Below are 144,179 nucleotides of genomic sequence, written 5' to 3' on the forward strand. Positions count from 1 at the left end.
TCCAAAAGATTACAACAAGCCAGTTCAAGAGGTTGGTTCCAGCTTGAATATTATCATCAATTTTGTATGCAGCCCTTTAGTTGCAACATGCAAAAAATATGTTTTACAGATATTAACATATATCACTTCCAATAATTAGGTGATTGTCGAGATGACTGGCGGAGGAGTGGACCGCAGTGTGGAGTGTACAGGGAGCGTCCAGGCCATGATTTCCGCATTTGAATGTGTCCATGATGTAATTAGATTATCCAAACCCCCCCTCTGTTAAAAATAGAAACTATACCCGTTACTTTGTCTGTTTTAGCTGAAAAAATATATGGATATGCTTCTATTCAGGGTTGGGGTGTATGTGTGCTTGTCGGTGTGCCAAAGATAGATGATGCGTTCAAGACTCATCCATTGAATCTGCTGAGTGAGAGGACTCTCAAGGGTGCTTTCTATGGCAACTACAAACCTGTCTCAGATATTCCTAATTTTGTCAACAAATACATGAACAAGGTGATGAGTTTCGGTATCTGTTTAGACAATTCCTTACCTACTATCCATCACTCAGTCTTCTAGCTCCATATATATGCGAATATGATAACATGACGATTTCTTGATGTTGCAGGAGCTGGGGATCGATATGGACAAGTTCATCACTCACTCTCTACCTTTCGCCGACATCAACAAGGCATTTGATTACATGCTCCAGGGCATCGGTCTGAGATGCCTGATTCACTTGGATGCTTAGGGAATTGCTGGGAATATTGCTCCATGGATGAAACCTCTATCTTGCCTATGTACAATATTTGTCTATTTGCTGCTTTTCAGTTACCAAGACTGTTATCAGTATAAAACTCTACCCTGAAGAGTTCTACATTATGAGCTGAGAGAATAAATAATCTGTACCAAAATGGTTTGCGGTTGTGAAATAAATTTGTACTAGTATTTTCCAGACTTCAATGAATAATGGTCATCGTGATTTTGCATTATATATATATTGAAAAGAACATTTTTTTTATTTGTTAACACAGTAATATATATATATATATATATATATATATTGAAAAGAACATTTTTTTTATTTGTTAACACAGTAATCATCTCTAAATTGTAAAATATGTGTTTTATTAGCGAATCTAAATCTTCTACTCTCATTCTCTATCCCATTTTTTACCTCAACTCTCATAAATTGCCACGTCAATTTTTTTAGGCTAAATAAGTAAATAAACCTTCCGAACTATATCAAGAAAGTCAATTTAATCTTTATCCTTTTATTGCGTTCAAATAAATCTCTAAACTTTTATTTTAAATCAAATAAACCCTTCACACTAATTATCAACTATACAATCAACAAGTTTTGATGCCATATCATCTTCCATGTGACATGTTGATGTATAATCTTGATGACATCAATGTCACGTGCTAGATGGGTGGCATAAAAAATTGTTGATTATGAATTGGGGTTTTTTTCTTTTTTACTCATTCAAAGGTTCAAAAATGATTAGTCAGGGATTTGAAATAAAAAATTAAAAAAAATCTAATTGCTTCAAATTGATTACCATCGTTTTTTAAGTAATTATCATCTTCTTAATTGAAGCCTGCATCTTTCCTAACAAAAAACAAAGCCTTCATTTTTCTTCAACATTCCTTAAACCCAACATACCTTATAGTCAAAATGTTCTCCTCCATCTGAAATTTCTATTCCTCTTCTAAAAATCGTTCTTTGGGTAGTTTTGAATTTTCAAAATTTGCAAAAAATGTGGAGAGAAGAGAAGAGTAAATAAAATTCAACACCATCAAATTTCCCTTACAAATTTTAAGGAAAATAAAAGTATCAGATTTCCCTTACAAATTCTAGATAAGAGAATAAAATGATTTGACCTTTTTTTTATTATGGATCAACATTGTGTGTCTTTGTTGGGTTTCAATATTATAAATGTTATGTGTCCTACCTTTACTCTTCCTCTTCTCAAAATTGTTTTTGAGTATTTTCGGATTTCTCTATACCAACTTTCAATTGAACAATAATGGAGGTGTTTTTTGTTAGGATGGATGGATGGTTATCAGCTAATAAATGATGGTAATCTGTTTGAAACAAGTAAGGTTTTTCTTAAAAAAAAATTTTTGTTTCAAATCCTTAACCAATATTTTTTGGACTTGGAAAAGAAAAAAATTCAATTCCAAGTTAGTAGTTTTTGATACCACGTCATCTCTTATGTGGCATTGACGTAATTAAGATGATACGTCCACATACCATGTGAAAGATAACATAGCATCAAAAATTGCTAATTGTACAGTTGACTAGCAGAAGTTAGTCAATAATTAGTGAAAGAGGTTTATTTAATCCAAAATGAAAATTTAGGAGCTTATTTGAACACAATAAAAAGATAAGGGTTAAATTGACTTTGTTAATATAGTTCGGAGGCTTATTTGGATATTTAACTATCTTTAATTATTAGGTTAATACATGTATGATTTTAATTTTTTTAAAGTTTTTTTCTCTCATATTATTTCCCTATTTTCATAATAAATATTTTAGAATTTTTTCATACGAAGGGTTGAAAACATTGAAGCCTTTTGTTTGGCTCTAGATGTCAATTTTGGCAAAAAACCAAATACATACAATTAATTAACTAACTAGACAAACTAAGGTAAATTGAAGTAGCCACACCAAGCGTGTATAGTGTACACGTCAATGGCAGCCATCGCGACCTCAATAACATTTGCTCACAAAACTTGCCATCGCTCCAAACCCCACAATCTCCATCTCTTCAACACCGCCTTGTTGACAACATTAAAGAATGACCCAAGCTTGAATCTATTCCTTTAACAAATCAAACTCTTAGCTCTAGATATCAAATTCCAAAATCAATTTAAATTTTTAACGAAAAGCACATACTCAATTCTTCGCGAACTTTCATTAAATTGAGTATTGTAGATAAATAAGCCAATTTTGAAGCAAATTAGAGGACAAGAGACGTATTTGTTCTTCGAAACTATAAATTAATATTAAATTATGATTTTAACGTGATAAAATCTTATGAACATACTTTAGGGACAGAGTGTCACGACCCGGAACTCCCATCGAGCTCGTGACAATAGCTGCGAAGCCTCGACAGACATTCTTCCCCCGAATGCCCTTCGAGACCTCGCAAGGCTTTTGTATCAGTTTTTCCACTCCTCTCTCTTTTTCCCCCCTTTTTTTGAATAATAAAATAAAATAAAAATATTAATTAAAATAATCTATTTTAATGCAAAACAATATATATATATTTGAAACATCAAAAATTAATTATCTGCACATAAAAATAAAATAAATTTATACATACTGTAATATAGAAAACTAAAGTATGCAATTTAAATTACAATGACACGTGGGCTCCCAAATAACTAAGAAGGTTTAAGTCTATAACCTTGCTTTCTAAGATGCAACTCCGAAATTTACTTCTCGATGCAATTGACAGTCTACTGCCTATTCTGAGCTTGAAAAATATTTAGGAAGAAGGGGTGAGATTATAAAATCTCAGTGAGTAGACAGACATCATCAAAATAATTTAAAGCCGAGTAATAGGAGACAATATAAAAACATTGTATCTCAATAATGTTCAATCTATACCAAACAATTTCTTTTCATCAAATTTCTCGGCTTATGAATTTCACAAAATTGGCCCCTGCCATAATCATTCTCATGGGTACCTTCGTCAAGGTATCCCACTGAGACTGCCAAGGCTGTTTATTGTCACACACATAAACACATTTCACTTTTAACAATACAGCCGTTCCTTGACGTTGGTTGAGTCCCACTTTCACGTGGTGGCTAGCGTGAAGTGTACTCAAATCCTACCTCGGGAGTTATCCTACGCGCCTCTCCAATAAAGGTAAGCTCAATAATTGAGAACCGTGCCCCTCTAATTACGCTGGCCCACGAAATCCCTGTCACTGCAGTGCCCACTTTATAATCCACCAACCAATAAAATCACAATAGTATGACATGACTCACTTAACACATTCAAGGCAAATCAAAACAGTTCACATATTCTTTAAATCATAAAAATAACCAGTCATACCCACATTTATCATAAGCCATTTAATGTAAAATCATGAATAAACAACACAATCATAGTATAGGTCTCCAATTACTCTATTTTTGAAATCATTATTAAATTTTCAAAAATTTTATAAAATTATTTTATAAAATCCCATTTTCCTATAAAACACAATAATTTTTCAATTTAATCATTTTTTCATAAAATCACACAATTAAATAAATCTACTTTAGATAATTAAGACGATAGTAAGTTTACTCACTATACTAGGAGTAGATATACTCCTATTCTCGGTCCTCGGGTGTAGTCTTTTACCCGTATCAGATAGCTCACCACCTATCCACAATACATGACACAAAAAATTCAATAATTTGTGTCAAATCAATATATATTATTTCAGGCTCTTATCCATGCGTATGCACTAGATATGGTGTGAAATGTTTGGACAATCGCTTAATCACAATGTCCGACCTAACTCGCCTATACACGGTGTAAATTTCTAAAATCTCCAATTCAACTCAAATTCCATCCATTTCAATTTCAATTATCCAATTATATCCACAATACCTCAATGACTGTGAATGTGGTCCAATTTATCAGTTCGGATCGCAAATTACGCTTTTACATCTAGTAGGTAAAAATTTCAATTTTTTTTTGCACCAAAAATTCTCATTTAATTTCCAACCTCATAATTCATCATTTTTTCATCTAATTCTCTTAAAATAAAGTCAACCTCATCCTCACACACCATTTGCTAGATTCGGCCTAGAGAAATTCATGGAGAAAATGAATATTTTTCTTGTTGTTTTACTTATAAATATGTTAAACTAACACTAAACACTAACATAGTTCAAAATCAAATTAATCTAACAACTTTCTCTCTCTAAACCCATATGATCAGATTTGAATCCATCATCAAAACACATAATTTAACCATGAAAAATAAGGAAAAATGCATGAAAATGATAAATCTTAAGCTAAGCTTGAAAAATCATACCTTTAAACACTTGATTCCTTGAAAAATCACACTTTTTCTTTGAATTTTCTCACTCTAGGGTTTGTTCTTATTTTTTTCTCTCTCCTGCTGGTTTTGGCTGACCCTCCCAATGAAGAATTCTGGAATTTTCAAGCCTTTTAATCGGTTTAATAAAATATTATTATTTTATTATTTTATTTTTTTCTAGCCATCTTTTTGACTTTCTTTTTCTACCACTCAATCCTCTTCACTTATCCATATTTTCCATGAAATTTCTAGACTTTTCCAAAGTTTTGGTGGAGTAAATTTTTAAAAATTACACTTTTACCCCCGTAAAGTGAAAAATTATATTTTTGCCCTAAAAACTAAAAAATTGCCCATAGACATATTTTTCATCCCTTATACTCATACCATTCTCTAATTTGTCAAATGTAATCTAAATTCTCTCAAAATCTCAAATTTTGTCCGTGGGTGGAAAAATTATGATTTTACCCCTAGATAGTGAAAATTTCAGTTTGACTCCGAATTGATCCTCGAACTCCGAATTACAATTTTGAGTCATCCCTAAACTGTGAAACTCTTAATTTCACCTTAAAATTCCTATTTGAACTAGTTCGAGGCTTAATAGACTCAACGGTACCATTATGGGCAATATCGTCTTTTAACGATTTCTCGAACTTCTTAAATATACAAACATTCTATCGAGCATGTGAATGACATTATAATTATTTTATAAAGTAGGGTTTGACACAGAGGATACTTTAATCCACTTGAAATGGCATCATTATTGAATTTAATTTAGTTTCCATTTCTATGCAAGTTTTCGAAATAGTGAAGAGTTGAAATTATATTAAGGTCATCTCGAGAAGTGATTTTTCATTGGAAAAAGTTACTTTTTTTTTAGTGTTTAGTCTTTAGCATGGTAAGATATACCTACTAATTAGTTGTAATTAATTTTTGTAAAAAATAAAAAATAAAATCTGAAGTGCCTTTGAAGCTGTAGACACTATATTTTATTTGGGTGGCCAAATTGTTTTCTTTACCATTTAGTTCATTTTATTTGTTTATTTCCATTTTTTTATTTATATTAGCATTGGGTCAAGTTGAGTATGGGTGTAATTAGATTGAGCTCTTTTAAGATGGAAGCCCAAAGACTTGGGCCATTGTTAGATGGATCCTTATTAGACTATTGTCACGATCCAATCTTATGATCAGTGCAAAGGTATCAATGAGAATTACCTTTTTAACCTATGCAAGCTTAAATAATAAATAAAATCATACATTTACACGTATTACAATGTAATCATAATTAATTATATATCGATATACTAACCATCTAACATGTTCACGTGCTTACACTGCAAAAGCAAGTAAACATAAATTTGAGCATCGGCCATTGTGTGACGAATACAACCCATAAGCCATCCTGTGGCAAAACATTCAAAGTATAATTATTACATGACATGACAAAGTCATAAATCCATAACAGTCTGAAATATAAAGACAAACTCGATAAGCAGAGTACGACACAAATGAAAGGGTTTACGTTTGCTGGATGCCATGACGATCACCTTCCAGACCAACTGTAGAGGACTACTCCTAAATGGACAACGAGCCAAGCTATATACCTTATTGCTCTGAAAAAAAAAATAAGGGGTAATAACTTGTGGGTCATAAAAATTCTGTGAGCAGATATGGGGAAAGGGAACAAGCAATGGGGAAGAGTATTTAAAAAAAATACACTTTCAAAAAATATGCAAATAGATGATAAATCAATATATGCAAAGATCGACTTTTCAAGCATTAGTACAAACTAAGTCTTGCTTGTCCAGTGTCCTCACCTGATAATCCTGCTTACCAAGTAAGTCAACAATCACCTGGTCGATGCCTAACCAATTCCTTCATTTCCAAGTCTGTTTCTTTTGAACGACATCAGGAAACATTTAACTTTTTTCACTCCAAACAGATATCTTTCAAACGGTACATGGATGGCATACTTTCCTTTTTATAAGGCATTATTGGTAAAACAATTCATAAACTTTTAAAAAATATTTAAAAGTTGGAAATCACATCAAAAGTCTAATTAAACATCATTTCAAAAGTGTTTGAAACATAATTTGAGGTTATCAAAGATTTAGTTGCAAATATAAACACATTTCTATTTAGAAAAGCTTTTGAAAATATTTTGGTTCAAAAATAAACCCGATTTATGAATAAATTGTGCTTATCTATTGATAGATAGCTTCATTTATCGATAGATAGAAAACATAATGCAATTCTGAAAGTTCTGTGTTGCATCTATCAACATTTCATGAACAAGTATCGATTGATAAGCTACAAAAAGCAAAAATTTAGCCTAGAACTCATCCCTAGCACCTCATACAAGTCTATAAGTCCACCATAGATAAATAAACAACAAGTACTTAACATATAAACAATGGTTATGACGTAATCCATCCATCCAATCATGAATTCGATAACAATTTAGTCTAAATCACCACATTAGATATTGATTCAATATTAACTTAGTCTAAATCACCACATTAGACATTCATTCAATAAAGAATGAAGCTCAACCAAGGACAAACTAAGCCACCTAGGTGCTGTCACTATTAGGATTCGACCTTATGCTCACACATGAAATTAATGACATAATGCAGCGATGAAATAAAACATTCATTTAATCAAAGAAACAATTGAATCCCATAAGATCAATGCTTGTGTTTTTCATGTACTTTTCAAATTAATTATGAACATTAATAAGTTTAAGTATTATATACCTTGCTCTAGATATTGTAATCAAGAGTCAATTAAATCCAAAAAGGCTTGTACTAGAGCAAGAAATCTGCAAAAGAGAATAAGTCAGTTTGAAATCCGACAACAGAAATCTTTGCTTCTTCATTGTTAGGATTTGTCAAATCTTCTGCCATCCTAGTGTTTGGCTTCTAATAGTAATCCACATAGTAACCGAATAAGACCTTATTAAATGCAGGATTTTTCTTGTGCTAGCAAGTTTTGTTTCTAAAACAAAACAAATCAAAAGTTCTTGTTGAATCTTATTTTCTATCATACAAAGAAAATTAGTTTTTATTTTCTTATATTCATGAAATGGCTAAGAAGTGATTGAAGGGTTTTTTTTTTATCATAATTTTAGTTGGCTAACATAACATATTTATATAGTCGACCTTCGAATGCACAATGGAATCTCTTAAACCAATGGAACAGTATAATCCCTTAAGCAACGATTTTTAACTACTACTCACTCTTGGATTTGCTATTCATCATATTGATCAGCCACAATATTTGTTTGAGTAAAACCTTGTTAATTCTTTCATCGAAATCTATGGAATGTTCTCTTAATCTTTGGATCACAAGGTACAATCTCCAAGCTTTTTGCTTTTCTCATACAACGACAAAACGAGCTTGCAAAACAAAGAAATAAAACCTAAATTAAGACTAATTTGTGAAATTTTAATATTAGCAAATAATAAAAAATCTTGAGTAATGGTGCCAAAAACTTATTAATTTTTCACGCAAGTACACACTATCACAAACAAACTTGTTGCTGATTTTTCACGCAAGTGTACATTACCACAAACAAGTAATATAATGATAAGTAGAGTATCGTTTCCACAAAGATTTGTTCCTAAATTTTTACTAAGTACTAATATTTTATAACAAATTAATTTTATTTAAATAATTGAAATTTTCATAAAATTAATTAAAACAAGCATTAAATTAAATAACTAAAATTAAAGTTACTTCAAAAAGACAATAAACTAAATACCTAGGATTATGGATTCATTCAACACTTCATTTGATACCAACTTCTCTAATTATTTACTTTTTTGGGTAGTTTTACTAACTTAGAATTCAAAACTATGTATAAGTCTCATTTGAGATGATTGCACAAATATCTAACTTAATTAATTCACTATATATCTATAGGAATCAATTAAATCAAGTTCATTAAGCTAGTTTTCTAATTTGACTATATATGGCAATTGGCATATATTTACCCTAATCGTGAATCAGATCACCCAAGTGACGTAAACATACATTATTCAATTCTTGGTTAAATTTAAAATCTCTTTGTCAAATCTCAATTAGATTCACAAATCAGTTAATTGTTGATTAGACAATTAAAAATACTAAGAACAAATTTGAATAAGCAAAACTATACCCCTTCATGATAAATAAAAGAGAAACTAATATTCAAACTCAATGTTGAAATTCACCATAATTATAGAAAGATAAATTAGTTCATGATATTTAAGTTAAACACTATCTCAAGAAAATTAACCATGAATTCAAGTCAAAGAAAATAAGACAAGCACAAAATAGAGAAAGAAACTAATGTTGAAGCTTTGTGATATCAAATCTCTCTCAATTTTCCCTTGTTCTCTTGCTTGATTCTTAGCTCCAAATCTCCGAAATAGTTACTATCGTTCTCCCCCTAAAATTCTCTGAAAAAGTCTCTTAAATAACACAAATTGACATAATTTCAAAATTTCTGATCAGAAAATTTATTTTTTGAAACAAGTGAAAGTCGCAGCTCTTCAGTGTTTTGAGTTGTTTTGTTCTCCTAGTGCAGTATTTTCTTTTTAACATAGATTTTGACCACATTTCAATCCTAATCAGGAAAATTGATAAACAGAAAAGTTGTAGTCCTTCCTCTCATCTTTCTAGTAGTCTAAGAATCATCTCATTTGGAGTTCGGTAGAGAAAGTTATGATAAAAATACCGCAACATATTCAGCAATTTCTACATCTAACTTCTTTCAAAAAAAAAATTCTACACCTAACCATCTTGCACATTTCACTTCCATGAAACTTTTTACACTTGAAAACCTTCAAAATAGAGACTAAATCAGTGATTTCTCAAATTAAAATTTTTGATATGAAAATGAACTCAAATTACTCAAAATAATTCAAATGCATTAAACTAAATAAAGAAAAACATATAATATAACTAAAATTAACTTGAAAACACAAGAACTTAGCTATTTTTTATAATCAAAATATGGTAAAATAACTCTATATCATAGAGTTATCAGTTTATTGTTTGCACATTTCCTTGTTAGTTCTTTAGTTTTGTTAGTTGTGTCAATTAGCAAATAATGTAGGAATGAAAATAAAAATTATATATGAAGAAATATACATAATATTGTTAGATTAATGCATTAGAATATGAAAAATTTTTAAAAAAATGACATACATATAAAAGACATGTGGTAAAATAAAAAATTTAAAAATAAAATGTGTTATTTAAGTTTATATGACGATGGAACTTCACGTGAGATTGCGAAGAGCTACGTTTTCGAGTTGAAGTTCTTAATTGAAGAATTAAATTAGGGCTTTCACCAAAGCATAGGGAAAACCCTAATTTTGTGTTCCGATGACCCTCTTACTCAAATAACAATTCTGAACATCTTATTTTAAAAATAATAATAATAAAAAAAGAGTTTAAAGCAAAAAGAAATAAATTTATTAAACATATATAAATAATACGAGATTAAATATTTTGAATTTCGATAATGGAATTTCATTTGGGAATATATAGAGTTGTATTTTCGAATTGACTTTTCTAAGTGAGGGATTTAGTTAGGGTTTTCATCCAAATGTTGGGATGAATCCTAATTTTTATATTTCAATACTTTGTTAATTCAAATAATTATCTCAATGAAAATAATAATTTAAGAGAATTAATTCATTAATTTTTTATTTAAAATTAATTAATTAAAAATTAATATAATAATCAATAATTAATGTAGATAATTATTCTAAATAAAAGATTTTTTTAGTTTAATTTATTTATTCAATTAAAAGGTAGCTTAATGGTCAAGGTCAATTATTTTGATCCAATCTTCAAAGATGGAATCTCTCTCAGAATGTGAAAAGTCATATTTCCAAGTTGAATATCTTCCGTAAGAAATTTAATTAGGATTTTCACCAAGGCTTTGGAAAAATCTTAGTTTTATATTTCAAAACTCCATTAGTTCAAATAAATATTTTAAAATCTAATAAGAATAAAAAGAGGTATTCAATTAAAGTAAAATATCAATTATATAATCGCAAAGTTTTAGATCAAATATTACATTTATAAATGCATTCGTTTTGCATCATTCATGATTTTGCATCGCATATGATTTAATTATTTTGTAAATGGGTATAAAAACCCTAATATGGACCTTAAATAATAAAAATAAATTAAAGAAGAAAGAATGATTAAGGAAATATATAGGATTAAAATTAAAAATTAAGATTAAAATAAAATAACATATGATTAAATAGTACCGTTCGTGGAATGAACGTCACAATGTGCTAACCCTTCTCTGTATGTAATCGTACTCCAGAACCTAATTTTAAAATTCGTAGACCAAATTGTTGTTTTATTAATGAACTTAAAATTAATTTAAAATTTTATCGAATATAATGAATTTAATAAGTGACCAATTACACCTTATAAAAAAGATTAATAACCACCCAATTTCAAGTTGAGCAATTAGATTTTTGAAGTAGCACATTATGACAGAAATAAAGCCAATCTCAAGGGTTTTGTAACATTTGCTGCAATTCCTCTACCCCAAAACATGTGAGAAAAAGGGAAAAAAGAAAAAAAAAATCAAATATATATTAATATAATAATGAAAAAATAAATATGTATGGATTTAGATTCCAATTCCTTCCTTTTCAAATACAACTTTCACACCACGATTTTGCTGCCACATCAACTAAAACAAATCTGATTCCAAACCAAAGAAACGTGGATGGCTGTCTTACAAATAAAACTTTTTTTCTTCTCATTTTTAAATAACCGTTAAGTCATTTTTTTTATATAACATGATATATTTAGGAGGAGTTAGTTGAACAAAGTGAAAATAGAAAGATTGGAAATGTGAAAGAAAAAGAAAGCAGGTGATTTCATTTTTCCTATTTTGACCCAAAAAAAAAAAGGCACAAGCCGCCTTGCCTCCTTCATTTTTCTACAACGTAACCTCCTTATTGAAAATCCAACTAAACTTCACCCCGTGAAGCTCCATCTTCTTGGCCCGCTCGTCGGCTCGCTCTTGTAACTTCCTAATCCTAGGCGGTAACCCACACACAAAATCCTGCGCACGCCTCCCTTCACCCGTCAACCCCTCCAACTTCTCCAATCTCCACCTTTGGATCAAAGCCTCCAATATGTCAGCATAATCATCGGCCGTATACACCCCCATCCGCTGTGCCACGGCTGAGAAGTGCTCAAACAGCCTCGGGTCCTGGCCGTCGAACATCAAGTGAGCTGGCATTGTTATTCTTTTCTTCATCATGTCAGAGATTGCCAGCATTGCCCCCGTTGGGTCAACCTCGAGTAGCTTTTCTACGATCTTGGAGTAGGCGAGCTCATGGCGTTTCTCGTCCGCTGCAATGGTGCCGCAGATGCGTGCGAGGACAGGGTCCCCACCTTCCTTGGCTAACCGAGCTGTGTTACCGTGGCATACGAACGTGGCTCGCTCTTGGAAAGAGGTGTACACGAAGCCCAAGTATGGGTTGTTCTCTGTTGCAGGATCCTGTCGAAAACAAACGTATGGCGTCACGTGACAGTTTCCACTCGCAATTTGTCAAGCACGTGGCCCTTGATACTTTTTCTTCTTCATTTTTGTTTCAATTTATTTTTATATTTTCATAAATCAATAATAAAATTTTGAGTTTTTAACCCTCTTCATGGTTTCAAATTTGTGACGTGTTGAATTAAATAGTTCAAATATTATTAAATGGCAACAAGCAAAGACCATAGAATTTACTCCTCCAACCTCAATTCAGCCTATTGCCCTAGAAGCTAAATTATGCAGCCCAATATCAATCAACAAATTAAAAGAGCAATGTGTCAATATTGATTGCCATCACACCAAAAAATAGTTAGCACAGCTGATAAAAATGATCTATGCATGACAAGTCAAGGTTAAATATATATATATATATATATAAATTAAAGAATGACTTGAGATTTGAGATAATACATTTTTTTATTAGATTCTGATATAAAACCTGCTTTAATTGTCACTTGTTAGATACTCATATCAAGAAACACTCCAAGAAGAGCATGGTTAAAAATAGAAAAATGAAATAAAAAGAATCAATAGTTAATATATTCAGTGAAATGAGAGCTAATGGAAAACTCACCATGCCAGCTCCAATCAGATACTGCACAGTCCTCTCAACCATAAGCATATCAACCCTCCCAGACAAATATAAATAAGTCCTTAACAAATCCCCATGCCTGTTCTCCTCCGCAGTCCAAGCCCGAGTCCACTTAGCCCAGGGGCTCAAGCTAGCCCCAGTCTCATCCCTCACCCCATCCAGCGTATTGATCATGGTCTGGTACGTCGGCAGTGCATCCTCCGTAATCATATCCCCGACCAGCACCACAAAATACTCGTCAGGCAGCTCACCCGTGCGTTCTCTCAGGGCCTTCACTTGGTCGTTGAACTCTTCCAATGGCAATGCAGGATCGGGCAAAAAAGTCTGGGGTTGCCAGCACTCTTTCACTGGTTTGAGTAATGGTAGCACGTTCTCGGTGGCCCAGTTTTCTAGCGACTTGAACACTTGTTGCTTTTCGGCCGGCATTGAGTGGGTTTTTGGAGGTTTAGGAGGGGCTGCTGCCACGGCGGAGATTGGGGATAATCTGACCGCGGAGGTTGGTGGATGGAGGCGGTAGCGGTGGACACGTGGGGTCCATGAGAGATTTTTGGTAGAAAGGCAGTGGGTGTTTGTGAATTGCATGGTGCGGCGCTTTAGTTGAGTGTCTGGAGACCTTTGCAAGTAAACATTTGCACGTAATGCTTTAAAATATATAGCTGTAAAGACTAAATAGTGGACCCAGTGTTTTAGTGTAATTACAGTGGTGCCATTTCGGATTATATTTTAGCCACTTGTGAAATTGGTTTTTGTTTTCCCTTTTCTTAACTTGTGGAATCGGTTTGTAATAGAGTAGATTTAGCAACTTTTTGGAATTTTTAGTTTTTTTTTTTGGTTAACTTGTGGAACTGGCTTTATGAGAGAGTAGATGACCAAATGTACATGTTTTTCTTTCAATATGTTTTCCATATGAAATTTATATGAGCCGTTAATAACTTGTGAAGAAAGATTTCTACCTATATCTTTCGTCATTTTTTTAAATTTTATTATTTTTCATACTAAAAAATTGTAAATATTAGTTAACTTGATCTTGAGAAAATGTAAAAAAGAAGAGAGGAAAGGGTATGAAGGTAATTTAAACGGTTAAAAAAGTTAGGAAGGTGCAAGGGTCAAAGGTGAAGCAGTAATTGGAAAACAAGGGGTGCAGTGGTTTTGAGAGGAAGGAAGAGAAAGGACGATTACAGATTCTGTGGGCTTGAAACCAAAGTTGTGAGGCTTTGGTGGGCCTGTTTTAGGATGCTAATTGACAGCGAAGCACATTTGTTTTAAAATCTTAAATAGATCTTTTCAGTCACTAATATCTATGGTCAAAGGAAAAGGAAAGTGGGGTGTCCCTGGCCTTTGCTGGAATCAGCTTCACCTATTTCATTTGCTCTTAAAAACATGCGTTAAATTTAATTGCTACCACTAATTCAATGGTATTACTTTTCACTTTCGTGGAAAAATATCCAACAAACAACTAAACACGTACTATAAGTATAGTTGTCAATATTATATGATAAACGACATTACGATATTAATAAAAAAATAATATATATTTATAATTATATCATATTTGATTAAATATCGAAAATATATTTTACGATACGTAATATGTATCTTATAGTAGGAAACATATGATACAGTATATATGATACACTTTTTATAAATTTAATTTTAATTAATTATTAAAATTTTTATTTATTATTATTTTTTTGAGTTGAAACGTGAAAAACTATTATTATGAGTTTTCAATTTTTAGATTTTAAACAAAAAATACTACAAAAGTTTGAATTCTTTCTTATGTCCATATGATAACTGTTTTTAAATTTTTAATTAATAAATTAATATAAAATGTATATTTTATTTAAAAATATAAATTATTAATGAAGATGTTGAGAGTTTAAATTAAAAAAATAATCATATTTTCAACTTATGTTCTATAATCTTTAATTTTGTTAAAAAAAATATAATATTTTTTATTTTTTTATTTTACATGAATAAATATTATTTATAATACTTTCAAAAAAATATTATTTATAATTAATTTTAAAATTTTCACTATATCTTATAATACAATATCTGACATTTGATATTAAAAAATAAAATTTTGATACACGATACATATCTCGATTTAATACTTAAAAATATAAAAGATCCAATAATAAAAAAAATTAATTACCTTAATGCCGGTAGTGTTGACGTAAGTCTAAAATGAAAGAAGGTGCCGAGATTATTGAGGAAGCAGCAAGCAACAACAGACATTGAAGTGAAAACAAAAAAAAAGACTCTGAAGTGAGCATCCTTTCCTTTTAAGAAGCTAATAACAAGGTCTTTCAAAAAATTAAAAAAAGGAAAACTAATAGCAAGTATAATTACGCCTCACCTTATTTCTATTCAGCTTGAGTTAAAAGGGCACCACCATATGTGCCCCATCTTTAGTGTCCGACATCCAATCCCATTTTCCACACCGTACAGCGTTCACATGTGATTAATTGTGTAAAATAATTTTGGCTTAAACCCTCAACTTAACTAAATTTAATGTCTAATTTTATTTTTTTTAATTTTAATCAATTGAGTTTTTATTTTTATAAACAAATATGTGAATGTCTATTATATTATGACCCAAGAAATGTAAACTATGTCAAACACCCCGATAAAGAAGATATAAGAAATATAATACGATTTGTACTTGTAGATAGAATTAAATTAAAACTATGATTCAAGGGGTTGTTGGCTTATAAATAGGTCTCTCACTTGCACCCGAGCATTTGGCTCATTAGTTGTGCATGATCTCCTACCTAAAAAGCAAGGTTCGAATCCCCCCTCCCCCAATTATAAAAAAAAAAAAAAAATAGATCTCCCACTTCATTTGTAAATATACCCTTGAATAAGATCTTCTTACTCCCTCTAAACACTTTCTCTTATAGTTATTCTTTTAAGATTTATTTCATAATACGTTATCATTATGATTCACTAATCTTTCAAGTTTTATAATTATTATATTTTCATCATCTTCAAGCTTCAAATGAATTTCAATGATTGAGTTTTGATTTCTGATTTTAAAAAATCAGGTAAGTGATTTAATATCTCTTTATTATTTCAATTTCCTAAAAATTAACCTTAATATGAATTTTACTATCATGTTATATATATTATATTTTGTCTCTTGATTGGAAAATGAATTTACTATTATATAGTTATTAATGAAAAATTATGAATGTTCATTCTTGAAAATAAATGCGACAAACAAGCTATTAATAAAAAATTATAATCCGTCCATTCTCTGAAGTAAATGCGACATCATTTAATAATCACGGTCATAATCATGAATCCATCCATTCCTTGAAGTGAATGCAACATCATTTAATAATTATGATGGCCATAATAATTTACACTAGCACTATTTTAATTATAATTTTACCACTAGAAATGGATAATAAATTTTATTATCGAAATCTAAGAATAATTTTACCATTAAAAGTGGATAGATAATTTTATCATCAAAAGTGGATGGATGCCTTAACCTACTAAAAAAATAGATAATTCACCAGAAGTGGATAACCCATCATATGTGGATCACCCACCAAAATTGGACATATACTTGTAACCTATCACAAATAGATGAATACTTTCAACACACCAAAAGTAGAAGAATAATAAAAAGACAAAAATAAAAAAAATAAAAAGAATATAGAAAATATATTGTCATTGATGTGGCATGAAAGACCATTGGTCACGTATTTGTTGTACGTCTTGAATTTTATCAAGCATCATCGAAAACTACAACATCTTGTGATGATTTTAATCATGGCCAAGTTGACATCAAGATATTTGTCCATCTTGAAAGAGTAATTGATTATATGATTGGTAATGAAAATATCCATGATTGATTTTCTTTTCCTAAAAAGGAATTGATCATTTAATTGTTAATGAAAATATTCGAGAATAAACTTAATAGTAATTGATATATTTTAGTATAACCATATTATGAAGATGCTTTAATATGTTCTTATTATATTTAAATGATATGTTCTTATTATGTGTTTTAATTATATATTTAATTTTATTTCATGTTAACTTGTAAATTTCTTATTGTATATATTTTATTTTATTGAAGAATAATATGGATATTCATCTTATTAGATTCAAAATCTATGATGTAAATATATGTCTGGCAGACATTGCTATAACACATATTATATTTAAAGACAAGAAATATTTTTCTCACTTGACAACAGAAAAAACCCAATGTCAATACAATATCTAGTAGTACAAGATTAATTGAAGGCTCCAGAAAAGCTAATATTTTACTATTTTGAGGAATAAAGTTTATAATAGAGGATGTATTATTTTCTATTAAGTCTCAAAGAAATTTATTAAGTTTTAAAGATATTCGCCTAATAGATATCATATTGAGATATCGAATGAAAGAGACACTTAATACCTTTATATTATATCTATTATCTCAGGTAGAAAGTGTGTGTTGAAAAAAAATTATTCACTTTGCTCTTTGAATTAAACTACACAAATATTAAAATAATTAAAATTCATAGTAAATCAGAAGTTTACTAATGATTTTAATGTTTGGCATGACTGATTGGATCATCCCGGATCAATAATGATTCAAAAAAAATAATTGAAAATTTATATGATCATTCATTGAAAAACAAAAGATTTTTCAATCTAATGAATTTTTATGTGTTACTTGCTCTGAAGGCAAATAAATTATAAGGCTATCACCAACTAAAGTTGAGACTTAATTTCCTACATTTTTTAATAATGTTCAGGGTTATATATGGATTCATATATCCATCATATGAACCATTTAGATATTTTACGGTTTTAATCGATGCATCAACTAGATAGTCACATGTGTGCTTATTATCAGCTTGCAAGTTAGCATTTGCAACTATTCGTTTGTAAGCACATTTTCCTAGTTATGTAATCAAGATTATTTATCTTGACAATGTTGGTGAATTTACATCTCAAGCCTTTAATATTGCATATTAGTTGGAATAATTATTGAACAACCTGTTGTTTATATTCACACACAAAACGGTCTAACAAAATCTTTTATTAAACATTTCCAACTAATTGGAAGGCCATTACTTATGAAATTCAAACTCCTAATGTTTACTTGTGGCATGCCATTTTGGATGCTGCAGCATTTGTATGCATCAGGCCAAACGAGTTATTATAAATTCTACTTATACAATTGGTTTATAGTCAAGAACTAAATATTTTCCATTTTAAAATTTTTTGATGTGCGGTATCTATTTAAATTACTTCACCACAATGCACATAGATGGGTCCTCAAAGGAGATTAAGAATATATGTTGGATACGAATCTCCATTTGTAATTACATATTTAGAATTATCAATAGGAGATTTATTCATGACAAAGTTTATCAATTGTCATATTGATGAAACAATTTTTCCAATATTAGGGGGGAAAAAATAAGCAACTGCAAAAGAAAATTTCTTAGAATAAATTATCATTATCTAGTTTTGATCCTCACATAAATTAATATGAACTTGAAGTTCAAAAAATAGTTTTTTTCAAAATATAGTAAACTAGTTGTCAGACGTATTTATTGACTTAAAGGGAATAACTAAATCTTATATACCAATTGCAAATGCTCCTATTAGCATTGATATCCCTGTAGGATAAGGCACGCCAAAAGCGTGGAGATCAATCGGCTCAAAAGATAAAATTCTAAAAAAAAAAGAGAGCAAATATTTAAGATGGTCAAAAAAGAGGAAATAGAAACTCTAGAAGAAACCCTTGACATAATTGATAAACATTCCAGAAGAAATTCAAATACCTGAAATCAGTGAAAATAAAGAGACATCAATAAATTATGTCATGATGGGAAAAGATGGAATCGATAAATAAATACTGACGATATTTTGTATATAATATGAGTTCAATATTATGAAAGAAAAACAAGGATTTTGAACTTATATTTATTGAAGAATGTAGACATAAAAATGATTGGCCAATGTAAAAAAACGCAATTAAGGAGGAATTGAATTTATTTGCAAAACGTGAAGTTTTTGAACTTATAGTCCGTACATCAAATGGCATAAAACCAGTGGGACATAAATGAGTATTTGTGCAAATATGAAATGAGATTATGAGATATAAAACACGGCTTGTCGCACAAAGTTTAATCCTAAGATCTGGTATTGAATATGAAGAGATATATTCTCTGTGGTGAATGCAATTACAATTTTTAATAATTAATCTAACAATATATGAGAAGATTGAAATGCGTCTAATGAATGTAGTTACATCCTATTTATATGGCTCATTTGATATCGATATTTATATGAAAAATTTTGAAGCATAAAATTTAAATTCTTGAAAAATTTATTCGATCAAATTAAATAAATTTTTATATGGATTAAAACAATTCAGACGTATGTGGTATAATCGCATTAGCAAATATTTGTTGAAAAAAAAAGGCTATAGAAATGATTCTATATGCCCATGTATTTTATAAAAGGATTTAAATATGAATTTATCATAATTGCTATTTATTTGATGATCTAAACATTATTGAAACTTCTGAAGAATTATTAAAAACCGTGAATTACTTAAAGAAAGAATTTAATATGAAACACCTTGGAAAAACAAAGTTTTGTTTGGATCTTTAGATTGAATACTTAACAAATGGAACTTTTGTCCATTAATCTAATTATATAGCAAAAGTGCTAAAACGATTTTATATGGAGAAAGCATATCAATTGAGTTCACCAATGATTGTAAGGTCATGAGATGTTAAAAAAAACCCTTTCCGACCCTGTAAGGATAATAAAAAACTTCTTGATCCTAAAGTATCATATCTTATTGAAATTGGAGCACTAATGTATCTTACTAGTAATACATGATTTGATATATCATTTTTTGTGAATTTATTAGCAAGATATTGTTCTTCACCAACTCTAAGATATTGGAATAGAATTAAATATATACTTCGATATTTTCGAGGAACAATAGATATAGGCTTATATTATTCAAATGCATCAAAATAAAATTTAATTAGTTATGCAGATGCAGGATATTTATCTGATTCTCACAAAGCTCAATCCCAGACAAGTTACTTATTCACATATGGAGGTATGGTTATTTCATGACGTTTTATAAAACAAACTATAGTTGCTATTTCTTCTAACCATGTAGAGATTTTAACAATTTATGAGGCAAGTAGTAAATGTATCTGGTTAAGATCTGTAACTTAACATGTTCGAGAAATGTGTGGCTTGTCAACCAAAAAGGAAATTCCAACAATGTTATATGAGGATAATATCGCTTGCATAACATAGTTAAAGGAAGGATACATTAAAGGCGATAAGACAACACATAGTTCACCAAAATTCTTCTCCACTCATGATTTCTAAGAAAATGGTGAAATTAGTGTTCAACAAATTCAGTCAAGTGACACTCTAGCAGATTTGTTTACCGAAGTCATTTCTGCTGTAACATTTGAAAAGTTGATACAAAAGATTGGAATACATTATTTTTAAGATCTCTATAATGCAGTCATTAAAAAAAGTAAAATATACACTATACTTTTTTCCTTCATTAAGGTTTTTCTCACTAGTTTTTTCTTAATAAAGTTTTTAATGAGGCAATATTTCAAAAGCGTATTTTTACAAAAAATTATATAGTCTTTTTCCTTCACTTGGATTGTTTTTCATAAGGTTTTTTATTTGTAAGGTTTTAATAAGGCATATTCTTAATACAATGGACATTCAAGGGAGAGTATTATAAACAAATATATGAATATCCATTATATTACGACCTAAGAAGTGCAGACCATGTCAAACAGCCCAATAGGCAAGATATAAGAAATGTAATATGATTTAAACTCTTAGATAGAAATAGATTAAGACTATGATTTAAGGGATTGTTGTAGGTCCCTCACTTCATTTGTAAATACACATTTGAATAAGATCTTCTTACTCCGTCTAAATATTTTCTCTTATATTTCTCTAATAATTATTCTCTTAAGATTTATTTCATAACATTTATAAAATTATTTATACCTTATTAAGCTTTTATGCGAATGAAATGGTAACCTCCAATTAATTAAATGTCAACGTGGACTTTTTCATATATATAAAAATTTAAAAACAATTTTTTTTATTTTTAATTTTTGTTTATCTTTCATTACTTTTTGGCCACGTGGAAAAAAATTTAATCTATATTATCAATACCACGAGTTATTTTTGTCTTAATGGATGAAAGGAATTAACACGTCAATGCTTCCATTTGCATAATAACTTAATTAATTGGATGTAATCATTGTATGAAGGCTCATTTAATTGTAATAAAAAGATATAAGTTTAGATGATAAACTTAATTAAGTTTAAGGTTTTTTATTTAAACTTATAATTATTTTAAGGACACTTTTTTCCTCTTTAAATGAACAAAAAATTCAGATAAACAAGTCATCATGTTTAACATTTCCTAAATTAATAGTTGAGATATTCAAAAACATTTAACTTAATAATAAGTATGTATCTCTCAATTATATGACGAATTTTTTACACACTATTAATATTTTGTTTGGATTAAAAGGTTTGAATGATGCTTGTCCCTTAAGACTTTTATATGCAAAAGAATGTTTATAATTTTGCCTTGTATACTTATATAGATGTAAAATATAATTCAAATACCCTAAATTTCTAACTTAATCTAGCTAGCTCAAGTCATAACGATAATATTACGACTTGATTTTTTTTATCAAAATTTTTTTAATTTTGATTAATTAAGAAACATGAAAAATGCATTTTATAACTCTGAGTATTTAAAATTTAATGTAACAAAATTTTAGGAGACTTGATTAAAAAGTCAAAGTGTGGCAAACATTGAGTTTTGCTTTAATTAAACTGTGGTGGTCAGTGAATTTCAATTACCGAATTAAAAATCATTGAAACAATTAGACATTGACGAACAGTTGCAACATCTTTTTATTACAATTCAATAAAGTAACAAAGAAATTGAGCATGCAGTTGCACTTGCATCACAATTTTCTTTTCTGGTATTTATGTATATTTCACCAAATTGAGTTAAATATTAGCACATGAATATAACATTTTTTATGAACAGAAGAAGTTTAGGCCTTATGTTCCAGCTGGTGGTGATCAGAACTTGAAGAAGCTCCTCCTGCCTGAAGGGCCTTAGCATTTTTCTCTGCAGAGTGGACGTGCGAACCTTGTTCAATTTTCTCAGTCTTTGCAATCTCTTCATCAATATGAACATCATCCACAATTTCAAGAACCACAGCATGGGGTCCATGGGGACCAGGGACAATAGCCTCCTTCACTTTCAGATGTTCATCAACGTGAACAATATCTGTTTCTTGAACTGTTCTCTTCTTCTTCTTCTTGAGGAAACAAAAGAGAGCGACTGCGAGGAATGCGAGGAGGAAAAGGCCTCCACATGAGATAAGCACAACGATTATAACTGTATGGTTACTTGGTGATGGTGCAGGAGGAAGTGGTGCTGGTGGTGGATGTAAATGGGGTGGAGGTGGAGGGTGTATATGAGGTGGCGGTGGGGTGATCGGATGATGAGGAGGTGGAGGTGGCTGGAACGGCCGGAGTGGTGGTGGAGGGAAATATGGGAAGTTAAAGTTATTAGGAGAGGCCATTGTGATATCAGAAGATATACTATATAAGAAATTGATGGTTAAATTTTGGTGCAGAAGATGGTAAGATTGGGAGCCTATTTGTAGTGAGAGTTGTTGCATATTGCTGGCATTAGAATTCATATGAAGTTTTGAGTGACTTGACTCTCATTCTAAGTTTACAAAGGACGGACCGGTGTGGGGGTTGTTTGCATTGGAAAACACTTCTTAAACCTCCCTTGTTTTTGTGCTGAAAGTAATATGAAATCCAAACTCTTAAGATATATTTGGAATCAGAAGGAAGGGTGGCCGCCTGGTGATTGGTGAAGAAAGAAAATGAAATACAAAAGAGAGACTATATTGGCCAACAAGTCTGTGGAAGAGGTTAAAAACCTGCAAGCCATTCTGTCTTTACATATTGGGAAAACAAGAATTCCTTGAACGTTCGGAGTATTCAATCTGCTGAAGGTGATATTTCTAACTGGTAACATATATTTCGGAATCTGAGCGAATGGTGATTGCCTGATGAAGAAGGAAACGAATTGATCAACAAGGTTGATGCCTCGGTTAAAACCTGCTAGCCAATTAACTTATTGGGGAAAAAGTACTGCTTGTGTTTACGTATATTGTATTCAATCCATGTGATGTTGCAGCAAGTTGTAAATTTGAGGTCAGTTGTTTCTGCCCTTTGGACTTAGGTGATTAGCGAGTTAAGAGTTTTGAGTAGAAATGTCATATATTAAAAGAATAAGAGAAAAAGGAAGTAAAATAGGAGGTGATGTCTCAGTGTGTCGCCATGGCGGTTCACAATGAAAGTGGTTACGAGAATGGAAATAGATACCAATGCACAGTTTATAAGAACACACCAAGACGAAAGGCATTCCTTAGCTAGAGGGAAGAGTCGCCCTATGCAATTCAGAAGCGGACCCTTGATCTCAGCCAGAAAACTAAGAAAGACATAATCCAGTATATGGACCTACAGTCCATCTTCAAGGGCCGGTCCTGCTGCATACTGGTGCTCAGAAGTTAGGCAGATGATATAGCGATTTTATGGAGTTCTTGCAGTTTATATATTCTTTCCTCCCTCACCCTTTCTTCAGTGAGTAGTAATGTAGTAAATATGCATTATTATATCCAAAACATTAAAGCATTATTATATCCAAAACATTAAAGCTTCCAATTTGACTCAAAAAGAGATATATATGGAATTCAACTAGCATCTTGCTATCATGCTCAAGACCACCAAAATGGAAATTTTCATTGATCTTTTCTCCCAATCAGGGACTATACTTACACAACTTAGTAAGAATTGAGGATGAAGGCAGGGCGGGGATGGGGGCCCATCAGAAAAGAAAAAATTTCTTGATTTGAAATTTACATGTTTGCCTTTTAATCTACCCCTGGGGTAGGAAAAATTAACTCAAAAGGTGAACTTTTGTTTGTAATTTATGACGTACACAGTTGGATGTCGTTGATGCTGGAAAGCAAGTGAAAGGATTGTAAATTCCTGTTCACTAAGCCGTTAGTCCATTCTTTGAGAGCATCATTGATAGGAGAATTTCATTCCAAGTATCAGGTACTCCGGGTAGACACCAATGGCTACAATCAGGTACCGATGGATTGTCACTCCAAGTGCCCACATGAGCATCACTACGAAATGCCCCCATGGGGGTAACATGTAACACTGCTACAGGAGTTGTCATTTTCTTCACAACGTCAATTATAATGTCAGAAATTCGGCTACGGTCCCTCCCTTTAGTTTTCAACCATGGGCGTCGAGTCACCTTGCAGGAATTACGGTTTCGACCACTGATACAGGCACAAAACATTACTATTAGTTGAGTTCTGCAATGAGGCCAACTGCTTAAAAAGCTAGAGAAGATCTTGTGAATTACAAACAAGAAAATAAAAGGCTTCTTAGGAATTGGAATTTGGCAGGATGAGTTTGCTTGGACTATTGCACATTCTGAAGGCTTTTTCCTTTGTTTTGCTGCTGTTATGCTAAAGGTTACCTGGGCAGCTTACATCTATTTATCTGGAGGGAAAATAATTTGAGAAAGCATAGCAGCCATCGTCAAACTGCTGAAAGTCTGCTGGAGTTAATCAGTGCTGATGTCAAGAGTCGCTTATCTGTGGTTAATATAGTATATTCTTCAAATAACACTAATAAGTGGGGTATTGTTAAAAGGGGTGCTCGTTGATTGGTTTTAGTTGATCTAGTGAGTGGTTTCTTCTCTTTTGTACTTCAGTAGCATAGTTTTCCTGCTTTCTTCGGATAAAAAATAGTTTTTTATTTATCCAAAAATAAAATAAAATAGAATAAAAATTGAAATTATTTCAAAATTAAAAATATCCTTTTCAAATGGCAAAAGAATTTGCCAATATCATTCCGCTCTTCCTTTTTCTTTTTCACCCAAGAATCTTGCAAATTTCCCATTCAACTCACTCTTCTAAATTACCATCAATGAATGACAATGCTATATGCTCAAGCATTATAAAGCCAAAGCCTTTCTAACCTATCCTTGAGGTTATCATTGAGAAGCACTACAATACTATAATTGAGATTGCCACAGATATTCCACATATCCCAGTTATCAGTGAACAAAGAGGCTGCATTTATAATTCCAGCAAGCAAACAACTCCCTGCTTAGAAAATTGTCCTCTACTATCATAAACCAAAGTTTTGTGGTCAATTAAGCAAAAATTTTCACGTCTTTATGGATCCCCCAACTTAGCACCCCAAAAACAATTATTATCTTGTTTAGCTAAGATGGAATTCTTGCTTGCTAGTGATCTCAACTCTAACAACAAGACAAACTGATGAAGCTAATAATAAAAAACTGGTAGCAAGTAGAATAACTTACATCCAATGGGAAGATTCAAAAGTCCGGAAGAATACCCTAGTTCTGTTTCTGTTGATTGATGTCTCAACCCAAGCTGCCCATGTTTTTAATGAACTTCTGAAGGCAGAAGTGATCCCCATTCCAAGCTTTAGTGATCCACCTGACTGAAAATAGCAACCCCTGTCTCAACAATGCTGTTAGGAGCTTTCTACATAAAAACGAATTATGCATATGGATTTGTAATTTAGTCTTAAAAGCAAAAGTCAAAGCAGCTGAATACATTATCAATGTATTAAAACAGCAACAAGAGAATGAGGCATGATTGTACAATAGATTTAAATTCCACATGCGGAATACTATGTTCACATACATTTCGTCAACATAGAAATAGATGAAAAGAACACAAATCAACAAATAACATTAATGTAAATTTATTATGTATCTATAATTGCAATCTCTGATGCATTGCCACTAAACAAATATCATAATACCAAAACAAGGATTCAGATAGAAACAGAAATCAAATTTCAATGCATCACATTAGTTAGTAAGATTCATAGAGCTTAGAGCATAAATAGATGCAAGTATAAATTTCAAAAAACTAAATGAAACAAAAATGCAAACCAAAAGGAAAATACTCTTTAAGTAAGACACCCAAGGACAACAATATTTGGTAAGCAGTTGAATATAACTATATAACTTACATATCAAAAAGCTTAGTTGGTGTCCACCAATGCCCTGAGTTAAATATCAGGAAATCAGAATCTATCCACTCTTTGCTAATATCATCCAGCTTGTCAAGTCTGACTGTTGATTTAACCCTCTTGGGTGCACGCCTTGGTGCTGGACCAGGCTGAACTAGGAAAACTGATCGGTAAAAGTCTACACGTATATTAAATGAGCTGAACCACACCCCTAAAAACCTAATCCTTTTGGTGATCTTATTTCCATTAATTTCATAGACATTCCTCTTATCCTCCACACCAGTCACAAGCAAACATATCATAGACTCCCACTGTGTTCTGCTCAATGAATCACCAACAAAAACAATCCGTTTCCCACGAAGCTTTCCAAGAATCTCCTGCACATTAAATTTTGGAATGTCACAATTCTTAGGCTTCCATCTCCATTTCTGATAACCTCTATCTCTTCTCCCATTAGCCAGGCAATTAAACCCAGGTTCAGCAAAAGGACATTGTGAAGCATTATATAAAGGGTAACTTTCATCAGGGATCCATTTCCCTTCAAAAACATTGCATTTGCCAACTGAATTACTAGACTCATGAACTCTATAAGTACGAACCGCCGCAGGCTGATATCTTGGAAAGACATAAAAATATGTGCATACCGTTGCTAAAAGGAATGATAAAAATAAACCAATAACAACAAGGGCACTGATCGATTCAGAAACCCAAAGCTTACAATGACCCTTTACAATTTTGTTGCTATAACTCAAAAACCTTTCATGAAATTGCCTCAACTTGCTTAATGAATACTGTTCAACCTCAAAACTACCCACCATCTTAACTATCTATACCAAAATGTAGACTCTTGACCGAAAAAACCTTCCAACTTTCTTCTGAGATGAACAATCAAAGTAAAGCTAACCCAAGTTATCAGCATCATAACATAAACCATGCAATTGTCCAAGATCCCACATTTTCTCAAGCAAATAACATAAGACAAAAACCTTTTTTATACCGACCTTTACAGATGCTTCTTCAACTCACCTGGGCATGGCAGGGAGCTCAAAGCTTTTGGGTTGCAGGAGTAGCAAGCAAGGTAGTTGAGAATAATGAAATAAAGAAGGAAGGTGAGGATATTTTGGGGACTTCAGTTGATAGTTATGAGCATGATGTAAGAACTAAAACACGGCAAAGGAGTAAAGAGCACGAAGGTGAGGGTCGTTCAAACGCAAATGACACTAGTTGTCGGTGAGACGGCAAGAATCAGATGAGCTCGTCCTCCACAGAATGGGATGACGTGTCTGCATCCAAATTGGTGAGTTTGTTTAAATGATTTTCTTTTTATAATTAATTAAAAAACCTTTATCCTTGTAGATTGAGAGTATTTCTTACATATGTAAATATTAAATATATTTTAATAATATTCTATTGATAAATTATTTTATATATGCTAAAATCTTTTAAAATATGTCTAGAAGAAAATTTTTGAAAACCAACTTTGCAAATTTTACAATTCTTTTTTTTTTTTTTGTATAATTTGAGAATCAAATTTGTAAGGCGAATACTTGATCATTAATTTCAACAATTGAATTAATTAAAATTTTTATAAAAAAATTATCAAAGTCAATTAAATTATAATAGAAAATAGAAGGTAATCGAAATTAGTTATCTTAATTGATTAGGCTGGTTATTTTAGTTGGAATGAAAGTAAATTCTTTTTATATTTTTAAAATATTAATAATTTTTTATTTATAAAATATGTTTTTGATGAATATTTTATTTATATATATTTTTACTATATATTATTATTAATGACTGATTTTTTTATTGATTCAATTGCAAATTCTAGACATAAAAAACCAATCCAAATAATCAAATATACCTTCTTCTTGTTAAGAAAGAAGAATGAAAATGCATACACGTGAGAAGCATGCAAGAGGAGCACGTGCTCAATAATTTATATTTCAGTTATCTAAACTATGGTTAGTTACTTAAGTATAGTTAATGCAGTACAATGGTTAACCATATATATAAATACTAAACAGTTGTGAATTTTTTTTTTTCTTAAACAGAATGAAGAATTAGTTTTAACGTTCTTCTATTGATTAGATATCTCTTTCTCTCTTCCTTACAAATTCTTGATTTGAGAAAGTTAATATGGTATCAAAGCCAATGGCTTAAATTTCAATTCATATTCGACACATTACCAGTGATTATCGCCAGCAATTTTCAGTTTAATAGGAGAATTGTGAAATTCCTTTTGCTTCCCTATTTCTGAATTTTTTTTTCTCTTTGTTGCAACACAGCCGAATCTTGCTATTGTCTTTGCTTTATCTCTTTAATTGATATCCTGAATGATTATTTCTTCATCAAAAACCTCCATTTCTCTAATTGAGGACCCTCACTCACCATATTTCATTCACCAATCTAATAATCACGATTCTATTGTTATAAATCCGAAGTTGACTTCTGCAAACTATGCATCTTGGAGCTGTTCGTTTCTACTTGTGTTGGCCATTTGTAATAAGACTGGTTTTGTGAATGAATCAATTGGGAAACCCAAACCGATGAATGACATGTTTGGTTATTGGAGCAAGTGTAATAACTTGATCTTGGCTTGGCTGCTTGAGTCCCTCTCACTAGAAATTGCATCAACAGTCTTTGATATGAATTTTGCTCGACAGATATGGGAGATATTGAAAACGCGTTTCTCTCAACCAGATGACTCACAAATTTGTAATCTTCAGTTCATGTTATGTAATATCACACATGGGACTATAGACACTATTTATTTTTATTATTATTATTATTATTATTATTATTATTATTATTATATGTTCCTTTATTTCATATTTTATTTTACCTTATTGCCTATTTTTGTTTTTACATCCTTTATTTTAGTGATCATTTAAATTGGAGAAAATTATGAGAAACGGACCTCGTGATAAGGTGATTTTAGAATAACCACCCATATAAAGTTATCTGTTTCTAGCCAAAAAGAAGCATGAGTAGACCAAAATGCCCTTAAAAACATCGTTTCAAATAAATGCTCAACTATTTGAGCTATCTCCCTCTCGCAAGAAAGAAAATAGAAAAAAATAAAAATAAATGCTCAGCTGTTTGAGCTCGATCATCTTTCTCTCTCAACTCTTTGAACTGTCTCAACTCTGGCAAGTCTCTGTTGAGCACCATCGTCCTTAGCTTTCTCAGATCTCTTAACTGTATGAGCTCTGTCAACTCTTTGTTAAGCATCATCCATCGGGTTGTGGTCTATCTCTCGACATCTAGCCATATTGTCGTAGATTAATAGACCCTATAGCAGAAATGACATCAAGGTACCTGTTATTGGGTTTATTACTGCAACACACTTAAATTTTTGAAACATTTGGTGTAAATTAGAAGATGGATTAGAAATATTGCCCAGAGTTGTTACATGCCATGCATCTATAACATGTGTTAGCGTTATTTTAACGTGTCACGACATTGGTTATATGTATAGTGTGTTGCCACATTTTATGTTATATGCATTGCGTGTTACGACATTTTACGTTATATGCATGGCGTGTTACGACATTTTACGTTATATGCATGGCGTGTTACCACATTTTATGCTATATTCATGGCGTGTTACGACATTTTACGTTATATGCATGACGTGTTACAACATTTTATGTTATATGCATGGCGTGTAACAATATTTTACGTTATATGCATGGCGTGTTACCACATTTTATGTTATATGCATGGAAATGCATGGCATGTTACCACATTTTATTTTATATGCATGGTGTGTTACCACATTTTACGCTATATGCATAGCGTGTTACAACATTTTATGTTATATGCATGGCGTGTTACTACATTTTACGTTATATGCATGGTGTGTTACAACATTTTACGTTATATACATGGCATGTAACAACATGACTGACAAATTTTGATCATGGCATGTATTGTGTAAAATGATTGACAAATTTTTTTTTTAAAATTTCAGTAGTGTTCCAATTGTGCGATTTGTGATAAGACACGGTGGTCAGTGGGTGGATGGCATTTACAAGGGTGGTGAGTCACGAATGCGGGGGGTTAGGAATGATTTGTCGTTTGCAGGCTTGATGAAGCTGGTTGAAGATGTTGTTGGGCTAAACTCAGAAATTGACGAGATTGAGTTACATGCATTGATCAGTACACCCGGAGAGCTATCACGACCAATTATCAAGGACGATGAAGATGTTGCATTAATTCTGCTAGAATAGAGGAATGTTTCGGCTATGTATGTTAGCATTAAGGGACGCCAAACAAATGTTATGTCACATGAAGAAGTTGGACAACATGGTAATCAGCTCAATCAAAATGAGATTTACAATGCTTCACATATACCACAGCATTCGGTCCGTAACCCACAACAATGGCAAATAAAGATATGCACAAGAGTTTGTACAGCCTGGTAGAGAGACAACATTCATAGAACAGTTGGCTGCACAATTCCGATCAGGATGTGCATCAAACCAATTACTTGCTTCTGTCAAACCAATGCAATGATCGGGTGAAACTTTAGAGTGTGTAATGCCATTGTCAAATGAGAATACGACACTTGAGGACAACAATGTGAGGTTGGAGGGTGACACTGCGACGCTAGAGGATAATACTGCATTTGATGAGGGAAATGGGGATTTGTTCGCTGTCGGTGAAGATAAATTTGATGACACTTCAAATGATGGGCTTGAACAATGGCAAGATGATAGTTCAGATGATGACTACCTTTATGACAGTGACATTCCAATTTGCAATAATGTTGAAGGCAAAACGGAACTTGTTGGAGGTGTTGATGTAGGAGATGTTCAGTGTGATAACCCCATATACAATAACCCCATCGCTAGTGAGAATGGGATTCATTCCCTAGATACATTGCTCGAGACAATGATCAGGAAAAGGGAAATGCAGGGATATCTTGTATGTGGATAATTGCAAGTGCAGAAAGGTTCTCCTTCCAAACAATTACCACTGAGGAGTCAACATGTGCCGATGATCGCTTATACAAAAGAAGAATATTTTCGTCGAAGGTCGAGTTGAAACGAGCTTTGAACATGTTGGTTATAAAAGAGAAGTTTGTGATAAGAGTAAAAAGGTCATGTAAAGGTCGTTATGAGGTTGGTTGCAAGGACAAGGCATGTAAGTTCAATGCGTTTGCAACGAAGTTACCTGACAGAGGAGAATATTGGCAAGTTCAGACATTACACAAAATACACACCTGTACTGTTGATGGTTTTCAAGGGCGATTTCCAACTACGAGTGCGAAGATAATTGGTGAACTTATGTCACACAAGTTTCGGGCTAATTGAGTGGCATTGAGACCTAAGGACATAATTTGTGAGATGAGGGTTTAGTGGGGATTGCAATGCTTGTCTGGTAAGGTTTGGCAAGTGAAGGAGTATGCGGAGAGGCTTGTTTTCGGTCCACCAAAGGAGTCATTTCAACTACTACTCTCGTATTTTTATATGTTGGAACAAGAAAATCCTGGCATAGTGACTGTAGTGGCTTCTGATGAGGCAAAAAGATTCAAATATTGTTTCTGGTCATACAGGGCTTGTATTCAGGGGTTTAGGGATGTAATGCGTCCTACGGTTGCAATTGATGCAACACATCTGAAAGGCAGGCTCAAGGGTGTTCTATCTGTCGCTGTATGCAAAGATGCAAACGAGTGCGTATATCCAGTTATGTTTAGCATCGACCATGTTAAGGACGAAGACTCGTGGATGTGGTTTCTTAGCAAGTTGCGTGATGTGGTTGGTTGTCTTGAAAACACTATGTTCATTTCTGATTAGCATCTCGGCATTAAGAAAGCAATCCAAAATGCATACCCAGAAGCGCAGCATGGTTTATGCGGTTACCACTTGAAAAAAAACTTTAAAAACAAATTCAAGCGTGACGATGTTTGTATGATTTTCACCTTTACTCGAGATTGCTATAAGGTTTTCTATTTAAACAAACATATGAACCAGCTCAAGCATATTCACGCGAAAGCCCACGTTGACCTTACGAGAATAGGGCCTAAGAGATGGGCACGTGCATGTTCATCGGCAAGGCGATACTAAATGATGACATCCAACATAGCGGAATATGTTAACTCATGCTTGAAGCATGCAAGACAAATGCCAATCACTGTTTTGATTGAGTTCATCATAGACATGTTCCAGCGTTGGTTCCATGACCAACACGAGGAGGTCGTCAAGGTGACCACGCCACTCAACCCTTGGGTTGCCAGGCAGTTGAGCAAACGGTTCAATGATGCACATCGCTTTATAGTTAAGCCTATCAATCGAGTGGAGTTCGAAGTTAGAGACGGGAAGATAGATGGACTTGTAAACCTGACCAGGAAGACATGTTCATGTTGTGAGTTCCAAACAGATTTATTACCATGCAGCCATGCCATTTCAACAATAAGGTCAGAATATCTTTATTTCTTATTTGAACCGTAATTGACATAGCATTTACATTGTGCTTGAAGATTAAGTTTATTGTATTTTTCAGTAAATGCAAATGTGTAGCCCGCTAACTACTACAAGACAACTGTTTTGGTGGAGGGTTATTCAGGATCCATTAGGCCGGTAGGGCATCCTAGTGAGTGAGATATCCCCCCTCATGTGAAACAAATTGTCATCTTGCCACCACCTTGGAAAGGCCAAGCGGGAAAACCTAAGAGGAGAAGGATTCCATCAACTGGTGAAGGAAGTTGAGCACGGAGATGTTCGCAATGCAAGAGGTACGGGCATAACAGACAAAATTGCTCATCCCCATTTGCAGTTTCATCCACAAATTCGGCACCATCTCCAAGTCAATCGGCCCCTCCAAGAGTGCGTTGACCCAAAGCATGTTCAAGTTGCAGACAAACCAGTCACATACGCAACAATGTCTAATACAAAGGACAATGTCTGAAGATGTAGGGTGTGTTGTGGATGAAGATAGCTTGTCCACCTAACTAAATATGTAACCCATGTGCAATACCTTTCTCACAATTTCCTCTTGCAATATCTTACATTCATTCATATTTTTTAGTGTTTGTTAGTTTCCTCTTGTAGATGAGTCTTTATTTTAATTTTATAGATATATTATTTGAGTATTCGTTTCATTTTGTCCGTAGTTTTGAATACTGGATAGACTTGCGAAGTCTCTATACTGTTACCCCATTTGTCACATTTTATTACAACTCGTATTAAACAATTAATGATTTGATTTAATTCTTTTCTATTTCATTTGATTTAACCATTTATGTTCTTACAATGAAATTCCTTTCTATTTCATGAGTAATTAAATTTCGCCAATACTCTCTGCCTCTGTTTTTCTTCTTGCTTGTTATTCACTTCACCCACCTCAAGTGTCAATTTTATTTTATTTTAGAAATTTAAGGAAAGTTTTAAAAAAGTAACACCTGTTATAAGAAAAATAATATAAGCTAATATTTTAATTGTTATTTGAGTGATTCCGGCTCTCAGATGCTTATCCATATTCAATATTAAAAATTCTCGAAGTTCAATTTTCTTTTTCAAACCTTGCCAAATATATGTCTATTTTAAAAGTGAAAATAAGTAGAGTTTCGAAAATCTCATTGACTAATCACTTTTATTTATATTTTTATAATTTATATGTCATGAATTTATATTTTTAATTTAAAAAATATATTAATAAAATAGAGTAAAGTTTTTATTTATAAATTTAATAAGATTTATGGTCTTCAATAACCTAATAAGCTCTAATGTAATTCTTGAAGTTTATGTATAATTTCATACTTGTATAGTAGCAATAGTATTAGATTTTGGTTGATCTACCATGATGCTTAAATAAAAAAAAAAAAAAGGAAATGATAACGAATTTCTTGGAAAAGAGAAAAGAGGTAACATTAAAATCTTTTTTGATTAGTGAGAAAGAGAGAAAACTTTTTAGCTGCTTTTTATTAAGAATTTCTTGAAAAATGATGTTTGGCCTGACTTTTGCTTTTAAGAGGTAGATAAGATGAAAGGGCAGGTCGAACAAGTACTTAATAACCAATTCAGCCCCTCTTCATTGCACTTATATGAGTATAGAAAACGAAGAGTTAGCATTCATGCCTATAAATAAAGAGAACCATTAACCATTTGAATCAAATTCAATTATCTTAATCAATCTCAGATAATTGAAAAATGACCTCCAAAGATGCAAGAGTCGAGAACGGGGAAGAGGCAGCCTTCGAAGAGGAGGAGGTGCCTTTGAGGGAGCAGTTACAGATATTCCAGCAGAAGATGCACGCCCTCATCGACAACCTGATGCAAAGGACTTTTGACCTAGAGGCTGCCATCCTGAGCAACAAAAAGATTCTCGCGGAGATAGAGTTCAAAGTAAATGAACTTAGGAAGAAATGAACTACGGTTCATTTTTTTTTTGTATCATCTACTTGTATTTTCGAGGGGATCTTTTTTTTATTTTAATAAAATTTATAGGAATTTTTATTTTCATTGAGCACATATTTTCTTAAGTTATTTTCTTCATTTAAGTTATATTATGTTGAATAACTTTGTGAGTGGATGCTACGTTGAGTGCATGCAGACTTGACGTCACATGCTGAGTTAATATAGACTTATGGCGTGACACGCTGACTTATTACAGTCTTGTGGGGTGACATTGCAGGGGCCAATTATGGTGACACGTTGAATGCATGCAGACTTGGCGTGACACGTTGAGTTAATTTAGACTTATGGCGTGACACGCTGACTTGTTGCAATCTTATAGGGTTACACAGCAGGGGCCAATTGTGGTGACACACTAAGTGCATGCAGACTTGATGTGACACGCTGAGTTAATTCAGACTTATGACGTGATACGTTGACTTCTTCTAGTCTTGGCAAGTGACACGGTAAGGGCCAATTATGGTGACATGTTGAGTGCATGCAAACTTGGTGTGACAAGATAAGTTAATTCAGACTTATGGCGTGACACGCTGACTTCTTCTAGTCTTGGTGGGTGACACGACAAGGGCCAATTATGGTGACACGTTGAGTGCATGCAGACTTGGCGTGGCAAGCCAAATTGTTGTAGTCTTGTGGCTAACATGGCACAAAATTAATAAAATTAAGGAAATTTTAGCTTTTCGATTTTTTGGATTTTTTCAATATGAAGTTTATCTCTCTATTTTTACCTTTTCACTTTTCAACTTGATTTTATGTTTAATTGATAAAGAAGTAATGGGAAAGTAATGTATAAAATGTACGAATATTAAAATTAATAAAATTAATTGTATATACAAAAAAATGATGTACATACAAGGGCCTATATGTTCAGGGTTCGCTCTCACAATTGTTGGAAAAAATTTCTAGTGCGTATTGGCGACTCATATTTGCAATCATATTATGCTTAACTCTGATATTTTTCGATTGTAAAATATCGTCAATGTACCCTATCATGAACATACCGCAGTTGACACTATCGTTTTGCCGATACACTTTAGCTTTTGGCAAATGGATATCCAATGGCATCGACGTCAAATCTCGTGTCTTCTGATGTGTTTTGTTGAAATAATTGATTTGGTGGCAAATAATTGGCATAATAGTCGTAAGGGGTGCCATTTGAGCGGCACGCACTCCGTTTTCCTTAGCATCCGAAGTGCTTACGGAGTCCACCATCTTGATCGTCCACCTCACCAAGTCAATTTTCACTACCACCCAATGCCCGCCCACATTACAAGGTGCGAGGATGAAATCGACATCTTCTCATTTTTTGCCATATGTCGGCCTCTCACCCTCCACGTACCCCCGCAACTCATCCGAAATTTCCATCTTGAACCGGGCATTTTCAATTGGAAATGAGGAATGTAGCATATGGATGGTGTCCTGTGAAGCATGTATACATTAGCTTACACTTAATTCAATCAAAATTGAGTATTTTCATAATTGAAAAATTTTCAGATAAACTTACAAAGAATATCGTGTCAACTATACATGCATGGGTAGTGTACAGCTTCGACTTCGGCCCTGTCATCCGCTTACAGAGTACGCTGAGGCATGCGTCTATATGTTCACAACTCATTTCTTCTTTGGGATCCTCTAATGTTTTGAAAAATTCAGCCCCTTGATCCCCTAAGATCCTAACATCACGCCTGCATATGTAATAGAATGAATTTCAAAAGCCTTGTGGATTAATGTTTCATTAAAAAATAATATTTTCAATGTTATTTATGAGCTTACCTCGCACACTCGTCTTTCTTGAAAGCTTCGTATGCTTCCACCAATGCGTCCTTCATTTCCCGACGACTCATTGAGGGGTTGACGTATAGGCTTAAAATGTATTTGCTCGCTAGTTTGACCATGCTTGCTCAGTTGGGTCTAAAATTAGTGCTGCACAATGAAGGACATCAGACTCTGCTGATAATAACCGTGTCCCGCTGGCTTCAGGAGTGCTTTGAAGAATATGGTCCCTTTCAGCTTGAACTAATGCAAGGTTCCCATCCCCTCCTTCTGCTGCTTCGACTACTGCATAGGACTCAAGAAGATGTTGTCCTTCAACCACGAGCGACTGAAGGTCCCTTTCCCCTCCAGTAAATGCATCAATAACCGAATCATCCTCAGAAATATGAACTCCTTTAGCCACGAGCGAATGAAGGTCTCCTTCCCCTCCGACAAATGCATCAATAACCGAATCAGCCTGAGGAACATGGACTCCTTTAGCATCATCTGATTGAAGGGTCACATCCGCTGCCACAACATCATCTCCGTCATGGCCAAGAACATCATCGTGAAAGTGAATAGTAGCTTCATCATGCTGCCCATCATCAGCATCAACGTCATCCTCACCAATATTGTGAGATGAAGGATCGCCCTACAGAACGAGACAAATGGGAAAATCCTTTAGCTCATAAAATACCATAAACCATAAACCGAGAACAAAAAATACAACTACACCTACAAAACATAAACGACAACTATATAAGCGAAGATAGAATTGTACTTGTGATTTCATGCCCTTTAGAATACGAGTAATTACACGGTCCTCAAACATTTGCATGGCCAGAGTCAATGATTGAATCGAAACCTTTAGCTCTGACATGTCTTTTTTATGCCGGTGTATGATCCGTCGCAACTGACGTTTCGTGACTACTCCAACATTGACTCTTGTTGAATGGGTCAACTGTAATAACATATATTACTGTGTTATTCAACAATCATATAAGGAATTCTTGAACATTAACCGTTACAACTTTAAAATCCATACCAACGGCTTGTTACCACTGTGCGTTTGAGCAGGACCGGTTAGTGGTTGAGGAGCTACCGTCGCCTCCCTCAACTGTAATCACAGAAATTACTGTGTTACTCCATAAACATATGCAAAAATGTTGAACACAAAATGTTACAACCGATTTTACCGATAGCTCGTTAGCAGTCTGCATCTGAGGAGGATCAGTCGGTGGTTGAGAAGCTGCTGTCGCCTCTCTCAACTATAATCACAGAAATTACTGTGTTGCTCGATAAACATATGCAAAAATGTTGAACATAAAACGTTACAATTGATCTTACCGACAGCTCGTTATCAGTCTGCGTCTGAAGAGAACCTGTCAATGGTTGAAGAGCTATTGTCGCATGGTCCAACTACAAACACAGATATGTTAATCGATAATCACATATGAAATTGTTAAACACAAATTATTACAACCGTCATGACTAGCTATTCACTGCCATTGCCATGCTCGTCCCCTTCCTCCATCAACTCAGGGGCCGACAGCTCATCCACTAAAGCAGCGACAGTGCGCATCCGCTTGATGCCACTAGTGGCTCTATTCTCTTTTAATTTTCTCATTTTTTTTTGAGCACCTAAGCCTTAGTCTGGCCAATCCTCCAAGTGCCCTATTGGCACGCACTGGTGGCCCTCAGATAACGGGACATCAATGTCCACATAATACTCCTAGTTTGCCTCATTTGGGGTGGGCTCCAAGGTCTTGATTGCCCACAACTGCAAAATCAGGATTGTGATTAAATTCAACCAAATAAAATTATTATACAAATGCACAGCAGAAATTATTAGTTGTTCACTCACCAGCTCAAATGAACTTCTCAATTGTTTTGTAGAAGTCTTTCGGCTTCTGATTGCATTACCATCTCCACATATGTGGGTAAACGTCCTTCAGAGCAAAGAAGGCAGCTATTTTTTGAAAGGCTAGAATTACCTCCATTACCCAGAACTGCAAGTCAAATGTAACATTATCGAATCATATATGATAAACGAGCGTAACCATAAATTTTTATGTCAAAACGAAACGGATAAATGTTTAGTGACAGTACCTGTATCACCCATGGGAATCCGTAAATGTTGTACCGTAGAAGAGTAGCCTTCTTCGAGTTTGAGTCAGGCACTTCGAACCCCTTCAAAAGGTAGTCCTCGATCAGCTTCCAAACATAGTGACCCCATGGGAAGGCATTCCAAGCGTCGATGTCCTCCACCAATGACAATAGCCAAGGCATCACCCGTCTACGGTAGTCTTGACCAAATAAAATGTTATTCGCGATCAAGACAAGTGACATCTTGGTCGCGTCACCTAGTCACTGAAAGTTACCTTCGTGAAAAGTATCAAGCAACTCCTACGGCTTAATGCTCTGCTGCCCCCTCTAGTATCTGTCATGAATTCCATCCGCAACAACCTCGTATGGTTGTATGAACACATAGGGCATTGGACCAAACTTTAGTCTGGTGACAAGGCAGAACTCCTGCTTTGATATCTACCCTTTGGTCTTGCCAATGGCAAACCATAGCTTGTGCTCCATTCCCTTTCTCTCATTGATTCGACGAATCATGATATTATGCAAAAGACCAACGCTAAAGTAGCCTTGTGGATATACGTTTAGCAGCATTCTGAAACATGTACGATTCACTACATCGTACTCCCTTTTCTCTTGGAAAGCCCTGTTGATGTAATGCAACTACGACCACTTACAGTGGGTGTTGATACAGACATTGAACGCCTACTTCTCCCTCGGGACAAGAAGCAAACCATCAAGATCCTCATACTGACTGGACTACACCTGCAAAACATGGCACACATGCACGAGTCAGTTAACCCATAATGTGGAAACAAGGTATACTGAAAAAAGAAATAAATGTTGTTACACGCCATGCATATCAAGTTAAATATCGTGACACGTCAAAAACCCATGTGACCAGTTAACCCACAACACACCAGAAACAGCCGTGACATGCCAAAAACCTATAAATCCAGTTAACTCATGACATGCCAGGAACAGCCGTGACACGCTAAAAACCCAAAAAATCAGTTAACCCACAAAATGCTAGGAACAGCCATGACACGCTAAAAACTCAAAAAACCAATTAACCCACAATGCGCCATATGCAGATGCAGACCCCCTTCAACATTTTGGTACGACCATAAAACCAAGAGGAAAATAGTTTAAGCAAAGCATAACAATTGCAAAAAAACACCAAACAACCCAGCAAACCAATAAAAAATCAACAGTTTAAGTCAACCAACCTAGCAAAAAATCAATGAACAGAAGAAAGATTAATTTTAGAGTGACTGACCTCTTCACTGGTAACCAACATTGTTGTTGTGATGTAGTTAAGCTTGCAAAGAACAAAGCTGAACTCTCTGCTACCTTTCGGAATGAAGAATGAATGAAACTCTCTTACTTCCTTCACACAAACATTTACGATTTTAGAAAAATATTTAATTAAAACGAAATGGCCTTTTATATTCATTTCATTCGTTCAGAGGAAGCCTAAACACCTTTCTCGTCATTTGCCCGCCTTCTTTCACACCATGGCATGTCACACTTTCTGACCATGGCGTGTGCCACACTCTAAACCCTGTCGTGTCACACTCGTCCCATATATTCTCACCGTGTCGTCTCACACATTATCACCCTGCTGTGTCACAGATTCCCTCCATGACGTGTCACACACTCTAAACCCTACCATGTCACAACCGTGTCAAACATTATCACTGTGCCGTTTCACACATTATAACCTTCTCCTGTCACACATCTAACCATGGCATGTCACACACTCTAAACCCTGCCGTGTCACACATTGTCACTGTGCCGTTTCACACATTATAACCCTCTCCTGTCACACGTCTGACCATGACGTGTCACACACTCTAAATCCTACCATGTCACACTCGTGTCACACATTATCACTGTGCCGTTTCACACATTATAACCCTCTCTTGTCACACGTTTGACCATGGCGTGTCACAAACTCTAAACCCTGCTGTGTCACACCCTTGTCACATTCTCACCGTGTCGTCTCACACATTAGCACCCTGACGTGTCACACACTCTAAACCCTGCCGTGTCACACCCGTCTCACATATTCTTACCATGACGTGTCACACATTCCCACCATGTCGTATCACACATTCCCACCATTCCGTTTCACAAACTCTAAAACCCTGTCGTCACACAAACCATATAGCCTGTTGTAGCACGACCATTTTCTGCCTCAGATTCACATCTTTCTCCTTTCGATTCACCACCGTATCAGGGATTTCTGCTTTCACATCATTCTCGAAGCTTTTGATTCATCACGATTGGTTCCTCGTTCGATTTAATATCACCATTCGTATTATCTGAATGACATGTTCGAAATATCTAAAAAACCATTATTTTATTTTGCAGAAGCTTCTGGAGAAAAAATTAGATGTTTTGCACAAAGTTAGATGTTCGAAAATTCTTCGCATATTTATTTTCTAATTTTTTGCCTGTTTGAGAGTGCACGTCACCGAAAATGTCTCATTAAGGGCATTTTTGTCCCAAAATCTCTTTTGGTGGCTAAAAATAGTTAAATTTATTTGGAAGGTTATTTTCAAAAACACTTTGCTTTTAAGGGCCAAAAAAAAAATTTCCCCTTTAAATTGGGCCTGGTAATGGAAACTTGTTATTGGGTTTAACAATCAAGCCCAATGTTTGGACAAACAAGCTCGGTAGGAACAATTTGATAAAAAAAAAAAGATTAAACCACCTAAACAAGATTAAGATTAATAAAAGTAAATGGGGCTAATTAAAATTAAGAACATTCTAGAAATTAGAAGAACAACAAATAAATAAAATAAAATAAGCAAAACAAAAAGGCAAAAGATAAAAAAAAAAAGAAGGAAACAGCTCAACAGGGTGCGTTTACAACCTGGCAGGAACGCATTAACAGCGTCAGATGCAATTTTTTGCATCTGATGATGGCCTTCCGATGTTGGAGGTGCCCAGGTGGCTGTATCCCCAACATCTAAGGGCAGATTTATAACTGCACCCTCTCTAAATTTAAAAAAAAAAAAGAATGGAAAAACCCTAAAATGAAAAAATGATTTCTTTTTGAAAACCACAATCAAAAGACCAAAAAAATACCCTATAAAACCTAACAGTCAAAACCACAATAAAAAACCAAAAAAAAAAAACCTTAGGTATCGGAATTTAAGAGAAGTCGGGGGGATTTTTTTTCTTTTTCTTTTTGTTCTTTCTCTCTTTTGTGAAATTTTTGAAAAGTGGGAGGCTTAGTTTCGAGTTGTAGATGAACTAGGGCGGAGCCGCCGCTTGGGGGAGCGAAGAGGAAGAGCTTAAAGGTTAGGTTTAGGGTTTGCAAGAAAAAGGTAGGATTTTTAGAAAAGAGAGTGTGTCTTCCACTATAGAAAGAAAATGAGAGGAAATGAAGAGAATAGGAAGAAAGAGGGCTTTTATACTTAGGTTTAGAGATCAAACGATACCGTTTTGGAGTAGACGTTTAGGCAACTAAAAAAAGGCTGGAAACGACGTTGTTTTAGAGAAAGGGGGGTTGAGTTCTTGAAGCAGGCTTTTGGGCTTCTTACTAGTCTGATCTTCCTTGGGCTAAACTAGGCTCAAGCTTTGGGTAAGTTTTTAAACCTTTGATCTATTGGGCTGTGTTTTGGGTATTTGTGTTGATTGGTTTTATTTTAGAAATTTTTCTGAATATAGTTTTATGTTAATGATAGTAAAATAGTAGAAACAAAATATGTTATTGTTGTAGTATGAATTTTAGAAGTATTAAGAAAGAAAATTATGGAAATAGGAAAATATGAAAATAGATAAGGATAAAAATAAAATGTTTAACAATATAAAAAAGATGGATTGAAGTAGATGGAAAAATATAGAGATATATATATTTAATTATATAAAAAATAATAATAAAATTAGGTATAAAAAGTTATTTAGTTATAAAAACAGATCCAAGAATAAAAAATATATAGGGAAATAAATAAACATTTAACGACTAAAAATAAATAGATTTAGGAAGATATTAAATATAGGAAAAGTAAACATTTAGTGGTAGAAATAGATTTATTTAGATTGATAATATGTACATAGAAAAGGAATGTGTATTTAGATTTAGAACATGGTTAGGAAGAAATATAAAATGTGGAAAAGAGTGATATGTTAGACATAATCATAAAATGCATAGATATGTAAGAGTATATAGATATAAAATGGGAATGAAAATGAATTGGGAAGAATTAAAATTAAAATGTAATGAAACAAAATATGAAGGTATCAAATTGGTTGAAAAAAATAGCTTTATATAAAATAGAGATGGGTACAAATGGGGAGATAGAATGAAAGTAGGATAAGATAAAGAATTATTAATATAAATAGGATGATTATTTAACTTAATACTGATAATGGGATGTTCATTCAGAATGCGAGGAGTCGCAATTTCTAATGAACTTTCCCTAGGCATTAAGACTCCACTAAATAAATGAAAATTACATATACTTAATTATTAACTAGTCAAAATATAAAAACAAAAGAAATAAGGAAATAATGATAACAATAAATATAAATAATAATAATAATTACAAATACAAAAAAATGGGATGAATAAAATATATATATATATATATATGAGGTTTTTAAAAAATATAAGATTATGTAAAATAATGAAATTCCTGATGGCAAATAATTAATAAAAATCAAAATTAATAAAAATATAGTAAACTCATCATAATAATGAGTATGGCTAAAATGTAAGGGCAAATATATACATAATCATAATATATATATATATAAACTTATAAAAAAATGTGCACACAAATAATAATAATTGTGGAATAAAAATATTGGGTTAAAAAATATGATTTTAAGAAAGCTTATATAGTAAAATAAATAAATATTTACATAACAAAAATACATAATGAGATAAAATGGTTATATAAGAACAATAAGTAAATATAAAATATTTATTCGTATTACATACGCATACAAAGAAAAATAGTATTCTTTTTAAGAAAATGAAACAAATGTTAAACTTAATAGGCACATCGCACATCACTATTGCATCGTAAATGTCATGACATGTAGATATATTTCGTACATGAGTATAAGTCCCAATGATGGGAGTTTTCGAAGGATCTTGCGAAGGTGAGTTTTCTTCGAAAAATTCCTTAGGTGAAAAGATATCTCTAGATCCCACCAGTACGATGGAAGGGCTTGGAGAATATCTTTAATAAAAAGGCTTTTGTTCATAATAGGTCTACATTCACGAAAATTTTATTTATGCTAAAACATGTATGATTATCTTGAGGATGTGATTTATTCATCAAATTTGTGAAGACAAGTTTCCCAGATAATTCTCTAGGTGAGAGAATATCTCCGGATCCCACCAGTATGATGGGCGGATCCGAGAAATATCCTCAATAAAAGATTTTCGTTCAACATTATTTATATTTTATACCACACATTTCATGAGTGCATCATGTGCACTTCACTTCTGTAAAATCAAATAAAGTATTTTAATTTGCAAACAAAGTATAGGGTAAAATAAATAAATGAATAAATTTAAGAATTAATGCTCTAGTAAGATAACCTACAATTAAGTAGTATCGTTCGTGGAACGGACGTCACGGGGCTGCTAATCCTTCTTTAAGCGTAACCATACTCCCGAACCCAATCTTAAAAATCATAGGCCAGTTTAACGATTTTTCGATAGACTTAAAATTAATTTAGGATCTCGTCGATTAGAATCGAGTCAATAGGTGGCCAATCCCACCTAAGAAAAAAGATTGGTGGTGACTCCTCAAATTTCCACATGTAGTTGTCGGGTTCTTGGACCCACACATTACAACAGGGACCAGATTAGTAGACTAGTATTTTACTGAGTTGAATTTCATATGGGAAGAATTAAGAAATTTCAGGCCTCTTCTTTATTGTGAGTGTGGTGGTTGTAACCATAATTGTTTCAAGAAATTTATAGACCAGCACAACAAAGACACTGTCTTTCGTTTCCTTAATGGTTTGAATGAGTCTTATTCGGCTTTGAGATCACAAATAGTGATGCTCAAGCCCTTCCCAAGCCTTAACGAGGCTTATAATCTTGTTCTCCGAGAGGAATAACAAAGATCATTGCTTTTACAGTCACAGCCTTTAGTTGAGGCATCTGCCATGGTTTTTGTTTCTGATGGAAAGAAAAAGAAAAACATACAACTTGTGTGTAGTTATTGTGGGAAAAAGGGACATTTGAAGGACCAATGTTATCAACTCATAGGATTCTCAGAAGATTTTATATTCATTAAGTCTAAAGGGAGTTTCAAAAGAAGTGGAATTGCTTCAATTAATAGTGCAGTTGCATGTTTAGGAAATGAACACGTTGATGATGCAGTGGAAAACCTAGTTACACATTTATCTCTTATCAAAGATTAGATTCAGAAATTGATGGCACTAGTCACTGAGCAAAATGGTTCAAAAAATGATCAAGAGTGTTTTTTAGCAATTAAATAGTAGAGTAAGCCCTCACTTGTTAACTCGGCCTTAGCAGGTATGATTTCAAAACATAATTGTTTTCAATTACCAACATCATACCAAATTTGAAATTTAATACTTGGATAATAGATACTTGAGCTACAAATCATATTGCTTGTATGTTGCATCAATTTAGGACATCTAAACTAGTTCATATCATGTTTGTGCAAATGCCTGACAATACCAAAGCCATAGTAACCCACATAGGTACAGTTAATTTATCAAAAGGCTTGGTGTTAGAAAATGTCTTGTTTGTCCCATCCTTTAGATTTAATCTAGTGTCAATCAACAAGTTAACAGAAAATAAGAGAAATTTCTTACTTTTCACTGACAATTCCTGCCTTATTTAGGATCTTCCTACATGGACAATGATTGGTCATGCTAAGGTTGTCAATGGGCTGTACATCATGAAAAGATTCTTGAGTGCACAAATACCAGCAAATTCAAAGGACAGTATTCTTGAAAAGTGTCACAAATTTGATAATTTTAATTCTGTTGTTTCAAACTCTTCTGTAAATTTCAATTCTGGTTTTGCGATACCTTCCAAAACTGTTTGTTCTAATTTTTGTGAATCTTTGAATGGTAACTTTGATCTTTGGCATTATAGGCTAGGACATGTTTCCTCACAAAGAATAAAACAAATCCACAAGTCTTGTTCTAATGTGAATTTTTAGCATGATTTTCAATGCAATATCTGTCCATTAGCCAAACAAAAGAAATTACTTTTTCCATCGCATATTCAATCTACCACTACCTTTTTTGAGTTAATACATGTTCACATATGGGGACCATATAGAACATCTACATTGAATGGTCATCACTTCTTTTTAACTATTGTTGATGATTACACAAGATTTACTTGGCTATTTCTTATGAGATAAAAGTCAGAAGTTGGTACTATCATTCCCTTTTTTTATCAAATGGTTAATACTCAATTTGAAAAGTCAATTAAACAATTAAGGTCTGACAATGGTTCTGAGTTTAATTTAACTGATATTTATTCAAAATGTGGTATTGTGCACCAATTATCTTGTGTTGACACCCCACAACAGAATGGCAAAGTGGAAAGGAAGCATCAACATCTTTTAAATGTAGTTAGAGCTCTTTTTTTTTCAAGCTTCTTTGCCAAAACAATGCTGGGGAGAATCAGTTCTTATTACAGCTAATATTATTAATAAAGTACCATCACCAACCATACAAAACAAAAGAAAACACCTTTGGAGCTACTCTTTCATAAACCTCTTACATATTCACATTTCAAGGTTTTTGGTTCATTATGCTTTGCTAGTACCTTGACTCACAATAGGCAGAAATTTGACCCTAAAACAAAGAGATGCATTTTTATTGGTTATCCTATAGGTGTCAAAGGTTACAAACTTTATGATCTGAAGGCTCATAAGTGTTTTGTTTCAAGAAATGTCATATTACATGAAAGTGTTTTTCCATTTCAAAATTCTGATAAAGGCCATGTTGATACCAATTCATCACATCATTTCAATATTCCTTTACCATCATATGATATTTCTTGTTCAGATAATATCATCCCTTCCACTAATACAGAACCTACTTTTCCTTTTTCACCCTCTTTTGCTTTTTCTAATTCTGACTCTGATTTTACCACTCAATCTTCCCTTTCATCACACAATCCGAACCTTAGGAAAAGTAATAGAATTAGACAAGTTCCTAAATATTTAAAATCTTACCAGTGTTAACTACCCTCTTTTACTTTTACTATCAAAGCTCATCCAATTAGTAAATACTTATTTGTTAATCAACTTTCTTCCAACCACAAAGCATTTACCTCATCTTTGTCTCATATTGCTGAATCTAACTCCTATTCACAAGCTATCCAACATGCACAGTGGAGAGATGCGATGAAATCTGAGTTAGATGCTTTGGTTGAGAATAACACTTGGACTATTGTACATATGCCTACTGATTTCAAGATTATAGGTTGCAAATGGGTTTACAAAGTTAGGATTAGAGCTGATGGCAGTGTTGAGAGATTTAAGGCTAGATTGGTAGCCAAAGGATACAATCAAAGAGAAGGTTTTGATTATCAAGATACTTTTAACCCTGTAGCTAAGCAAACCACAGTGATATTTTTTTTTAGCTTTAACTGCTGTTCATGGTTGGAAGTTGTCCCAATTAGATATTAATAATGCTTTCCTTCATGGTTATTTTTTAAAAGATGTGTGTATGGAGATAGCTCAAGGTTTTAAAGCTAAAAAGGAGTGCCCACCTGGTTCAAAATTAGTGTGTAAGCTTCAAAAATCTCTTTATGGGCTTAACCAGGCTTCTAGGCAGTGGAATGCTAAATTTATAGAAACTTTAATGCAATTTGGTTTTGTATAGTCATGATCAGATTATTCTTTGTTTGGTAGAACCACTGCTGATGGTAGTTTTGTTGCATTATTGGTGTATGTTGATGACATACTAGTTGTTAGTTCTTCTATGCAAGCTGAAAATGAAGTAAAACAATTTTTTAAATTCAAGTTCAAGCTAAAGGATCTTGGTGCACCCAAATATTTTCTCAAAATAAAAGTTGTCAGATCAGAAAAGGGTATACTATTGTGTCAAAGAAAATATACACTAGACTTGACTGAGGAACAGGGCTTTTTGGGAGCAAAGACTGCGTCTACACCAATTGATTACCATCATAAACTCACCATAGCTAGTGATGATGATTTATTGACAAATAGTTCCAAGTATAGACAATTAATTGGAAAACTATTATATTTGGTATTCACTAAGCCTGATATCATGTATTTGGAGCAAGTCTTATCTCAATTTATGGATAGACCAGGGAATGTGCACTTATATGTAGCATATCGAATATTAAAATACTTGAAGGGTTCTCTTGATCAAGGCGTTCTACTTTCTTCATCTTCAAAATTACAGTTTAGAGCCTATTGTGATAGTGATTGGGCTGGTTGTCCATCTACAAGAAAATCCGTAACAGGTTATGCAATATTCATTGGTGATTCCTTAATAAGCTGGAAATCGAAAAAGCAAAGTGTTGTAGCAAAGAGTTCGACTGAAGCTGAATATAGAGCCATGTCTACTACTTGTTGTGAAATAATTTGGCTATTGTTTCTCTTGAAAGATTTTGGAATTAGTAATTCTGGTGCAGTTAATCTATTTTGTGATAATCAATCAGCTTTGAGCATGTGTAAAAATCCAATATTTCATGAACGTACAAAGTATATAGAAGTGGATTGTCATTTTATTAAAGATCATTTTATTAGAGAAAAAGTGCTTGCAGAGGTTGTGAAACCAAGTTATATACGGACAAATTTCCAACTTGCAGATTTATTCACTAAGGCATTGTTACCAAGGCAATTCCAATTTTTGCTAAACAAGATGAGCATTTTGAGCATCCATACCCATCTTGAGGGGAAGTGTTAAAAACGAAGAATGAAAATGCATACACGTGAGAAGCATGCAGGAGGAGCACGTGTTCAATAATTTATGTTTCAACCATCTAAACTATGGTTAGTTATGTAAGTATAGTTAGTGCAGCGATTAACCATATATATATAAATACTAAACAGTTGTAAAGTTTTTTCTTCTTAAACAGAATGAAGAACTAGTTTTAATGTTCTTCTGTTGGTTAGATATCTCTTCCTCTCTTCCTTACAAATTCTTGATTTGAGAAAGTTAATACTTCTTTCCTAACTCATTTATGTCAAATTAAAAAAAAATAAATTAATTAATTTTTTTAAAAAAAATTGAGTAGGAATATTTCATTGCATATGAACTTTGCATAACTACTCCAGTGTGATAGTAGAATAACACTACTCTGGGACGACAGAAGCCTTCACAGAGAGGCCTGTATACAAATCTGTCAATAGCATTCAACCGGTTGTTTATGGGATCAAACTATCATCAACCCTAACATTACACTACACAACCCCAGCTTCAGCACATGGCAAGCATGATATCAAGCCCAAAAAAACTTGCCAACTGGTAACTACCCTGTAGTGTACAACAAGGACCAAAAAAATCATATAGGAGCCAGAATTTCTATCAAAAATAGAAACATGTAACGGCATGCAAATCCAATTGCCCATATCCACGCCTGCTCAAAGGAGTTCAGCGAATTCAACTGATTTCAATCAATTATTTTGATTTAAAGCGATTAGTACTGACCCCTAACAGATTATATATTTTGATTGAGGTCTCGACAAAATATTTACAAAATCAATTCATATTATGATACGACAAAGCCTGTGACTATGAAATAGATTGCAAACACAGCCATACGCCTCACACCACCCTATTGTTGCACGCCCAGGTTAGGAAAAAAAAGCAGAAATCTTTTTGCCCTGTATCTAAACCACAAGCTTTACGTTCAAGCTACCAGAGCCTTATCACCCCACTCTTCATACATACTTCAATTAATATCACTCAACCGACTTACCCCGACCTTATTGCTGACTACATGAATTCATAGCAATAACTCAATAACATTCTAAAAAGAAAAGGACATTTCAAATAGTATGATCATGTCGAAAAGAATAATAAATTAAAATGTTTAAGGCAAAAAGCAGATATATTCATTGAAGCAGCTGATGTTAAATTTAAAACACTTTATAACGCACCCCTCCAACGTGCATTTTCTTACATTAGGGCCTCCTAATAGTTTATTCACACAACCGCAATTTCGACCCTTATTGATGCTGTGTTCAATCAAGAGCTTTGCAAGGGTCTTTCTAACCTAAACAAATGTTAATCAGTGTGTTGTATGCAATTACCAGCAACACCTCATATGCCTTGACACCTCAGGTAGGGTTCTGTAGAGCTTCTTCCTGGAAGCTGTTTCTGCTGTCTGCCGTCTCCACATTGATATCTTAAGAACTATGCTAACTGAACATGTAAAATGTTGTACTGTTTCATAGAGCAAAAACAATTTTTTTTCTAAATTGTGCTTCTCTTGACATGAAAAATAGGAAGCTAGATCTGCTCTCTGGAAAGAATTAACGCTGAGAAGCCAACTACATTGGCAGTCAACTCAAAAGGTGAATTTTGCTCTCTAGGCCCGCCACATGCAGTGAATGTAGTAATCCAGCTAACACTCCCAGTAACTTGAGTAAGTACATTGGAGGCAATATATAGGATTCTATACATCAGCAACAACATGACTGTTGGAGGAACCCGTGCAAATTTAGGCCTCTGAAAATACCTTTCATACCTCCTTGACCACAGACTTTTAGCCAAATGGTTTTCAAGCATGTTATAGCCAGCCTTTGACAAGAACATGTACTGAATAGTGAGGATTTTCTCACTCTTCCTCATGCAAAAATGAATCAACTTCAGGAGCATACTCGTCTTCTCTCATCAGTGCTACTAAATCCTTCAAAGTTGTTTCAATTTCATCTGCTTTAGGATGAGACTTATCTCCTGCAATGAACAAATTTGTCTTCTGTCCCACAACAATCCAGCTACATCCAGGGAACTTCTGGACTCCTTTTTCCCTCATTGCCCTCCTCAAAGCATTAACCTCATCCCAGTTTCCTGATGCAGCATATATGTTAGAAAGCAGCACATAAGGTGATGAATTTTGAGGTTCTAATTCAATCAATTTCTCTGCAGCCCGGCGTCCCCTAATTTCATCTCCATGTATTCTACAAGCACCAAGTAGTGCAGCCCAAATCATGGCATCAGGTTCAAATTTTAGACTGTCAATGAAATCCTCTGCTTCTTTAAGAAACCCCCATCGTCCAAGAAGATCAACAATGCAGGCACAATGATCTACTCTTGGCTGAATCCCATAATTAACCATCATGTCAAAAATCTGACGACCCTCAGATACCTTTCCTGCATGACTACAGGCAGTAAGAACACCAAGGAATGTTACATCATCAGGCATTACATGTGTTTGCTTCATCTCAACAAATATTCTCAATGCACCTTCTGCATAACCATTTTTAGCAAAACCAACTATCATTGAGTTCCAGCAAATGACATCATTCTTGCTGTTCATTTCCACAAAAACTTGTGCAGAACAATCAACTTCCCCGCATTTAGCATACATGTCTACAAGGGCACTAGTTGTTAACTCATCTAAGCCATAACCAGTGTGATAAATGAGAGTGTGGATCTGTCTGCCTTCACGCAAAGAAGATAAAACAGCACATGCTCTAAGGACACTAACAAATGTAGCTTGGTCAGGTAAAACATTGTAGCTACGCATTTCTAGAAAGAAGTGTAAGGCCTCCTCATTGCAATCATTCTGAGTATGACCTGAAACTAATGCAGTCCATAAGACTGCACTTTTTCGGTCTTGAAACTCTGCAAACAGATTTCTTGCATCTGTATTTCTAAGGGAGTTCATGTACATGCCAAGGAGAGACACCCCCAAGAATTCTTCGTCATACAAAAGGCCCCTTTTCACTATAAGACAATGGATTTGCCTTCCAACATTCAACTTATGAGGTTCATTACAAGCCTCTAAAAGGCTAGCAAATGTTACTTCAGATGGTTTCAATCCATTGACCTGCATCTCTCGAAATAGGATCATTGCTTCATCTAGATCTTCTGGTGCATATCCAGCAATCATAGAATTCATGGAGACCACACTCCATTCAGGCATACAACAGAGGACTTTGCGTGCATCCCCAATTGCCCCACACTTGGCATACATGTCAATAAGGGCACTTCCTGCATAGAGGCTCGTTTCTAAACAAGATTTGACTGCAAGACAATGGAATTGCTTCCCTTGCTCAAGACTTTGAACATTTGCACAGGCACTGAGTGTACTGGCCAAGGACACTTCATCAGGCACAATTCCACACGAAATCATTCTTTGAAACATGTTAAAAGCCTCAAGCTCATCCTCCTCCTGAACATATCCAACAATAATTGCATTCCATGAAACATTATCTTGATTTTTTATGATCTCAAATTGCTGCCTTGCTTCCTTTAAAGCCCCAGATTTTGCATACATATCAACCAATGCATTTGCCACAAACAAATTTGATGCAAATTTGTTCTTGATAATAAATGCATGAAATTGGCAACCAGTTTCTAGACATTCTAAGCAAGCACATGCACTCAAGATACTAGTATAGGTAAATTCATCAGGGTGAAAACCAGACCCCTTCATCTGTGAGAACAATTCAATGACTTCGTCAGCATACCCATTTTGTGCATAGCCTCCAAGCATCGCATTCCACAAGACAACATTTTTCTCATCTAACCCATCAAATACTTTCTTCGCAGCATCAATTTGCTCACACTTAGCATACATACTAATTAAAGAGCTTCCCACATAAACATTAGAATTTAACCCTTGTTTAATTGCCTCAGCATGAACTAATAAGCCAAAGTGTAGAGCTGCTAGACTAGCAATTGCACTCAACACACTTCCTAATGTGGATCGTGTGGACTTAACCCCAGATGCCCTCATATTTTGAAAAAATGCAATAGCCTCCACCTCATAACCTCTCTTGGTATGGCCAGAAATCATCACATTCCATGCTACAACATTCGGATTAGGCATCTGGGAAAACAAGGCACATGCATCATCAAGTCTACCTAAGCCAACAAACGCATTTATGATAGTAACAAAGGCCACCTGATCAGGAACATGACCAACTTTCTGCATGCTTTCAAACACTTTCAGCGCCTCCTCCGGCAAACCAAACTGAACATAACCTGCAATCATCGATGTCCAAGAAACTGTATCAAGATCCACTGATCCATCAAACACCCGCCGAGCATCAGTCACATAATAACACTTAGAATACATATCAATAAGAGCACCCTCACAAAAAGAACTCACTTCAAGCCCCATTTTAACAATATAACAATGGACTATTCTACCAACTTCAACATCTCTCAACCTAGCACAGGCAGATAAAAGAGTGGCAAGTGTAAACTCATTAGGCAATACCCCACAATTCAGCAATGACACGGTTCCCTTAACAACTTCTTCTACCAAACCTCGATTTGAATACATCAAAATGACTGAGTTCCAAGCCAATACATCTCTCTTTTCAAGGCCGTGAAACGCCTTCTCAGCAGAGTCCACATCCCCACATTTGGCATAAAGATCAAGAATTGCATTTCCCAACAACCCTTTTGACCAGAATCCAAGTTTCAAACCCCTCGCATGTATCATTTTGCCGGCTTTTAAAGCCTGCTCTCTTTTCGGAGACATTTCGTCGAACGTGTAATGAGTTTTGACTTCTCTGCATTGTTGTAAGCATAAACGTAATAGCTGGGTGTATATTTGAGGATGTGGGGATGGACTGAGTAGTGGGGTTGGGCTCGGGTGAGTTGACTGGCGAAGAATCGTTGAGAAGAAAGAGTGGTGAAGAAACGAGTTTGACTCGGAGGTGGGTAGAGTTCTGGAGAGGTATCTAAGTCGCATTGACTCGGGGCGATGCTGGCATGACTCGGACGAGTTAGTGAGTTGGGGGGAATAGGTTTTTGTGTGTATGCCGTTGCTTGTGGGCTTGAGAACTGATTATTGAATTTAGGTTGTTTGAAAAGAAGCAGTCAAGCATGGTTTCCGCGCCAAATATAAAGATGTTGAATATTGTTCAATAAAAATCATATAAAAATGATAAATGTTTTTTAATAAAAATAATTCAATGTCATTAAAATGTTAATTTACAAACTAAGTAAATTTTATTAAATTAATATTTATGATAAAAAATATTTAAAATACTAATTTGAAAATATGATCACTAAATTTATTCATTTTTTTTCAGTTGAAAGTTTTTTTCAACATCCATATTTTTATATGTATTATAGGTATAGATATAAATTAATGATAAATAAATGAATTATTATTTTTTTATTATCAGACTTAAGTAAACATTGTTTGAGAGAACTAAATTTTGATTTTTAATTTTTTAATTTAGAATTCTTAAATTGGAAATCTCTTAATTTTTTTTTTTGAAAAAAGAATCTAACCTAAAAGCTAAGATCTAATTTTTTTTTTTTTTTACAATTTTCAATTAAGTATCTAACATTGTTTTCTTTTGATCAAAATTTGTCATTAACCTGCACTCGAGTATTTAACTTCAAATTTAAAAAATAGAGTTTAAATCCCATTTCTCCGATTTTTTTTTTTTAAATTACCAATAATCTTACTAAAACAATTGGCACGTGACAAAATATTATGTGAGTGCAATACTGTTTATGATTTTAAGTTCGAAAATAATATATTGTCTCTGCTGTTGGATATGGATTGTCAATTTCATACCAACAAGCTTCAATTAATCCATTGAGATGCACTTGAATTCAAATCAAAAATTAGATTTTCCCACCATCCAAACGTACACTATATTCACTCTATCAAGATAATCAATGAGATGAAGAGAATTGTCACCAATTCAATGAAGAAAAACTCCTACATCAAATTCTCCTTCCTATCTCTGCTGGCTGCTGCAATGCAACTACAAATCCCATACCCATTTTTTGCTTCTGATGACACCTTATTTCCTCACACAATCAATGATTGTATTAGCTTTTTCAGATTAACCAAATCGTGAAACTTGAAACTTCTCATTCGTTAACGGATGGACGTGTGTTATTAGGCAGTCTCCGGCCCCGGACAAATGAACTAAACAGATGCAAGGCTCTTGACGGTTGTGCATATGGTACCATATGCGCAGCGCCCCTCACGGTGGCAAAAGTCAATAAATTTCCATACTCTGTCACCCAACCTCCCACCTACTAACCCAAAAAGAACATGTCATTGCTTATAATGGCTGCAGACAGTAAAAACAAAACTTTATTGGCATGCATACCAACCTGGTGCTTGTGAAACCAAGCTCCATAAGGGACGGTAATCTTGAAGTTCAAATCATGAGCTAGTTCACGCACAAGTGTTCTTGAGCCAAGCAGTGGCACGACAGAATCTTGATCCCCACTGCAATGATTAATTTTGACATCATATGATACAGCAACCACGCTGTAAATCAAATAAGATAAGAGATTCAGAAAGGTATTTTGGATAATCTTACCTGAACACCCAGACAGGAATACCATTTTGGATAATCTTTTTGAGAATGGGAAGGATGTCGATGTTGCCATCAGTATCACTGTACTTTATTTGACTGTCCAGTGCAGAAAGAAACAAACGTCAGTTAAACCTTGTATTGTTGTATTCATAGCTTGGCAAAAATCAACCTAAGCAAAAACTAAGTCAACTTCTGTAGCTGATTTTTACAGGGAAAAACTTCACCCCAACCAATAATCCCAAATATAGAAAGGTCCAAAGTTATTGGTCGACAGCAACTTTTAGAGGAAGTAGGTACCACCTGAGCTTTAGGAGACATGACAAGGAAAGAATTGACAAGAGATGCATTTTAAGACTCAGTGTGTTGTAACTTTCCCCCTTGCAGTTCACTATTTCAAAAGATAAAGGGAGTGATGAATTTGCTTACCCACTGCACATACTCCAAGGATAAGGTAATTTAGTGCGATTCGCGTGAAGTGCCATCTGAACCTCAGGGAGGTTAAGGTAGAAACGCCTTTCATAGGTCATACACACATCAACCCCAAGACTTATCTTAGTGGCCTGCATACATGAGGAAAATGAATCACTGCTAAGGTGAGCAACAAAAGAAAACAAATATAGGGCAAATAAAAGGAGAGCAAATCAAGGGAAAAGAAAAATATACCATCTTCCGCAATCGCAACTCTTGTTCTACAATAGATGGATAACAAACATCTAGGAGAACATCATAACTGTTTATATAATCACCAACAATGCCATTTGCTTCAGCTATGGCCTGGCTGCACGACTGGGATACATTATGTGGATTCTCAAAGACATAGTCATCAAAATCACATTCATTCATGATGGTTAGGCCAGTTTCATCAGAAATCATCCCATGTGACCAAAAGAATTCATACGTTGCTGGAACATCCCGATCAAGTCTGAGGAGAGGATTCCCAATCTAAATCATAAGATCACAAAGTGAAAATGTTAAAAAAATCATCAGGTTTTCATTGTTTTTCATTTTTGTATAGTATCAAAGAACATGGGTAAGTAATGCGGAGCAAGTTTTCTTACTGCAACTCCTTTGATGTTAAACTTAAAGCCAGTTGAATGTGCATTATGATCCAGTAGAACATCAGCCAACTGTGGTATGTAATGCCCTGCATAACAACATTTATGCCATGTAATAAAACCGTAAAACTTATAAATTAAGGTAAACGAAGCAAAAGTAAATGGTGTGGTTCAAATTGTCCTGATAACTGCCTGAAATACTACACTATTTACACCTTGTACCAAATCATACAAGATAAATTCTGTTATCTTCCAAAGATAAAGAAATCTTTACTTACATAAGCAAACATTCAATTTTGATATGATATAATAAAAGACTTGGTAGGGCATAAAATTTTGTTATTGCAACCGGTTTGCCCAGTACAAACATGCAGTTTAGACCGGCACCTCCCAAAGTGCTTCCGTAAGAAACATTTCTCTTGGGAAGAAATAAAGTGACAGATTTTGTTGAAAACTGTGATGCTAACTGAAATTGCCTAAGAAGGATTAGGGATTGGTAGACAGGAGATGCTTCTAATATGATATAACTGATTCCTCTTATTTTTTATTTTTATAAGCACTTATATAAAATCTCAAAACAGACAAAGTTTTGCATTTGAACAAAGTTTTGTCTCAATAATTAAAACAAAACTAGAATTGAAACTTCATTGCAATGGCAAACCTGCATAACTTTCTCCTGTAAGAAACAATTCTCTGGACTTGAATTCTGGGAACTTCTCATACCAGTTCATCATAAAGATATGCATATCCTTGGCTGCCAAGAACAAGAGACTGAGTCAGAACAATTTTCACCAAAACAATGAACTTCAATTAATATCAATAAAGTTTGCTGCCAGAACTTATCCTATCATCAGTTGAAGAGAAAATTATTTGGTTTGTATCTAGTTGCATTACCAGTGGAAGCATCCCCGCAAATATAATCTGAAGAAGTATTTGAGTATGACCACCCTACGCCAGCAGGGGACTCAACAAACAGGAGATTTGATGCTATTAAGAAAAGAAAAGGAGGGATTAAAGAAGAAAGAAAGAAAGAACAAATATAAGTCTAAATTTGAATTTTTTTAATAACCAAATACTGAAGTGCACTCCATTTAAATCCTATAAACAAATTTTCTACCTCTATTCCACGACATGGAATTTCTTCGAAGACCTCGGCCATCACCTGTAGGATAAAATGGACCCAATTCTGTAAAAGCACCCCCACCGATGGAGGAACATCCTGGCCCTGAAATGGTATTTGAGGATAAGTACATAAACAGAATTATCTCTATTCACAAGAGGACAACATATCAGCAATCTCTCTCGATACATTTGAAATAGTTTTGAATCTAAAACAAGGACTTTCCCCAATCAAACCACTTTTAATGGTTCAGAAGGAATATGACTGAATCTATAATGTTGAATGATTTCTGAGCCTGAACATCCTCGGAGAAATTTAGCAGACTGCTAGCAGTTTTTTTTTTTTTTTTGGAGGTGGAGGGGGTGCTTGCTAATGGTATGACAATTCACTAATCTCATGGAAGCAAACAACAATATAATAGATGAATCAAAAATATATTAGCAGAAAAATTAATAAATAAATAAATAAAACCTGACATGGTATGGAGGCAGAGTGGCAGTTTTAAGTTTGCAAACGTTTTTATCGCCTAGTTCAATTTATCAGCAATCATCTGGCGCAACACCAAATTCTGTCCTAATTCTTTTTAGTGCATTCCAGTCACAGTTTATCTATTATGCAGTCCATTCTATCCCAAGGCAATGTCAAAAGTTACTCTTTTTGAGAAATAAAACAGTGATACCAAAGCATTCTTAAAGAGAATCAAGTACAACAAGTGGGAGAAAAATGTCCAAACTCTTTCACGAAGGAGAAAAAAGAAAAAGAATCTTCAACATGTTTAGAAAGAGAAAGTAAATAGAAAGACCAACAAAATATCTACAGCAAACAAAAACAGTTAGAATTAGAAGTATGTGAAAGCAGAAAGATGGAAAGTACTCATCAACAGACAACCGTGCAACATGGTTTCGCATCAAAACTCATAATTCACTCGAGAAACAACAAAAATTTTGAAAATGAAGAGTAGATTCAAGTTGAAGAAGAGCAAATTAAGTAATAAACTAACCTCCATTGAGCCAAAGAGTGAGGGGCTTCTTGTCAGGGTCCTTATCAGCTTCAACAAAGTAATAAAACAAGCTCCTCCCAGCCTTTACATCCACATCAACATACCCAGCATACTGCATAAACCCAACTTGAGGTTGACCAGGCAGGTTCACAACCAGATCCTCAGCAGGATACCCTTTCACTCCCAACACCACCCACCCCAGCAATGCGATACTCGACAACAACCAACCAAACTTGTTCCACCTACCCATCTCAAAAACGCCCTTTATCCTCACACAGCAGAATTACACCTTAGAACACTGTATAGTATTTATAAACCCAACAAAAGCAAAACACCCAAAAAGAACCAAAGCTAATAAAAGTCACTAAAGAGAACCAAGAAATATATTACAACGATGATAATGATAACATAAGCATATCTTTATCCCGAAAAAATATACTAAAAACTAAAATTCTGTTACATATACTTACAGCTTGCACTTGAATTCTGGGCTTGCTTTAACAAAAAGGTACCCTACCATATGATTAATATATATTTTATTTAGTTGAAAAGAGATCTGATTTGCAACCAATACTGGAACTTGCTATGAAGAGATTTACAGACGTTGGAATTCAGGAAGCTTCAGAGTTGCAGTTGCTGTCAAGCTGTGATTCTTCCTTGTTTACCATGTAATAGCTGCTAGCTAGGCTCTTTTTTACTACTACCACTACTACTCTTAGTACTCTATGGGAAAATAGTAAAATAAAACATGCAAAATCTAATACTATCTTTTATTTCTTATTATTAGAACAGCATTTGCTAATGCAGTAATTAGTGTTCCATTTATCGCTCCAATTTAACTGACAAAAAGATTAATAATGAAGCTTATAATACATGAGTTAAGAATAGTAAAAATACTATCTTAAAAGAGTTTTCTTTTTTTTTTCAAGTAATGCACTATTTTTTAATTAATTTTTCATAAATTAAATATAAAAGATGATTATATATTAGACAGATAAAATAAATAAATAAATGTATTCTAAAAAAGATCCCACTTGGCATCTTCTAAAGTGGATAAAAAAGATTCAGATAAAAGATTTAAAAATTAAAAAAAAAAAGTAGATAAAAAGTCTTACAGTGTTTTTGTACTAGTCAACAAGTCAAAGCAAGAAAAAGTCTGTATTTCGGCTTAACTTTTAGCGCTCCGTGCTCGTTGAGTTAAATTTTGTTTCCATTCGCAGTTGTAGAGAGTGTAAGGCACGGGCCAATGATTGATCAGAGAATTTGAATGGAATCTGTCCAGGGAGATTTGAGAAAAGCTGGGGTAATGCTACTTTTAGCATAGAAAGTCACGAGAGAGGAAACGTCCTCGAATTTTATAGAGGGGATTACATTGCAAATATGGATGCAGGCAGGCAGGCAGGCAATAGGCATCATGGATCCAACACAAGACACTATCTGTCTACCTTTGACAAAGGAAAGCAACCATCCTTCAATTAAGATATAATTCTTCTGGATGTAAGAATCCAAGGAAAGCTCTGATTGGTTACCACCATCAACGGCCTGCTATATATATATGATGAAGCTTTTGACTTCCAGAAAGAGGCTCCAAGTGGATATAAACAGCAACAAATATATGCAACAATTGGATCTTATGGAAGAGAAAAGGTCCCTTTGCTTTCCCTCCTTCCATTCCCATTTTACCAAATTCGGAAATGGTTGGTTCCTCCCACCAAACACAATGCAAGGGCATTAAGAGCAGAATGAGCACCATGATACTAAGCTGAAATTGACAGCATGCTGCTGCAATGTAGCATGGAATGATCATATCCTTTCAGAATTCATCCATTTGAATAATTCAATTGTCTTTAGTCACAATGGGGCATGCGCAAATTATGCAAAGTTCCAAAGATGAGAGAGCTGGGTGAGGTCTCCACAAAAGCATAAGAAGCTTTGTGGGGCATCCTGGAGCATAATGAATATGAAGACAGAGTACCAACTAATTCTTGTATCATCATAAAGGCGCAAGCAATACAACCTTTTTCCTTTATGAATTGAAAGTGACGCAAAGAATGCATGACTATCGAGTGGAGAGTTACTGATTTCACAAGCAACTACTAAAAGGTTGCGGTCCTGCTCTCTCTTCCTTTCCAACCTTCTTTGCATCATTAATTCTCAGAATACTTTGCCCCTTGCTATTCATCTTCAGCTCATCCACTTCGTATTTTCTCCCCAAAAAACCCAACAGAGTATGAGATATAAAGCGTAGACTACACCATTTCCATAACTTTTTGCTGTCCTAATTAGGTAGAGGTAGCCAAAACCCAACTCATCCAAACAACTCTCCAGGACAAACCTGACCCAAGCAGGTATATTAAGTCCATAATCTGAACCAATACAATGACCTCAACCCTACCAACCCAAAATGACTCAAACCAAACCTAAACTTGAAACTGATTGCCACCTCTGAATTATTTTTTTGACAATCACCTGTAATAAATTACAAATGGTGAACTTTAGTCCAGGCAACCCAACCCGATCTAACTTCACTTGGAAAGTCAACAATTCAACCCAATTCAAACTGAAACTGACAACCGGAACCTATCCCAATCTCTGCAAATTGCCACATCAGCTCAAGTGAATTGATGGTTGTTGAAACCTGTGAAGTTTTTCATTTCACTTGTGATGAAAATATTCTAGGCTGGAAAAATGGAGGTCACTGACCTGATTATGCACGGTACATAAAGCAGGTTCAGAACCATCTTCATTTCAAATCCATGTATGCTTCAAGAAATGACTGACAATTTTAGGAAAAGCTTACTTTTAGGAGGAGGCAGTGGAAGGGGGAAAGGATCTGAGCCCTTAGTTTTTGTAATCACAAAATATAACACATATTCACTGGAAAACTCTCTAATGTATTTTCACTTCATGAAACGATGATAAAGCAAGAGCCTTTCAAGTGCCTTCCAAAAGATTTGTAACAATAAGCAATATAGTAATAACAGAAAGAACCAAAATAGTTAAATGACCTACCAATGATGTAAGGATTAGGATATTTGTATTCCTCATAGACAGTCAAACCAACATCGCTCCCACCTTTCACTGAAGCAACACCTTTGAAGCCTTCAAAAGAATGACAAGAATAGAAAAAGGTCGAAAACTCTTAGAAATGGCAGTATCAAGAATGATCAAAGGCGGAGTGGGACTTGAATATTTCTACTTTTCTTCCCACATAGGTCTAATCAACATCATACTAAAATTTTTAAGACTAAACAAAAGAGACCAAAGGTAAGTAATTGATTTTATTTTAGTGCATAACAATTGCAGACTAGTAATCAAAACTTATAGATTTGAACAAAATGTACTCCCAAATTTGGATTAGGAATAACTTTAGGTTAGTAAGAAAGGATAACATTTAAGTTTTAAAATTAGTTTTTAAGCACCATTCATCACATTTTAGCAAACATGTTATTGGATGTGCTCAGTTACCTAATTCCCCACAATAAAGTCAACTTCACCTACCAAAAGAAACCAAATTTGTCATCCAGCAAATGATTAAGATCCAGGTCTCTGGGAACAAAAACAAAGGCCCATGAAATCAGAATAAAACACAGAGCAACCTCGAGGTGAAGAGCAGGCCATCAGAATAGTCAGAATGTTAGAAATCTTACGTGTGGACTCAGAACGCCACTTTGAAGAACTGAGTAGAGGTTCAAATCATCAATTAAATGACCACACCCCATGCAAGATAATGATCTGCACACTTTCCAAGAGCTGGTTACAACCTGCATCTGGGCAATCTGTTGATTGCTGAAATATTAAAGACCTAAATGCTATTAGAAGTTAAAGCCATTCAGGGAATTAGAAAGACATAAGCCAATAGAACTAACAATTAGTCAACCTTGATTGTCCTTCATTATGTACATGGGTAACAGCATTAGCCTTGCCCTTTTACATTTGAAATAGGCAAGGAAACTAAAATTTCCAAGCTCAGGAGATTTAAAACTTTCCTCAGCGAACAGCCTTCCCACATTATACCAAATTCCAAGCTCGAATACTGCCTATGCACTTCTTTTAGTGTATGACATATATTTTCCCAGTTCTGAATGTGTAGACAACCAAAGTATGCATCAAATTAATAGAATTTGTCACATTATACACTTACAACATCTTAACTGTCATTTGAAGACAAATTATCTACCAGAGATGGTAACTTCCAAATGCTGGTGGCTGGCCTTAGACATAAGTATCTAACACATGCTATATCACTAGCTACTTTTAGTCTTTTATGTGTCACAACCCAAACCAAGGAGCCATGATCGACATGCACAAGCTTGGCAGGCTATGTCCGTGAGACTCGAGAAAGCCTTAAGATTCACTTGTTTAATATTCTATCCACGATATCATAAGCAACACATAACTCATTTATATCTTGGAATCATCAATTTACCATAATGCCCTTTCGGCACGTACATATATCAAATACGCAATATTCACAAGCCATACATGTCACGACCCAAATTCTGGGCCATGACCGGCGCATGGGCCCAATAGACGTAATCCACTAAGCCCAAGCAAGCCTATTAATCTAACATGATTACTATTCCATCATAAACTGCGAAGTCACATTTCATAACTTAGAATTAAAATAATACCACACATTGCCATCTCATATTAGCATACCAAACAAGTGTATATACATTGTCTACAACATGTATCTTAACAATTTACATTAGGTTCGTCTATACACAACAAAATAATACTCGACTTCTAGCGGAGGGACTCAGATGAATGTACAGCTACTGAATGTCGAGACACCTACCAAAAGATGGATACAAGTCTACAAGGACACCTCGTCCTAGTTACCGACTGCCTCGTGATCTGAAAACATGAAGTTGAAAACGGTGAGTATAAACCCAGTGAGTAAACAAGAAAGGGAACAAGCATACCATAAGGAATGTTTAACGAAATCATGATGCATTCTTTTTCAAAACAATGCAATTTATTTTTGACCTTATTAAACCCCTCATGTAAACCCCACATGAGAAAAATCACTTATTGGAAGAAGTCCATGCTCAACAAAGGATTTAGAGAGTAAAAACTTTAATAACATTCATGCGAATCAAGTCAATGAACGACGGGTCCTCGCTACAGCGATAATGAATTTTTGCTGCAGCGACACTTGATTTAAATTATCATCTAACTGAGGGTTTCTTACCAAACCTCCTCATATTAAGCTTAATTCACTTATTCCTTAATGTTGAAAATCCATGTTCAAATATGGTAGCAAAGAAGTGGAAAATAGGGCATCAATTGATCAAAAAGAGGTGAAAAACATAAGGTTTTTCACTGCAGCGAGAATGAATCTCGTTGCAGCGAGATTTTGGTCATAAAACAGAAAGTTTTTCGCTGTAGCGAGAAGCTACTGTACCTTTCTCGCTGTAGCGAAAATGGATTCTCGCTGCAGCGAGTTTTCAGCTAGCCTACCCTTTCAAAACCGAAGAATTTCTCACTACAGCGAGAATCAGAACATCAAGAAAAAGGTTTCCTTTTCCCTTAAAACAAAGTCATCCTGCTCAATAACAAAAGCAACATGTAACACATGCAAACTTCCAAATTTCAACAGATCAAATGCTCACATTTTTGCATTACAACCATATACCATATATGTATATATATATATCAATCATCAAATACACCCTCCCATCATCATCATCTCATATGCAACGACTTATGCGCACTCCCACTCGCACATAGCCGGGTTAGCAACGGCTTATGTGCACTCCCACTCACACATAGCCGGATCAGCAACGATTTATGTGCACTCCTACTCGCACATAGTCGGGTCCACATCAACATACAAATAAGCACTCAATGCATATCATGCATATTATCATATTTTAACAACACATAACCCATTGTATAACACATTTTTACAATATAACATTACTTCATCAAAGACTTGTTCCCAAGGTACATTTTCAAATACAAGTTGGACAAAATCATTCATTTTCCCCAAAACAAGTTTGAAATGCAAGTCCACTCACCGGTATATTGTTGAGCCTTTAGATAACTCCAATTCTCTTAATTGTCCAAATGGGATGATGGGGCTTCTTTGAAACCTACCATCACATTAACATCACCATTATGTTAATTCACATACTATAAACCCTAAAAGCTATCTCTTAGCTAGCCTTCAATTGCCACTTTAAATGGCTATCTATGTTCACTATCTAAATCACTATAAAATGAATGAACATCCTCAACAATAAAACAGCTCATAATCTAAATTACTAGCCATTATCCATAGCTAAAAACCAAGCTTAGTGCATCACTCACTTTAGGGTTCCTTTGTAGTTGAATTCTTTTCCAATAGCTTCCAAATCAATGGGGTAATTCTCTATTTCTCTCTCTAGAATGCCTAACTAGTGAGAGAAAGTATGAAAATAAGATTTTTCAAGGGTTTTAACGAGACAGAGTGGAAGAATACAAAGGTTCTAGTCAAACGGGTTCAAAGGTATGAAATTTAGAGCTAGAGAGAGAAAATTATACAAGCTCCACATCAAGCTTCCATGGAGGTTGGAAGCAATGTGAAAGAGAAGAAGAAGAAGAAGACAAGCTGCTGGAAAATGGGAGAAGAAGCTGCTGGAAACAAGATATTTATAGGCCAAACTTATCTATTCCCTTAAAATTATGAAAATACCCTTGACTAGTTAGCTTGTTCTCATGCAACCATTTGTGCAATCTTTTTACTCCTTTGACATCGGGACAAGGTCCATAATGGTCTAGACATACTCAGGTTCATGAAAACTTAAAATTTTAACTTGAGGTGAAAAATAACCATTTTGCCCCTATCGTGAAAATTATCAAAATTTTGGTTTCCTTTCCATTTTACTCCTAATTTCACCATCCATTTATGTCTTAGGCCTACTTAGGCCATAATATTGTTTAAAAATCTTACTTTTATAGGCTTACTAAGGAAATGACGAAATTACCCCTAATCAAGGATATCGCGTATACTTCCCTTTACGAATCTATAAAGGTCAAGGTCTCACAATACATTAGCCATCAGTTGAGTTCGTACATACAACCCTTAACTTAACAACACATGGCACTCAGTGCTTACAATATCCAAAATACAAGTTTTCTAAGTTTCACAACCAGAGTGTGGAAGCATCTCATGACTCGGACTTAGCAGAACGGACATGTCAAGAGAGTACTTACTGAATACCAAAATCTCGTCTGTCCAATGATAACGCTAAGCCACATAGAAATCTGTGGCGTCACTTATCTACACATGGTACGCAAACGAGATAAGTCATCTAATACTCAGTGAGATGGGATGCTAAACGTAGCATAATATAACACATAATATAACAGTAAAGAAGACACATTTATTAATGAAACCTTACATGGCTATTCATCAAACATCTCCAAAGGTGTAAGTGCAAGGATCATTATAATATCCTGTATGCACGTCACATCAACTCTGTCTTGCCATAATCTCATCTTTATGGCACACTCATATTTGATAATAAGCCAACTTTGTTTCCAACCAAACATTAAGATCCCAGGTTTACCATAAGCCATTATTGAATAAATTTCACCAATTACGAGTGCTCTTCCCCCGAACATAGTAAATTACACACGATGGCTAATCGGCGAAAAATCAAACCTCATCCAGAGTAGTGTCAACAGATGACAATCATATATACAATCATCATCCGGAGTAATCTCTCAACGGATGATAGCATATCATCATCATCATCAGCAGTAATCTCTCAATGGATGGTAACATAAACATTATCATCATCCGGAGTAATCACTTAACGGATGGAAACACAACTCTGCAAGCAAAAATTACAAGCAAGACTACAACCACTGCCCCTGCTTATCTTTGTCCTTGCAAGCATACACATAGTCACAGAAGGAGACACCACTTGATCATCAATTTCAAATCAACGTTCGAAATTATCCCTCAAACGGAACATAATCACTCATGGCCATTGATAGATCTATGACTCATCAGTCATAACTCACATCATTAAATCTGGCTCTCTAGCCTCATACACGTAAATAAGTTACATACTTTGGCATCCTTACCTCATTATTCATGTATTCATATTCAACAATTAAAACATTATAAGGATTGTCCACAATTATTCATATATCCATATCTATGAACAATCTACGTTCAATCTCAATGCCACCACGTGGCTCACATCATAATATACATGAGTATTTGTCTCAAATTATTAGTATACTATCCTAGACATTCTCATATAAGCAAAATGCATCAAAGTATCTAACAATTAATGCTTCCCAATAACATGGCATATTCACATTTTTAATATACATAATTCATATACTAGCCTAGCCATGCTCATTTAGGCCTAAACATAGCAATTTGATGTACCATGGCAGCGCATATCAATATGTGAGATGCTTCACATGCATTTAACACAAAAGCTCACTCACCTCGACAATTGGGCACTCCCGTAGCTCAATTCAATACTTGTTGCTCACTCGTGCTTTAACTCCAACTCAATCAGTCTCACCACTTAGCAAATGGGTAGAATTCTCACTCCCATTTATAGTCTAGCATTCAACAATTGTATATTCATCAATACTCACACTATTATTCACTATCTCTAAGCCAAATTTTGGCTTTCAAATTAATTCCAACCTTTCAAATCATCTCCAATCATTCACATCAACCATGTAAAATTCTCATAAATTCGTCGTAAATAATCTAAGCCTTACTTTAGTTGCTGATTTTGTTGGTGTAAATGGGGTTTAGATGAAATTTAAGAAATCGGCAGAATTGACTTCAAGGTGAGCCTTTAAATAGATATTATCTTTAAGACTTATTTAGTCCCCACCACTTGGTACGCAAAGGGGAATAATACGAATAGCCTTAGGGATACAATGAAGTCAATGTCTAACTTCGTCTTACACTTTATGAGAGTAAACCAATAGATACACTTGAGGGTTTGCAAAGTTGTTCGATCTTAGAGCCTACATTTTGGAGCAAGTAGATTATAAGGAATTTGGATGTTTTTGCAGTTGATAGGAACTTAAGTGTTTATGTTAATAGAACACAACACTTTTTTTTCTCTTGATATTTCTGCTCTTGTTTTGTTTTTGATTTGATGTATCAAAATGGTTGGCAACAAGCCCTTTATCAAGGCTTGCAAGTGTTTCTTCTTCAAGGACACAACACTTTCATTAACACATTTTGTCTAAAAGACATCTTTACATTTGCCAGAGACAACTTTTGAATAAAGGTATTGTTTCAATAATCATCTTATGAAAAGATAACTATTCATTCCATAAAACATAATCTTTGAATTATAATTTGAAACAATAACTTTTCATATTTAAACTTTTGAGCTATGGTGTTTTTTCAATTTGTCTCATAACTTTTGGATATCATTTTACCAAAAGATATAACCATTCACATGAAAACTTACCTACAATCCAATAGTTACATTGTTTCACTTCATGTGACATAACCTTTGAGCTAATATAGCTTTTCATTATATGACATAATCTTTGATTTTGAAAATATACCAACAAATTTTGGCTTACTTCAGCATAAATTTCTCAGCAACTTTCAACTACAATTAATCACCAAGTTGAAACATCGAATTTCTCGTTAGTCAACCATTTAATGCTAAAAATAATCAGTCAAAAGCTTTAATCTTACCTCAATATCATTTTCCCAAGCTCAAATCATCTCCAAACAACCTTCAAATTCCAGTTGAGAGTGTAGGATTTTGTAAGACAACAGGTGAGAAGTGTTTTTGACTTTGTTTTGAAATAGGTGGACTACCCAAGGTCTTTTATTTTTGCAAGTTTTCATGCATCTATCAATAGACGTCTTGCATTTTCCCTCTCGTTTTGCCCTCCATTTGTAGATAGATTTTTCGAGTCTATCGATAAATGGTGCATTGAACACTTTTCCATTGCTCCAAGTGGAAATCTATCGATAGTCTCCGTAGATCTATCAATAGTCTCTGTAGATCTACTGATAGATCATACTCTTACTGCTTACAAGTCATTCTTGGGCGGCTATCTATCAATAGATATCGAGAATCTATCGATAGATATCTTTCAGCTGCCTTCCTTACTTCTAAGTGGACATCTATCGATAGTGACCAAGAATCTATCGATAGAAGTTCTTCAATTCTTACTATTTTAGCTTCCATCTTTCATCTATCGATAGACCCTAAACATCTATCAATAGATCATACCTAGACTTCAATTTTTCATATATCTAACCCTCCAAACTCATTCTTCTAAATTCTCAATACATTTTCTTTTTGACAAACATCTCATTTCATTGTACTTAACTCATTATCAAGACATAAGTTCATCACATAGCTTCAAATTCTCAATCATGCTCCATGTCAAATAGTACATCAATCACATCAGCATAATTTGTTTACATGTCATATTCATTTAAGTACCAAACAATGCATTGTATCATTTAGGTGACAAACATATGCACACACATTATCAAGGCCTCAAAATAAGCTAATTTCCATATCAATAAATTTCAAATTAGCCTATCATTTGACTGGGTTTCCCATATGCGTTTAACATCGAAAAATCGGGAATGTTACACTATGGATGCAAAAAGACAATGGAAGAAAAGTGAAAAGATAGAAAGGGAGGGAGGATCAATATTCAAATTTCAGTATCTAATTGGACCAAACATAAGGACTCAAAGGTAGTTTCATAAACACCCTTCTCTCTGCTGTTTGTTATGCAGTCATTCTTCTTTTGGTTTCCTCCATTTATTCTGACATCTGCTAATCCAGGCACAATATTTTGCTTCCACGTCAGAAGAGATAACCTGAACGCCATCACCTTCTGAGAGTGAATCACTTTCATTCAGCTACCACAGTCACATATTTCACACACATAGGCTGATCCTCGAACCGCTCTAGTTCTCGTGGTAAATAGTAAATGATATAACAATGCGGGACTCAACTTTTGCCCCATTCTTCTTCCAACAGTAATGAAACAAATATCGCATCCACATTCAAGTAAAGCAAGAACCTTTCCAGCTTGGGAAAGATAACAAGAATTGAAAAACAAAATGACAGTGCTTTAGGTAATGATTAGAGAAAGATTAAATGATGGTGTATGACTTGAATTTTTACCTTTGTTGCCCAATTGGTCTGACCAATATCACACCTATGTGGTAAAAGAACGAAATGATGGAAAGGCAAGTTGATCATATTTAAGTTCATAAAGTGAGGCCCTACCTCAGGCTAGCAGAAATCGATAAAATTGAACCTAACTTACTCTCAAAAATTAAATAGGAAAAAGTTTTGAGTTACTGAAAAGGATGACATATAACTTTAAGATTGGCTTCTAAACTTTGTCCATCTCGTCTGAGCAAGTATGTTATTGGATGTACTCCGAAATCAAATGCCCCATAACAAATGTCAACTGCTACTAACACCACAAAGCATTAAAAGGAATAAAAATCGTCATCAAGCCATGAAACTTATGATGAAGATCAAGGGTCTCCGGGAATGTAAACAGGGGATCATAAAATCAGGATAAAATCTATGGCTACCACATGGAAATGTGCAGGCCATTAGGAAACGCACGTGTCAGAAATCTTACTTGCGGAGTCAGAACCTCGAGGTTGAATTAAACCTGCAAACTTTCTAAGAGCTGGCCACTTCTTGCGTCATGTTATTTCTGAGCAGCACAAATCGAAAAGGCTATTGCAATTTAAAGACATTCAATGAATTAGAAAGATTCTAATGAATAGAACCCAAAAAAATAGTAAAATTCGGTATGCTCTTTTATTGTGTACGGCCTTTGTTTGTTGTTTTAAGCCTTGGAATAGGAGGTGAAGAGTTCCGAGCTCAGGAGATTAAAACTTATCTCCATCATCAAGCATCTTGCAAAATTCCCAACGAAACTACTACCTATGCATTTATAGTAGTTCATCGCCTTTCATTTCCCACTCCAAATGTGTACACAAACAAATTATAAAACAACTGAAACAGAAATTATCAAGTTATATACAGTGATAGAACATATGTTTTCAGCCCAGATTTGAAGACGAATTATATTTCAGATGAGTAAATTTCAAATGCTGGATTATCATGTTAACATAAGTTATCAACTAGCTATTTCACTATGCAGGCTGTGAAAGGTGGAAAAAGACAAACAAAAAATATATTCATATTTCAGAATACAATCGGACTAGACGTAAAGAATCAAAAGTAGTTTCCAAACACCACTCCCTCTGCTTTTTGCTAAGTGGTCTTCCTTTCCCTGCTTTTTCTCTATTTATTCTCACATCTGCCAAACCCCAGGTGCAACATTTTGTTTCCATGTCAAACGTGACAAGTCTGAAAACACCATCACCTTCTGATAGTGAACCACTTTCAGCCACAGTCACATATTTCACATACATAGGGCGATCCTTGAACCGATCTAGATCTTGTGGCATCCGAACTACTCTTTCCACACCAGGAGATGACACCTGCAAGTAACAAACATTTTTAGATCCGAAAGCTAAAAAGATTTTAATTCTGACATGTTAAAAAGAATACAAATTTCAGCTTTATGGCATTAGTCGCCCACAGATTGTGGCAGATCTACAGACTGCAGCTCCTAAGATTAGGGTACATGGCCACTGCAACATCTAGTGTAATTAACCTAAGGCTAAAAGCCTGCTTTTTCATTAGATAGAACCTTTAAGTAGGTTTGCCCATTCGGAAAGGCACTTCTCTTTGACTACAATCATGTGAACAAATAACAGAAAACAGATAACAGTGATTAGAAAACATCATCACCTCCAATGTTATATTCTGAGGTACAGATCTAGCAAGCTCAGCTTCATCCAATCTTGCTCTATAGCTTACAGAAAAAGCTTCAACATCTTCCATACTGGGGGAACCAGACCTTTTACAGATCATTACAAATTAGAGTCACAGAGGCATTCTTTTTCCTTTGGCAGATAGTTTACCATTTTTGGAAGAAAATGAACTATAACAAAGAGCTGACCATAAACAATTAAGTCATACAGAAGATAGGAAAAGATAATCGTGATAAAGTGACTTCATGATTAACAGATTTTTTAACAATGAGTGACTTACAGTCCAGAAAAGACTTTGAAGCTACACTTATAAAGAATAGACCATCACAAAGTCTTTGACTTCACATGCTAGCACTACTCTTTGTACGGCTAAGGGGAAGAGACCACCCGATGAAAGCTATCTAGTATTCAGATGGTATTTTCAACTATATGTTGCTAGTAAGATTTTAGGATGGCATACAGGAAAATAAGACATTTCACTCAGAGGGAAACAGAAAGCAAATATAATAGCTGTTATAACTTAAAGTTCCATCAATGAGGAAATTTTCTTAGTTGAAGCTGAAGTGCTCATTCAACCTCAAGTCTTACATTAACCAATAAAGTATAGCTTCCACTTTCAATGAGATGATCTGAATTTAAAATGGGAAATGTACAAGAATATCCCATTAAATTTATGTGTATACATTTAATATCAAACCTATTATATCCAATTTGTTGATTTGTGCCAAAAGAAAGCAATTAAAAATGAGGTGCAATTGTATTTTAAGAAATTCTCATCCACATTATTAATTGAGAATGGAGATTTTACCAGCATTTCTCATTAAAAAAATGTGTCAATAAATGCTTACTTATTCGTAAGTCTTTCAATGCGGACTTGAATGGAGGAATTTGACAGTGTCTTGAAGGCATATATCCCCAAATCACCATTGAAGGATAGACATACATCCTGAGCTAATGCTAATGCTTCTTTATCCCACCATGTTCCAGCAAGAGAAATGCCCCCTCCCCCTGCTCCATCCCCAACCTTCACAAAATATATACTTACGATTTTAGTAAATTGCGTCAGCTTTGCCCAACGAATACATGAATGTTGCCCACAACTCTTGCAGTAAAACTTACATAAAGTTCAGTTTCATTGTCTAGGTACTCTTCTTCAAAATAATCATCATCATTGTCTATCATCGATTCATCTATACAGTCAAGAAATCCATTTATTCATTAGAAATTCAGTCAAGAAACGAGAAATATTTTAAAATTGTAATTAAGGAATTAGGTGAATGTTAGTTCATTGAAACTTTTAGTAAATAGTAAAACAAGGGGTATAATCAACCTAACTCAAGTCTATACAATATATAGCTCCTTCTCCAAATTGAGCATAAACTCGACGCAGAAAAACTTGACTCAAGCTTGACAGAATTTTAATTACCAAACTCGAGCTCAACTCAAGAAAGAAAGCAAGCTGCTTGAGTGTCAACTCAATTAAGCTCGATTACCTTAAATATATCAATGACTGTATTTACTTATAATAGATATTCATACAAAGCATTTTTAAACACCTTTTAAAGATTAAAAAGCAAAGACCAAAAAATTTGAATAGGCTTGAGCAGCTCCCATGAATCTAAAATAAAATTTGAAAACACACACACACAGAGCAAATGGGCATTCACTATTCATAAAAGTTACCATCTTCGGAGTCATCAAAAAGAATCTGCTCTTCTTCCTTATCTTCGTCGTCCATAGAAACTTCTTCAACAATGGTTGGTTTCAAAAGTGGCTCGGACTTGGAGTTCTTCTTCCTGGCGTGGATTGCAATTGAAGAAGGGGACTTGTTAGGGATTCTAGCAAAAGGGTATGTCCAAAACGGGAACGAAAACTTGTTAGCTGAGCCTGGTGGCTTGTAAAAGCTACAACTACAAGTTATGGCGGTGGGTGAGGGTAGTAGAGCTGATATTGGGACTGCCAAGTGTTTAAAATTCCAAGCTGAAACTAATAAATCCATTCTTTAAGTTTATGAAGAATCTTTCGATATTGTTAAGTTTTTGGTGCTCCCAAAGAGTGAACTGGCAAAGCAATATCGAGAGAAAACAGAAGGAAGGAAGCTCAAACACCACAACCAAAATGGAAAGAGGTTCACAGTGTGCTTCTCAAAACGGTGTCGGTTACTGATGGGCCTCAGCGGGCTCGTGCTGGGCCCAACCGGGTCTGACAAATCTGAAACTAACACCCAGCGCATTCCGACCCACCCACATGGTTATATTTCTGTTATTAGCAATGTGATCCTGAAAATATTTTTTATTCATTTAATAAAATAATAAATTTGCTGTAGATGAATGAAATTTTCGGTTAACTGAAAAAGGAAAAAGGAAAGACATAGTATTGATAAATTGATGATTGACTTTTGTTAATGATGGCAATGTTGGTTTGGATGGATGATAAGAGCTTTTTTCTATAAAAAAAAAAAAGAAAAAAAATATTGCAAAGCAGGCATCAATTGCTTTTGCAATAATATATATGGGAAGGAACTCCAGCAAAAAATCCATACAAAAGTAATGAAATGGCTATGCATTTTACAAAAGTTATTGAATATTGAAACAGGTTCAAAACTGACATATATTTTCCAAATACCATTGGATGGAACTCAGTGTATGCTTTGTTTTTTCAAGTGTTGACTATGTGATCTGCACAGAAAATATGTTGAAAAGAAGACGAAAAAAATCATAGTGAAGAGAGAGATGCCTTCTTGGTAGCAGGGGGTGATGGGGTAGCAGTTGCATTATCTGTCCAATTCTTTTCACCCCAATGCCACAGCATACTTTCCCAGAAGCAGAATTCCTCAAAGCATGTCTTTAAACGCTTGTCTTTTATCTTGATTTTCCAATGGCCATCCATGTAATTCCCTTTCTCAGCTTGCCTCCTATCCCACTCTAGTTGTGCCTTCTGCTTGGACCTAAGTAAACAGTACTTGTGTAAATTTTCTGGCATGGCGTCGTGTACCTTCCACCATGTTTTGTGAGCAACATCACTGGCAAACTCCTGCAGAATGTCCACATTCCAGTTGCAATCATAGTCCCGGAAGCATAGCCATGGTTTGTTGCCCAGATAATGGAGCACATAAAGAATTGGAGGATTGGCTCCAAAGAGGCGAGTCTTCATCTGTTTCTTCTCCTCCTCATCACCTTCCCAGAAGTGCTTCAAGAAGTTCATGTGTTTTGGAATCCGATGCCACCAAGTGAAGATTTCATTCAGATACCCCTGGTCCCCACCATTGTAGGATTCAATCTCATTGATGTGATCCATTAGTAGCTGGAATGTACAATTTGATGGCTCAACAACCATCACACCTGAGTTGAAGAGAGTAGCATTATTTCCTATAGCAGATATCTCAGGCATCTCAAATAAGAAATCAATATTCCTAAGTATAAGAAGGTCAGCATCAATGAAAATGATCTTGTCATAATCAGTCAACTGCCAAAGACGGAACTTGCTGTAATTCCATTCATTATATGCTTCTGGTTCAGCTTTTGGATTCCTGATTCTTTGGATTGTATAAATTTTCCACCCAGCGGCCTCCAAGCCACCTCTATGATAATCACTGATTGAGTCATCAACAAGTATCACAAGGTCCCTTGTTGAACCTGACATGCGGATGCTCTGCGCAGCAGTAATGGCCCCACAAACATATACATGAGCAGAGTGTAGGATTGTTGCATATGCTTCACGGTGTGCTCTCTCTGAATGGAAATACTCTGTTCAAATTTATTCAGTTAGTTTAAGCCTTTCAGATTTCAGAAACTATCTAAACAAAGTAGTTTGGAAGCCTTTAAGAGGCGCAAGACTTCAACTCATCATTTCCAAGATGGAAGATTTCCAGGTCAGCAGAAGAAAAAAAGAGTAAAATGTAGAAAAGGTTAAAAGGAGGGGAAAAAACAGCAACAATTATAATTTCTATAAAACCACTCTAGCTCACAAGGATTATAGAGATCCAAAGAGATGATCTAGGTCAGTAATTTAGGATGTCACGGACTCAATTTTGCCAATACTGAATCACTTTCGCTGACTAAAACTATAATCTTGCCTCATCATTATAGCTATTCATCCACGTTTCCTCAACAGGACTTCTTATCCCAGTGAAAAGATTTTACATATGTAAAAAGTTAATAGTGACAGAAAATCTTGAAGCAGCCAGCTTCAGTTATACTGAAAAGAAGAATTTGTATGAACAAATACCTTGAAGAACCTAGTTTGAAACCAACCTTTAGCCTGGAGAGGAACTGAAAGCTCACATGACCCTACTGGCAGTCGAATCTTTTCTCTTAACCTGTGCAGGTTGGGAGTATACAGCCAAGCATTCCCTTCGCGTGCAACAAGGTCCTTGCAAGTAAAAAGATTTGGGATGGGGAAGCAGTCAGTCACAAAAAGCACATGCACTGGGTGAAACCCCTTAGCAGATGCAGCAAGCCTTGCAGCCGCTAGCTGAAAGTGTAGACGTGCAACATCCCTTGACCACTTTCCTGACTTGTTGCAAGGAAGCTTAACTGCAATAAGATCAATCCGTGGTTTGCCAGGAACCTGAAGACTGGGTAGAGAACGACAATGTGGAACCTCAAATTCTTCTTCTTCATCTATCCATTCAGGGTACAGGGATTCCCAAGTTACATTGACTGCGACAGAGTCCAATTGTAGAACAACATGCTCAGCATCTGGTAACAGCTGCTTCCATTGATCAGTTTCACTATTATTGAAGTTCAACAAGCCAATTCCCTGATATTCATCCCTGTCAGTCAGCTTCTCAATAACACTCGAGATTTGGTCCCAATTTACATCCAACATTGATATATAGCGAGGATCTGCAGCAGCACTGTGTCTTATCCATCTGTCTACAAAACTAGGCCTGCATGTAATGAAGTTCAACTTCAAAATACTGAAACATAAAACAGAAACAAGACCAATCCTAAACATATGTCCTAGCAAAAATGGCTGCTCGAGGCCTTTCAGTAGTGGAAATTCAAGGTGATCAACTTAAAAGAAGAAATATTGAGGTTGTTACCCATGCTAGCTGATAGCTGGTTAGATACAGGCAGAAAAATGTACTCACTTTCATGCACTCACATATGCACAAACACAAGAATGGCTTATTTTCAAACAGAAAACAAGTAAAGTACAAAAGAGCAAACTATAGCCTGAATATAACATTGTACAGAAAGATATACAGGCGGTAGAATATACCGAGATACAAAATTGGATGGGCTATCTGAAACATAAACTGCAGGGGAGCGGAAGAGAGTGAATAGAGTTCCCAACAGAATTATAACCAGCACAGCTTTCAAGGTAGATATCTTGAAATTCCAATTCCTGTATCTAATGGGGACATGGAGGGCCTTCTCTACATCTTTAAAAACCTTATTTCTTTGGAACCCTCTTCTGCTTGTGTCTTCACTGTAAAAATGCATTTATAAGTCGAATCAGTCCGTGTGCATAAAGCAAATAAAAGAGAGACAAAAGTCAGATCCTGAAAAGCAAAAGGTTCTTCATACTGAAAGCAGTTTGAATAGAAAACTGAATGTTCATCCTTTACTTCAATGTCATGATAAAATTCATTAGTAAATCTAATGTCAATGTAGAGATAAAAATGAAGTATTTAAAACCAGATTTGCAAGGTAACTTTGAATAATGCAAGCAATATTAAAAAAATTTTCAAGGCATTAACAAAACTAGTATTCGCATAATACAAGTACTAGTCATGATGTCGCCTTTGGCTTCCACAATTTCACAAAATATTCCAAGTTGAGATGTCATTTGTAGCTTTCATTCCATAAATTTTATGCCAATCCTCAATTGATCCAAATTTTAATATACTTCAGTTATTCAAGAATCAATTAAAACATGATGAAGAGTCCTAAGTTTTATCAGAGAAGAAGTCAAATCCCAGAAAATATGTTTAGAAAACCATCATTTACACTAAAAATATATTTCACAGAAATTTTTCATTCCCGTGCAAACGACTTTATAAACAATGAGATTAATTCACATAAATAAACGTAATACCAGCAAAAATTAAGACTGAAAAGCAGAATTAATGTAAACAGTTGAAAGCTTAAACAGTTAATGTTAGAGAGGACCGCCTAGGCCTAGCTCAATTTACTTCATATTTGATCTTTTCCAACAGCTAACAAAGCTAAAGGAAAGCGCATAAATACCTACCGTACTAGGAAATTTTCTTCAAATAATTACAAGTTAACTAGAGCAATTAATATGACGCAAATCGAAGGCAACAAAAAAGTGCACAAACAAATCATAGCCAAATTCAAGCAGATCTCGCTGCATTTTCTCGTCAAACAAACAACGGTGCTTAAAAGCTCGATCAACTAGCTAACTATGGTCAACTTTTTACTAAAAAATTTCAGGTTCTCAAATGAAAGCAGCAGCTAGAAACTTGGGTGATGAAATGAAAAAAAGGAAGAAGGAGAGAGGAACCGACGCGGAAGCAGAAACGCGGTGACGAGGCTCTTTGGGACTGAGGGAGGGGCCTCTCATGTTTAGAAATCTTCAGAGAGCAGCTGAAACTGAAAATACCATTTGTTTATGCTTTGAGGTTTCAAAGACTGTACTCAATTTATGGTTTGTTTTATAAGTTTTAAAAAATAGAGAAAGAGGGAGAGCTGGCTTTGCTGTCTGATCCAAGGCTGCGAAGACTCAAGAGAGGAAGCGGCAGTTATTAGTGTTAGAACAGAGAAGGTGAAACATTTGGAATTTTTTTATTTTCCGATGATGAGTGATGATAGCCGGCTTTTTGCCTTGGTCAGTTTAAAGACAAATTCAACCAACAAATACATATATATAAGAAAAGAAAAGAGAATTAGACAATTAGCAATGTTATTTTTTTCTATTTATTTTCTTTGAGCTTTCTCAATTTTTTTTCTTTTTTTTTTTTTTTGCAAAATAAATGTTACAAGGTATGAATTAGGAAAGGATTCTTTTCACCTTACTTGATAAAAGATGCTCTCCCAATAAGGATTATTAAAAGTCAATGAAACAAAAAAGAAAATCAGGGAAGGGTGGTTGAGGAGTTAAGTACATGTATATAGTCATAATAACAAGTTAAGAAATAGCAAATCAAGATGAGAAGTCAATTATCTAATAATGACAAAGCCAGCTCTAGGCTTTGATTTGAGAATCCTATTAGTTTTATGTTGGTAGTTAGAGAAAATTGGTCCTTCTCTCATCATTATTGCTCTAGTTTTTGTGCTGTAATGCAATGGCCATGTCGCCAACCATATTTGCAACCTACAATTATATAAATACCAAACGCAGCGTTGCAACCGCCACGTCAACACCACCAACTCGTTTCGGTTATGATTCTCACGAGAAGCTCTTTTTTTTTTTTTTTTTATGGTGAAGATAAAGTTAAGCGAGAAACCAAATTTTGCTATGTTTTGGCTACAAACTTTCTTCTTATAAAACTTGATAACTGAGAGGAAAGGTGGATGTTTGGCCCCGTATTAAAACAGCTTTTCTATTATAAGTTTTAAATTATAAAAAAGACTATATTATGATATAATGTTTTAAAAAATTCATATTGTATTCAATCAAAATTTTATATATTTATTTTAATTAAATAAATTTTTATAATTAACGATTAATCAAAACATCACTTGTCATTTTTATACGTACGTGATGCTAACTTGAAAGATAAAAATATTACAAGATTATATCATTATGTCACATCACTATCCATTATAACATATCAAAATGTCATATAAGTGACATGTGATATAAAAATAACAATTTACGTTTTAAATATTGATAGTCGGTCAATAATTAGTTATAAGAATTAATTTAATCTATAATAAAAATATAAAAATTTGATTAAATATAATAAAATAATAAAAATTTTATGTAAATTTTCTTGAACATTTTAATTTTTTTTAAGTATTATGTGATATATTATCCCTATTTATCTCTAGTTGTCATGGGTCAATTAAGAATTTGTTTTTTTTTTCTTTGGTATAAAGGAGTAAGTTCACCTAATTTAACGAACTAATCTTCAAAACAAAAGTTAATAATATTATTGAACAAAAGAGTTTTCACTCTATGAATGGAATAACTTAATTGCCATTGATTAGCATGAGAAGTCATTCAATTTGCACATCTCAGCCTCTTAACATATTTTATTTTATTTTTTTTGTTTGAATGTTACAAGTAAATTCGTTATTCGATTTACAGAATCAAAACAATTTTTTTTGTTTCATTTATTCTGTTCGTTTTAAGACCTATATTGGTAGTTGGAGAAGTTTGAATGTTTTATGTTAAATAAAAGTATTTTTGCAAATAAATTTGCAAAATCGTTTTCAATAATAAAAGTATTTTGATATAATTTATAACTGTACTAGAATTTACAAAAATACTTTGAAACAAGTACTTACAATTTATCATATTTTCGCAACAAATTTATAAATTTGGTTTCCTTTTACGAAAATTTTTTGAATGATATTTACAAAAATAACATTACTTAAATGATTAAATCTAAACATTTAATTCATTAGTTAATATATAATCTTTTTACTTAAATAACAGAATTAGAATTCCTCTTATCAAATAAACAAAAATCACCTGAGCTCCTATAAAAACTTCAACGGGCCCAAACAGGTGAAGTTATGCTTAAATATTTTATACATCATCAAAATACATTATACATGTCAGATTCATAGGAGAAATAAAAGCTTTTAATAAAAAGATAATTTAAGGTTAACGCTACCCTCATGGTCGAAAATGGCAAAATCCGTCTGGATGGGCCCAAAATGAGTTGGGCCTTCCGGATAGAAGTATCTTTTGAAAATTATTAATCAATCGATGTAAAAAAGAAAACGAAGGAAAAGTACGGGAAACGCTGCGTTTGGGTCTGTCTTCTCTTCTTGCATTTTCAGATTTCTAAAGATTTTATTACCCTCTACGCTTAAGCAGATCTGAATCTTCTTTTTCTCCAGAAAAAAAAAAAAAAAAAAAAAACAGAAACAAACCGCTCCAACTTCGCGGGAACATCACAGCCGTCGATCTTAGGGGTCTAGTATAGAGAATAATCGAAGATGGTGCTGGTATCGGCCGTACGGGATTACGTCAATCGGATGTTGCAGGACATCTCCGGCATGAAAGTCCTCATTCTCGATTCTCAGACGGTAATTTATTTTTTCTTCTCTTTAATTCGTATTTGCTTTAATTTCATCTGAATTAATTTTAACAATTTATTACTTTAATTTAATGATTTCATTTTTATCATTAATTTTAAATATCTGGTCACTTTAATTTGGAAATGGAGTAGTGAGGAAAACTGTTGTGATCTGAAGGTAGAAATCAGGACATTTGAGATAATTAGGAACTGAAGTGAGCATTTTCAATTTAGTACAAACAGATTTGGCATTTAATTGGCATTGAGGCCTCGAATTTTTGCTGCTAGTTAGTTAGGCCGAGTTTATTGTTATAGTTTTTTGGTTCGCTTTTGTCTTGAATGGATCGTTTCTTATCCTTGATTCTGCGAAGGATCAGTTGTTGTGGCTTGTTGTAGCTTTTTGATGAGCAGTTAACTATTTGTTATTGGTGGATGAAGCTTAACGCAGTTTTGTGAGGGTTTTTTGCATGATTTTTGTCGATTTGGCTGGTCCAGATATAAGTATATATAGCCTTACTTAATGTAGCCGTAAGTAATTAGAACGTTTGAGCTGGAAGTTTGATCATTGTGTCGAATGAAGTAGTTGGAGAGGGAGCTTCCTTTCCATCCTCTATAGCCAACCTCTATGATTCATGTAAATTTGGAAGCGGGCATGGTTTCTATAATGGTGCATATTGTTTTATAATGCTTTTTAAGTTTCTTTGTTTCTTGATTGTGCAACTGCAATTTGTATGGGATTATGTCAAATTGATGGTAGAGAACTGCTTAAGGAGAAAACCGGACTTCTGTTTGTGTTTGAAGTGCTGGATGTAGTTAACAGTATGTCTAAGAACTTGGAGGGGTATGGAGGGGGAAGAGAAGAAAGGGAGGGGGATTCTTTAGTTCCCATTATTTTATTGTCAAAAAAAATAAAGAAGAGGGAAGTGAAAGGAAGGTGTAATGGGAGGGCCGCTCCTTTCTTTCCCTCAGTCCAAACAAAACCTAAATGCATCTATTCCAAGATTGTGACAGCAAGGAACAGGCCTAGCTGGAGTATTGTGGAATTAGGTAGAGAAATGACCTCCTTACCTAAAATGGAAATCTGGATATGTGTTGGGTACTTTAGTAATTTTCTAGTCCTAGCTGCACTTTCTGAAAATCCTACAATTGAGTCGCTGAGACCATGTACCATCCCTATCTGCATGAGTTGCTAACCAAACATATTGGTATAAAGTTTATATTGAAGGAATTAATAGTCATGTTCGCGTCACAAATTTTCGATAACTTCAACTTCATGAGAATTGAAGGTTTGATTTTGCATTGTTGTTGCTAGTTTATGGGGTTTCTTAATGGATCAACATAAATTAATAAATGAGTCATTTAAAGAGAAAAGAAAATGGTGGTTTTGATTATAGGTAATGTATTCTGTTTTCTGAGTCACAGGTTAGCATAGTGAGTGTCGTTTATTCACAGTCAGAGCTACTTCAGAAAGAAGTATTTTTGGTAGAATTGATAGACTCCATTTCCAAGTCAAAAGAATCAATGTCACATCTCAAGGCAGTTTATTTCCTTCGGCCTACATCAGAAAATATTCAGCACATGCGGCGTCAGCTATCCAATCCTAGGTTTGGAGAATATCACTTGTGTAAGTTCTTTGTATCTTTTGAAATTTGGTGTGGCTATAATTTAATTTTACTATAAAAATATGAAAAGTTTTTTATTACCCAATCTTAGATGTTTTGCTCGAAGTGCATTTTCATCTCAAATTGGGTTTTTGCAGTTTTCTCAAACATGTTGAAAGATACCCAGATTCATCTTTTAGCTGATTCAGATGAACAGGAAGTTGTCCAGCAACTCCAGGTAAGTCTGACTGCTATTTTCTTGAGTGGAAGTTTTTTATTGTTTGCCCTTCTTCATCTAGCTCTTTATTTGAGAATAAACTTGTCAAGAATATCAAGTCTAGAGTTTATCCATAGTTGAGTAAACTACCATATAAGAAATCTGCTGCAAGATGCAGAAAGACAGCCATTCCTGTTGCATCAGTGCGATCCCTGGATGGTAAGATGAGGGCATAGGTTCAACTCTTGAGAACACATTGCTTAACTGAAAAGTCTTTTAAGTGAGGACTGTTTTAACCACCCCATCCAGGACTCTGCTTTTCTGAGAGCAGCAATGTGTGGCAATGCTAACTCTTTAACATCATGAGGAGGTCACTATAGTAATTGTTTGATCTAAGTATTGACAGAGAATATTTTCTCTATGTCAATAGATGATGCATTACTGAAAGGGGTGATTTAAGCATTGTTCTTATGCTGGCTGAAATGGCTATATATTTATAGTCCAATTCACCTACCTATAATGTGAATATTTCTTAATATCGTATTGTTGTTCATAGGTTTCTGTCGTGTATAATTAAATTTTAAGAATATTTCCGGAGATGCCGTATACTTTTAGATCAGAAATTAAAAGTTTGGCTTTGACCTCTTATATAGTTCTTGTCTTGGTTTTGCAGGAGTTTTATGCAGATTTCATTGCTGTTGATCCTTACCACTTTACGTTAAACATGCCTTCAAATCACCATTATATGCTCCCAGCAGTTGTGGATCCTTCTAGCTTGCAGCACTTCTGTGACCGAGCTGTTGATGGTATTGGTGCGCTTTTCTTGGCATTAAAACGAAGACCAATAATTAGATATTCAAGGACCTCTGATATTGCAAAAAGGATTGCTCAAGAAACAGCAGTGAGTAAAACTGCATAACATCAACTATTACAAACATTTACATCACTGATTACTGGGAATTTTGCTAATAAAAACTGTTCTAGATTTTTCTTAGTTAATTGTTTGATAAATCTCTTCTATACATATGTGAATGTATATATTTAAAATGATTTTTAAGTTTTGTCATGGATAAGAAAAACTTTAAGCTTGTCTATAAATCTTGGAGTCATGAAAAAGAACTGATTTTCTTCTTCTTCTTCTTCTTCTTTTTTGTTGTGTTTCTGGTGTATGACAGAAACTAATGTACCAGCAAGAAAGTGGTCTTTTTGACTTCAGACGGATGGAAATGTCTCCATTGTTGCTGATAGTTGACAGAAGGGATGATCCCGTGACTCCATTGCTGAATCAATGGACCTATCAGGTACATGTTGTTCTGACTCTTATCTCACCAGTTCTTAAAGGTAAACTATGCCTCTTGTTATTTTCAAATGGGTAGCTACATCATATTTTCTGAATTACATTTTGTAGGCAATGGTTCATGAATTGATTGGTATTCAGGATAACAAAGTGGATTTGAGAAGTATTAGCAATCTTCCCAAAGATCAACAGGTTGATTGCATTTTTCCTCGGCTAGATATAGTTGTTTTAATATATGGCAGTGGCTTATCTTTGTAATCTCATGCTTATAGGAAGTCGTGCTCTCGTCAGAACAAGATGCATTCTTCCAAGCTAACATGTATGAAAATTTTGGAGATATTGGAATGAATATCAAGCGAATGGTGGATGATTTTCAGCAGGTTGCTAAAAGCAACCAAAATATCCAGACAATAGGTTTGAATGAGACAAAATTGAGTATTTCAGATTTATTAGTGATTTTTTTTTTGTAATATTACTGATGGCTGAGGTAGGTCATTAAATTATTATGCTTTGAGTTTCTGCAGAAGACATGGCCAAATTTGTGGACAATTACCCTGAGTACAGAAAAATGCATGGGAATGTTTCAAAGCATGTAACATTGGTCACCGAAATGAGCAAGATAGTTGAAGAAAGAAAGCTTATGTTGGTTTCAGAAACTGAGCAGGAGTTGGCTTGCAATGGTGGGCAAGTTGCTGCTTTTGAGGTAGTGAACATGTGCTTGTTTTTATCTCTGTTTCTTCTTTTTTAGCTTGATATCTGTTTATGAGTCTTCATATATCGATCGGTTCTGCATTACAATTTGTTTACGTCATTAAGATACAGAAGATATTTGTAAATCTCATGATTTTTTGGTACAATTATCAAGAGCAAAGACTTCCAAAGGATGAATATGAAATGTTTTAAATGGTGTTAGACCAAGGGATTCGATCCTAGGGTCACTTACTGCAGGAAAAAGGGAGTTTACAGATGAAATGTATTTGTTGTTTAGGGATGTTAAAAGTAAAATACATTTTAACAAGAGTCGAGATTGAATAATTGATAAGAACTACTGTTAAAATGAATCAATGAATGAGCTGCATAGGATATATTTGAAAGTGACATTGTTCTCAAGAGTAAATGTTGGTTCAAAATCTATGATTAAATGAGCGTACTTTTGTCTCTGAAAGTGTTCTTGTTTTAAGAAAAGGATGGTTCTTACACTTTGGAGAAGACTGATTTTGATAAAAATAAACACACTACAAATAGGAATAGAAACCATGTGATTTATTTACAATGCACACAAACTAGGCAACAAATATTTTTCTGCTCAATTATCGCTCATCAATGAATCTATTTACTCATCAATTCTACCTTCCATATTATCACTTACAGATCAAAATTGGTCCTCAGTATTTATTTTAACCATCGGATTAGGTTGTAGGTTTTTTAGTTTACTGGGTGTGAGATATAGATGATACTCCATTTAAACTATTACATGATTTCAGTTACTAGTATTTATGTGGAGATGATCATGGAATAAAAATCTTAATTGTGATTTGGAATGAGACTTGGAAGCACATGGTATATTTGACAAGCTCTGATGATTTTCTTTACATACTTCTTTGCAGGCAGTGACAAATCTTTTAAACAATGAAAGCATATCAGATATTGACCGACTACGCCTAGTAATGCTGTATGCTTTGCGCTATGAGAAGGAGAGCCCTGTCCAACTGATGCAGCTATTCAACAAACTGGCATCTAGGTCTGCCAAGTACAAGCCTGGGGTAACATTACCAACATACACATTTTGCTTGGAATTCATGTGTCATCATCATTTTATTTATTTCCTTTCCGCATGCATGTATGCATGTCATTTCTAAATATGTTTATTCCTTGATCAAAATTTAATGCTTATCAATTATGGTGGTGCATATGGCCTGATCTCTCTCTCTACATTCTAGTCATATGATTAGAATTTTTTTTTTTTGCTGGTCAAGCTTGACTTGCTGTTTGAGCTGTAGCAGTTTTTTATGCAATTGCAGTTCTGTCATTGATTAGTTCTCTTTGTGAAGCTGAATCAATCAGCAATTTTGTTAAGAGGTATTTAATTCTCATTGAGAATTAACTGGTTTTAATTTGTCTGCAATTGTGGAACAGCTTGTCCAATTTCTCCTAAAGCAAGCAGGGGTTGACAAGAGAACCAGTGATCTTTATGGAAATCGCGATCTTCTGAATATTGCTCGCAACATGGCTCGTGGATTAAAGGTTTGTTGCAAAAGGTTTTACTTATTTTCTTAGAAAGTTTTTCTTCATTTGCTTATAGATCATTTTCAAACTTTTCTTACTAGGGGGTTGAGAATGTCTACACCCAGCACCAGCCTCTTCTATTCCAAACTATGGAAAGCATAACCAAAGGCCGGTTGCGAGATGTGGACTACCCATATGTTGGAAATCATTTTCAGCAGGGCAGGTTTGTTGCTATATAATAAAGTTTTCCAATTTTGTTGGGAAAGTTTGCGGTTGATCTCTTTGTTTATAGAATAAATGTGTGTCTACATTCATTTCATTTAATATCATCACTTTAGTTCTTTAAAGTGGAGGCCCCTTGATATTTAAACTTGTATATTTAGTTCACTTTGGCATTTTGTGAAGTTGATGCTGGATGATAAGAGCAATATGTGGCTGGAAAAAATGAAAGTTGGTTGTATGTCTTTGATGTACTTTCTGATTCTTGGCCTCTCATGACTTTCCGCAAGTATAATTTAAGAGGAAAAAACCACTCCAATAAATAAAGAAATGCTTCTAATGATATTGTATGAGTAGTAGAACCTCTTTTTTTTAGTTGCAAGATGATGCAAAACTCCCAAAAGGAAAAGGAAGATGATGCAACAATTTTTTAGATAGTCATTTTGAGCAAACAATGCAGTTGTGATCATGAGCCCAAAATAAATTCTTGCACTGAAAACTCCCAACCTGGACTCAAGTTCACTTAGCCTCAAGCTTGTTTAACAAATGAATCTAGTTCCAGAATGAACCAAGCAATAGCACCAACTGAGCTGAACGCATGGGCTTGGCTCATTTTCAGCCCTAGAACTAGCATTACGTGTTGCATGAAATGATGTCAGAAATTCATAAGAGCAGCATTTAGCAGGTCACTCATTTTGGGTTAAACTTTGTTGATTCACAAAAGTTTAGGAAAACTCCTTTGTGTTATTAATGATAAACACATATACAGTAAAGAAAGATATATAAAGATCTCAAGTAATAACTTTTCAATGATGCATGTTCTGTCTTTATACAGGCCACAGGAGGTAGTTGTATTCATTGTTGGTGGAACAACTTATGAGGAGTCCCGTTCTGTCGCTTTGCAAAATGCCAGCAATTCTGGAATTCGTTTTATACTTGGTGGGTCAGCAGTTCTGAACTCTAAGAGGTAGGCTGTGGATATTTCCTAAGTCTTCTACATACAACATACAAGCATATCACTATCGATATATGTTAAAAAGGGTATCCTAATGGTCTGTTGGCTGTGACACGCTGACACTCGTAACAAATCTTGATACTGAATTACTTTTCCACCTGGTTAATCGTACATTAAGTTAGCTTGAACCATGTTGGAACTATATAATGTATCTTGAAAATTATATTTTTCATTTTGTGTTGTCCACAAGTGGACCTTTACTCTCAAGGATGGCTGTGATTTTATTAGATAGACATTAATGACTAGAATATAGTCCTTATTTTAGAGTATGATTTATTAAAAAAAAAAAAGGGATTTATGGAGCAAGTATCAAGTAGTTAGGTTTTCGATTTTAATGAGTTAAAATTATGAAGTTTCTCCCTAATTTCATTGTAAGTTGTCAATCTTAAAGTGCTAAATCAATTATATAAAAGTGCTTTATAAATAGAGTAGATGTTGGTTTATTGATTGCCAGAACTTTGTGTACCAGATTCATTGCTCTCTGATCATCTTCTTAAGGGATGGTTTTTGGCTTAAAATGCAGGTTTCTGAAGGACTTAGAAGAAGCTCAGAGGATAGCTCGAACCAGCAGCAGTGTCGTATGAGCTCGAATTCTGGCATATACTGGTATAGAACCATGTAAATAAGCACTTCTGGCTTTATAAAGGATATCCCGGTTATACTGTTTTGTCTGGAATTGCAACAGCAATATGACAAGGAGAGCGTAGAAATGAAGCTTATCGTCCTAAGCATTTTGCAGAGAGTAACAAGTCAAGGTAAATTGGCTAAAACCAGCATTGAATTCATATGGAGAGAATTTGGTCTTTGTCCATCGCCTAGTACTTGTTCTACATAAACTTTTGTGCCCTCACCAAGGGATAGAGAAATATTTTGTGTACAAAAATTCCCTTGCTCCATTTTTATTGTATACCTCATTGATGTATTCAACCATGTATTTGTATTATCATATAATTGTGGAAAATAGAAGCTATAGTTGTTTTGATCCATATTTTTTTTAACAAAAAGAATTATTTTTCACATTTTTATTTATTTATTTCGTGCTTTTACTCATTCTCTTTAAGGATTTGAATTCTTAAATCTTTTCTAAAAATCTAAATCACTTTGTCTTTAGAACTAGTCTAACTCTTAATTTGTCATCATGTATTGTCAATATTTTATTTTACTCTTAAGTAGTATTTATTATTGTGTTGCACGTGAATATTTAAGTAGTATTTATAGTTGTGTAAGTTTTTATTCATTTTTAAATGATAATCAAGTATGAAGCATAAATATTTTTAAAATGTAAAATTTATTTTTTTATTAGGGAAAATAAATAATACTTAAAACATCATTCTAGGCCAGAAGATGTTAGATTGTCTGCGAATATAATTTCACTAATGTTACTATTAGGTGAAGAATGCGAAATGTGAAGTCTCAAAGATAGATTTTCATGATATGTGACCATTCAATCTGCATATTGGTTTTGGTTTGTCTGAGGGATGTTGAAGGACTTTCTTGATGGTTTTGAATTTTTTGAAGAGCAAGTAGTGAGTTGGATTCTACTTGGAACTTTCTAAAGCCCTTATCCTAGCATATTTTCAATCCCAGTAAAACGCTCATAATTTTGCTTGCAAGGAAAAAGAAACGCCAATTTTGTATGTAAATCTTAGTATCCAATTACCAATATCATCTCTAATAACTCTTCTTATTGTTGTCGTTCCTGGCTGTCCTCGAGCACTTCCATCAACGTTCAACTTTACATAGACTGCTTCACTGCTACCCATGCTACTAAATGTTCCCTTTTCGCTTTATCATTTTTTCGCTATAAGTTATCCCATGCTGCTTTCGATTTAGTCCAAATCTAGTGCCATGCATTTCGTGGCCAAACAAAAGTATCCTCAAAAATAGACAAATTTCCCCAGTACCATAGAAGCCATGTGGCCTGTTGGAAATAATCCCCCACGGTAACCCATCAAAGGTCTCCTCATTCTTTATATTTTCTAACATCCAACTGTGTAAATCAAGAGAGAAAAAATTACTGTTACTGAGCTTGGGAGTAATTTGTATCCATAGATTTCTACATGAATCGCAATCCCTCAGTGCATGAAGTAGGGTCGCTATGTGGTTATGACACTTGGGACGAGTGGTTGGAATACTTGCAATTCGCCTAGATAGCCATTCCTTAGTCGGCAAAGATTCATGAAACATCTTCCAAAGGAAAACTCAAACCTTCCTTAAGTTGATAGTTTTCTATATTTGATTCCAATGACTCGTTGTTGGAAGATGGCTATTTAATTGTATCTCATACGCTGATTTCGCCGAGAATTCAACATTACCTGATGGCATCAAGAAAACTGTATCTTCTTCAACACTGGTAAGATCGATCATTATTGCAGCTATTCTTAAAATAATGTGTTGAGGAAGATCCTGCTCCATTTGTTGCAAAGCCCAGCTTCCAAACTTGTTGTAAAAACTAGCTACAGGCAATTGAAGTTCCATATCTGATAAGGCTCTGGTTGCATGGTTAAAGAGTGGACCACAATAAAGCCAATTCTTTGTCCAAAACTTAGCTTTGTGACCATTTGCAATGGATATTCCTAAACCTTTTTCAATAACTGGTTTACACTTTAATATATTTTCCCACACATGTGAGTTGATTGATTTATTTGTTACTGACATGAAATCTTCGTGTCTAAGATATTTTCCATTCAAGATATTCAACTAGAAGCAATCTTTCTGATTCCATACACTCCAACCGAGCTTAGCAAGTTAAGCTAAGTTGAATTTTCTAGAGTCATGTACCTGGAAATCACTTTCTTCCTTCTCTGCACAAAGCTTTTCCCAACTTAATGCATGAATTTTCCTTTCGCTTCTCATATGTTCCCAAATGAAGTTTCTATTTAGTTTATCGATTTCTTTAATGGTCAATTCTGGGAGAAATGATGTTTGCATTAAATATTACGCCATTGTGCTAGTCACGGCTTGAACTAATGAGATTCTTCCTGCTATGGATAGATTATTATTGCTCCATCTTTCCAGCCTTGACTTGATTTTAGCTACCAACTCAGAATATGTGTCCTTTTAATTCTTTCATGCAACATTGGCGTGCTAAGGTATTTCCTAAAGGCACTTGTCAATGGTAACTTAGCAACACCACTTAGTAAATTAGCTCTTGCACCGCTAATGTTTGACTAAACCAGTAGTTTTGATTTTGAGAGACTCACTTTTTGGCCTGATGCCTTACAAAACTGGTCAAGGATCTGTCTCATTACCTTCACTTGTTTTATTGAAGCAACCCCAAATAACATCAAACCATGTATGAGATAACGCAAGTCCCTTACTTGTGAATCGCAACGCCTGTCAGTCCCTTGTATTAATTGCACTTCCAATTAATTGTGAAAGTTTTTCCAAACACAACATAAACAAATAAAGAGATAGGGGATCACCTTGATGGATACCTTTTGAAGGGGAAAAAATATTTGAGGTCTTAGGATTGCAGATGATGGAAAAAGTTGGCGTTCTCGCAATGTACATTATGAGATTTACCCATGAGAAAGGGAGGCCAATTTCTTTTAATACCTCTTGCAGAAAATTCCGTTTTAATGTATCATAGGCCTTCTCAAGATCTATTTTTATTGCCAAAGCTTCTTCTTGTTTTCTCACCATTCGCATTATGTGAATTGCTTCTCGAACAATGATAATATTATCTATTGCTTGTCTCCCCGGAATAAAGCTACATTGAGTTTTCCCGATAATATCACTCAATAGAGGTCTTAAAAGGTCCACCAACACCTTGCTTAAAGTTTTCATCAACATCGTGCAAAGGCTAATCAATCTAAATTGAGTGATTCATTTAGGACTCTCCAACTGGGGGATAAGTGTTATCAATGTGTTATTTAGTTCAGGTGGGAATGAACCAGAGTTATAAGTAGTTTTAACCATCCTGAAGATACCTGCTCCCAATATGGTCCAATTTTTTTTGAAAGAAGGTAGGTGGAAATCCATAAAACCTTAGGCTTTTATTTGGTTTCATGTTAAATGTGGCTTTCCTGACCTCTTCATAGGAGATAGGATTTGAAATTTCAGCTATTTTATTTTCCTTTAGCTTCCACTGTGAGTTTCTTGGGAAAGACACATGAATACCATCATCCTTAAATAGTTCTTGATAATATTGCAAGGCCATTTTCTCCATTTCAGCTTGGTCATAACTCCATGAAACCTCATCTTTCTTCAAAGTTGAAATCTTATTTCTTCTGTGTCTGCCTTTTACCATAGCATGGTAAAACTTGGTGTTGGCATCTCCATATTTCACCCTGACAAATTTTGCTTTTTGTTGCCACATGTTCTTTTTTTGATATAGAATTAAGTTATATTCTTCCATCAATGCAACCTTCAAATTTTGTAAAAAATTACTATGACCTTTATCAAGTTAGGATTTTTTTTTTTTTATAATTGGAGGAGGGAGGATTCGAACTCTGTTTTTTAGACAGAGAGATTATGCACCAATCAATGAAATAAATACTCGAGTGTTTTATCAAGTTAAGATTGAATACTTTTGAGTCTTGCAAGTGCCCGCCACTTTCTCTTATATATGTTACGATATACTTCATGTTCCTACTTCCCCAAAGAGACTAATGAATTTCTCAAAGCTGTAAAAATATTTACTCCTCCTAACTTCCATTTTCTTTTAGAAAATCCTTAAAATTTGGGTAAGACATTCAGGAAATTTCAAATCGAAACCTTTTATAAAGTCAAGTTTCTTGTAAGGAATTCTTACATTGCACCTGAATGGGATGATGGTCAAAGTGGGTTCGTGGCGATGTCAGTTTTTGGGCAAATAGAAATAAATCAATCCGTGCTTCATTTGCTATTGCTCTATCCAAGCCAACTCTGGTATAATCTTAGCTATCCTTTTTGTTGCACCAGGTAAATTTAGGTCCCGATGATCCCAAGTCAAACAAATTATAGTTGTTCATACAAGCACTCATCTTATTGCATTGACTAGAATTCACACTTTTTCTTCTTCTCTTCTCATCTGGTGAAGTGACTTGATTAAAGTCTCCTAATACCATCCACGGCAATGTCGCTTGCTAGACACAATGATTCCCATAACTATTTTCTTTCTTCCACAACAAGACTTCCATATACAGCTATTAATAACCAACTGGGTCCCGAAACCTTAACCATCATATGTATAAATTGTGATGAAAACGCCATTACCTCTAAATCAATTTTTGTTTCATCCAATAAGATCTAGATACTGCCTGAAAAAGCTTTAGCTTTTACCTTGAAAAAATTTGGCAATCCAATTCTGTGACATATTTTATCAGTTTTGATGCTCCAAATCCAACATATAGCTCATGCATGTTGATTAAATTCTACACATTCCGGACACACCTTCAAGAGGCAACTCCTTTCACGTTCCAACTCAAGATGTTATAATTCATAAGTAAAGACTTAAGCTAGTATTCAATAACAAATATATCCAAAATTAAAAATTGATATATTAGCAAGATTATTCTTGCATTATATCCGCCTTTTCCATTTTCAACTCTATGTCCAATGAAGTGGTTACCACATTTGACCTATCATGACTTTCATCATCCACTACACTGATAACTCGTTCCCTAGACACTTAATTTATGCTAACTCTAAGGCTTTCAGTGATAATACCTTTGTGAGGTGAAAGAATAGATGTAGTGATTGGGTCAGTTACTTCTTGGGGTTGGTTCGCTAGGTCAAATACTACTAGTGGAATAAGGTTTCTCTAGGGATTTCTTATACATAACTTATGTGAAGGAGTAGAATTTTTCCTAGTTTGTGCCTTTGTCATGTTCTACTGTTTTGGCTCAGGTGACGTCATCTTTAGAACAATGAGGGCCACAAATGTTCCTTTAGCTTTTGAGGGAGTAAGCTCTCTATTTGACACACTTGCCGTTAACTGTAAGAATTCTTTTAAGGCGATTTTAGTTTTCACAGTAGTCGTATTCTACTCTATTTTGCTAATCACTTGCTCTATGGCATCTTTTTTTAATGTTTCAAAAATAAACTCCTCCACATCTGTATTATTCCCTTCATCTGCCAATATATAAAATCTTGAACTAGGTTTTGTCGCCTCTTTAGAACTTTTTTTTTTTTTTGTTGTGGCACCTTAGATTTTGATTTGATGCCTCTCTTTGAGTTCCTTCTAGTATTTCTCTTGTAAATTTTCTTCGCAACCATCCACGTCCCACAGCTCAAAGATTCATAATCCCTCTTTGGGTTTTTTTTTTCTTCAGCGAGTCTATGTGCTCGTTCCTCTATATAACTCTTTTGTTCCTTCTGTCAGATTAGACAAAATTCAAATCCATGGCCAAATTTTCCACAATAGAAGCATAACATTCTCAAACCTTCATCCTTTATCCTCTACCAACATCCTCCTATATAGATCTTTGCCACAAAGGGTTTTGTGAGATCAAGTACAACACACAATTTCGCAAACTTTCCCCTTATAGCATGAGAAGTAGTTCAATCCACTTTCAAAGTTTTCCCAAGTTTATTGCCAATTTGTGACAACACATCCTTATCATGAAACTCCAAGGGCTATCCTGGTAACCTGATCCAAGCTGCTAATGATTTTATGGTGGTTTCATTATATCTAAAGCCCAGTACCCATCTTCGAATAGTGAGGTAGTGATCCGCAATGATCCAGGGACCTTCTAATAAAACTTAAAGCAATAATAGAACATAATCATAATCAGCTTTAATTGAGAACTTAAAGCAATAATATCCATTATCTAAATCCATAGCTTGAAATTCTCCTTTCAATGCCCATATCTGTTTCACTCTATTGCACAGATAAGAATAGCTTATGTCTCTCCCCAACAGTTTCACAACGAAGGTTCTTCTCTAAGGTTTCCTGATCCTTTCCTTATCCTCCGTAGTCAAGCTAATATAAGGGTTGTTAACATCTGGTCGTACCTCATCATCGTCTGATTCAAAATCTTCCACAAACTGTCTCTCTTTTTCAAAATCCTCATTGTTTGACATAGCCACCATGTCCTACAAAAGAATATTACTGTATGATGATTTTGGAACCCCATCTTGCTTTGATGAAATATGCACACCTAAGTCAACAGGATCGTCGCACTTCTCATTGCTACCCAATCGTATTCGTCCTCTCTTAGCACCCACTCGAACAACTTTTCCTCTCCAACTTCCATCAGCATTTACTGAAGGGACCCTAATGAGTCCGCCTCCATGCAAGCGGCAACTAAGGTTTCTTAAACTTACATGCAAGTAAGCAAGAATGGTTAACATACACCTTCGAGAGAATTTTTATTTTTGTTACAGAATTTCAAACCAACGAACAATTAAATGCAATCTATAAATGAATTTACAATCTAATTAATTTAGTAATCCGTAAAATCAATTCTTTAAAAATAGAAGATAATTAATGCTTCAATTATATATAATTAAAATTTTGTAATATTAATTTATAAATTATTTAATATTATTAGAGTTTAAAAAATATTTTTGATAAAAATAATTATATATAATTGGAATTTCTATGTATTTACAAGTTAGAGAAATTTTACTAATATTAATAATTAAAAAGTATTTAAAATGATTATTTAAAAAATATAATGAATAAACATGATCATTTAATCAATAAATCAAAGATTATATTGGATGTCAAGAAAAAAAAATACTATTAATAGTAACACGAAAAAGTAAAAAATTAGGAGTATTATTTTATTTAATTTTTAGACATGAATCATTTAAATAAAAAAAAAAAAAGGTGGAATGAAGTTTTGATGGATTGAAAGGATAGAATTACAGAAGCAAAAGGCTGGCATAGGTGGTAGGATTATACAGCAAGGGCGGTGCTCAGAGTTCAACGTGGAAATGATGAAAGCCCAAAGCAGCAGAAGCTGCCTGGTTGTAGGAAGCAGAAGAAGATTGCAAAGTGCAGTTGAGCAGCAAAGTACGGTCTGTATAAGTGGAAACCCACCTGCCCACTCACCATCCCCCATTTATAGCAAATCTTAAACTTTGCAATCCAATCCAAAGATTCAGAATCATAATGGAATTTCTCAATACTCTCTCTTTCTACCCTTTTTTTTTTCTACTTTATTTAATATTTCATTTCATGTCAATTGTTAGTGTCGCTATGATTGAATAGTTATCCTATTGTTTAACATTGTACCATATATAGATGTAACACAAGCAGAGTGTTTGATTGTTTGATCCTTGGAAAGAAATACAGACAAGAGTCCTCACCTCTTATTATAAAATGAGTGAAGCATTTTTGTTTTTTCTTTTTCAGGTATATAAAACTGTGCACCATACTCATAAGTGTACTACAAGTTGACCTTGCTGTGCAATGATGTTAGCTTCTAGAAATTAATAAGCAGCCTGCAGCCAGCAGTCTGTAAAGGGGGAAGTGGTGGCAGTTCGTTCATTCACTTGGGACGGATCCCCTAATACCCAGACCTGACACAATTATTTTTTTGAACCAATAGCAAATCTTTTTCTCTCATTTAATTTGTATACGAGTTTTCCAATAAAATTGTATTAAAAATCCTCCAAACTCATATAATAAATTAAATTAAAAATATATAAATATCTATTTCACCTAATAACAAGAGTCTTGAAATAACTAATAACATCTTTATTTAAGAGTAGGCTTCCAAGTTGATCTCTTAATTTTGGAGATTACAAATCTCTCATCTTTAACCATCTCTAATCACATATAAAATGTAAAATAACGAAAGAGCAATCACAACTTAACAAACATGGTCACACATACCTTACCTGATCAAATATCATTTCATTGTATGCGTATTATATGAAATCACACAAGAATGTTAGTTCATTCATAAATAATTTAATTTGTCAAAAAAATTAAAAAATCATTATAATCAAAATAGATAATTTCATAAGTTCATAAATAATTAAAATCGTAATCATTATATAAATATTTTGTCAAGTAAATCATAAATTTAATTTTTATAATCATAAAATGTAATTCTTTAATACAACCTTTTCTATAACTCATAATCATATATAATATCATTCTCTAAATCATTATTAACTATTATATCCTGTTAATAGAATTATATGCTAAACTGCTATAATTCATCAACGAAGGCGTAAAGTAACTTCGATTACAACCTGTTGGTTAAAACATTCTTTTAAAAACATAACATATGGTACACTAGTCCCAATGCTACATGGTGTTACATTAATACTGCTATGCAGTGTGGTGTGATATAGGCAGTACTAGATTCTCTCCTTCAGTTTTGGCAGTACACCATTAGCATCCCACTCTATCCCTAACGTATCTCCACAGCAATCATTATTCCTGTCAAATCTCATTAAGCTGTATGATACGAGCAAAGAGGATTTGAAGATTTTGCGTTTCTTTTTTTCAGTTGGGTTGAAGAGAATATATAAGGAATCTTAGTGAGTTTTGGTTTTATACTTGCAATTAATTAATACTACTTTCCTACAAATCAAAAGATTATATGCTACATTGTAATTTTCAGTTAAATAATTAATCTCAGTAGTTAGATTGAAATGCTTAATGGTTTTAAATTTATTTAATTTAAAAAATCTTGATGAGGGAAACATATATATAGCCTTTTCTGGAGGAACTTTCGAGTCTTCCATTGGCTTGACTATGCAATATGTCAGCAACCAACCAACAGATAGATATGCTTTTGTCTTTGTCTTCCCGACTGTTCTTAATTACTTGAAATTCAACTCTCTCCACATCCCATCAACTTTCAGCCCCTTTAAATGATTTAAGCTTTATATTGTTATTATTATTATAATTTTACTATGTTCTTGTCATTCCTCAACTTTATCATCAATTTTTTATATTTGTTCTTCATCTACCCTTTGGAAATGGACAGTTGATATATGTGTATATATATCTCATTACTGAAAACAATAAAGGGAATATAGAACTGAGATACATCAGTTAATATAATAAGGATTTTGAAAGTTTGTGGCGTGAAGAAGGGAGAGAAAACAACACTTCAACAAGAAATCAAGACAATTAGTAGTTTGTTAAGAAAGAAAAAACTTCCAATCCGTACCTTTTGTCAGTTGAATAATTTATTATATCTTAATTAATTATATGTACAAATGGGTTCATTTCCTTCCATGATTAGGTAAAGCAAACAAGGAAAGAAAACTGCATGTATATACTAAACGATTCAAGTAATCTCCATGCTGGCATTCTTATCTGCTCATGAAAGTACAGAATATTAAAATTAGAGAAAATTATGAGAAAAAACTACAGCTGCTCGACTGATTTCTCTGTCCATTTCCCTCTAAAAAGGAGTCGGTGATGACATGAACCTGAAGTTTTTTGATTGGAAGTAGTAACCACTACCATCACCCAATTGTGGTTTGACTGCTGACTCAAAGCCAAAGTAGGGGAAAATGCGGATAAAACTATAAACAAGAAAGCTGTTATATATGGGGAACTAAGAAGTGATAGATTTACAGGATCAAAACTTTAGTGTGCTCAGTACTACAAAACAAGCCCTAAATTATATTTTTTGGGGCACAAAATACTGATACCCCATCAACAAAAACAGGCTGATCTGCCCAGAAGGAAAAAGAAGAGAAAGTTAAAACAAGGCAGAATCAACCCCTTACACATTTTTTCTTTGTCTTCTCTCTAGGGCTTCAGACAAATTGGAGTTGACCTCTACTGAAAATGGAAGGACAGCATGTAGTTGTACTTCTATTTTCTTCAGTTTTATGATCCTCAACCAAGTCAATGTCTTCTGGCGAGACTGAAACTTTTTTGCAGTTTTTGGAGAGCCATTTGGACTGCATATAAGCAGGTTTTCTCCAGGGAGGGACATGGAGACCATTCTCTTTGAGTGATCTTTTAGCAGCGGAGCAAAGTAAAGGGATGATCATGTTAAGCTTCTCTTCGGTACCAACAAAGATCAAAGGAAGATCGTTTATCATCTCTTCGTAGGTTACTGTCGGCCTTGCTAATTCAAATTGAGACCTGAACTCCATATCCGCTATCACCCTTTTGGGTCTACCATTTTCCACCACCATAACATCAATATACTCATACCCACCTGGAAATTGGCAAACTTTAAACCCCAAAAACAAAGAATCAAAAACCATAATTATGTATTCATGAGGGATTAATGAAAGAATATGTTTCATCTTATCGGTTTAAGAGAGAGAGAGAGAGAGAGAGAGAGAGAAAGACCTTTGTGATGGCTAGGAGTGCAAACCCATGAAGTTTTGCAAAGAGAAGCTTCGTAACCATCGTTTCTCAGTTTCATTACTACCAACTTCTTGAGATTGTTCGTCTGATGGCCAGCAGTTCCTATATCTTTCAAATACATTAATATCTTTTCATGTATTTCAGCCTCCTCATCAGTGTGTTTCCCTAGAACTTCCTGGAAAAACCATTCGAGAGAGTTTTACATTTACCAGAACCAGAAAACAAGTAACTAAAAACAACAGCTTGATGTTATTTACAGAGTTGAAACTATATATTGAAGAATTTACCTGCAAAATGAGACATGTGGTTTGATGATTGCGAGAAAGCGGTGTTGAAGTTGTCAGTGAAATGGGAGTGGATGTTTCTGATTCGATGAAATCTCTCACCATTTGAGCCAGCTCTTCCTCTCCCAAGCTTCCCATCGGTGTTTCACCGAGTCCCAAAATTGTCAACTCAACTATCTATCCACCACAAAAGTTGTTGGCACACCGCACACTGTACTTTCTCTCTCTCTCTCTCTTATATATATATATATATATGGTCATGGGAAATTTAGCTTCTAGTGTGAAAATCGGAAAATAGAAATGAAGTTCAATTAAATGTTGTCATTTGTCATTTTTACCATGCACCATGACATTTCTTCATTTCCCTGCTATATATAGGTAATAGGATTTAATATCCATCATCCGTGTCATCATGTTTGCATTCTCTCACCACCTCTCTCGATTCCCTGTTGCAGCTACAAGTTTTTTGTCTCCTTTTAAATATGATACTAATAAAAGAATGCTTATACTTTTAAATATAATACTAATAAAAGAATGCTTATGTTTCAACTCGTTTTTAGTTCTCCCCTTTCCCTATCATTCAATTCCATGTATTTACGATGAAGCTTCCCCACGTCATGTGTTGTCCTAAGCCATACCATGCCAGAAATAACAAGATTGGCTGAAAATTGAAAAAGTCTTCAGACCTGGCCCCAAGTGTAGAATTATTTTTTGCTGACACTGAGATAAAACATTTGCATCGTTTTAATATTTCTTTTCAAGCCAATGAATGACTTGTCACTTCATATTTAATTTTGAGGTTTACCAATTAATTCCACTATTTTTTGACATTTATGAGAGTACGTAGGACAATCCTATACCTAATTAATTTGAACATTCAAACACAAAAACTATTCGGAATAAGATACCGTGGATCCAATCCTCATAAACATTACTTTCCATTTTACTTGTATGGAATAAGTAACCAACAAGGAAAACTTTTTTGTTTCAATATTCAGTCAAGAAAGTGTCCCGATATTCACAAAGTTAATTTGCATATTGTATCCGTACATTGTAATTATACTAAACTTGACCTTTTTTTATTTTCTTAACATTTAATAGTTTAATATATCAATAACACACGTACATACATACAAAAAATAAAACCATAAAGGATTTCGCAACATTAATTATGAATATTCAAATTGAGTTGATTCCAAGGACAGGGTTAGTCAACTTTTGTTAAGAGGGTCAAAGATAAACGAATAAAGATTAAAAATTTTAAAAATTAATATATTAAACTTAATTAATAATCAAAATATTGTTAATAGAAACTAATTTAATATAACATGTAAATCAAGAAAAAAAAGACTTACAATAATTTTTTAAAAAAGTTATGCTCGATTATATTTTTTGAATTCAAATTTATCAATTAAAAATTATATACTGAAAAAATCCATTTCTTTAGAATTGAGTGTTTAATATTTTGATTCATATTACTTTTGTTTATGAGTTGAAGCATTGAGATTTAATGGCTCAAGTGTAGAAGAATCATTTGGATGATTTGCATATTTTTTTTTAAAGAATTTATTCAATATTTTCAATTTACTCATACTTTAGTCAAATTTGAAAAAAAAATTAATGCATTCAACATCTAATATTCTTATTTTATTTCTATCTAAACTTATAATACTAAATATAAAACTATTATGCAAAAAATATAAATAGTTAAATATGATATATAAGATTAATAATTTTCTCTTATATAATTAAGATTATTTAAAGACTTTATATTCAAGATAATTTCTTTCAACTAAATATAAAACGTAAAACATATAAAAAAGATATAATAAAGATAATTTCAGCTTATATAACCGGGATTAATTAAAAAATGATACATTGATAAAATTTTTTAAATTTTCTTTTATAGCATATAAAATTTTTAAATTTTGAATATATTCTCTTAATGACCATTTAATAATTAATACAAATAAATAATATAAAAATCCCACATGCTTCATTCAATTTTAAATTTTTTTATTTTTTATTTATATTTTTTATACTATTTGCTCATATATTATAAGTTTTTATATATTTGTTTTTTTAAATTTCTATGAACCATCAATCATATTCTTTTTTTTTTTGTTATGTCATATATAAGTTCTATTTTCTACTTGTCATATTCGTCTTTTTCTATTATTTGAATTTTATTTTTCATGATTTTAATCTTTAAAAATTTATAAATTATTATATAATCCTTAAATATAAGTTGTAGTGTGTTTTTTTCAACCCTAAAATCATTCCTAATTTGTTGCCCTGCCTCCTATAATTGCTAACTTACAATTGACAAAAGTATATGAAACAAGGTATAGTTTTAACAATAATGGAATCATCAAGTGGCCAAATTATATTGTATATGACCGAATTCATCAAATCTCTTGATAATCGGTTTTGTATTTAAATATAAATAAATACATCTTATGGTCTAGATTTAATAGAATCCACATCTATAAAATAGAAAATGGAATTTAATTAAATTAATTCTAGATATAGGTTAAGACTCCAAAGAATGCAAATCGATATAATTTTTATATTCTTGTTTTATTCTGATTGTTCTTTCTATGTTAAAAGTTAAATCAAGTGTTGCATTATTTTTTGTTAACACGAGGTAAACATCTGCATTGTTTTTGCCCCTTAATATTTGATTTTGAGATTAGGGTAAATACCATTCCATTATTTGTTGTGGTATACGACACTAGGACAATCGTAGCATATACTTATCTAATTTAAACATTCAAACACAAAGAATATCAAAAGTAACTAAACACCAAATGCCATATTGGATTGGATCAGTCAATTTATGTAAACACGACCAAAATAATTTTTCATATAATGACAGCATCTATGTTGCTAGTTTGTAAAAAGCAACTCAGAGTGAGTTATTTATTATTATTAATTTTTGGATTTGTCTTATGTGTTTGCAAAAGCAATAGTGCATGGCGAATGCTCTGCACTAGATAACTGGATGGACCTTTTACGGCCCCTTGCTTTACCATTTTTGTGGAGGAGGAGGGGATGCTGAAGTACCCCGGCTAGGCCCAGATGGAGGAATGGGGACGCCTTTAGGAAATGTTCCAAAATTCAACAGCCCTGTTGGTGGAGGAGGAGGGGGGGATGCTGATGTACGCCGGCTGGGCCCTGATGGAGGAATGGGGACGCCTTTAGGAAATGTTCCAAAATTCAACAGCCCTGTTGGTGGAGGAGGAGGGGGGGATGCTGATGTACGCCGGCTAGGCCCTGATGGAGGAATGGGGACGCCTTTAGGAAACATCCCAAAATTCAACAGCCGTATTGGTGGAGGAGGAGGCGGGGATGCTGATGTACGCCGACTAGGCCCAGATGGAGGAATGGGGACACCTTTAGGAAACACCCCGAAATTCAATTGGCTGGCTTCCGGAACTGCTCTTGCATTGCCCGACATGGAGACATACCCTAAAAATACTAACGCAACCATCAACAACATGGATATCTTGTTCTCCATCTTTTCCCCTTCTTGGTGTTTTGGAGCTACCTTCATGTCGTTTATATAGCCGTGAGTGAATTCATTGCCTGTAATCAATCAAGATCTTCTTACTAAATTTAATAGTTTTGAATTGTTTTTTTTTTTGGAGAAGATATAGAAAGTATATATTTAAGATTTTGGTTTCCAATTTCTGTCACTTTTCCCTGGAAGAGAATTCTGCATTCAATGATATTTCGATTCTGTATCACGGATCATTTCCTCATAGTCCCCTCCCTACCATTTTCCCGTAATATCATTCCTAATTTGTTGCCTTTCCTTCTTTTATTGCTAACTCAGAATTAGCTAAAGCATGGAAAAAGGCATAGCATCAATTATAAAAAATAAATAATATAAAGATGTTACTCAGCTCAAAGTTCGCGGAAAATATTTACGAACGAATATTGGAAATCAATATGAATTGACTAAAGTCTGTAATGGAATCATCAAGCGGCCCAATTTTTATTGTATATAAAATCCATCAAATCTTCTAACTAAAGTCCATCAAATCCCTTGTTAATCGGTTTTACATTTTGTCATTAAATCTGAATAAATGCTACTAATCTTGGCTTTAATTTGATCATATAATTAATTAAATATACATCACATCTTCTAACTTGACATTATATCTAAAAATATTTCCTGAATTATTAAAAAAATTCAAATAAGAAATTAATTAATTAAATACATATCAAATAAGTTTTTATTTTGTTATTGCATTCAATCACGTCATTGTATTTTTATTTAGATCAAATAAATTTGTATGATTAATAGTTGATTAAATCTTATTAATTAAAGTATCACTTATTATTATATGCCATATGACATTTACATGACATGCTGATGTGGTGTGATAACATGACCACATGACAATTTTCATAATCTCTCTTAATATCGTATGACATAAAATAATAAATGATATTTTAATTAATAACAATTAATATTAATTATAAGTGTTTCTCTTATCCATTTATAATGGCTTGATTAGGAATGTAAATTGGTAGGATACCCAAACCCAAAACCGTTTAGATATCAAGTATCCGAACCTTATTAAAAACTAATTAAAATCGTTAAATGCTATCCAAAATCGAATCCTATTAATATATGGATACCCATCTAATAACCTGAATTAGTTAAATACTCAATTATACAAGTCAAATTTTTTATATAGAGATATTCATTTAATAACTTGAACCCGACACTCAAAACATGAATAAAAAATATTTTACATTAAATCATATTTAAAATAAACTTTAATATATAAACTATAAATATGGTGCATAATATTTTATATAACTATAAAACAATATTTATAGATATATAAATATTAACATATTATATAGTAATATATAATAACATTAATAACTTATATATAAATATGTATTATATATTAATTTTAGATAGCATATAAAATATATACAAACTACATATTATATAATAACATTGATATATTATTTTAATTAATTTATCATGTATGTTATAACACAAATTATATATTATAATGATATATATACAAAATTTGTATATATATATAACGACTAATAAATGATATATTATATAAGCAAAGCTAATGACTAATAATGGTATTAAATTTAGTCATATAAATAAAGTTTGTTATAAGTTACATTTATTATCTTTGTTCCATTTGCTTTAATAGTTATTATCACTTAATAATCAATAACAACACTTTGATATGTTCTATTGATGTAAACATAAATGAAAACACTAATAATTTTATAAATTATAATTTTATAATGTTAACACCAAACAAAAAGTAAATATATTTATACTAAAAGTAAATAATAGATATATAATTATGCGGTTATACATAATATTTTATATTGCAATATATTACTATATAGGTATAATAATTATAATCTACTAATATGTAGGATATCTAATATTATATATTAATATTAACATATAACTTATATTTTCTAAAATATATAACCTGTAATTATATATTTTATGATTTTAATAAATAAGTATATTATGTATGTTATATATTTGACAATGAAAATACCTATTATACTTAATATAAGTATAATTGATTCCTACATTATTATATTAACCATAAAACTTTGCAATATATATAATAATAATTATATTCTTTATAATATGATTTATATTTATATTTATTAATTTACAAGAAAAGAAGTTGATTGAAATAGTTAAGTTTGCCTTGAAGGCAAGGAAGACAACCGTTCCAAACTCACTACTTATTTAAAATTTTTTATTCTTTCTTAGAATCTACTATCTATAAAATGGAAAATAAAATGTAAATTAATTTAATCTTCATATTGGATGATAATCAAAATGCAAGCAATGAGTAAAAATGTCATGTGTATTAAAAAAATTATATAATAAATAAATTAAAAATTAATGAAAATATATTTTGACAAAAAAAAAAGTAAAGAAAAATTGTTTTTGGGTCCATTAAATGATCAAGACAAGTAGAATAGGGTCACATGACATTCGATATCTTCTTGCTTCTATTAGAAAATGCTTACATAAATTTTTTTATAAAATCTTTCATATATTCGTTGAGAAGAAAACCAAGTTGTAAATTATTTGTCGAATAATATATATTTTCATCAAAACTTATAGGTATTAGCTTAGCTTCAAGCATAGTTGCGTGACATCTTTAGATTAGATAAACTTAATTTTTTTTATATTAGATTTAAATAAATATAAAAAATAGTACTTCTTACTTTTATTTTCTATAAATTTATTTTAGATTCGTGTACACAAGTAAATTACTTATCTTATATATTATAAATAATTGTAAAAAATAGTAATTCTTGTACTAAGAATTCTTTTTCTTCTTACTCATGTAATTTTGAAAGTTTGGTTTAAATTTCTCTCTCTATTACATCTTTTTAATTTTAATTATTAATAAAATTTTTACAAGATAACTGAACCTGCGGAAACTTCTAACATGAAAAAAATTGATCAGCTAGGATAATTAAATCGAGCAATTGACTCCGCCTAGTGGATCCAATTTCGGTCCGTCATCATCTCCCAACGAGCAGTCGTAGACTAGTAGTCAAACTTTGGTCAACCAACTACCATTCTACTGCTGACGTGGCATCCATCTCACCTTTGTCTTCGCTGCCAAGTAATCTTCTTTAATCCCGATTTCACATTCCATTCTCTCAAACGACGGCCTGTTAGATCGTAACCGTCACAGCGGTACATTGATCTCTCGCCTCAGCAGCAGTTTGCAATGATCAAGCCACGTAAATCAAGATCAACGCGTGGAGTTCTTTCTACGATAAAAGTTAAAAAACCTTGCCGTGTCATTGGCATTTTAGCTTTATAAAGAAAACAAAAATTTCCAACTGCCTTTTATAAAATTTCGGTTTTGTTATTTCCTTTGATCCGAGCAGAAACTCACCAATTGATTCATTTTTTGCTGATTTCTTTCTTTAATTTCTTTTAAAAATTTGCAATTCCCTGATTTTCGTGGTAAATTTCGACAGCAGGTTTGAGCCTAAACTATATTCTTTTCCTTCTACAATTATAAAGATTCCCTCGTTTTATGCGAAATGTTATTTTTTAAATATTTATTTGATATTTTTTTTCCAATAGCTTCACTGACATTAGGGTTTTATTTTATTTTTCAGTATGATCGATATTCTATGGTTTTCCGTAGTTTGCTGCATGTTTTTCTTTCTTTTTTTTGTTTAATTCAGTCGGTTTAGCTGCTGGTGTTTTTTCTCGATTGCGATTAGGGGTAAGGCATTTTCTTGTTTGGTTGCTGGGAAAACTCAGGGAATGCAGTTTTGAGTGATTATCTTTTTACTTTCTTTTAGAAAAATGTGAGTCAACTATAGTTTTTTATGATTTAATTTTAGTAATTTCCACAAATTTGATAAATGTAATTGTACATACGGTCATTTTTGTTGAAAATTGATAAATTAGGGGCATATATAAATCAAATGCTTGTCTGTTAGTGGAGGAACCTTTCTAGTTAAGCAATGGATCTTTAAATGTAGTTCTGTTTAATCCTTTGAAGCCAGTGCTAGTCGAATGTGTTTCTTTGGGGGAGCAGCTAGGACCTTTGAATTATTCTGGCTGGTTATTTAATTATTGCTAATTAACATATAGTTTTAGGGTTTAGCATGTTCTATTTTGTAATGTAATATCCTTTGGATTGCTAGGAAGATAGGCAGATGAGTGAACACTGAACAGATATGTGCATATGAAAGAGTTTGGTGGTTGTCAGTCTATCATCTTGGCTATCTGTATCAGAATAAACACTGGTTTGGTTTTGAGCTTCAATTTATAGGTATTGAAGGTGAGCAGATTACAGTCATAGTTTCACTCCTGAGCTCAAACTATTTGTGTTTCACGTCCTTTCAGTTGATTCTTGAAATTAATATGGGATGTAACATTCTAAGCCTGGAACGTTACTTACCATCAATAACTGTTTCTTGAAATTTTACCGAGCTTATTATTAGTGTGTAGATGTGTAATTTGTTATCTGTCCATCAGTACTTTAGTCAAGTATTCTATCTACAACGCTTTTCCGTTTTAATGGACTGTGGAACTGAATTTAAGAGTTGCTTCCCTTCAACCCTCAATGCCATTTTTGTCTTCATCAATATTTTTTTCTGGTTATTCTCAATGTACTGTTGCTACTTTTGGTATTTCTTGTTGGTTTATAGTTTCTATTCTCTTTACAGGTAATTTTGGTCCCAGTCCCCTTGACTTCTTGGTTGTCCTTGTAGAAGCAAGTGATCATTTTTCATGTTAAGACAGAATAAAGCAAATGAGCTGAGAAAGGATAATGAAATTGTAATGTGGCTATGATTTTTGTGTTCTTATTCTGGGGCATTCTTGTAGCAACATAGGATGGGTGGTTTATCTTTGTAAAAATTGTAGTTTGAGAGGAGCAGTGTTATTCTCTCAATTTTCAGAAGGGAAACATAAATTGAGCAACAGAAGAATAAGGACTGGTAAATGAATTTCTGGACTTGTTGATTCTTCAGCAACTTAAAAGTGTATCCGCAAGCATTGGTCTTTTGGGCTGTCAAATAAGATGCTTGCCTGCTATTGCTCCATGGGATGGAGAGGTGTCTTCTATTCTTCACTTTTCCTTCTCACCCTAGTTGAATCATCAGGCAGATCAGAGAGAATATTGTTGCCAAACTTGGGTGCGCAGAAAGCTGTAGATTTCAGCTGGCCAGTCTTCAGTGCAAGCATATTTGTGTTTGTTGCTCTTGTCCTCTCTATGTACCTTATCTTTGAGCATTTAGCTGCTTATAATCAACCGGAGGTATATTATAATCTTCCTTTCCATTTTTCGAACTTTTTTTTATTTTTTATTTTATGTTACCCATTATTATTATGTTTTTTATAGAGGTGCCTTTGCTATTTTAACTTCAGGAGCAGAAGTTTTTGATTGGACTCATTCTGATGGTTCCTGTCTATGCACTGGAATCGGTGAGTGTATTAATTATTTATTTTTCTTCCCTCATCTCTACCCCTTTCGACATCGCATATTAATATCTTTGATGATGATGGTTTACTATTTATTAATGGAAATATGTATTTGATTGCATTTGCAAGGATCTTTTTGCTTGCAAGTTTTACAGAGTCATTTTTTAAGGCACTTGACTTTTTTTGGTACTTTAAACATTGGGACAGACCAGATTCTCTTGTCATTCATCTACTAATTTTTGGCTTTTATTATTACATATATGGTTCTGACTTTACAACTTGCTTTGTTGTTAGATTTAAAAGTTTTTCCATTCTAGCAGCAGTACTTGGTGGTATTATACAATATTCTATAAAACATTGGTATCTTGGCATCTGATTTTCTATTGAATTTTTTTTAATTAAACTGTAGGTATTGTTTCAGATATATTTAACTTTTTATGGACTAACTGTGTATTCTGGATTTTTAAAAATTTTTTTGAAACAGTTTTTATCACTGTTGGATTCAGATGCCGCTTTCAATTGTGAAGTAATTCGGGACTGTTATGAAGCTTTTGCATTGTACTGCTTTGAGAGATATTTGATAGCTTGTTTAGGTATGCTAAGAAGACTGAATGTTTCTTTGCTTATTGATCTACTAATAGCTGTTATGTCTTGAATGTGTTAGAATAGATTACTTCTCATAAAGTATCTTTCAGATCTTCAATGTCTTTTTTTTATTTCCTTTTTGTGTAGGTATGTGTGATTCGTCCTTTTTGGTTGTCTTTTTATGTTTTCTCATTTTTGGTTATGAATAAACTGTGCAAAGAAACCTATAAGGACCACATATCTGAAGAGTTAAACAATCATGATGAGCCTTGATGGTGTTCAGAGGGCTTGACAAGGGTGTGATTAAAGATAGGGAATTTGGGACCATATAGATGTCTTTTAAGTCTTTTTTCAGTTGAGTCTGGTGAGATGCTCTTTTAGTCAAAAAATATACCCTCCTGCCCCTGGAAACCTTTGAATTAGGTGCTCACTGCATTTAGGGGGCTGTCATTACAAGTCAGACTTGAAAATCCTAAAAGCTTCTTTTGGGTTTAATGAACTGATTGAGGGACTTTTCACTATTTGTTTGAAGCAGTTGCATGCTTATGTAGGCTGTTTGTGGTTTTGCATTTGTTTTAATTGTTAGCGAGAAATATTTGAGTCCGCCTGTTTGGGCTTATCCATTGTATTTATCGCTGTAGTTCATCCGGTAAGTCATTTACATCTCTTCATCATCAAGGGAAAACTATTGCCAGAAAAGTTAAAACTGAGAATAGGTAGTTTGACAATTTATTTTTATTATTAATATTATGTGTTTCTAATTTTTACTTTTCTAAGAACTGTACTTGGTGAGGATCTTTTTTTTGACGAATTACTTGGCAGGGATCTGACATAAAGAAATTCTTATGTCTGAATAATTATGTTCCCATATGGAGAATTCTTTTTGTGATATACACTAGCCTGATGCGTGCTTAGGGACATATGACAAGCAACAAATAGGCTGCTTAGTTCCTATTCCTTGGCCTTGCTTAATGGGGTCATAAATAAGTGTTGCAGTCTCTGGCATGGAGTCTTAAGTGATAATTGAAAACAGAGAATAAAACAAAATTCTCTGATATCATATTTGAATTACTAGGTGCTAATTATATACAAGAAAACCTATCTAAATTAAGTCTGGGAATCTGATAAATTACCAGAAATTAGGGAACAAGAAATCAGAAAATAATCCAGCAAAAAAAGGAAAATAAAGAAAGCAAATAATATCCCTAAACTAATTCCTACAAATCTGGAATATAGTCAATAAAATAAATTGATAAGCTGTCAACACTCCCCCTCAAGCTGGTGAATAGATGTTGGTCATTCCCAGCTTGTCTACTAGCACTTCGAAACTCGGTCTAGGCAGCCCTTTTGTTAGAACATCAGCTATTTGTTGTTTGGTAGGCACATAGGTCATGCAAATCACTCCATCTTCTATTTTTTCTTTGATAAAATGTCGATCTATCTCCACATGCTTTGTTTGGTCATGATGAACCAGATTATGTGCAATACTTATTGCGGCCTTATTGTCACAATATAGCTTCATAGGTCCCATACTAGACACTTTCAGTTCTTCCATTAGCCTCTTTAACCAAATCAGCTCACAGGTTCCTTGTGCAAGGGCTCTAAATTCTGCTTCTGCACTGCTGCGAGCTACAACTGGTTGCTTCTTGCTTCTCCAAGTAACCAGGTTCCCCCAAACGCTTGTACAATAACCAGATGTAGACCTCCTGTCCTCAACTGAATCTGCCCAATCTGCATCAGTAAATGCCTCCACACTTCTCAGCTCATTTTTCTTGAAGAACAAGCCTTTACCGGGTGTAGATTTTAGATACCGCAAGATTCGGTTGACTGCCTCAAAATGTTCTTCACTTGGAGAATGCATATACTGGCTCACTACACTTACAGCGAATGCAATATCTGGTCTTGTGTGAGATAAGTAAATCAATCTTCCCACTAGACGTTGATATCTCCCCCTATCTACTGGAATTCCACTCCTTGTTCTTCCAAGCTTCATGTTCATAACTATTGGTGTTTCAGCTGGCTTGCAACCAAGCATCCCTGTCTCTTTCAAAAGATCTAATGTATATTTTCTTTGAGAGATAATAATACCTTTCTTGCTTCTTGCCACCTCCATCCCTAAGAAATATCTTAGTTGCCCAAGGTCTTTGATTTCAAATTCACTCCTAAGAGTTTTCTTAAGCCTCTCCATTTCTTTTGTATCATCTCCGGTTAAAATAATATCATCCACATACACAATCAAGATAGTTTTCTTTCCATCTTGTGAATGCTTGAAAAAAAGAGTATGATCAGTTTGTCCCTGCTGGTAACCATACCTCTTTATAGTCTTTGCAAAACGGTCAAACCAAGCTCTTGGTGATTGTTTTAATCCATATAGTGACTTCTTCAATCTACGTACTTTTCTGTTACCAATTGCCCCTTCAAAACCTAGAGGCAAATCCATGTAAACCTCCTCATCAAGCTCTCGGTTGAGAAAGGCATTTTTGACATCCATTTGATGTAGTGCCCAATCAAGATTAGCTGCTAGTGATAGTAGCACCCTTATAGTGTTTAACTTTGCAATTGGAGCAAACGTTTCTGTGTAATCCACCCCAAAAACTTGAGTGAATCCTTTGGCAACTAGACGAGCCTTGTGTCTCTCTATTTCACCATTTGACTTGTACTTAATGGTGAACACCCAATTACACCCTACAGAACTCTTACCCTCGGGTAACTCCACTACATCCCAAGTTTCATTCTTTTTTAGGGCTCTCATTTCTTCAAGTACACAACCCTTCATTTTGGCTTTTCAAAAGCTTCTTGAACATTTTTTGGAATTTCATCCCTTTCAATCTTTTTTGTCAAAGCTCGGAATGCTCCTGATAATTGGCTGTAAGATAAGTAATTAGAAATAGGATGTTGAGTGCATGATCTAACCCCTTTCTTGAGAGCTATTGGAATGTCCAACTCATTAGGTTGAGTCTCCACTTGAGGCAAATTAGAAGTATCACCAGCACCAATAATTTCAGTTTCAGTTTCAGCATTTACTTGTGGATTGGACTCTTGGCAACAGGGTTGATGAGTGAAAGATTGCACTTCTTGAGGCTTTTTGTTTCTTCGTGAATAGACACGAAGCTCTGATTGTTGTTGACTAAGCCCATTTGGATCTTCCCCTGTTTCCAAGCCAAAATCTGTTGATGACATAATTGGAGGATTTCTATTTCCTGGTGGTGTTTCAGGTATGTCAGGAACTACAGGAAGAGGAATAAGACAATCCCAAAGCTTCTCTTCTCCTAGTATCTCCCCCTGAAGAGTAAGATTTGGGTAGAAAGGTTGATCTTCAAGGAAAGAGACATCTAAGGAAACAAACATTTTTTTTGTGGTTGGACAGTAGCATTTGTACCCTTTTTGGCTAGGAGAATATCCAACAAAAATACATTTTATAGCTTTAGGATCTAATTTTTCACGGGTAGGATTGGTATTATGTACGAAGGAAGTGCGGCCAAAGACTTTTGGAGACAAGGAGGTGAATAATTGAGTTTGAGGGTAGGTTTCCAGTAGGATACTCAAAAGGAGTTTTAAATCGGAGGACTCGGGATGGAAGTCTGTTTATTAAGTATGATGCAGTTAGGACTGCCTCACCCCAAAACTGTTTAGGAACATGAGTTGTGAACATAAGTGCACGTGCAGTCTCCAATAAATGACGATTTTTACGTTCAGCAATACCATTTTGTTGTGGGGTTTTGACACAAGAACTTTGGTGGAAAATTCCATTTTCTATAAAGTAATTGCCAAGAATTGAATTGAAATATTCCCGACCATTATCTGTTCGAAGAATTTGAATTGATGTATCAAATTGGTGTTGGATCATTTTATGGAATTGTTGGAAAATGGTGTCTGCATCCGATTTTTCTTTGAGAAGATAAACCCAACATGCTCTTGAATGGTCATCAATAAAGGTTATGAACCATTTGGTTCCTGAAATATTATTTACCCTTGAAGGACCCCAAATTTCACTACGGATCAATGAAAAAGGTTTCGAGGACTTGTATGGTTGATTTGGATAAGAAGTACAGGTATGTTTGGCAAATATACAAGTTTCACAACGAAAAGAATTGATATCTTTATTCTTGAAAAGAGAAGGAAACAAGTTTTTCAAATATGGAAAACTAGGATGGCCTAACCTATTATGCCATAACATAATCTTACTGGAAACTGGAGTTAATTCACCACTTAGAGCCAGAGCTTGTTTATTCACTTGTCCATGATCCTCAAGGTAGTACAGCCCATCACGCATCTTAGCATTGCCAATCGTCCTCCCCGATAGTAAATCTTGAAATTCACCAAATGATGGATAAAACTTAGCCACACAATTCAAATCATTTGTCAATTTGCTAATAGACACTAGATTACATTTTAAATTTGGAACATGAACAGATTTTAGTGTCATATTAGCCAAATTTATAGATCCTTTTCCAGCAACAGATGATGAAGCACCATCAGCAACACGAATTTTGGAATTTCCCTAGCATGGGGCATAGGTAGAGAACGACCTGTGGCATCCAGTCACATGATCCGAAGCTCCTGAATCCATAATCCAAGAGCCATTAGATTCAGAATTTGCACTCAAGGCAGAGAGATAATTACCTTTCTGGGCTATAGAACAATTTGAAGTTGGAACTTGTGCACTAGTTCGGTGTTGGGCAAGGACTTGTAGTTGTTCAAGCTGTTTCTTGCTAAAAATTGATCCTCTAGCCTTGTTTCCTCTGCGACAGCTTGAAAAACTCTACTTTGTTCACCTTGTTTACGTGCCTTCCAATTTGCTGGTTTTCCATGTGTCTTCCAGCATGTTCCTCTAGTGTGATATGGACGTTGACAATGATCACACCATGCTTTATCATTTTTTCGATTCCCACGCTGATCACTAGAGTTGGCAGGTTCATGTTTTTTTGAAACAAGAGCAGAACTTTGGGACAAGTTATCTGAAATAACCTCTGTAGTCATTCTTAACATAGCACGTTTCCTGCTTTCTTCCCTTCTCACCTCTGCAAATGCCTCTCTAATGTTTGGAAAAGGTTTTGTCCCCAAAAGTCCACCCTGTACCTCATCTAAATCTTTACTTAAACCATGAAGAAAATCAAATACTCGTTCTTTTTCAAGCATCTGCTTATACTTTAAGCTGTCCTCAGGACAATGCCAATTTGTTTCATAAAACATATCCATCTCCTGCCATAACTTGGTGAAAGTATTGAAATACTCAATCATTGAGAGATTACCTTGCTTTGTGCTTCTTAGGGCAGATCTGACCTCAAAACATTGTGCTGAGTTTTTCAGATTTGAGTACATTTCATGTGCCATGTCCCATATCTCCTTTGCTGTCTTGTAGAATAAATAAGTCCGGCCAATCTTAGGTTTCATGGAATTAATTAACCATGCCATAACCATGGAATTCTCTGACTCCCAAGTTGAATGACCTGTTGCTCCTTCCTTTGGTGTTACCTTTGTACCCGTTAAGTAGTCGAGTTTTCCTTTGCCTCGTATTACTAGCATAACCGACTGAGACCATTCAAGGAAATTGGCCCCATTGAGTTTGTGTTGGGTTATTTGGAGAGAATGGTTTTCCCCAACAGTAGGAATCACAGATGAAGACACATTTCTAGAAGGTTCAGATGACACCTCTGAGGAACCTTCTAGAGTTGCATCTGCCATGGCTGCTTTGGCTAACAATAATGGTCAGAGGATAGTCAGAGGAACTGAAGCTCTGATACCATGAAAACAGAATAAAACAAAATTCTCTGATATCATATTTGAATTACTAGGTGCTAATTATATACAAGAAAACCTATCTAAATTAAGTCTGGGAATCTGGTAAATTACCAGAAATTAGGGAATAAGAAATCAGGAAATAATCCAGCAAAAAAAGGAAAATAAAGAAAGCAAATAATATCCCTAAACTAACTCCTATAAATTTGGAATATAATCAATAAAATAAATTGATAAGCTGTCAACAATAACAATTGGGATGTCCTGACTCTGATGGGGATAAGGGTCTTCCAAGTTGTATGCACCCTTTTTTTATCTATTTACATGTCCTACTAATACCATTTTCAGAAGACAAAACTATGCATTAGTGTTTACGCTTTTTCACTAATTTGATCTTGCTTGAAAAATGGTGTCTGTAGGTGGGGAGGAACGTACAATTGAATTCATGGAAAGTCAGACGGTAATCACTTCCAGAACCCCTCTTCTGGAAGAGGCATATGCATACGGAGTTGTTGAACATCCTTTTCCATTAAATTGCTTCCTGAAGGATTGGTATCTTGGTCCCAAGTTCTATCATGCTGTAAAGATTGGAATTGTTCAGTATGTATGTATTTATGTTTCTGAAAAGCTTTCATTCGATTATATGCTTCTTTTGAAATTTTACAGACTTTCCAGTGCTTATCAAAACATCTGTCTTTCAGATGATATTGAAGATGATCTGTGCATTACTGGCTATGATTCTGGAATCCTTTGGGGTTTACGGAGAAGGAAAGTTTGAATGGAGATATGGGTGAGATATATGCTTCCATTTTTTTGAGAATATGAGAACTTTATCGCACATATATGACTGACTTATCATGGTTGGCTATGGATTTTAAGTGCATATCTTTTCAGCAGTCTTTTAGTTTTTATCATCACATGCTGACCTTAAGCACTGTAATTTTCTGGCAGCTACCCATACCTGGCTGTTGTTCTTAATTTCAGTCAGACTTGGGCCCTATATTGTCTTGTACAGTTCTATGCTGTTACTAAAGAGAAGTTGGAACCAATTAAACCATTGGCCAAGTTTCTGACATTTAAGTCAATTGTATTCCTGACTTGGTGGCAAGGTGTTGCTGTTGCATTTCTTTTCTCTATGGGAGCTTTTAAGGGGTCATTGGCTCAGGAATTGAAGACACGTATACAAGACTACATTATCTGTATTGAGGTATATTATTAAACAATATATCTTTAAGTATGGATTGTTCGTGGCAAGATCTTAGATAATTCTTTCTTCTTTCTTTCCTTTTCTTGGCAAGATATTGGTGTTACTGAAAATGAACCTAGTCTAGCATTTAAGGAAGCAATGATGTTTGAAGGTATTGAAAGATTTGCTGTTAGTGTAAACAAGACATTATGTTACTCTACTTTTCCCCATTTGTTTCGTTCATTTTTGAATTTTTTTTAACCAGTCCTACCCTTGGAATTTTTGCATAAATGTGGCTGTTCTCAAGACTGAAACCTCTGTTGAAATTTATGTTGCTCCAACTCTTTGTTTTTCCTCAAGTACCTGTGTTAGACACAGATCCAACACCTCAACATAGCCATGGTGATAGGGTTTTGTGGCCCTCCAACTGTAAGAGAAAGCTTAGAAATAGTTGGACACACTCATCTTGGATGCCCATGTCTGACACTCTTGATTCTAAGCAATGCAGATTGGAAATGCCTGTATTAATGTGGTACCCATAGCATTTAGATTTATATTTGAGGGAGGGTGTTTCTGGTAAGTCTAGATACTGTGGATGAGTTATGTTATGAGGTTTTCCTGAAACTCTGTAGTTATGTTCTCATTTGGTGAAATACTTTTTTTGTTTCTTTAGCCAATGTTATTATTTATTTCGAAGTTTAGAGTGATTCACATGGGGGTTTCTAAACTAATGTTTGGGAATTAGATGGGAGTTGCTGCTGTCGTGCATCTTTATGTCTTCCCTGCGGTACCTTACAAGCGTGGAGAAAGATGTGTTCGTAATGTAGCTGTTATGACAGACTATGCTTCTCTAGGAACACCACCGGATCCTGAGGAGGTCCAAGATTGTGAAAGATCTACTAGGATGCGCTTGGGTCGACATTATGAGAGAGAGAAGCGTTTGAACTTTCCCCAGAGTGTTCGTGATGTGGTCTTGGGGAGTGGTGAAATCGTAAGACCCTTAACTTTCTGCATTTTTGGCTGTATATCTTTTCTATCTTCCTGGTTTTCCTTTTTTCTCGGGTGAAACTGTTGTATTGTTACAAGAACATTTTCCTAAAAAAGGTAGAATAACTTGTACTTATATCTGTTCTGACTTTGTGAATCTTCTATCATATTTCTAGATTGTTGATGACATGAAGTATACAGTTTCACATGTTGTTGAACCAGTTGAAAGGGGAATTGCTAAAATAAATAAGACCTTCCATCAGATATCTGAAAACGTGAAGCGCCATGAGGAGGAACGAAGGAGGAGCTGTAAGGATGACAGCTACCTTATCCCCTTAAATTCGTGGAATAGAGAATTTTCTGAAGCCCATGAAAACCTTGTTGAAGGGAGTGTTAGTGACAGTGGCATGGCGAATGGGAAGAGACATCATGTCGAAGCTAAAGCAGGGGCATACAGGAATAAAACAGCCAGATAATATTTGCAGCTGTTTATTGCTATTGGAGTTGTTAAAAAGGTATTTTAACATGATTTCTGGAGAATGTCAAAATACTCGGCATGTATGTACAAATTTGAATCTTCTTAGAATTTTTTCCTTTCTCTTGGCCCTTTTTGATATTCTGAGTTTTGATAATGACCTGTTGTTTCTAGGGTGAAGAACTTGAGGGACAAGACCTTGATACTTTCCAACATCAGAAATGTATATAGAAGATTCTGACTAAACTGCAAAATTTTGCTGCAGTCTGGTCAATGTATACGGAATATACGATTCTGAACAGGTGAAAATTATGATGTTATATATGAACCCCATTGTAAAAGCAAGAATTGTGGTGCATTCTTTTGGTATTATACGTGGAAATTTACCTCTGAACGTTTTTTTGCCTCTCCACATCAAGTGCATATATATTTATATTAATTATTAGGTGTAAAAGATGTAAGGTCTAATATTTGAAAAAGTTTTTAAATTATTTAAGAAAATTTAAACAAATTTTTAGTTTTTTGTTGCAATGAATTAAGTCTTTATATTAATATTTTGAATCAAATAGAATTTTATGATTAATGATTGATTAATTTTTATTAGTCAACATATTATTTGTTATTTTACATTTAAATGGTACTGATTGAACATAACGAAAAACAAAAGATTTATTTAAATTTTTTAAATAATTCAAAATTTTTTAAGTACTACATAAAAAAATTAAAAAGAAAAGTCACCGCTAATAATAGCTTATTTGTTAAGTTGCCACAACTGAGTTGATAAGGTCTATTATAATATTTAGTTTTCAAAAGCTCAGCTGTAAGAATATCTATGTAAATTATAAAGATCTTTTACTATATGATCATATACGAATACATTTGTATAAATAATACTTTGCCAATGTGTTGCTCTTTAAGACATTCCTTACTTTTCATTTTAGGTTAAATGCTCAAATTAGGGTTAAATGTTTAATATTGTTTCAATTAAAGGTCAAATGTTTCAATTGTAATAATTTAAGGTCAAATGTTTTCAAGTTCTTATAATTAAGGGTTAAATTGACAGGTGGATAGAGCATATATTATACGTGATAAAAAATTACGTGAGTTGATGACATGACAACTGATTTGACATATAGTACAAATGATGCTGTTTTGATCTAAATCCTACGCCTAATTTTCTCTCAAGTTTACCCATTTTGTTTTATCTCCTCTTTAATCCAGCTTTCTTCTCCTTAGAGATGGGCACATGCACGGTCATCAATAAGACAATACCAACTCTTGACATCGAACATTACGAATGTGTTAACTCGTGTCTGAAGCGTGTAAGACAAATACCAATCATTGTTTTGATCAAGTTCATTAAAGACATATTCCAACGTTGTTTCTATGAATAACACGAGCAAGGGGTCAAAGTTTTGACGCCTTGCAAGCCTTGGGCTACTTCATGGTTGAGTAAAAAATTCAATGAAGCATATCACTTTACAGTTAAACCTCTTGATCGAGTGGATGATTTGTATATGAAGTGTTAGTTATTTTCATTAGATGTTAACTTATTAATGATTTGTATGAAGTGTTGCTAATGATTTGTACGAAGTGATATACCAAGATTTGTATGATTTTTGAGTGCCTGCGGACTTCTCTTCAGAATTTGCAAATATGTGAGAGGCAAGGCTTCTATAATGTGTTGTTAAACGCCATTGTCGAAAAAAGTTGTTCCATGGCACGTCGAAAAAATGATGTTGTTACATGTCATTTTCTATATATTTGTTACACAACATGTTGGGAAATGTTATTGTTACTTTTTGTGAAAAAAATATTGTTAAGGCCATGTTAAAAAATATAGTGTTATACGTCATGTTTTAAAATTTAGTTGTTACACGTTATGTTAGAAATAATTGTTATACACCATGTTAAAAATTTAGTTGTTATATGTTATATTGAAAAATGTAGTTGTTACATGTCATGTTGAAAAATGTAGTTGTTACACACCATATTGAAAAATATAATTGTTATACGTTATATTGAAAATTGAGTCATTATATGGCATGTTGAAAAATTTAATTGTTACATGCCATGATGAAAAAGTTATTACACGCCATGTTATAATTTGAATCATTTTGACTTGATAAAAAAGGCTTTATCATAAAACTACCATTCTTTATCTTATATGACAAGATGTTTTATCTCCTTTTAATTTTCATTAACAATTGTGCACCCAAACTTTAAATAATAAATTTGTTTGATGTTTTGATAACCAGTGTCCTGACACATGCTTAATAACTCAAAATAACCAACTTTGTCTGGGTCAAATGTGAAGTCTTCCACTAAACGATTTACATACTTGAGGGTTTTGCTTCCCCCAATTTAAGCACCACCATAATAAAACCTTATGATGCGTAATTGATCAACCATCTTGTTCAAAATATAAAAAATATCACAATTAGACAATTTTTTTGAATATAACGTATAACAACATCATTTTTTCAACATGTGTAATAACTTGCTACACGTTATTACTAGTTATCACAGAGAAACTATATCCCATTTACAAAATTTATTACACACCATGTAGAAAAATTATTCAATGGTAATTTTACTGGTGGCAACTATTAAAGATAGAAAATGAAAATGAATATGCAAGGCATACCTAACTATTTTTGGTTTAGCAAACGACGAAAAGAGCCCACAAACAGGCGACTCCTGATAAGATGACGACGATAGATACTTAGCTGGACGGTGAGACGATGGAGAGGGAAAACAATTGGAGAGGAGAGGAGGCAAAGTGTGGTTAATTTGGGTCGATGGCAAGGGCAGAGTTAGCCAACTTTTGTTGAGGAGCTAGAGACAGACGAATAAAGGTTAAAACTTTTAAAAATTAATATATTGAACTTAATCAATAATCGAAAGGTTGTTAATAAAAAATAATTTTGTATAACACGTATATCAAGAAAAAAAATACTTATAATAGTTTTTTAGGAAAGTTGTGCTCGACTATATTTTTTGAATTCAAATTTATCAATTAAAAATTATGTATTAAAAAAATTCATTTCTTTAAGATTTAGTGTTAGACATTTTGATTTACATTACTTTTGTTCATGAATTAAAGCATTGAGACTTAATGGCTCAAGTGTAGGAGAATAATTTGGACGATTTGCATATTTTCTTTTAAAGAATTTGTTAAATGTTTTCAACATATTCATACTTTAATCAAACTTGAAAAAAAAAATTAATGCATTTAGCATATAATATTCTTATTTTATTTCCATATAAACTTATAATACTAAATATAAAACAATAATGCATAAAATATAAATAGTTAAATATGATATACAAGATTAATAATTTTCACTTATATAATTAAGATTATTTAAAAACTATATATTCAAGATAATTCATTTCAACTAAATATAAAATGTAAAGCATATAAAAAAGATATACTAAAGATAATTTCCTCTTATATAATCAAGATTAATTAAAAAATGATACATTGATAAAATTTTAAGTAACAATGCAACATTACAACTTATATTCGAGCATTATATAATGATTTATTAATTTTAAAATATTAAAATCATGAAAATAAAATCTAAATAACAGAAAAAGACGAACATGATAAGTAGAAGATAGAACTCACATATGACATAATAAAAAGAAAAAAGAATGTGGTTGATGGTTTATAGAAATTTGAAAAAATAAATCTATAGAAATTTATAACACATGAGCAAATAGTATAAAAAAATTTTTAAAAAATAATAATATAAATTAAAAAATAAAAAAAAATTTAAAATTGAATGAAGCATGTTGGATTTTTTTATTCTTTATTTTGAGAGGGCCATTAAGAGAATATATTAAAAGTTTTAAAAATTTTATATACTATAAAGGAAATTTTAAAAAGCTAGATTTGACAATTTTAGACACAACACGTTAACACGACACAAAAAGACACGGGGTTAAACAGGTTTAGGTATAGGTTTAACGTGTTTCGTGTCTAATTGTATCTAACACGTTTAAGGTATGAAAATTTTTGTATCTTAACGTGTCAGACACGAGTAACACGTTTAAAACACGTTTCATTAATCGTGTTATCATATTTAAACGTATAAACATATTTAATTGTGTTATCGTGTTTAAACTTATATACATAATCCGCTTATTAACTTGTTAAAAATTAATAGTCAAAAGCTGTTTTAGCCTTACTTAAATAATTTTAAATAATTATTTTAATAATTTTTTAAATTTTATAAAGATAATAATGTAATTATGTCATATCCAAATCCTAAATTTAAATTTTGTTTTGTTATACTTGATGTTCTTGTTATTTTGTTTTGTTATAATTGTTTTTATAATTATTGATTTTAAATTTAAATAATAAAATTATATTTAATTATAATTATTTTTAGGGTTAATCGTGTTATTAGACGTGTCGTGTCATATGTTAAACCTGTCTAAACGTGTTATGTCGTGTTACACGGTTATCAAAAGTATATGTGTACGTGTTTTAGATTTAAAATACGAATAATATTCGCGTCGTGTTCGTGTTTAATCTTAATGGGTTTTGTGTCTAATCGTGTCTAACATGTTTAAGATATGAAAACATGAATTATCAAGTATATTAAAGACCCTCCAAAACCTATATGAGGCTCTATTCCTGGTCAATGGTGGGAAAATTAAAATGGTGGGAAAGTAAAATAGTGAGAAATTTTAACTAATGGGATTAATCAAATAAGGAAAAACAGAGTCGTTTTTGCCTGGACCAAATGGCGTTGTTTGCCAAAAATCCAATTCACTTGCCACGTCAGAAGCAAAAATTCAAGTTAGCATCCATGTCATGCACGTGTCTTACACGTACTAAACACCTCTTACTTTAACCCGTAATTGTAAATAATCGAAAATATTCGACAGGTACTTAATAAAATTGAAACATTTGACTTTAAATTGACAAAAACTTAAAAATTTTAATCTTAAATTAAGCATTTAGTCTTGATTTTATTTACGTGATGAAATGACAACAATAATTAATAAAATTTGAATAGTTTTAATTGCTCAAGCAATTCATCAAGCAAAACAATCATCAAGCAAAACAAACCCAAAATCAAATCGAAACCCTTGAGTTCAGGCCTTGAGGTTAGGGGCTAAGGGCTTAAGCCTAGACTATCCCAAATCCTAAAAGTACGTTTGGTTTGCGAGATAGATAGGAATAAAATAAAATAGTTATTACATGAGAATAAAATGAGGTGGGAATAGAATATAATAGTTATTACGTAATTTGGTACGATGAATGAAATAAGATAAGAATAATTATTATGACTTATTGCAGTGTTTGGTTAGTAATAATAATTTTAGAATAAGAAAAGAATAGAAAGTACAAAGACAAAAATATCCTTTATTTTATAAATAATTATTTATTTTTATTTTATTTTTAAATATTAATAATTTATAATTTAATTAAAATAGTAATAATTAATAATTTAAATATTAATATTTTAATATAATTTAATTATTAATATTTTAAGTATTAATATTTTATTTATAATTTAATATTATTATGGTTAAAATATTAATAATTTTTTATTTTTTATTTATACTCATTAAAAATTTAATAGATTAATAATTTAATAAATAAAACATTAATATTTTAAATTATTAATATTTTAATCCTATTAATATTAATAATGTTTAAATTATATATAAAATATTAATATTTTAAAATTTATAAATAAATTTTTTTTTTCATAATTTAATTAAAATAGTAATAATTAATAATTTAAATATTAATATTTTAATATAATTTAATTATTAATATTTTATTTATAATTTAATATTATTATGGTTAAAATATTAATAATTTTTTATTTTTTATTTATACTCATTAAAAATTTAATAGATTAATAATTTAATAAATAAAACATTAATATTTTAAATTATTAATATTTTAATCCTATTAATATTAATAATGTTTAAATTATATATAAAATATTAATATTTTAAAATTTATAAATAAAATTTTTTTTATTCTATTTTTTTTCTTTTTCCTTTCTTTTTCTCCATGGGCCGGCCATCGAAAATGTGTTCGGTGTAATGAAACGTCGATCTAGCACATCATGTGTCGAAAAGGACTAGATCGACGCTTTCCGACCAGATTCGATCGTGAAACCACTGTCATCGCCACCATGTCCGATGATGAGCGCAAGTTAGAGAGAGAATGAGAGAGGAAAGAACGTGAGAAGAGAGAGAAAGAAAAAAAAATGAGAAAAAAATATTTATAGGTTTAGGGTTATAATATTTTTAAATTATAAGGGATATTTTAATTTTATTATATTTTAAAGCTATTCCTCCAATCATGAAATAGCAAAACCTATAGAGAACCTAGATTTAATTAAGCTTAAATTTTACCCAATTTTAGAGAATAACTGTTAATAAAAAATAGTTGTTCCTTATCACATTACTTACCAAACAAAGGTAAAGAAAAAAAATGGGATTTCCTGTACCAAACATGCTGTAAGTCTAATAAAGGGTCATAAATGGGAAGTAGTAAAGGCATAGAGGGCAAAATTGTGATGATGAGAAAAATGAAAGGGAAATTAGGGTTTCGAGTTTCCACTATAAATGTCAAACCCAGAGTAGACGCCGGCTCTCATTGTTATTTGATGTGGTCTTAGCTCAGAGAAGGCTGCATCTTTTTTCTGTTAGTCATTCTTCTTGTTGGATTTCTATCTTCTTCTTTAAAGTTTTATGGTTTATGTTGATGGCATAATATTGGGCAATGATGAGAAATTAGAGAAAGTCATGCACCACGCTGATTCTAATTTGTGCTGATAATTTCTCCATACCCATATTTTTCTGAGCTCGTTTTCCATTTTCTCTCTTATTAGCTTCTTTTTTTATTTAAAAAAAGAAATTTTTTATTACTTTTCCAGTATTTGATTCATATTTTTAAACCCTTTTTTCCCCTTGAGTTTTCAATTGAAAACCTTCAAAAACAGAAAAAAAGGAACCAGGTGATGTGATCTTCTTTAACGAGAAGATTGAACCATGATGCGGACCGTAAAGCTTTCTGCTTCTGGGGATAACTTTTGGTTTCTGATGGTTCCTCCCTTATAGATATTTTTTTTCTTAATTGAAATATGGGTTGATTTAATTCTTGCTGTTTTCGGATGATTCTACCAAGCGTATCAGATAGCTGTTGGTTGACTAGAAATCCCACTCAAAAGAAATAAATATTGGTTTCTGTTGGTTGCTCTTGTCCTCTCTATGTACCTCGTCTTTGAGCATTTAGCCGCTTTTAATCAACCAGAGGTATATTATAATCTTCCTTTCCGTTTTGGAAAGGACTACATTTGGAGTTTTGTATACAGAGATATGGTCAAAATACTGTAATATATACGAATGAAATCATTACCATGTAATATATACGAATGAAATCATTATCATATTTGCATGGATTTTCATCAAATGAGCGTTTTTCATCAAATTTTTTACAAAAGTAATAAGAGAAATTATCAATATTACTATTAAAGTAATTTAAAATAAAATAACATAAAATTTAATTAAAATAACTTGAATTAACTACTCTAACATGTAATCAAACTTAAATTAGAAAAATACTTAAAATGTTACAATTTTAACTTAAAATCTTGAAGATCTAACTACTTAAATCCTCAAAATGTGCCAAAATAACTCTATATAATAAAGTTATTAAAGAGTTTTTGAAATAAATCATACTTCGTAAAAAAAAAAAACAAAATGATATTCATAAACAATTGTATAGTCCTTTCAAACGATCAATAATCACATTTCAACATTTTCTATAAACGCATTTGAAATTCAATATGCACAAAGTTGTTAATAAGCATTTATATTTTTACTTACAAAACATTTGCAAGGAGAAAATGAGAGAGTTTGTATCAAGGATATTGGTACCTTTATCATTGGTAGTGGGATCAATCCTTTTACAGCCCATAACTTGGGTATTACCTCCCACTCGAGGACTTAGGAAGCATTATGCGAGTTTTCCACTCAATAGCTCAACATCAACCTTTCGATGCATGAACAATCAATTGATAACTTAATTCATCATCATTACTAAATGAACATTTTCATCAACAAAATAATGGCATAGATATCACCACAACAAAATTGGCATGTTTACCTCAATATCACGATTCTAAAGTATGTGGTATAACACCCCACTTTAGGCCCTTTTATCATGTGTGGTATGAAGCCCCACATCTGGCTTGGGTATTTGTGTAGTATAACACCCCACATCTGGCCTTTACCACATGTGGTATAACGTCCCACATCTAGCCTTTGTACATGTATGGTATGACGCCCGACATCTGACCCTTATGCATACATGGCAAATTCATACATACTTAAAACATTATCACCACATAACATTCAACAATTATAATTTATAGTAATCACATTCTATCCTTTCCATCTATAGCACAATTTCATTAGTAGGTATTATTACATCCACTTATAACCATCAAGTGGTGGGGACTTACTCATCTATTCTCATAATTTATATTTGTGGGCATTTTACAATCTACATTCACCTCCTCATAGAGGCATTTTATTCCACCCATACTAGCACGTAGGCTAGGGTGAGTATTTATTCATCTACCTAGGCTTTTTTTAACCATGCATCAATTGTGCAACATACATCCAATCGAAGAGTATTTGAATGAAATCATTTGAAAGGGCTTGTTTCCCCTTGTTGAAAACTAGTATATAGTAATGACATTTACTACATAGTAGATTGAAAACTTTCTTGAAAACATGATTTCTCATAGAATGTGATTTATCGAAACCAACATAGCATTCAAATAATGCAAGGCATCCCAATTGATAAATCATGCTCAACTTTACCGTATAGAGTATTTTAAGACGTGTACCCACTCACCTCGAAAAGTCAATCTGTCTCAACAAGCAAAACTCTATTCCAACTAATTCCTTGGAGTTTTAACCATTCCTAAACATCCAACAATCATTGCAATTAGTACTTAGTCTAAGAATCGCATAACAATTATTCTAGGCTATTTTGAAACTTTTTGAGTTCACTTAAAACTAATTCTCTAGACTAACATTTCTGCTTTTCCAATACCCATGTATTTAAATCCATAAACTTAGCATGTTTAGCTTAGGTGAGCTCTAGACAAGGAGGAAATCCATCCAAATCTTTTAGTTTGAAGGAATCAATAAATTTGGAACAACAAATAATATTTTTCAAAACTAAAAATCCAAGATTTAAATTACTTTTTTTAAAAAAGTGAAACAGAGAGTTGAGAGGTTTTTTACAAGTAGGCATGGAAGAGGTGGAGCAACTATGGGTAATAGGCAATCAGGGCTTTAGGGCACAAGGATGCATGGTCAATCTGAATTAGTATGGTGGAATAGAACTTTTCATGTGATTTTTGTAGACAATAAGGTGAAAGATATGTCTTGGGCTAGTATCAAATCAATATTTGATCAGTTTGGTGTGATAGTGGATATTTTCGTTCCTCGTGTGTCACAGCCCAATCTCGGGTCATGATCGGCTCATGGCCCAATAGGCATAGCCTACTAGGCCCAAGCAAGCTTCTCTATGAAAACTTGTTCATTAGTCTATCTATCACCCTTCTTTCTTTAAGATCCATAATTTGTAATTTCTAATAATAATTTATTCAAAAATAAATCATCACAACCAAACATATACCATCCTTAAAATAGTGTTATCACTTGCCAACCTATGACGACATTATTAATCAGACTAAACATACAGTGTTTACAAAAAATTTAACAATTTACATTAAAACAATCATATACACATATAAAAGATCCTTAACTACCAACGGAGTGACTTTGGGCGTGGGTACTATTATTGAGTGTGATGGTAAACTTACCAAAAGATGAGTATGAGGGGAACACCTCAAACAAGGCTCAAACTACCTCCGAATCTGAAAACCAAAACATGAAGTTGAAAAGAATGAGTATAAACCCAGGGAGTGAATATAGGAAGGGAACAAACAAACGATACGGAATGTTTTATGTAACACGATGCACTTATGTTAGAAACAATGCAATTTATATTTCAAAAACCAAACCCGATGTTATATTGTCCTTTAATTCATTTTGAAAACATTGAGGATCTAACCTTCAACACTCAATGCAATCACATTACATTTCTCTAACATCTTTATAGTGTATGTACACATGTGTATAAGAATTTGTGTATATATATTACACTAGAATTTGTCCCGTGCGTTGCGCTATGGTAAAATGAAATTGTTGGAAGAAATGGTTATGAGAATTTTTAGTATAAAGTGGAAGAATATATTATAGTCGTGGATAATTGTATTCATTCATCTGTACTCAATCAAGAAAAGCATTCATTCCCATTTAACAAAATTGAGTGCATAGTAATAAAAGTAACATTCACCGTTGCCTAGTTAATAAGGAGTTAGTGCCCATGAACAAAATTTAGATCAAGATCTGATATTGTGTTTTTGCAGATTTTTCTATGTAAACAAAAGTTGACATTATGGAGGACAATCCATCTTGGTGCCTGTTAACAAAAAATAAGGCAATTTTGGGCATAACTAGGAGTCACATTCTAGAATTTCTTGGTATTAAGAGGTAGGCAAAGATTGTTCATCAAGGTTGGCTTTTGATGATCGGGTTGTTTTAGAAGTGGCTCTGCATGGGGGAAAAATGTAAGTTAAGTTATGTATAGAATTGAAGTAGTAAGAAGTGAATCTTATTATATTATTGTAAATTAACAAATAGAATTCAACTATTTAAGGTAGTAGTTTGGGTTTAAGACATATCATCAAATATGTTAAATTTCTTTAGATACTCTTTTTTTAGTAAGTGAACAATATTGTTTCTTCAAAAAATTGAAAGCAATAAAGCAAAAAGTGCAAGAATTTTCAATAAGCAAAAGAAACAACATCACATGAGGCCTATTTGCCAAAACTGTAAGTTGGTTGACAGTTAAAATTAAGGAAACAAACTTTTTTCAAACAAATCTTCCAGTTTTGGATATCAATCTACGATAACAACTCATAAAAGTTAAATTTCTCATTGTAAGCTAAAATGGTATCTTCCTTGAGTGCAGTAATGTATAGAAAACATAAATGAAAAAAATGAATTGAATATTGTCTTTATGTCCTCCAAAGTAAGAGTTTTCAGTCTTTAACAAAAAATTAACAAATCTAAATTAAGAGAGGAACAAAACAATTGATAATCTTTCAACTTCAAATAAAAAGATAACACTTTCATGCAGAAAATAAAGGAGATAAGGGACTTAGCTGGGAAATGAATTCTCAAGAATATGACACAAAATAAAAATGCACACAATAGCAGTAGATGATAAATGCATGAATGTGAAACCTCAACCTTCATAGACACGTAACTGGAGGTGGAACTTATGTTTAAAGGTTTAATTTGAGCTAATGATGCTAGTTTTACGTTACTTATAATTATGTTATGTCGTTATAGGAGTAGGATCAAAAATAATTTTAATTGGTGAAGAAAGGTCATAATGAACAGTAACCCTGTTTGCATATATTTCAGTTTTTCAAATATATCTCCCACTACAGGAGTCCAAATGACATGATTTTTGAATTATTAGAAAGCTAAGAGGTAGGGCTACAACTTTTATGTTTACCACTTTTCCTAGTTTTGGTGGGAAGGTGGTCAAAATCTTTGTCGAAATGAAAGGACTGCACTAGAAGAACAGAAATTGACAAAATGTTTGAGCGCCACGGCGTTGGAAATTGAGAGTTGCAGCCCTCACCGTAAATTCCACAAATAACAAGATTTTGGGGTTTTAAAAGCGAGGACTTTTGGGGGTTACTTAAGGGACCTATTTTAGAGGATTTTGGACCATTTCCTAGTGTTAAAAGAGTAAAAGATTGCACAAGAACAAGAGGAAGACAAATGGCATTGCTAAGGGCATTATTGTAATTTCATGAACAATTGGATAAGTTTTAACTATAAATATCTTCATCCTCCAGCACCTTCCTCAGATTTCCAGCACTTCATCTTCTTATTCTTCTTCCTCCCATCCCACATTTCTTCACCTTCGATGGGAGCACTCTTCAAGCTTCCATAACCCTATCAAGTTAGCCTTCATTTTCATGCTTTTGTGCATTTTTTTATAGAACCTCATGCTCTTTCACTCTTTCTCTTTAAAACCCTTAAAATGTCTTAGATAGATACTTTTTCTCACTAACTAGGGTTTTAGAGAGAGAAAGAAAGACCTCCTATAATTGTTTGGGAATTTTTGAGGAGATATTCAATTGCAAATCTAGCAAGGTGAGAATTTAAATTGAGTTGATATTTTAGTTGTTGAGAATGATTAATAGTTAGATTTATGAGCGTTTTGTAGTTAAGATAGTTTATTCATTTTGGTGTGATTATAATAGTGCAAATAATTAGCCACTTGATGGTAGTTAGAAGCTAGTTAGGAATAACTAGTGAAACATGATTTAGGAGATAGCTTTTAGAATTATGGTTATGTGATTGAGTTAATTATGACGCTAATGTGTGATAGGTTCCACTGAAACCCCAAATCACCATTCGGGGCATTAGTGGAATTTGGAGTAATTTAAGAATCAACAAAGAAAGGTGAGTGGACTTGCATTTCAAAATTTGTTTTGGAAATGTGAAGGTAATTGTACAAACATTTAAAAGATTTTATCCAGCTTTTCTTTAAAAATGTACCTTGGGAACAAGCCTTTGGTGAAGTGTTTTTATCTTGTGAAAATGTGCTACATAAATGGTTTATGTGCTATCACAATATGATGATATGTATAATATGCATTGGGTGTTTCTTTCTTATGTTGATATGGACTCGGCTATGTGTGAGTAGGAGTGTGTATATGTCGATGATGACTTGGCTATGTGTGAGCAGGAGTGCGCATAAGCTGATGCTGACGCAGCCATGTGCTAGTGAGGAGTGCACATGAGCTGATGATGATGGGAGAGTGTGCATGGTGATGGATATATATATATACATATATGTTTGCACATGTGTGACTATAATGTATGTGGAATCCTATTTGTTGAACCTTGAGCATTTTTTTTAGTGTTCCAAATTGATTTGCATTGCAGTGAAATGGTTTATTTAGGATGAAAGGAAGTCTTTCTTGTTGCTCTGTTTCTTGCTGCAGCGAGAATGAAACTTTCTGTGCCGCTTATCACTTGGCTGGTTTTTGCCATATTTTCCACTTCTCCAATTTCATGTTGAATATGAATTCTCTATCATCACATGATTTATCAACCAAGGGTTCAATTAAGGGTTTTAATAAGGACTTAAGCTAAAGTGCATCGTTTTCAAATAAGTGCATTATGATTTCAAACTTTTCCTTATTCTATTGCTTGTTCCTTTCCTTGTTCACTCACTGGGTTTATACTCACCATTTCCAACTTCATGTTTTCAGATCAAGAGGCAGTTGGTAACTAGGTAGAGGTGTCTTCGTATATTCAACCCTTGGTAGGTGTCCGGCATTCAGTAGCTGTACATTTCTTCAAGTCTCTCCGTTGGAAGTCAAGTACTCTTTTTGTTGTGTATAGACAGACTCAATGTAAATTATTAAGATGTATGTTTAGATAATACATGTATCTTTGATTGGTAATGCCACTACGAGTTGGCAATGTTTAGTATTATTTTAATTTGAAGTTATGAAATGTGATTTAGCAACTTTGATGGAACGATGAACATGTCATATTAATAGGCTTGCTTGGTCATCAATGAAATGTGGTCATGGCCATTAATAACCACATTAATAACCACATTAGTGGGTTATGTCCATGAGCCCTTGCGCAGGTCATGGCGAGGATTTGGGTCGTGACAATGAAATCTTCAGAAATCATAAAATGAAATATGAGTTTTACCTGGCCTTGTATTTCTTGGTTGGTGATTCTTCTCCTTTAGTGGTGGTGAGTTCTTTTTGTGGTGTGTAGTCAGCGAAAAGTTCTTTAACCACTTGGTTATTGGCTGGTGATGATAGAATTTGTTCTTGTGGTTGTTCTATTCTTGCTGGAGGTGTTATTAATCCTGAAGCACCAACAAAACGTGAAGTGCAAAATGGTTGATTTTATAGCTCATCATAGTCAAACATCTTGTAGTTCGCGATTCTTGATTTCATTGCTCTGGTGGTTAAGCCTATTGTAAAATTTTTTTCTTGATTGATTAGTGTTTTAAAAGGTTTAGGGAGGGTCATGCGATTTATGGCTTGTAATGCTGCAAGTTTTGTAATTGTTGCACCAACCAACTTTTCTGTTGGCCTACGAAAAGCCACCATGTCCATTTGTGCAATATGATCTGCGACAATAAGTTATATGGAGTACCTTAAATAAAAAAGATATAATGTAAGATTTTTGTTGAATATTAAATGCTGTAAAAAATTGTTTGATAAAAGAAGTAAAATATTTGAGTCTACGTTGGACAATTGACCTTGCATGACCTAAAAAGTAATGAAATAATAGCAAAGTGTAGTTCACTGTAAGTTTTAACAGGAAGTGTGTATTTACCAAAGTCTTGTTTAAAGGGAATCATCAAACATAAGAATTATGATTGTTTTACAAATGAGTTTACTTTGTTGATGTTTAAATAAATTTCAAGAGAGAATCAGGTAGTGCATGTGTGAATAGTGGAGTAATAATATATATAAATAGATAAAGGAACAAGAAAATGAAAAAGACGTAGCATGCTTCATACAACTTTCTAAAGATATGAATGTAATATAGTTTTTTGATAATGATCTATTAGTGCAATAAGTGGCAGTACACATTTGAATGAGGTATTGTCTAATGCAGTTGTTAAGAAAAATGTGAAAGCATTATACAAATGGGACAAGAGATATAAATGGTTCAAGATTTTCTTACGTAGGCATTGGTGTTTTTTCTTCATGTTTCGTGCACCAATATTTGTCAGCACAGAATCTCAGTGCTACCCCATATTCATTACATGAATCATGGAACCATCCATTAAAGCAATCAATGTCAGTTATATTTGCTCTAATTTTGTATTTAGTTCTTGCAAAATGCACAATTTGTCAGATTGTTTCTAGTTGAGTGTTAAGTTTTCAGTATTTTGATTTATATTTTGGTTACCTGTATTTTTGTTGGATCAACAATGTTAATGTTTGCTATTGTTGATTCTTTGATTTCATTGATCTTTGTTGTTGACTGATGGGGTAACATTTGCATATCAATAATTTGCACGCTAAAGGATTCCTTTTCATACCTGCATGTTCGTCTATGATTACATAATGTTTTGTTTGACTGTAATATGAAGGTTTTAGGAATATATGTCACCTTTGTTTGAAGGCAGCAGTTTCTGGTATATCAAGATCAACATATACCTTGGTGGCTGAACAGGAAGCAAGATAAAGTGTGTCTACACAAAAAGACTGAAATTAATATAGTTTTCATTAAGATAAATGAATTTATGTGATAATGCATACAATATACATACTCATGTATTTCTTCACAGTTGTTGTAGCCACCACTATAATTGGACTGATCACATCATCAAGGAGTTGGTTTTAATTGATTGCTTCAGCTTTGTCTCCATACAGAACAACTTTTAAGTTGTTGCCACTGTGAATGAAATCAATAATTAATAAGACATGGTGTCATTTTGAGTAATTTAATTTTGAGCGATTTGATGATTGAAAAACATGTTACCTTTTTTGTATACCTAAGGTCTTCAATATACATGTCTCGTTTCTTGACTTCGTTTGTCCGATTCTGCAAACGAACTTTTTCGATGGCGGTCATTGATTTAAGAGCTCCAATAAAATCTGGGAAGAATGAGCATATTAAAAAAAGAAAATCAGTAATGGATCGAGTTATCAATTTAGGAATAAGAGTGGCCACTATCAGTAGAAAAAGAATCGAAGATTAAAAAATGTGGTAGCCATATATAGTTGATAATTACCTATCAAAACTAAATCATTGCGGATTCGAGGATTAAGTTGGTCAATTGAGGCAAAAGTAAAGTAACATGCAGGGTATGGATGCAAATCTTTTTGAATTGGGTGGATGACAGTGTTTTCAGTAAATATTTCCATGATATTTAAGGGAATAGGATTGAAAAACATTTTCTTATCATTAATTTGGAATCTGCTGATTCGATAAAGGCATCTTTCTTTGAGTTGATGTCGAAATTGTGATGCATCCGAACTCTTGATCGTAAAATGTAGTGCATCTTTTGGTACAATGATAACATACGTGGCATGAATGTCAATTACATACATAGTGAAATGGTTCAATGTACACAATATTATCGAAAGATAGAGTGAGCATATTAAATTTCATAAAAACACAGACATTTTTTTAACAACATCAAGTAGTGAATTTAAGATTAAAAATCAGTATATCATAAGCATAATAATATTGACATAAACAAGATTGGCAACAAACTATTTAAGTTAGTCTTTGCATATATCTAATAAATATTATAGCTATTGATATATTTTTTAAAGGTTGATTTTATATGTGAACAATAAAATCGATGTACAAGAGCATAAGTAGCTAAGAGATCAAGGCTAAGTAGTGTGTCTAGTCGAGAAAGGTCAATGGACTCCTATATACGCATTATCCTCACCTTGACTGAAATAGCCTGTTGAAAAGGGCATAAATTTCACAGAAATTGGTTTGGCATTGCTAACTTTCAAATAATATTTGCATAGTAAAGAAAACAGTATAAAGAGTTGTCTAAGTTACAAATGGCAATCATAAAAAAGGAATAAAATAACAAATAGCAATAAGATTAATTGATTAAAAAATATCTCCCAAAGTTAAAAAAATAAATCAATAATGTCAACAAAGTAGACAAAAAGCAGAAAACATAAAATGAGACAGAAACTATGAAGAGATTATAAAGCTATACATTATGCGTTGCAGTGAACAAAGTAGAGATCGAATTGAAAAGAAAAATTACTAAAATAGTTCACAATATAAGCTACAGAATAAATGTGGAATCATATTTTAGAAACATAAGGAATGTAATTTATCTAAGATGTTATTTCTCTAAGTAGAACACTAAATAAGAACGACAATAAAAGTAAACATTGTAAATGTCATCTTAGTAAACAACTAACTTTAAACCCTGATGCATTCATCTAAGAATCTAATTCTATTGAATAGAAAAGTTAGACTATTCATATGTACAAAATATTATAAAAAGATAAATTGAGCATTTTAAATTTTATAAAAACACAGACATTTTTTGAACACCATAAAGCAGTCAATTTAAGCTTAAAAATCAATATATCATAAGAATAATAAAATAGACATAAATGAAGTTAAAAGGAAATGATGTGTTTCTATCTCATTCCAGAATAATATGTAAAAAAATTTTCATATGAAAAGGATAATGATATTTTACACATAAAAAAAGAAAGTAAGAAAAAGAAATATCTAAAAAAAAAAGAAAGAATTAAATTTAAAAATTGAGCGAGCTTACTATGTAAAGTAGAATAATCAAATCCAAACACAATTTGTTCGCCTACCAAAGCCCACCTCATGTGAATAATCAATTGCTTGATCCAAGTTTACTATAAAAGAAAAATCATGAAGTAAATAAAAATAATATGAGATAATAAGAAGATAAACAAAATTTATTTTAAAGAGCAAAATACCAATAAAAAAGTTGCAAAAAAACCCTATAAAAATATTATTTCGATGGCTGCCTAATTATTATCAATCATGTTTACTTTATAAAAATAAAGTGGAGAGGAATGGGATGCTGCCAAAAATAGGACAGTGAAGCATCAAATATGGTGTATTCTTGATCCCAAATTTTGAGATTTAATACTATACGTTATACATCTGGACCAAGCAATGAAATATTAAATTTACTCATACTTCAACTAATAAGTATAATATAATTTGCATCATTTGTTTCATTAATTACTTATTTAAATTCTAGGTAGGACAAAATGTTAGAAACCCAACGTATTAACAACAGAATTTTTAGAATATGACTTATGCAACACCATCATTGATAGCAAAAAAAAAAAAAAAACACCATTATTGATAGAACAATATTTGTATAATTACATGTTTCTAGAATCTTGTCTCCAAGTAAACAAACGGAAGAAACAATTTAAATTTCACTAAAAAGACTTATCTTTTTTTTTTTAATCTATATCAATTAATCTCAATTTAACTATAAATAAAGCAATACATTCATAACCACAACAATATTTACTTGTAAAGCTGCAATTTTCTATATCATAAAATTAATATTTTTTAAAGATTTTATATCATAAATTTCTAAACCAAAGAGTAAGATCACAAGACTTGTTTCTTGCACATACATGCATTTTTCATAAAAGAAGATTCTTTTTCCCTTTTTTTCTAGCATAAAAGGTCTTAAATTGTAAATTACATTGTAGAAATTAAATTTGTATATATATCATCTAAAGCTATCCTAAAAGAACAACATAACAATAAAACCACGTTTATACATAACAAAAAAAAAAAGACTTTGTAAAACAATGTCATCCTATAAAAAAGTTCCATATCACATTACTAAATTGAACTATAAATAATATATATGTTTTCATGCTTAATGTTTGCTTTGTCCAAACAATAAAAGCAAAGAAAATAAAAAAAAAACAATAAACAAAGAAAATCTACTTTAACATAGGAAATCAAAAAAATTAATTCAAACAGAACCCCTTGAATCCTTTGGTCCAAAGAAACAAAATAAATAATAGCTATAACTAATAACAAAACAACTTAAGGAATAATGAAAATGCAGGAAATCTAAAACAATCCAAAAGACACAAATGGTGTCAAACCTTAAAACGTGAAACTGAAGCAGTCAACACAGAAACACATAAAAGCATAAATAGAAAAAGGAAAATAATATAGATAGAAGAAAGAAGAAAACAATTGAGCAAAAATATCGCAATAAACTTTTTAAACCCAAAAACACCCTTAGCAAGGACAGTTGAAGAGTCCAGTAAGGACAATTGAAGAGCGACGATTGACATTGAGAAGACAAGGCCAAATGACCAGAACATGGCATTGAATTCAAGGAAGCCACGTTGATCGGTAGTACAAATCGAAGCCGTTGGTCCAAATTTCCATAAACCAAAAATTTTAACATCAATGTAGAAGAACATAATACATTCTCACATCATTGTAGATAAATAGAAGAAACATGGGGGAGAAAAAAAGAATGAGGCGGTGAGGAAAAACCTATGGCAATTGGTAAGAGCAAAATGACATAGGTAGGTGGGCCAACCAATTTAAGCCCATGGCAAAGGCAAACCAAATTGCAGAAAGCCTTCTTCAAATGGCCAACAAACCAAACACCCATAATGCTTTCCAAATGGGTAGGTATAACGCTCAACACAATCTTTAAGACCATTTTGAGAGAGCCATGTGTCCAACTTTAAAGCCATCACTTGTCGACTTTTAGAAAACCCTTTGGGGCTTTCTTTAACTTAGAGTTATATATATATCTATAGATATTTTCAAACATACATCAAAGACATCTAGCTCACTCCTAAAAAAAAAGTCAACATGGTTTGGTGCATACAACCACCGACCTTAACTCAGTTTATGTGCACTCCCACACCGCACATATAACTATTATCGTCATGTGCACTTTCACACCACACACGGTCGTCGTGTCATGAGCTCACCCACACTATGCACCACCATTATCGTCTTGTGCCCTTCCATACTGCACATACATGGTTATAGATGTTATTTGACAATACCTATTAAGGTAATAGCATACATAACAACATGTAAATAATAATCTTTACATATTAATACCTTCCACATAGTTCATTATTTTTGGTCATATACATGGTTACACAATCCAACTTCCAAGGCAAATAATATTAACTATCATACCACTAGTTACAACATCCTAGCATTCTCAATGTATTACACACTGTAATTCACTTAGCAATTCAATATAATAATTCAAATATATCGTTCATCACATTATACATTTACAACATAAGGATATTACTCATCAAAGGCTTGTTCCCATGCATATTTTAAAAGATTCAAATAAGTGTTTTCAAGTATTTTCTTCAAACACATGCATTTCTTTCCAAAATATTTTTATATGCAAGTTCACTCACCTTTTATGTCACTTTACCAAAACCAATAAAAGACCTTATTTGGACTTCGATCTTGAAGCTCCAATGGATCCTATAATGACCAACAATACATTCAACTCAAATGTTTCTAAAGAAATTTTATAATTTTTTGTTCATAAATCGACATCTACCCATTTTAAGTCTAACCTTAAGTTCTGCCTATATTTCATTTAGTGACATGTTATTTGTTGTTAATTTAATTAATTAGTTAACTATTTTTAGTTTAATTAATCAATTGAACTCAAGTGCTGGGATAAACTATATTATGTTATAAATTTGATACTTAGTAAAAGTAGTTACAAATCTTTTTGGGAAATTCTAGTCGACTTACTTTATATTACTTGTGCGAGCAACACGTGCACTTGCATGTATTAATTCGACCAACAATTAGACATCACAGTATTGGTTGTGGATAAATTACACTTATTGTCACGACCAGGAACTCCCATCGAGCCCGTGACAATCACCGCGATGTCTCGATCGACATTCATTACCCGAAATGTCAACCGAAACCCCGCAAGACTTTAATATCAGCTTCTCATTTCCCCTGTGGGTAACTGTTTCCAAATATTACATTCTAAAAGATTTTAAACTGTTTCCAACTTAAACAAATAAAATAATAATTTCTGTCTCACAAGGGTATTTTGGTCATTTATTCCAAAAATCTCAAAATCATCTAAAAATATAGTATGTAAGTGGAAAACACATATTTCATAATCAAAAATAATTTTGAATGTCTAAAACATTCGTTTAAAATGGAATTATGACTGTTATAATAAAATAAAAATATTAAATAAAATATTCAATTTTCACATAAAATCGATATTTTAAGAACACTGCATAAATAATTTTTATAGCATAAAAGCAAAATAAATTCTTACATACCGTAATACAGATAACCAAAGTATAGAATTTAATTTACAGTGACACGTGGGCCCACGAATGACCAAAAGTATCAAAAGAAATGAACCTACAGTTTTTGGATGTGGCAAGTTCAACTGTAATCCTCGCCGATATTAGTTATCTATAATCTATTCTGAACCTGAAATGGGTGGAAATGAGGGTGGTGAGATTATAAAATCCCAGTGAGTAAACAAACATCACTCAAAATATCTAAAGTCGAGTAAAAGGAGACTATTAAAACATTTCATCAAACTGTAATTTATCATCTTTCAACTTATTTCAACCAAATGAAATCAATTTATTTAAAGCAAGTAATCAGTATGGCTTATGAATTTCTTAAAAAGCTTGGCTCATGCCAAAAATTATTATTATACTCAGTTATTTGGGATACCTTGGCCGAGGGCTATCCTAACTGAGTCCGCCAAGGCTATTAGAAAGTCATGTTTTTATTTTGAAAACATAGCCATTCCTTGGCGTTGGCCGAGTTCCCCTTCACGTGGTGGTTTGTCGTGAAGTGAACTTTAAAGTTTTACCTTGGGAGTTACCGTACTCGCCTCTCCAATCGAGGTAAAAATATAACAGGATTTCGTGCCCCTCTAATAGGCTAGTCTACAGAATCCAGCCCACTGCAGCATGTCAAACCCACCATACAATAAAATTTTGACAGCATGACAGGGCTAATATATTAGTACCCAGCCTGCAAGGGTAAAATAAAGCAATTCATACAATTCATAAAAAACACAGCCCAACTAGTCATGCTAATATAATAACATAAGCCATTAATTCAATTTTAAATTTACAACATATCAGTGGTCTCCAATTACTCTATTTTCAAAATCGTTATTTCGTTTCAAGACAATTTATAAAATATTTTCATTTAAACTCATTTTGTTTACAAAATATAAAAATTTACCATTTGAACTCATTTTCATAAAATTCACTAAAACTGAATAAAAACATACTTTAGATAATTAAAATGATGGTAAGGTTACTCACCGTGTCTAGAGTGGGGATTTTTGAAATACTCAAACTACTAGTCCTCGGGTGCAATTCTCTTGCCTTTATCGGAGGACTCACCACCTTGACACAGTACAAAATCGAGAAATTCACCACATTGGTACTAAATTGAAATTAAACTAATTTAGACTACTAATGCTTGATATGGAATGCAAAAATGTCTAAATTTTTGCCTAAATGCGGTGTTAACCTATTTCGGTCTTTTACCCGATAAATCGATATACGTGTCCGTTTAAACTTCAAATTAATTTTTTTCAGTTTTTATACCTCAATTGCACCCAAATTGACTTAATGTCCCTCAGTGTGGTGCAAATTATCAGTCTCGAGAGCAAATTACGAAAATAACCCTAGTGGGTAAAAATTTGTATTTTTGCTCTGAAAATTCTCATTATTTTTCTAGGCTCATAATTCCTCAAATAAACATCAAGATCAGCAGCCAATATTCTCCTAGAAAATTTGGCATAATGGGTTTCAATGGGAGAAAATTATATCTCTAGCTTATTTTTGCTATATTTCAATATAACTTAACTAAAATCACTTAATTCAATTAAAATTAACCCAAAATCAAGCTCAAAACTCATCCATGGAGGTTTGGCCAGCATGGGTGTCCATACCCACTTTCTAATTTTGCATGGAAATGAGAAAAAAATTCATGGGTAGTGAAAACCACAAGAAAAATCAATGAAATTTACCTTTTCAATGCTTGATTTCTTGATTTCTCTTGATTTTCCCTAAATTTTCAGTTAGGGTTCTTATTTGTTTTTTTCCCCCTTTTCTCCCCTGGTTTGGACAGCTGAAGAAGATGAAAATTCTGGAATTTTTACCTTTTTAAAGGCTAAAATAATATAATATTATTTTATTCATTTTTTAATGTTTTATTAATTCCTTAAATTCTAGCTATCCATTTGTTTCCAAATTTTCACCACACATTTGTCCCACATATCCATAGCTTAGATAAAATTCTCAGACTTATCCAAAGTCTTGGTGGAATAATTTTTGAAATTTACACTTTTGCCCCCGTAAAAGTCAAAAATTACATTTTTACCCCAAAAACTGAAAAATTGCCCATTGATATATTTTTCATCCCTTATACTCATACTTTTCTCCAATTTGTCAAATTTGATCTAAATTCTCTCAAAATCTCAAATTTTGTCCGCGAGTGGCAAAATTACGATTTCACCCCTACACTCTAAAAATCACCGAAATTAAACTTTTTCACTGCCAAACCCTCAAATTATACTCCAATACTCAAATCATACTCCAATAAGTCAAATGGGGCCAAAAAAATTCTTTTCTAAAAATTTCCATTGTGTCCTTGGGTGGCAAATGACCATTTTGCCCCTGAATAGTAAAAATTTCGGTTTGACTCCAAATTGATCCTCGAACTCCAAATCACCATATTAAACCATTCTGAGACTTTAATATTCTTAATTTCATTTTAAATTCTCTATTTGATCTAGTTCGAGGCTTAAATTAACTTAATTGTACCATTTGGTACATTGTCGTCTTTTAACGATTTTTCTTTCGGGGCTTTCCAAGTATGCAAGCATATTGTCAATCATATGAATGACATGGAAAGTATTTTATAAGGTCGGGCTTGACACTTATCTACTGAGGAGGAACTGCACATAGCTTCCCAAAATTCAACGGATATAGGAAACTATGATATGAGTCTTATTATATCCAAAATTATGGAGGTTGGCAATGAATATTAGGGGAAGAGGTTGGAGAATTATGATAGTGAAGGAAAAGAGGATGATTACTGTGACATTGAGTGTGGTATGAAGGGTGTGGTGGGTAATGGAAATGATAGTGTGATAAAAGAAGGTAGGGGAAGGCCCAAAGGAAAGAAATATTATGAGAATAGACCAAAAAATCGGACGGTTGTAAGGTATTATGGAGTAGCTTGAGATGAGGGGAAAGTTCAGCAAGGAGTTCAAGCATTAATGTATAGTCAGAGCAAGAAGGTGAGTGTTTACATAAGGCAAAAATGGCTTGGTTATTGAAAGAAAAAAAAATTGGGCATTCATTTTGTTAATTCAAAGGATGATGTGGTGCAAACCGTAGCTTCATTGGAAAAAGAGGAGCAAGGTACTATTATTTGATATAGATTTTTTGTTTTGGTGTTTTGAGCTTAACGTGTTTATATATTTATGAATGCATTAACATGGAATGTTAGAGGGATGTGTTGGGGAGACAAGAGGAGATTAATTTGAGGTTTAATTAGTAAAGTTAAATCGAATGTTGTATTCATATAAGAGACCAAATTAAAAAAATATTATTAGAGTTCTTATGAGTCAATTTGGAGTAGAGGTAGGGTCAAGGGCCTACGCATGGCATCGGATGATTAGTCGGGTGGGTGGATGATGATTTGGCGTGAAGGCTTATTTGATATGGAGGAGTTCATTTTGAAAAAAAACATTTTATGGCTATTGTATTTTTGCATGGGAAGTAAAAAATAGTTGGGTTCCTAAATGTCTATGCTCCAAATGATGAGGCTAAAAGAGTTCCTTTATGGGCTACCTTGTTACAAATTATTCAATTTAGGGATATTTGGTGGTGTATGGGGGGCGACTTTAATACAGTGAAAAATGATTATGAAAAAATGGGTAAGTGTGACATCTCTAGATCAGCTTCTAATTTTGCAAATTTCATTCAAGATGCTTGCTTAGTGGATTAACAATTGTTGAGGGGTCAATATATTTAGAGTAGTAGAAGGAAAGAAGTTACTTTTTGCAGGCTTGATCATTTTCGGATAGATGCAAGCGGTTACATTCTTATAATGATATGGTACAAAAAAGTTTAGCTAGTGCCTTATTTGATCATAATCTGATGTTGTTGGATAGCAAGAGCTGTGATTAGAACCCTAAACCTTTTCGTTCTTTTAATTACTGATATGATGGTAGTTTCTTTCATGAGTTGGTCAAACAAAATTGGGAAAAAGTAAAGATAGGTAATCCTAGAAGTTCAAGTGTGGGGTAGGGGTTAAAAAATTTAAGACCTATGTTGCGGAGTGGAGTCTTAAAAGGTACGGGTTGGTTAAATAGAAAATTGAGACATTGGAAATGGAAATCAAAGAAATAGAGGAGGTTTGACAACAAAAAACTAGTGATGTGGTAATCAGAGAACAAGTTATGAAAAAACGAGCAGAATTATGGGAACTTTACAGAGTTATGGAACGAAAATGGAAACAGTAGTCTAGGACTAAATAGGTTTTTAAGGTTAATAGAAATGCAAAATATTTTCATGCAATTGCTTCAAAGAGGAAATGATCCAATTGTTTGAAAAATATTTTGGTGGAGAATGTGGTAATGGATGAACCATCTTTAATTAAAAAGCAAGTGGTGAAACATTTTTGAAAATTATACTCTGTTAGGCGAACCATGAGAGTGCTGGATCTTCAGTGCTAAATTAAGTCTGTAAATGCACAATCAATGATTGATTTGGAAACCTTTTTTTCTCGAGTCCGAGCTTTGGGAGGTCATTAAGTAGTGTGATAGGAACAAAGCGCCTGGCTCGGATGGCTTCAATCTAAATTTTTTCAAGTCTCAAAGGTGAGTTATGAAAGATGAGGTAATGTGTTTTATCACAAATTTTCAAGAAATTGGGAGATTGGGTCATGGTGTGAATGAAAGTTTTATAACTTTGATTCCAAAAAAAGAAGAATACCAACAAAATTGGTAAGTATAAACCTAATAGTTTGGTGGGTTGTACGTATAACATTGTGGCTAAGTTACTGACAAATAGATTGAGAAAAGTTGTGGGGGAGGTTGTAAGTGAGCACCAATTTGCTTTCATAGTTGGAAGGCAGTTGCTTGACTTAGTCTTAATTGCGAATGAATTGGTAGGTTCATTGAAGAATAACATGAGGGAAGACTTCTTTTAAAAGTCAATTTTGAGAAAACTTATGATAATGTATGTTGGGATTTTCTGGAGTTCACTATGAAAAGCATGGGTTTTGGGAGGAGATGGATTGGGTAGATAATGAAATGTGTAACAATAGTCTTTGTCTTCATTCTAGTTAATTGGTCTCCTACAAAACCTATAAAACTTTAGAAAGGCTTAAGACAAGGATGTCAAGTTTCTCCATTTTTGTTCAATTTGGTGGATGAAGTCTTCAGCTACTTGATGGTGAAAGCTAAGGCATGTGACATTTTTAGTGGTGTTTCCATTGGTGTACAAGCTCATCTTACTCACTTACAATTTGTGGACGATACTTTGTTATTCTGTGCACCAAAAAAGGAGAAACTGATGAATTTGAAACATTTTTTGAGATGTTTTCAAATAATGTCTGATTTGAAGATTAATTTTTAGAAAAATAGTTTATTTGGGGTTGGAATCAATTGTGAAAATTTGAGTTTTAGGGTGATAAGAATTAATTGAAAAAAAAGCACGTTCCTTACTAGCTATCTTGAACTACAATCGGGTCCTAACTTATCATCTATAAATTTTGGAAGCCTTTGGTCGATAGAGTGGAGGAAAAATTGGATGGATGGAAATCCAATTTTTATCAAAAGGTGGTAGAGTTACCTTATTAAAGTTAGTAATTAACAATTTACCTGTATTTTTTATGTCTCTTTTTAAACTATTTAGTGGGATTCAAAAGAAGTTGAAGAGGCTTCAACACAAGTTCTTGTGGGAAGGTGTTAATCACAATTGGGGAATTCATTCATTAGATGGGAGAATATATGTCAGCATAAGAAAGATGGAGGATTGGGACTGGTTGATTTAGAGATAAGAAATAGAGCACTTCTTACAAAATGGTTTTGGAGATACGAGAATGAAAAAGACAATTTATGGAGGAGAATTGTGGCAAAAAAGAATAACTATGATTTGTGTGCCTTATTACCTAAGGCTACTATTACTCGAAATTGTTCTAAATTATGGAAAAATATCATATCTCCCCTTATGCCTACTAATAAGTTTTTCTTGCAGGTTATAGCTAATTTGGGTGTAATTGTAAGTGATGGATCTTCAATTTTATTTTGGCATGATATGTGGATGGAGGACATGGTACTAACGATAGCTTTTCCAAGATTGTATGCTTGTCGTAACGTACAAGTTCGGGAACTCGACCGCTAGACGTGATGAAAACACTAAGAGTCGCTACCAATCTTTTTTTCTAGGTGTGATTGGCCACCTATCAACTCGATTTTAATCGACGAAGTCTTAAATTAATTTTAAGTCCGTCAAGAGAATTTTAAACTGGTCTACGTACATTACGATAGATGGCGACTCCACTGGGGACGTCAAGAGTCGAACCATTAAATAATAATAGGTTATCCAAGGTTTTAAATAATTCAATTTTTCCTTAGTATTAATGATTTACTCTGCATATTTTGTTCGATGCATTTATTTATTTTGTTATTATTGCTTTATTGCTTTTAATAATTGTGGGGATTTAGGATAGAGGGATGTGAGATTATTGGTCCAAAATCGATATGTTCCTTCACACACACAACACACTTTGCATTCATGCATAAGCCCTCTACCCGAGCTATGTCCATTGTTATGAGGGGTTTAGTAGCTACGCTCTTGTGAGGTGAAAACCTCCACATGGGCTAGTGAAGACTTCCACTCAGATCAAACCTAGTCCGTTTGAAGCCTGTGATGGATGAGGATTGAGGTGCCTTACTAGTCCGTATGGATAATAGTGAAGAATGATTTGGGAACCTTTATCTCCGTTTATAATCCCAGCTCAGCATATAGAATACCGAGAGCAGCTTACTCCTAGGTAGAGCATTACTTGTGAGAATGTACTCTTAAATAGGAGCACATGAAGGAATACTTCTCAGTCTCCCTATTTTGATTTCTTGTACAACATTATGGAAAAAAAATT

General features: G+C 33.4%; 12 protein-coding genes, 1 long non-coding RNA gene and 1 other non-coding gene across 16 annotated transcripts in view; 4 read left to right on the plus strand and 10 right to left on the minus strand.

Annotated features, from left to right (window-relative positions):
- LOC18592534 (alcohol dehydrogenase class-P-like) overlaps positions 1-974 on the plus strand; it is a 3,217-nt gene extending 2,243 nt beyond the window's left edge. Inside the window, exons 7-10 of the mRNA XM_007019326.3 lie at positions 1-31; positions 140-235; positions 337-498; positions 611-974. The exon at positions 1-31 is cut by the window's left edge and continues 31 nt beyond it. Of these exons, the coding sequence (XP_007019388.3) occupies positions 1-31; positions 140-235; positions 337-498; positions 611-733 (412 nt within the window). The 3' untranslated portion in view covers positions 734-974. The remainder of the gene's footprint in view (positions 32-139; positions 236-336; positions 499-610) is intronic.
- A 2,917-nt stretch (positions 975-3,891) lies between these two features.
- LOC148761166 (uncharacterized) lies at positions 3,892-5,125 on the minus strand. The gene is made up of 3 exons (XR_016027869.1): positions 5,029-5,125; positions 4,294-4,367; positions 3,892-3,924 (listed from the first exon to the last, which is right to left on the minus strand). It is a non-coding gene; the product is annotated as an uncharacterized LOC148761166 (long non-coding RNA).
- A 6,780-nt stretch (positions 5,126-11,905) lies between these two features.
- On the minus strand, positions 11,906-13,820 carry LOC18592535 (stearoyl-[acyl-carrier-protein] 9-desaturase 6, chloroplastic). Its single transcript, XM_018125342.2, has 2 exons — positions 13,173-13,820; positions 11,906-12,559 (listed from the first exon to the last, which is right to left on the minus strand). Exons 1-2 carry the CDS (start codon positions 13,770-13,772, stop codon positions 11,993-11,995), a joined length of 1,167 nt encoding a protein of 388 aa, XP_017980831.2. The 5' UTR covers positions 13,773-13,820; the 3' UTR covers positions 11,906-11,992.
- Positions 13,821-22,079: 8,259 nt separating this feature from the next.
- LOC18592536 (protein TRACHEARY ELEMENT DIFFERENTIATION-RELATED 6-like) lies at positions 22,080-22,877 on the minus strand. The gene has a single exon (XM_018125619.2). It carries the CDS (start codon positions 22,829-22,831, stop codon positions 22,295-22,297), a length of 537 nt encoding a protein of 178 aa, XP_017981108.2. The 5' UTR covers positions 22,832-22,877; the 3' UTR covers positions 22,080-22,294.
- A 1,160-nt stretch (positions 22,878-24,037) lies between these two features.
- On the minus strand, positions 24,038-27,620 carry LOC18592537 (protein trichome berefringence-like 7). The gene is made up of 3 exons (XM_007019332.3): positions 26,355-27,620; positions 25,672-25,830; positions 24,038-24,616 (listed from the first exon to the last, which is right to left on the minus strand). Exons 1-3 carry the CDS (start codon positions 27,170-27,172, stop codon positions 24,322-24,324), a joined length of 1,272 nt encoding a protein of 423 aa, XP_007019394.1. The 5' UTR covers positions 27,173-27,620; the 3' UTR covers positions 24,038-24,321.
- A 22,022-nt stretch (positions 27,621-49,642) lies between these two features.
- LOC18592538 (Pentatricopeptide repeat (PPR) superfamily protein) lies at positions 49,643-53,587 on the minus strand. The gene has a single exon (XM_007019334.3). It carries the CDS (start codon positions 53,481-53,483, stop codon positions 50,391-50,393), a length of 3,093 nt encoding a protein of 1,030 aa, XP_007019396.3. The 5' UTR covers positions 53,484-53,587; the 3' UTR covers positions 49,643-50,390.
- Positions 53,588-54,237: 650 nt separating this feature from the next.
- Positions 54,238-61,404, minus strand: LOC18592539 (serine carboxypeptidase-like 42). Of its 2 annotated transcripts, none has more exons than XM_018126303.2 (11): positions 61,271-61,287; positions 58,259-58,520; positions 57,256-57,363; positions 57,033-57,125; positions 56,800-56,892; positions 56,142-56,227; positions 55,747-56,025; positions 55,510-55,643; positions 55,087-55,179; positions 54,875-54,992; positions 54,238-54,793 (listed from the first exon to the last, which is right to left on the minus strand). In XM_018126303.2, the coding sequence occupies exons 2-11, from the start codon at positions 58,506-58,508 to the stop codon at positions 54,626-54,628; spliced, it is 1,422 nt and encodes a 473-aa protein (XP_017981792.2). In that variant the 5' UTR covers positions 58,509-58,520; positions 61,271-61,287; the 3' UTR covers positions 54,238-54,625. The 2 variants fall into 2 exon arrangements, with proteins under 2 accessions (XP_017981792.2, XP_088665424.1); XM_088809298.1 differs by having other exon boundaries at positions 54,656-54,796; positions 61,271-61,404.
- Positions 61,405-70,267: 8,863 nt separating this feature from the next.
- Positions 70,268-73,207, minus strand: LOC18592540 (uncharacterized). The gene is given in 6 exon segments (XM_007019338.3): positions 70,268-70,664; positions 70,666-70,754; positions 71,068-71,176; positions 71,939-72,114; positions 72,210-72,280; positions 72,774-73,207. Coding segments are annotated over 6 exon segments (861 nt in total). The 5' UTR covers positions 73,090-73,207; the 3' UTR covers positions 70,268-70,564.
- Positions 73,208-73,563: 356 nt separating this feature from the next.
- Positions 73,564-77,912, minus strand: PGSIP2 (plant glycogenin-like starch initiation protein 2). The gene is made up of 4 exons (XM_007019339.3): positions 77,569-77,912; positions 76,317-76,526; positions 75,344-75,981; positions 73,564-74,836 (listed from the first exon to the last, which is right to left on the minus strand). Exons 1-4 carry the CDS (start codon positions 77,622-77,624, stop codon positions 73,806-73,808), a joined length of 1,935 nt encoding a protein of 644 aa, XP_007019401.3. The 5' UTR covers positions 77,625-77,912; the 3' UTR covers positions 73,564-73,805.
- A 2,049-nt stretch (positions 77,913-79,961) lies between these two features.
- Positions 79,962-87,814, plus strand: VPS45 (vacuolar protein sorting 45). Its single transcript, XM_018126251.2, has 13 exons — positions 79,962-80,263; positions 81,676-81,877; positions 82,013-82,092; positions 82,745-82,972; positions 83,247-83,372; positions 83,480-83,560; positions 83,641-83,782; positions 83,893-84,071; positions 84,976-85,131; positions 85,505-85,612; positions 85,696-85,817; positions 86,649-86,780; positions 87,352-87,814. The coding sequence occupies exons 1-13, from the start codon at positions 80,174-80,176 to the stop codon at positions 87,410-87,412; spliced, it is 1,707 nt and encodes a 568-aa protein (XP_017981740.2). The 5' UTR covers positions 79,962-80,173; the 3' UTR covers positions 87,413-87,814.
- Positions 87,815-97,250: 9,436 nt separating this feature from the next.
- LOC18592544 (transmembrane protein, putative (DUF506)) lies at positions 97,251-98,538 on the minus strand. Of its 2 annotated transcripts, none has more exons than XM_018125668.2 (3): positions 98,343-98,538; positions 98,038-98,230; positions 97,251-97,900 (listed from the first exon to the last, which is right to left on the minus strand). In XM_018125668.2, exons 1-3 carry the CDS (start codon positions 98,475-98,477, stop codon positions 97,491-97,493), a joined length of 738 nt encoding a protein of 245 aa, XP_017981157.2. In that variant the 5' UTR covers positions 98,478-98,538; the 3' UTR covers positions 97,251-97,490. The 2 variants fall into 2 exon arrangements, with proteins under 2 accessions (XP_017981157.2, XP_007019405.3); XM_007019343.3 differs by having other exon boundaries at positions 97,251-97,915.
- Positions 98,539-105,037: 6,499 nt separating this feature from the next.
- LOC18592546 (organic solute transporter ostalpha protein (DUF300)) lies at positions 105,038-115,803 on the plus strand. Its single transcript, XM_088809057.1, has 10 exons — positions 105,038-105,362; positions 106,041-106,177; positions 106,566-107,158; positions 107,269-107,325; positions 107,807-107,915; positions 114,066-114,250; positions 114,348-114,436; positions 114,598-114,853; positions 115,098-115,191; positions 115,578-115,803. The coding sequence occupies exons 3-10, from the start codon at positions 106,922-106,924 to the stop codon at positions 115,652-115,654; spliced, it is 1,104 nt and encodes a 367-aa protein (XP_088665183.1). The 5' UTR covers positions 105,038-105,362; positions 106,041-106,177; positions 106,566-106,921; the 3' UTR covers positions 115,655-115,803.
- LOC18592547 (Copia-like polyprotein/retrotransposon) lies at positions 111,365-113,592 on the minus strand. Its single transcript, XM_088808857.1, has 2 exons — positions 112,549-113,592; positions 111,365-112,408 (listed from the first exon to the last, which is right to left on the minus strand). The coding sequence occupies exons 1-2, from the start codon at positions 113,590-113,592 to the stop codon at positions 111,365-111,367; spliced, it is 2,088 nt and encodes a 695-aa protein (XP_088664983.1).
- A 7,249-nt stretch (positions 115,804-123,052) lies between the features above and the next one.
- Positions 123,053-123,142, plus strand: LOC148761167 (small nucleolar RNA Z221/R21b). The gene has a single exon (XR_016028135.1). It is a non-coding gene; the product is annotated as a small nucleolar RNA Z221/R21b (small nucleolar RNA).
- Positions 123,143-144,179: the final 21,037 nt, after the last annotated feature.

This window comes from Theobroma cacao, chromosome 8 (assembly GCF_053813885.1).
Source record: "Theobroma cacao isolate CCN51 chromosome 8, ASM5381388v1, whole genome shotgun sequence".
Classification (NCBI taxonomy): domain Eukaryota; kingdom Viridiplantae; phylum Streptophyta; class Magnoliopsida; order Malvales; family Malvaceae; genus Theobroma; species Theobroma cacao.

What these genes read in the sequence shown, in the direction of transcription:
- LOC18592535 (XM_018125342.2), bottom strand. Translation starts at nt 13,772, where the DNA reads ATGCAATTCACAAACACCCACTGCCTTTCTACCAAAAATCTCTCATGG. An exon ending in ATCTGATTGGAGCTGGCATG is followed by an intron (nt 12,560 to 13,172) that starts GTGAGTTTTCCA and finishes TGTTTTCGACAG; the next exon opens with GATCCTGCAACAGAGAACAA.
- LOC18592536 (XM_018125619.2), bottom strand. Translation starts at nt 22,831, where the DNA reads ATGGCCTCTCCTAATAACTTTAACTTCCCATATTTCCCTCCACCACCA.
- LOC18592537 (XM_007019332.3), bottom strand. Translation starts at nt 27,172, where the DNA reads ATGGTGGGTAGTTTTGAGGTTGAACAGTATTCATTAAGCAAGTTGAGG. An exon ending in CCAACTAAGCTTTTTGATAT is followed by an intron (nt 25,831 to 26,354) that starts GTAAGTTATATA and finishes TTGTTGAGACAG; the next exon opens with GGGTTGCTATTTTCAGTCAG. An exon ending in TTTGAATCTTCCCATTGGAT is followed by an intron (nt 24,617 to 25,671) that starts GTAAGTTATTCT and finishes TGCCTGTATCAG; the next exon opens with TGGTCGAAACCGTAATTCCT.
- LOC18592538 (XM_007019334.3), bottom strand. Translation starts at nt 53,483, where the DNA reads ATGCGACTTAGATACCTCTCCAGAACTCTACCCACCTCCGAGTCAAAC.
- LOC18592539 (XM_018126303.2), bottom strand. Translation starts at nt 58,508, where the DNA reads ATGGGTAGGTGGAACAAGTTTGGTTGGTTGTTGTCGAGTATCGCATTG. An exon ending in CACTCTTTGGCTCAATGGAG is followed by an intron (nt 57,364 to 58,258) that starts GTTAGTTTATTA and finishes ATACCATTTCAG; the next exon opens with GGCCAGGATGTTCCTCCATC. An exon ending in CTTGGTTTCACAAGCACCAG is followed by an intron (nt 54,794 to 54,874) that starts GTTGGTATGCAT and finishes TTGGGTTAGTAG; the next exon opens with GTGGGAGGTTGGGTGACAGA.
- PGSIP2 (XM_007019339.3), bottom strand. Translation starts at nt 77,624, where the DNA reads ATGAGAGGCCCCTCCCTCAGTCCCAAAGAGCCTCGTCACCGCGTTTCT. An exon ending in CCATCCAATTTTGTATCTCG is followed by an intron (nt 75,982 to 76,316) that starts GTATATTCTACC and finishes CATTACATGCAG; the next exon opens with GCCTAGTTTTGTAGACAGAT. An exon ending in AGTTCCTCTCCAGGCTAAAG is followed by an intron (nt 74,837 to 75,343) that starts GTTGGTTTCAAA and finishes AAATTTGAACAG; the next exon opens with AGTATTTCCATTCAGAGAGA.
- VPS45 (XM_018126251.2), top strand. Translation starts at nt 80,174, where the DNA reads ATGGTGCTGGTATCGGCCGTACGGGATTACGTCAATCGGATGTTGCAG. An exon ending in CTGCCAAGTACAAGCCTGGG is followed by an intron (nt 85,132 to 85,504) that starts GTAACATTACCA and finishes ATTGTGGAACAG; the next exon opens with CTTGTCCAATTTCTCCTAAA. An exon ending in AATCATTTTCAGCAGGGCAG is followed by an intron (nt 85,818 to 86,648) that starts GTTTGTTGCTAT and finishes GTCTTTATACAG; the next exon opens with GCCACAGGAGGTAGTTGTAT.
- LOC18592544 (XM_007019343.3), bottom strand. Translation starts at nt 98,477, where the DNA reads ATGGGAAGCTTGGGAGAGGAAGAGCTGGCTCAAATGGTGAGAGATTTC. An exon ending in CCACATGTCTCATTTTGCAG is followed by an intron (nt 98,231 to 98,342) that starts GTAAATTCTTCA and finishes TGGTTTTTCCAG; the next exon opens with GAAGTTCTAGGGAAACACAC. An exon ending in CACTCCTAGCCATCACAAAG is followed by an intron (nt 97,916 to 98,037) that starts GTCTTTCTCTCT and finishes TGGGGTTTAAAG; the next exon opens with TTTGCCAATTTCCAGGTGGG.
- LOC18592546 (XM_088809057.1), top strand. Translation starts at nt 106,922, where the DNA reads ATGCTTGCCTGCTATTGCTCCATGGGATGGAGAGGTGTCTTCTATTCT. An exon ending in CTGCTTATAATCAACCGGAG is followed by an intron (nt 107,159 to 107,268) that starts GTATATTATAAT and finishes TTTTAACTTCAG; the next exon opens with GAGCAGAAGTTTTTGATTGG. An exon ending in AACTCTTTGTTTTTCCTCAA is followed by an intron (nt 115,192 to 115,577) that starts GTACCTGTGTTA and finishes TTTGGGAATTAG; the next exon opens with ATGGGAGTTGCTGCTGTCGT.
- LOC18592547 (XM_088808857.1), bottom strand. Translation starts at nt 113,592, where the DNA reads ATGGCAGATGCAACTCTAGAAGGTTCCTCAGAGGTGTCATCTGAACCT. An exon ending in ACAAGTTCCAACTTCAAATT is followed by an intron (nt 112,409 to 112,548) that starts GTTCTATAGCCC and finishes GCCCCATGCTAG; the next exon opens with GGAAATTCCAAAATTCGTGT.